Raw genomic sequence first — 110,088 nt, forward strand, 5'->3', positions numbered from 1 at the left:
CATTCGCAAGGACAACAGGACTGTAGGCTTGGCTTCCTGGTATGCACCACTCCAGATTGCACAGCCATAGTTCCCAGTCCATTTATGTTCAGGGTGCAAGGCTCAGTTTACTATCTGATTCGCACTTCGTGGTCAGATGAGACTCCAAGCTATGGCCAGCTGTACATTCTTGACACTGATGAGGCCTCTGTGGCTCTCCTCAATCTAGCAGAGAACAGCACACTTTGTTGCACCTTCCTGGAGTCACTCACTAAGCTGATACTCAATGTTTGCCCATGCGCTACTGAGTAGCGGCATATCAGTGAAGTCCTTGAGCACGAGAACTCGGCTGCACTTGCTGCTGGGCATGCGCCTGTGGATGTATTGCTGTATATCCATCATGATGACCGCAGAATGATGAACGCTAAGGCTCACTCTGGATGGTAATACGTTCCCCATGTCTCGGATATTGCTTCAGTGTCTGTTAGCTCAGATGGCTTTCCTCTGGCTGATCATTCTCTGGTATTATACCATGGAAACCCTTTGGTTGATCCTTTGCTGCACTTTCACAGTGAGGTTGGATGGGGTCCTGGCAGGGCATATGTTGCAGCCGGGCAAACGAAGTTGTCGTCTGTCAGCCTACGCCTCTCTTCTGCCACAGACTGCTCTGCATCACCAAGAGTCACTTGCTCTCATTGGCAAACCTCAGGATTCACATGGTTGATGGGCCAGGAGTTGACATCAAGAACCATGTATTTAAGGAAGCATTGCAGAAATAAACGATGCGACACTTCGAATATTTCAATAAACACACATAGATATCTTTACCCTTTACTTCCATTTTATTTCTTATGTTTGCAAATCACCAGCTTTTGGAATATAATTTACTTCTTCCCAAAGAAGGTTATGCAGAGTTCTGAGGAGCTCACTGGTAGTAATAACCACTGGGGGAAATCACTGAGTTCTATGGCAGCCACCATTTGTTCTTTGACGCTGGTAATCCCTATTCCGGTTTATCCAGCAGCAGAAGTGCAATTGGGAGGGCTGGCAAAGGGAGCAGGGCTGGGAAACTCCCCAAGTGTTGTGTACATTCATGCGCATCAGGGATGGGGAAGAAGTGGCACTTCTGATCTTCTTGGACTACAAGTCCCATCATTCCTCCCCATGGACTATGCCAGCTAGGGCTGTTGGTCTTGCAGTCCAGAACTATCTGGAGGGCCATAGGTTCCCAACCACTGGTTTGTGTCTTAAGAGATTTTCTTGATCTTGGCTGTTTTGTGTGAGTTTTTCACACAAAAGTTTTTCACACACATGAGCCATGCTCACCTTTACCCCATGCCCACCATGCCAGAAGATGGAGCCGCATATGTGACTCCTTGCAAACATGTTTTTCTGCAGCTCTGCACCTGCGCCTCGAGCCACACAGAGGATCCATGAAGTTGAAGATGTGAACCACACTGAAGGCTACTTTCCTGGTGGACTCCAACCAGGCCATAAGTCCATGTGGAACCACCAGAAACACGCCCTCTGATGACCTCAGTGACCAGGCAGGTTGGTAAGGGAGAAGGCTCTCTCTCAGGTGTCCTGGTCCCAAGTTGTTTAGGGCTTTGTATACTAGTTTCTTGTTTATTCAGTCAGTCGCTTCCGGCTCTTCGTGACTTCATGGACCGGCCCATCCCAGAGCTTCCTGTCAGCCGTTGCCACCCCCAGCTCTCTCAAGCTCGAGTCAGTCACCTCCAGAATATTATCCATCCATCTTGCCCTTGGTCGGCCCCTCTTCCTTTCGCCTTCCACTTTCCCTAGCATCAGCATCTTCTCCAGGGTATCCTGTCTTCTCATGATGTGGCCAAAGTACTTCAGTTTTGCCTTTCATATCAATCCCTCAAGTGAGCAGTCTGGCTTTCTTTCCTGGAGTATGGACTGGTTTGATCTTCTTGCAGTCCAAGGCACTCTCAGAATTTTCCTCCAGCACCACAGTTCAAAAGCATCTATCTTCCTTCGCTCAGCCTTCCTTATGGTCCAGCTCTCACAGCCATAGGTCACTACAGGGGATACCATTGCGTTCACTATGCGGACCTTTGTTGTCAGTGTAATGTTTCTGCTCTTCACTATTTTATCCAGATTTGTCATTGCTCTCCTCCCAAGAAGTAAACGTCTTCTGATTTCCTGGCTGCAGTCAGCGTCTGCAGGAATCTTTGTGCCTAGAAAGACAAAGTCTGTCACTGCCTCCACGTTTTCTCCTTCTATTTGCCAGTTATCAATCAAGCTGGTTGCCATAATCTTGGTGTTTTTTTTTTGAGGTTTAACTGCAACCCAGCTTTTACACTTTCTTCTTTCACTTTCGTCATGAGGTTCCTCAGCTCCTCCTCGCTTTCAGCTAGGGATGTACGAAAGTCACTTACCTTTCTGCGGATTATGTTGACGGTGGGGGGGAGGCGTTCCAACCTTCCCCCTGGAATCCTTGATGGGGGCGGAGGCACTCCGTTCCTCCCCCCCAGATTCCTCGAACAGCCGGCTGTGCTCCATGGCAGCTCCACGGAGCAGCCGGCCAGGCCCAGCAAGGCCAGAGCCGTCCACAGCTGGATTTCCGGCCACGGAGGGCTCTGGGGGGGGGAACACATACGCAAATGGCGACTATGGCTGCCGCTATTTGCATTCCTTATTTTTGGCCATCTTAGTCGATGTAAATATTTATGTAGACTATGATGGCAAAAATAAAGGGTTATGACCTAGGCTATTACTGTGAAAAAAAGGGGAACGCAAATAGCGAAGTGGGCGCCATTTGCATTTCTTCCCCCCCCCCCATTTTAGCCTACATAAATATTTACATAGGCTATTATGGCAAAAAAAAAAGGAACTCCAATAGTGCCCACTGTGCTATTTGCATTACCCTTTTTTTTGCCGTAATAACCTACGTAAATATTTATGTAGGCTAAAACAGCTAAAAATAGGGAACACATGGTGGCCGCCGTAGCCGCCACCATTTGCGTATGCTGTTTTTTTGTTTGGGTGGGGCTGTCGTGAGAGGCAACATAAATACTTATGTAGCCTATCACGGCCTCCACAGGGATGCAAAAGGCATTTAAGTATTTACGTAGCCTATCACGGCTACGATCAGGAAGCGAATGGCGGCCACAGGGTGGCCGCCATTCACAAGTCAGCACAGATTTCATGTGCCTTTTGTGGGTTGGGGGGGCGGGGGCTTCGTTCCGCCATGGATTTCGGGGGGCTGAATTCACTGACATTCAGCCTCACCAAGATCCGTCACAGAATTCTCTGACATCCCTAGCTTCTACTCAAGCATCTGTGTTAGGCCCTCAGCCATACAGAAAGTCCGTGGCGGCTAGAGTGTTGCCCACAGTGGAGGACACTCTACCAAGTGGCTCTGTGATCATGGCCTGGAAGTCTTCTAGAGCCTGTTTAAACCACTGGGGAGCCTCCAGATGACATGGTAAGCCACCGCTGGCCCCTAACACTTTTATAGAGGGGTGGTTCATCAGGGTGGCTTACTAACTATGGGGAATGTGGTTTTCTCCCCCACATGATACGCTAAGCCTCCATGGTTAGCAGAAATTCCCTAACCATCATAGCTTAGCATGATGTGTGAACAGGCGTGGTATCTTTGTCATGAGTAGGAATGTCCGTATTTTGTTTAAAAGTCTCTGCAGATGATCAGGCCTCTTTACTTCTGCCAACTTTTCATTGATGGAGTCCAAATTACGTAGCAGAATTTTGCTGTGTCCCCCGCCCCACAAGTAAAAAAAAAGAAAAGGTTTGGAAGTCTCCGCAATTTGTGCAACTTGGAAAAAGCAAATCCAATCAATCTGTCAAATTCAATCTCATCTGAATTGGCCAAGGATTATTCTGACATCCCTAGTTGTGACTGTGAATACCCAAAGAATGACATTCTGAGCCCAGTTTTCTAATGCTTCCATGGGTGGATTGTATCTGGATGAGACTGGGCAACTGGCAGCTGGCTTTGATATCATGAATTGGGTGATGTTTGCCAATGAGTCGCGTGCTAGAGTGACTATTGGAGTGTGGAGAGACAGGAATCTCCAGACATCAAATTCACCATTAAGTGGGCAGCCATTGTGTGGCCCAGCCATTTTAATAAGGTAGGGGAAAGGATTTGTGTCCTATTATTGGTGTGTGACATCTCTTAAACTCTAGGAATATCCACCCTGTTCTGTGATTTTTTTTCCAGGCTTTTTAACACATGTTAGGCTACAAGGCTCTTCAGTCAGATAAACACAACTCCCAATGCGTACTGACTTGAAGTGTCAACGTAGGAAAGTGCCTCCAAAAACTTGGGTTTATCCAACCCAGTATTGTTGAGACTAACTGGTAGCGGCTCTCCAGTGTTTGAGGCAGGAGATATCCCAGCCCTACCTACTGATGCCCGGGACTGAACCTGGGACCTTGTGCATGTCAATCCGGAACTCTAGTGCTGAATTATTGCCCCAATATGGGTAGAATCAGATTGCGTTAAAAGAGGTGGTATGGATTCTAAGTGCAGAGACAAGGGGGAGATTATAAGTAGTAACACAATGCCCAGGTGGGGGAAGTATGCTTCGGAGTCAGGACCAGAGTAAGAGTTTGTGAGGAGATGCGCCGATATGTTCTGTGGAGCAGTACTGGGATATCATGAAAGGTTCTGGTTCAGGGTCAGCCTCTGCAGTGTGATACTTGGAGAGCCCTGAATCCTCCTTAAAAACAAAGGGTTGGAGTACAAGATGGCTCCCCCCCCCAATGTCACATATCCGATGCAGCTGTAGAAAGGTTGGGTGGTAATCCCTCTTGCTGATAAGACCCCTCTGGGCCAATTTACCCTCCCTGCAAACTGAAAGAACAAAAATATCTCCCAGATCTGAACTTGGCCGAAGATGGGCTAATCCATCACAGAGGACAAAGCCTTTACTGTACTTCCATCCTAGCTCAACGCATTTATAACCAAGGACAGTCACCTCCACCAGTCATCAGGAAACAGCTTGCCTTGGTCCTCATCTGTCTCTACCCTTTGGACTTCCAGCTCTTGCTCTTCCCTGCCTCTCTCATGCTTATTTCTCCTTTCCCATTTATATAGCAGATAATCTAGTTTGGATTTATTGCTCATCCCTGGCCTCCGACCCCCACTCATTCCCAGAATGCCACCATCGTAGTTGGATGGATCAAAATTGGGAGCAATAGCACAGTTCCTCTAAACCTGAGTAGTACAGAGGTCAGAAAGGAGGCTTGGAGGTGCCTGGTGGGCCTTCCTTTGAAGACAGCTGAGAGAGTTCTGGTGGACCCTCAGTTGATAACTGGGGCAGGGCAGAGTGACAGCACCTCGCCTGTTTTATAAGTGCTTCTTTGGCTCACAGTCAGCTTCAAGGTGTAGATAAAAGTGCTGATACCTTTGAAGCCCTTTACAATCTAGTGTCAGGGTAGCAAAAATTAAGGCTGTGCACAGCCCACCCACCCTAATAAAGAGGTCACCTCAACCTCCCCTGAAACCAGGTTGACCCACTTCAGGCTCCCGAGATCTAGAGATTGGAAGGGGGGGTTACTGCCACTGAACATAACACACACACACTGCTGTTTCGGCCACCACCACAGACCCCCCAATCCTTACCTCGATGTGTTGGGAGTGCCTACACATCTTGGCCTCTGCAACAGAGTTGCCTTTAAAAAAAATAAAAAAAAATAAAAATGGTGACTCCTCTTACTGGAAGAAGAAGAGACACCATTTTGAAAGAAAATGGTGACTCTCTCCAAGGCAGCGATGGTTGCGGGCAATCCCCAGGAGACCAGGTAAGAGCGGGGACCTGTCCAGATAGGTGCAAAGCATCCCCCAAACACTTCAGAGTCATCTAACCCATATTGGAGTGTTTCAGATTGATCCTGGCCCGTTCCAGAACTTCATCACTTCGGTCCGAACCACCCCGATTCAATAGGGATTCAGGATTTGGACTGAAGTGGTGCACAGCCCTAGTAAAAATGATGTCATCCACAGGAGGCTTGGATATGTTCTCTCTCAGCATCTGATGAGGCCTCCTCCAATGGCCCAACCATTTTGTGAACCGGGATAACAGGCAGGCATGGCCTTGTTGTACAAAATGAAGCAGGACAACAGCTAATAGAGTTTTGCCAAGAGAACACGCTGATCATAGCAAACGCTCTTTTCCAACAGCACAAGAGATGACTCTACACATGGACATCACCAGATGGTCAATATCGAAATCAGATTGATTATGTCCTTTGCAGCCAAAGATGGAGAAGCTCTATACAGTCAGTCAAAACAAGACCTGGAGCTGACTGTGGCTCAGATCATGAGCTGCTTCTTGCAAAATTTTGGCTTAAATGGAAGAACGTAGAGAAAACCATTCAGGGATGACCTAAATCATGTCCCTTATGAATATACAGTGGAGGTGAGGAATAGATTTCAGCGATTAGACCTGATAGATGGAGTGCCTGAGGAACTATGGACGGAGGTCCGTAACATTGTTCAGGAGGCAGCAATGAAATCCATCCCAAAGAAAAAGAAATGCAAGAAAGCCAAGTGGCTGTCTGATGAGGCTTTACAAGTGGTAGTATGACCATTTCTTCTGAAACCTGCTCTCGACCCTATGGTTTTGGATAGGGCTGTGCACCACTTTGGACCAAATCCTGCATAACAGTGGGAAGTGGGCTGCTTTGGAGGTGCCTTGGTGTGATCCGAAGAGGATCAGAACAGATCCAAAGTGCTCCGAAGTGAAGCGATTCATCGCCGAGGTTGGACAATTCAGAAGTATTCTGATGCCTTCGGAAGCCCAGATAGCCTGTCTCCAAAACATAGCAACTTGAAAAAGATAAGGGAGGGGCAGAGGAGGAAGAGGGCAGGGGCAAGGGGAGAAGAGGAGAGGGAGGGAGGGAGGGGGGGAGGGAGGGAGGGAGGGAGCTTTGGTGAATGGCAACTCTAGTTGCCAGATTAGGGCTGAATGTAACCAGCAGTCTCCAATCGGTGACAGTGGTGGAGGAGTGGGGGCAAGACTGGAGTGGATACATTGGAGAGATCAGCCTGCTTTCGTTTATTTGTGTGTGTAAGAGAGTTCTGATTAGGTGGTGATTTTGGTTTATGATGTGCTGTTAGAGTTGGTTCGAGAGTTGGTTCTTTGTCTCGCCCTCCCTCTCCCTACCTTCTCTAACATGTTTTACACTTCATTGTTTTCATAGAATCTCAGAACCATAGAACAGTTGGGTTGGAAGGGGCATATAAGACCATCGAGTCCAACTCCCTGCTAGGGATGTATGAAAGTCACTTACCTTTTCACGAAAGTTGATTTGAGGGGGGGGAGGCACCCTGTCCCTCCCACCCAAAATTCTGGCCAGGAGGGAGGCACCCCGTCCCTCCTGCCACGAATCCTGGCTGGCCGGGTCTCCAAATGGTGGCGGCTGTAGCCGCCGCCGTTTGCATCCCTGCAGTCAGCTGTGATAGGCTACATAAATGTTTACGTAGCCTATCACGGCTGAGTAAAAAAAACAAAAAAACAACCGTGCGTACGCAAATGGCGGCGCCCATGGGCGCCGCCATTTGCGTTCCTTAATTTGGCACGTCTAGTCTACGTAAACATTTACGTAGACTACGGCGAAAATAAGGAGAACGCAAATAGCGTAGATGGATTGTTTGTTTGTTTTTTACTCAGCCGTGATAGGCTACGTAAACATTTACGTAGCCTATCACGGTATTTTTTAAAAACCTAGCCGTGATAGGCTACGTAAATCTTTACGTAGCCTATCACGTGTTTTTTTTTTTACTGGAAATGGTGGCGGCGGCAGCCAGTCGCAAGACCGGCCGCCGCAGACACCAACGCCGAACAGCCGCCGAACCGCTGCCGCAGCTGCTGCCGCCAGGGAGATTCGCCCAAGGTAAGTCCCATCCCGGCGGGAGGGAAGACCATTTCACCACCGATTTCGGGGGGCCGAATGCGCTGGCATTCGGCCTCCCCAAGATTCATGGTGAAATTCTCTGACATCCCTACCCCCTGCTCAGACCAGGAATCCAAGTCAAAGCATCCCTGAAAAGTGGCTGTCCAGCCTCGTCTTGAATGCATCCAGTATGTGAGAGCCCACCACCTCCCTAGGTCGTTGGTTCCAGTGTCATATTGCTTTGTTAGGAAGGTTTTCCTGATGTTCAGACAGAATCTGGCTTCCTCTAATTTGAGTCCATTACTACATGTCCTGCATTCTGGGATGATCGAGAAGAGATCCTGGCCTTCCTCTATGTGACAACCTTTCAAGGACTTGAACAGTGCTATCTTATCTCCCTCAGTCTTCTCTTCTCAAGGCTAAACATGCCTGGCTCTTTCAGTCTCTCCTCAGAGGGCTTTGTTTCCAGTCCCCTGATCATCTTTGTTGCCTTCCTCTGAACACATTCCATTTGGTCTGCATCCTTTTTATTGTGTGGTGCCGAGAACTGGACACAGTACTCAAGCTGAGGCCTAACCAGCACTGCATCGAGGGAAACTAGTAGCCCACGTGATTTGGAAGCTAGACTTCTATCAATGCAGCCCCAAATATCTTTTGCCTTTTTGCACCCACGTCACATATTCAGCTTGTGCTAGACAACAATTCCAAGATCCTTCTTGCTTGTAGTATTGTTCAGCCAAGTATTCCCCATCTTGTAAGGGCGCATTTGGTTTCTTTTCCCTAGGTGCAGAACTTGGCATTTCTCCCTATTAAATGTCATTCTGTTGTTTTCTGCCCAGCACTCCAGCCTATCAAGATCACTTTGAATTCTGTTTCTGTTTTCCGAGGAATTAGCTATCCCACCCAATGTTGTGTCATCTGCAGATCTGATCAGCATTCCCTGCACCTCCTCATCCCAGGCATTAATAAAAATGTTGAGGAGCACTGGGCCCCGGACCGAGACCTGCGGTACCCCGCTCGTGACCTCTCCCATTGATAAGCACCCTTGGAGTACGATTGTGTAGCTAATCAGCTTTTGTTGACTGTTTCTTTTAAAAACCAAAAAATTAAAAACTTCTGTACTTTTCCTTCCCTTGCCTCTTTCTTTACCTTCCACCCCACCCTTCTCATTTCTCAACCATTTGTTGCCCTTACTTTCATTCTGTCTAGATTTTTTTTACACACACACACACACACACACACTACTCTCTTGTCCTTGTTCCTGGCTCCCTGCCACCACCACCCTTCCAATTCCTGTATACCTTCCTTTCCTATTTTTGATCTCTTTTCCCTAAAAACTAAAATTAAAATTAAAAAAATATATGAAAAACCCCTGTTCTCCCCTGGAGTCTTCACCTGCTGGCTTGTAGGTAGTCCAGCATTTGCTTTTCATTTGCTCCTCCCTCTCTCTCTCTCTGTGTGTGTGTGTGTGTCTTTGCATGTGTTGTGCTCAAGTAAGCAGTGTGTGTCAAAGAACTACACAGTCCACAGTTCAAAATACAGTGGGCATATTTGGGTTCTTGTTGGAGGGATAGAGGTGGACAATGTCCAATTTACCAGTGCCTCGCACAAGAACATCCAGGCCAAACTGTCTCAACTTTGTCAGGTGGGATCCTCTCCAGGCTTGCTGACAAGTTATAGCTCTTTGCTTTGAGAGTTTTTGTTGAAAAACAAATAAAAATTCACCTTCACTCAGCACAAAAACTACTTGGCCACGCTGTCTGACATTTGGCAGGTGGGATTCCCTCCATGGGGATGCCAGGTCCCCAAATTTCATGTGTTTGTCTTAAAAACAAATTGTGAAAGCCATTTATCTGTTCCGATGGAAGTCAGTGGGAAAACATCATAGAAGAAGAATGATTCGGATATCTGACTCTCGCTTCGGATTCACATCCGAGGCGAAGTGGATGAGGTCTGAAGCAATCTTAAGCAAAGCAGGGCTGCTTTGGAATGTCCAAAATGGCATCTGAAGCAAAGTGGTGGGTCTTTTCACAGCCCTAGAGTTTGATAGCTACTTCCAGTCCTAATACCCTATTTTTGGCTAATGGTCTCAAGGGGGTGGTGTCAGCCCAGTTGCAAGTATTGATGATCTAGACACATTCCAATTGGATTCCTCCTCTGGTTATGTGACTGAATCAGTCTTGGTCCCATGAACAATGATCTTCAACAAAAGAAACAAGAGGGAAGCCACGCTGTTGATTCTACTTGATCTCACATCCACTTTTCATACCATCAACCCTCATACCCTTCTGGGCTGGGCCTTCCACACTGGTGTTGGAGGCACTGCACTTTAGTTCCCCTGCTACCAGCAAGGGTGGATTCAGAAATTAACATTTGGTGATTATTTTTTGACGTCTTGAGCTGTGGCATCCCAGAGGGTATATGACCTTTTCCACCCATGTTATTTACCTTTGGGTAAACATCCCCTCTCAATAGTTACCTGGCTGTCTTCCTGGTGTGTTTCCTGAGCATCCCGTCCTCCATGGCATGAAAGGAGTCTTGGAGCTCACTCCTGGTGGCTGCTCCAGCATCTGAAATAGGCCCTCAGACATAGAGAAAGTCCATGGCAGCTAGGGTGTTGCCCATAGTGGAAGACACTCCACCTAGTGGACTCTATGGTCATGGCTTGGAAGTCCTCTGGAGCTAATTGAAACCACTGAGGAGCCCTCCAGATAACACAGTCAGCTGCATCAGGCCCCTTAACACTTTTGCAGAGGGGTGGTTAGTCGGGGTGGCTTACTAACAATGGGGAGTGTGGTTTTCTCCCTACATGACATGTGAAGCCACCATGGTTAGCAGAGATTCCCTAACTATCATGGCTTAGCATGATATCTGAGCAGGCCTCGTATCTTCATTATGAGTAAAAGGTATAGATTTTGTTTTAAAATCTCTGCAGATCATCAGGCATCTCAACTGAATTGATTGAGGATTGTTCTGACATCCCTACCTGTGACGGTGAATACCCAAAGAATGGCATTCTGAGCCCAAATGGGATGTGTGCACTGACCATGGAAGATTACAGCTCAAACTGATGAGGCCTAAGATATTGACTATATTCTCATGATTTCTATATCTGGACTGTTTTCTCTGTCATTCTAGCAGACTTTGATATCATGAATTGGGTGATGTTTCCCAATAAATCTCGTGCTAGAGGGAATGTTGGGAGTGTGAAGAGACAGGCATCTCCAGACATGAAACTCACCATTAACCAGGAAGCCATTGTATGGCCAGGGCATTTTAATGAGGTAGAGGAAAGGATCTGTGTCCTATTATTGGCTTGTGACATCTCTCTTAAGCTCTAGTAATATCCACCCTGTTCTGTGATTTTTTTCCAGACATCTTTCTCAACACATGTTAGGCTACATGGCTATCCAGTCAAACACAATTCCTGATTCATACTGAATTCAAGTATCAATGTACAAAGCTGCCTCCAAAAATATAGGTTCATCTAACCTAGTATCATTGGCACTGACTGGTAGCAGCTCTCCAGGTTTCAGGCAGGAGTTATTCCAGCCCTACCTGGAGATGCCAGGGATTCAACATGGAATGTTCTGCATGTAAAGCAAGTACTGTACTGCTGAATCATGGCCCCAGTATGGGGAGAATCAGACTGAGTTAGAAGAGATGGCATGGATTCTAAGTGCAGACACAAGGGGGAGACCAAAAGAAGTAACACGATGCTCAGTTGGGGCACTACACTTTGGAGCCAGAGTCAAGGTGAGATTTGGGAGGAGATGCCCATCCTCCCCATAAGTTCTGTGGACCAATACTAGCATAGCATGACAGCATTCTGGTTCAGGGTTTTCCTCTGCAGGTCGCCACATTGACAACCCTGAATTTTCCAGGAAAAACAAAGGGTTGGAGCTCAATAATGCCCACCCCCTTCACACACCCCATGCAGTTGTAGGAAGGGTGGGTGCTAACCCGTCTTGCTCAGAAGACCCCCCCCCCAGACCAAATGAGCATCTCTGTCACCTGAAAGAGCAAAATACCTCCCAGATCTGAAGTTGGCCAAAGAAGGGCGAATCCATCACAGAAGACGAAGCTTTTACTGTACGTCCATCCTAGCTCAATGCATTTATGACCCAGGACTGTCACCACCAATCATCAGGAAGCATATTGCCTTGGTCCTCGTCTGTCTCTCCTCTTTGGACTTCTTGCTCTTGCTCTTCCCTGCCTCTCATGTCTGTCTCCCGTATCACATATATATAGCAGGTAATCTGGCATGGATTTATTGCCCATTGCCCCACCCATTTCCAGAACGCCATCATCCTATTTGGATGGAGAAAAATTGGGAGCAAAGCAGAGGAAGTCAGAAGGTCCTCTAAACTTGGGTACTACAGAGGCGTGTTGCCCCTGCTGTGGGTGTTGAACTCTTAGGTTAGAGGTGCCAATAGTGATAAATCAGATGCAGGTTTGCTTCCAAGGAGACTTTATTGAGTACTTACAGAGCACAGGTGTACCCAACGGTTGGATCAGACAGCTTCTCTGAACCCAGAACCATCGGGTACAATGGGTTTTATATATAAGGCAGCTAATAGCAGCCAGCACCCCTAGCACTCATTCCCAGCATAGACTAACAGCACTAGGATCTCAGCACAGCCACCTGTATCTAGGGATGGGCGGATTCCCTTCCTTCCGGTCTGTGAGGAATCCACTGGGGGGGGGGAGGCAATCCATTCCTTCCCCCAGAATCCTCCAGAGCTGACTCCTCTCTGCAGCGATTCCAAGGAGCCGCACGCCAGCACCATATCGCTGAGGAATGAATACAGACGCAAATGGCATAGTGGACCCCACTTGTAGCCATAAAGCCCTTGTTGTTGTTCAGTCGTTAAGTCGTGTCTGACTCTTCATGACCCCATGGACCATAGCACGCCAGGCCTTCCTGTCCTCTGCTGTCTCCCGGAGTGTGATCAAGTTCATTTCAGACATTTGGCTGCATTTAGGTTAACTTACAGGCTTTATGGCCGCAAGTGGCATCCACTATGTCATTTGCATCTGTATTCATTCCTCAGCGATACAGCACTGGGGGCCACCATTGCCGTATCGCCAGTGATACAGAGGTGGCTTGCAGCTCCACGGAATTGCCGCAGACAGGAGCTGGCTCCAGAGGATTCCAGAGGGAGGTGGAGGTAAGTCATCCATTCTGCAGTGGACGCCGGAGGCTGGATTCTTTTGAATCTAGCCTCATTTGGGTCCGCAGCAGAATTCTCCACCAACCCTACCTGCATCTCAGCATAAACACATTGCTTCACTTCCCAGGCACAGCCTCATAAGGCCCCCAAGTATTCATTTTCAGGGAATGCTCTGGGGCTGTTATCGGCCTTTTGACTCATCTGCACATGCTCAGAGGCTTACTAACAAGGGATTGCACCAATAATGAATTTAACCAAGCATTATGGATCTCTAGGCCCCTCTGACACTATAAATGACTTGGCTATGCTCCTGGGGCCAATACAAAAGGGCAGAAAGGAGGCTTGGAGGCACCACGGGGACCTTCTGTTGAAGGCAGTTGAGAGAGAGCTGGTGGCCCTGCAGCTGATAAGTGGGGCAGGGCAGAGAGACAGCACCGCACCTGTTTTAAAAGTGTTTCTTTGGCTCACAGTCAGCTCCAGGGTGCAGATTAAAGTTCTGATACGTTTGAAGCCTTTCACAGTCTATGCTCATGGTTGGAAAAAGTAGGGCTCTCCAGAGCCCGTCCAACCTGCTTCGGAGGCTGATTCAGTGGTCCCGAATCAGCCCTGACCCACCTTCACCTGCTCCAAAGGCAGGTTGACCCACTTCTGGCTCCAGATCTGAAGCAACTTCTAGAGACCTGAAGCGGGGGGGGGGGGGCGATCCCTAGGAGACCAGGAAAGAGTGGGGGACTGTCCAGACAGGTGCAAAGCATCCCCCAAACACTTCAGAGTCCTCTAAGCCATACTGGTGTGCTTCAGAGAGATCCTGACCCATTCCAGAACTTCATCGTTTTGGTCCAAATCGCCCCGATCCACTAAGGGTTCAGGATTTGGACCGAAGTGGTGCAAAGCCCTAATAAAAATGATGTCTTCCACAGGAGGCTTGGACATGCTCTCTTTCAGCATCTGATGAGGCCTTCTCCAATGGCCCAACCATCTGAGATATGGCTGGTGACAATCGGCAGGAAGGCGTTTTGTGTTGTGGCATCGTCCCTGGAGACTTTGGTTTGCCATGAGTCTCAAGCTGGAAGTCCTTTGTGTTTCAAGGGGCTTTTTTGGAATGGGATTTTTACAGTGTGATGCTTTGGTGTTTCATCATTTGTTTTTTCTTCGTGCCTCTATTCATTTAATGGGGTTCTACTCTGTGGTTTGGCACAGTGGAGGCTGGTGGCTCAGATTTGGGTGAGGCTGTGGTTCCATTCTGAGTTTTAGTCAGAACCACCTGGAACTCTGAAAGAGTCATCCGAGATGCTGAAACTATTTGGGGGATATAAATCCTTCCTGTACCCCCCTTAGTGTCTCCAAATCCACCATATACCCCATCTCCTTAAAAAGCCTTTCCTTTCCCAGCTGTGCGATGAGGCCTCCAATCCTTCCTTTTCCTTCTGCCCTGTCACTGAAGATCAAAACAGGGAAGAGGAGAGGGCCTTTTCAGAGGTGGTGCTATCCTCCCTTGAAAAGCTCATCTCCCTCCCCCTACAGTTCTCCAGGATTGCATGCATAAGTTTTGAAGCTTGTTTTTTTAATTCCTGTTGTTTGTAATTTCTGTTATTTTATGGTTGTCTTTTAGTTTATTTCATTGTTGTACCTTTTCCCCTTCAGTTCTTACATTGCCTTGAGTACATGTGTAGAAAACATGGTATATACATTTTGAAACAAACAAACAGACCAAATACCTCTGTGCCATGTTGTGATGCATGAATAGTGCTTCCCTGAAAGAAGGACCAGAGTTCACTTCTCTATTTCACTTAAGGTCACTATCTTGAGAGCCTGTTGGGTCCTCCCCAAACTGTATGACTCATTTCCATAGACACAAATATTCTTATCACTGTTTCCTTGATGCTCCTTCACTTTGCTGCTAGACCATGCCTCGTTCCAGGTGCACTGAGAGCTGTCGCCCCGGATACGCCAAGGAGGTCCAGGAAGGAGAGCCACCTTGCTGCTATGCTTGCGCTCCATGCGCGGATGGAACAATCTCCATTCGGGAAGGTGGGTGACATCAGAGGAATGGGAGCTCCCTTGGGAAATAGGGCAACCATTTGAATCCACCCAATAGTCTCCACATCCCTATTTTAATTCTCTCTTCTTTTCTTTTAAACCCCTAGAGCAAAACATTCTATGAGTAGGTAAGAGAAGAAGGCTTCATGAATTACTGTTGCTTGCTCCTAGTTGAAAATATCATGGCAATTCCTTGGAGATAGAAGCAACGGGAGGGTTGGACTTGGACAGGAGAGACCTGAGTTCAAATCCCTCCTCAGAGATGGGGCTTGTGGTCATGGGCCATTCACTACTGCTCAGGCTAAAATACCTCACAGTGCTATGGTGTATTCACCCAGCCATTCCAGTACACAGCATGATTTTAATGATGGCTTGATGCTTTCCACTGAATGTTTATTTTATTTGTCATTAGTGGCTCTTCTTCTACAACGTTTTGTTATTCTGATTCATATATCACTGTGATCATTGTTCTCATGTGCAGGCTCAAAAGCATTTAAATTAAGACATTAAATATTCATACATCTTTGGAACAGATGGTATAGGCTTTTTTGAACTCTTTCCCCTTCTTGGCTTCAGTATTTTTAATCTCCACCATTAATCCCATTTAGTGAGTTGAAAGAAATGACCGTGGGAGTCAATCTCTGGGGTGCAAGGCAGGGGGGATGCTCACTGCCTGGTATAAATTGTGCCCCCCCACCAAGAACCACTCTGCTTTTTCCTTGATTGGGACAGGGCCATATGTATAGACATGGTCGGCCTTTCTCCATCACCTGTAGAGAAAGAATACCCTGCACTGGGCTGCGATTCTGTGGCAGGCAAGCAGGGGGTGCCTGGAAGAAAAAGGAGATGTGAAAATGGTACATCCCCTGAAGTCTGGTGATCAGAGCATTCCCCTGATCAACACTGATTCACTCTTCTGTTCCTCGAAACCCCTTTAGAAAAACTTTACTAAAAAGAATAGGACAGCTTTAGGACAATTTCCCACTCTGATTTGACACTTAACTAGGAGACCCATGAGCAACATCTTGTGGGTGAAAGGTGGCACAATATTTGCATAAATACATAAAGAACAAGCCACTCCACTACCACATAGCTTAATGTGCCTTACAGGATTATTATGGAGATACAAAACAGGATAACCTCACAGATACTCCCTGACCCTGAACAATGTTGGGATAAACACAGTGGCTTCTTCATATGTCAACACAGAAGGAAGCTGTGTTTATTCCAAGTCAACCCATCCATCCATCTATCCCACTCTTCTTTGCTCTACTCCAACTGGAAAGCACTCCATAATGTCCCAGAGAGACAGCTTTCCTGGCCCTACAACAACTAAGGTCCTCCTTTGGTGATGAGGCCATAGATTGAAACTTCTGGTGACAAAGCAGGTCCTTTGCAAGGCAATGTTTGTTTCTCTTTCTGCCCAACTGCACATTGTTCTGGACGTACAGTTGATGTGAATCCTACTGAAGTCACTCTCCTTCTTCTTAGATGCAGACCTTTGCACCAAGTGTCTGGAAGATCAGTGTCCAAAGAAGGATTGAGATCAATGTGTCCCCAAGGAGATAACCTTCCTCTCCTATGGAGAACCTTTGGGGATTGTTCTGACTTCCTTTGCTCTATTCTTGTCCTTATCCACCGGCTTCAAATAGGAATTTTCATGAAATACCAAGGAACGCCAATAATTAAGGCCAGCAACCGAGACCTCCCCTACATTGTCCTCATCTTCACCATGCTTTCCTTCTTGTCCTCCTTCATGTTCATAGGACAGCCAAGGAAAGTGACTTGCTTTCTCTGACAAACGGCCTTCAGCACCATCTTCTTACTTGCCGTTTCTTTGGTGTTGGCCAAAACCATCATGGTGGTGTTGGCTTTCCTGGCCACAAAGCCAGGGAACAGAGAGAAGAGATTGGTGGGAAAGGGTCTTGCAAACTCCACTGTAAGTTCTTGTTCTTGTGTCCAAGCTGTCATCTGCACCATTTGGCTGGGGAGCTCTGCCCCATTCCCTGACTCTGACATGCACTCCCAGCCTGGACAGATCATCTTGCAATGCAACGAAGGATCTGTAGTCTTCTTGTATTCTGCCCTTGGCTTCATGGGCGTCCTGGCTGCCATCTGCTTCACGGTGGCTTTCCTACCTTCAGCATGCTGATCTTCTGCAGTGTTTGGCTGTCCTTTGTGCTGTCCTACCTGAGCACAAAGGCGAAATACATGGTAGCTGTGCAGGTCATCTCGATCTTGGCCTCCAGTGCTGGGCTGTTGGGCTGCATCTTTATTCCCAAGTAATACATTGTTGTACTGAGGCCTGATTTGAATACAAAAGAGAAAATCTTTTGTCCAACATCGTCCAACAACATGTGGAAGGGCACATATCCCCCGACCTCTGGTATACATCCTAACAGATTTTCTCGGAATGTGTTTGCAAGTAACTATGTTGTGGAATATGATTACTATGTCCCAAACAAGATTCTGCACAGTTCTGTTGAGCTCACTGGAAGTACTAATAGGGGGAGATCCTTCAGTTGTATGGCGGCCACCATTTGTTGTTTGATCACTGGTAATCCTGACTGTATTTCTTGCGCCTAAGGAATGGGGAAGAGGTGGCCCTCCTGATGTTCTCGGACTGCAACACCCATCATTTTTCCCCATCAGCTAGGCCAGTTAGGGCTGCTGATTGCGCAGTCTAGTGCTATCTCAAGGGCCACAGGTTCCCAAAAACTGGTTTGTGTCTTAAGAGATTTTCTTGACCTTGGCTCTTTTGTGTGAGTTTTTCAAATACAGGCCAGGCCAGGATCACCCTTCCCCCTTCCAACCAGAAGATGGAGCTGCCTGTGTGACTTCTCACAAACATGTTTTTCTCCAGTTCTGCAGCTCGCCTCGAGGCACTCAGAGAATCCATGAAGTTGCAGCTGTGAAGCTTCCCCTGATCATTATCAAAAACATAGTGATCTATTCTGAGCCTTGCCAAAGCTCAAGAGATGTTTTGCTTTCTGTTTTCCTTGGAGATGAATGATGTAAACATCAGAATGAAAGGCAGCTCCAGGAACCCTCTTGCACCATGCCTGAAAAGCTTGGTGCATAAAATCTCTCCTGTGCTCCCGAGAGCCTGGGCTCAGTTTTAGGACAGGATGAGATGACCATTCCTATGGTATAGTTCAGTACACTGCCTCCCACCACTGCCTTTGGCTCAGAATTGTATGTCATTGTAAAGACACTGCAGCCTCAATCTTGCAAGTCTTTTTTCACGTCTTCTGATTAGCTGGCTGTGGAGGTGAAAGGAACAGTCACAAAGGAGGAGCAGCAGGAGGGAGGCAGACCCAGAATGATATCGTTGCTGCTGTTGTTGTTGCTCCTGCTTCCTTATGCAGCCGGTCAACTACAGAAGACAGAATGCCTGATCACTCAGAAGAAAGAGCAAGACTTAGGATCATATTATTACTGGCCAGGAGACTACCTCATCAGTGGAGTCCTCTCTTCACAGTATTTTAGGTGTGATGAACCCTATGTTTTCTCTGAGCCCCCTTTAAGCAGGGTTGTCATGTAAGTGATGATGATTATGATGTTATGCTTCCAAACCCGCACTCCGGTTGTCCCCATTTGCGGGTGACTGTCCATCTTTTCTGGTATCTCTAATCATCCCTGATGAATCGCTCTCCCGACTTTTACCACTCTGTCCTTTTTGAAGAAGAATTCGGAGCTTCATTAAAGTGAAGGCACCATTTAGTTCAGTATGCTCACATATGACTGGATCCATGGGGTTCCCTTGCATTGTTTCAGCCAAAAGAACCAGCAGCCTCTTTGCTTTTAAATATTGTGCTAAGACACAGGCTGGAGCTGGGGAGGTTATTTTTTGGGAGTCGTCCAAATGCACATGTACACACAGAATTGTAATTATTTCTCCAGAATAATTACAGGGCCATAGTTCTTAAGGCTGAGCACCATTCTTCCACATCCACCACAGTACGTGACTGTAAATCCTACTGCACTCTGTGGGATGTACTTCTGAAGAAACCACGTGTGTGTGTGTGTGTGTGTGTGTGTGTAATGTGTGTTAGACACATTCAAGATAAAATACAAGACATAATTTCAGGACACAGGGATACAGGTTCTTCTGTTTAGCTCATACAATCAGCTGAGTGTGCATACGCATGATGATTAGAAAATAATTAGCCACCTCTTTGTTGAGATATCTGACTTCTCCCAAGACAGTGAATGACCAAACTTTCCTCAGAATGCCCTGGGAAGTTAGTCAGCAGAGGATACAGCATATGGCCTCTCAAATCAGAATAGAAATTACAGTGAAAGAGTCCTTGGGTCAGAGTTGCAGGGACTCCTGCCTTACACAGATGCAATTTGCTTTGGAATGAAAGTTCCCAAAACCTCCCCAGAAATGCTACCGCTGGTCAAAGATTAAGTCTTGCATGAATGAATGCTTGATGGCCCTGTTTATTCTGAAGAGACGTCAAAGAAGAGGGTGAAGTGCCAGAACTCAGCAACATCATATAGGGTCACAAGGGAAACAGGTTCTGCTGGGCAGGAGTGTAGTTCCTGTCACTCAGTATCCTAACATCTCTGAATCAAGACTTCAGAAGCCTGTGGTTGCTCCTGCATTAGAAGTGATTCAAGCCAAACACCAGTTGAGTTCGTTTTGTGTTTTGTGCATTGATTCCCTATAATGGAGAAAAGGCTTCTGGGATGGTAATGAACCAAAGCCCTTGGTTAACTTTTTCATGATCTGTTCATTTAGGTTATTAGAAATAGGAGAATTAAGAATCTGTATAATGTGTCTCCAAATTTTGTCCATCCAGATCCGTGTATATCAAATATACGGTGGCAGATCATTGGCACTGAGCTACGCCGCTTATGTTATTAATAGGGAGATCTCTTTTTCTTCCCCCACTCCTCCCCCCTGAATATAACATGCCTTAAGACTATTAACATCCTTTGTGCTATTAAGGACTGGTTCATATTCCACAATGGCTAGAGGCTGGTGTGGAAATTCTTTTTTATTTGAATGCCGGCTTAAAATGGGGTAGAAACCTAGAAATGCCTTGGTGTTTTCTGAGGTATAGTGTATTCTACACCTTCTTCCTTACCAGACATGACAGACTGTTTTCCAAGAGTCACTGTACAAACAGGAGAAATGATCCTCCAAAGTAGCCCATGTAATTCAAGTGGGAAAGAAATCCAGACAAAATCTATCAAACTGCAGGAGCTCACCTATCAAAACTTAACCTCCTAGAAAAAAGCAATTTCTGACCAGTTCTACTTCAAAATGGCAATAGACCATCCTCAAATACATGTCTCTTACACTCCAAAGATTCAGACTTGACAGTTGAGGCATTTTCTCAAAGAAGAAATAGAATCTACTCCCCCAGCCCCACTCTTAAAACTCTGGTTATAAGAGAATACGATTCATCCAATTTTCTCCTCCACAACTGGAGGGGCACAGGAGAAAAGGCCCTTGTCTTAGTAACCACCAACCTTGCTTCCTTTGGTGGGGACTTCTGGAGTCCGACTGCTAAAGCTGACCTCAGGGTCTGGGCAAGTGTATATGGCAGGAGATGATCCTTCAGGTAGCAAGGGGGGCTGGGGGCAGAGATTGAGCATTTGGGGACACCAAACTGAGCTGAGGGGCTGTGATTTCAAGATAGTTTGGGGGAATGGAGAGAGTGAAGCTGAACTCAAACCAGAAGTGAAATCCCTTGAAACACATAGAACTATAAAGTCAGAAAGAAGCAGGCATGCAGACCCATGCAAGCACATGCCCACATACATGGGCACACAGATTTCTTCAAAGCAAACTTACTTTTAAATACCTCAGCCTACTTTACTCTCATTTGATTGGTCAGTACATACCCACTAAATGTCCCTCCAGACATTTTTTTCCATTTTTTTCTGAATGGCTGTGGCTGTTTTGATTTCCCTCTCAAACACCAGAAAACATAGCATGATGCAGAAAACAAAATGAAAACAAGGCCTACAATGGCGGCAGAATACTTGCATACAAGTTTAAAAGGGTTATTTAAACAAAAATATTCCACCATCCCCGACACAGGAGGAATAGGAAATCATCAATGTTTTAGACATAAAAAAAGTTTTTTTTTTCCCCACAAACTCTGATTTGAACGAGGTCACTGATACATACTCTCAAAGATTCTTTGGACAGAGAGACGGGTTTGTTTGTTTGTTTCTCTCCCAATAGTTCACCAAGAGACCTGGAAATTTCATGGTATGTAAACGCAACACTTTTTCTGGCACCTATAAATTTCAATAACATTGGTGAAACCATTCTGAATGATACCCCACCCCTATTATGATTTTACATGACGGAATGATTGTTTTTACTGATAAGCCTTAACACAAGACAAGCGTGTGTGTGTGTGTGTGTGTGAGAGAGAGACAGAGACAGAGACAGAGAGATTATCTATCTAAATATAGACAGACCGACAGACAGACAGACAGACAGACAGATACTTGATCCTTGCAATCTGCCAACATACTCTCTCAAGGAATGTGGTACAAATATCTCCATCTTTCCTTTCATCAGGTAAATGGATACTCAATTACCTTGCAACACAGGTATATTTGCTAACCCCTATGAACATCCAAAGCATTATGTGATGATTGGCTCTTCTGGGATTCAAAATGCATGCAAAAGAATATAGGGGTATAAAAGAAAGAAACTGAGACTTGTTTTCATTCAGTGGAGAACGATAGCATGAGGCATTGAATTTTATTCTTATTTATTGTTTTGCAGTTTGCAAGATACAAGGTACTGGCACATCCTGTCCTTCATGTTTGCCATTCAGGAGATCAACCGGAACCCCAGGCTCTTACCCAACATCACCCTGGGGTACAACATCTACAAGTCCTACTTCGAAGGCAGAGCCACCTCCTACGGCATGCTGCAACTCCTTGCTGGGGGCGAAAGCAACATTCCACATTACAGCTGTGGGAGAAAGAATCACCTGCTGGCCGTCCTTGAAGGGGCTGAATCGGACCTCTCCCTCCACATTTCCTCCATGTCGAGCATCTACAAAATCCCACAGGTGTGAATGGGGAGTGGACAGGAGGCCGGGTGCATAGATAGGGGAGATGAGCATCGCTTGGGCTCAGCGCTCGCTCTTCAGTCCCTGTGCCTCCTGGGCATAATGGCTCTCTGGAGTGTGTGTTGGAGGTGAGTCGTGGCAGTGGTGGAGCTCTGGGATGGGAGACCGGACATCCCTGGGGGCAGGGATGGCAGAAGACCATGGAAGCTGTACTGGACAGCTTTCTATGTGATCCCCAGCCCGGTTCCTGACCCTTCCCGGTGCCTCACATAGACACGTGAAAAGGTCCACCTACGGCAAAGTGCAGCACGGAGGTAATCCCCTTCTTTGCACTGGTTCTGCCCTGCATTGGATAGGAGGTTGCCTCTGACTTCAGCAGAGGTCTGACTGCCCATCTACCTCTGTAGGATTGCAACATTAATCACGTCTCGAAAGGCTCTCCTGTGCAGACGTTAGAGAAAACAGTAGTGGCTGACAGGAACAAGAACCCTCCCCAGCAGTTTTTGCAGCCCCCACATGATGACCACTGCCATGATTCTGCCCCAGAATGTATGCTGTCCCCCATCTCTCTGTTGAAGGCACAGCCTTGTAGGGCATTTATTTATTTCTGTATTTATTTCTGTATTTATTTATTTACATTTATATTTCACTCTACATCAAGACAGATTCCGGAGTGGTGAACAATAAAATATACAAGGTAAGATAAAAGAATAAAACTCCATGTTAAAAATTATTTCTAAGAGAGAGAGAGAGAGAGAGAGAGAGAGAGAGAGAGAGAGAAATATAATTACAATACAACTGTGGCTGGTCAGCCAAGGATGGCATCCTGAAATTTGTTCCAGACAACGGGGGCCAACTGAAGGCTCTTCTCTGGGTGGACTCCAGTCGGGCCATAAGTCCATGGGGAACCACCAGGAGCATGCCCCTCGATGAGCTCAGTCATCAGGCAGGTTGGAAAGGGAGATGGCATGGCGCTCTTTCAGGTATCCTGGTCCCAAGTTGTTTAGCTCTTTGTACACTGATTTAAAAAACCCCTTAAATCTGACCTGGTTTCAAATAGGCAGGTAGCGCGGTTAACTCAGCAAAGTGAAGTATGCTGAAGAGGGTCAGCTTCCGACAACTGCCGAGCTCCTGAATTCTGAACTATTGCCAGCTTTTGGAGCAGCCTTGAGGGCAGCCACACACAGAGTGCACGGCAGTAATCCAGTCTTCAGGTTATTAGCACCTGTACTGTGGTGTACAAGCTACCCCACCCAGGAGAGGCCATAGCTGGTGAACCAGCTGAAGTTGGCAAAAGACACTCCAAGCTGCAAGGGCCAAGTGGGCCTGCAGGGACCATGGATCTAGGACTCCCCCGAGATTACAAACCTGATCTTTCAAGGGCTGCGAAGCCCCACCCAGAAGAGGCAATGGCTCTATCTCCTGGACTTGGGAACCACTCATCCACAGGGCTTCCATCCTGTTCCAACTACCCCCATTACTGCTCCCAGTGACTACATGAAGATGTTGACAAATATTGGGGACAAGATGGTGCTCTGTGGAACCCTGTAGCTCAATTGCCAAGGGGTCAAGGAGTGGACATCCAACATTACTACCTCAAATCAACCCTATAGGTAGGACTGAAACCGCTGTTACACACTTCTTCTGATGCCCTTCCCACAGAGTTGGTCCAGCAGGAAACCATGGTCCAGGGTATCCAAAGCTGGTAAGAGATGGAGCAGAATTAGCAGGGTGGCACTCCCCCTGTCCCTCTCATGATATAGATCATCCAGCAGGGCACCCAAGGCTGATTCGGTCCTGTAACCAGGTCAAAAACCAAAGTGGGTTGCTTTTGTCCTCATGTGGCCCCTTCATGGCTTTAATTCTTGAAGAAGGCTCCTGTGTGCTCCCCAAACAGAATCTAGAACATAGTTGGGGGCGGGGCTAAATCTACCCTTTTCAGTTGTCTCACATGAAGCAGTGAGCAGGTCCAACCTCCATCGATTGGTTCCTGAAGTGTATCACTCTACAGTATTTTACAGTATTACAGTATTTATTGCATTTACTGTGTTTATACCCTGCCTTTTTTCCTCTTCAGGAACCCAATGCAGGATACATAGTCCTCCTTCCATTTTAGCCAAAAATATTTGACCTTCATCCAGAAAACAAACTGATACTAAACTGCAGTCTCTTACTTTACTTTGTTCCCTAGATCAGTTATGGCATTGCTACTCCTGTTTCTAATGACAAAAGTCACTTCCCTTTTGTCTACCGGACGGCCCCAAAGGAAGAAACCCAGTACCCGGGGATCGTCCAGCTGCTCCTGTTTTTCCGATGGACGTGGGTCGGTCTCTTTGCTCCAGACACTGAGAATGGGGAGAGGTTACTGGGTGCCTTGACACCCCTGATGATCAGCAGTGGGATTTGTGTCGCTTTCTCCAAAAGGCTACCACGAAATTTCTTAACTCAAATATTCCAGATCGACCTTTCTTTCTTGGGGAAAGAAGTGAAGGTAATTGTTTACTATGCCGACTCCCACTATGGGTGTTTTCCATTTATGTTGATACAAGGAACACTTGAAAAGAAGCCAACTGGAGCAAAAGTCTGGATCACACCAGCTTTTCAGGACATTGACATGAACTTGTCTCTTGCACCTTCTTTCTTCCGTCTCCTCCACGGTTCTTTGTCCTTCAGAATGAAGACTAAAATAATGACAAAATATGACTACTATGAGCCAGTCTCCTCTCCTCTGGAACGGTTTTGGGATGAAACCTTTCAGTGTTTCAATTCAACGCATGTTTTGTCCATGAAAATTTGGACAGGTTGCAGAGAGAAAGAGAAACAGGCGACGCTGCCCCAGGAGGAGATTGAGAGAGCCCTGTCTCAGGACAGCTACGTTGCTTATAGCAGCATCCATGCTGTTGCCCATGCCTTCCATGCTGCATATTCATCCCGACCCAAGCAGATGTTGATGGTGGGTGAAGGAGAAAGGCGGGAACGTCAAAGGCTGCAGCCCTGGCAGGTATTCCCTTTTCCTTTGGCAACACCTCCATAAAGACTCATGATGAAGATAACCAAACATGGGTTAGAGCAGATAATTGTCCCTCCTGTGTCCCAGTGCAGGCAGCCAGTAGACACTGTTTTCTGCACCATTACACGTTCAAGTAGCTTCCCTCCTACAAAAATCCCTTACAAATGAAGCCCCAGACCCATCGAGAACCAGTTGTTGTAATTTTGTGAAGCACCGTCCGGATACTATCTGTTGACTTTGCAGTGAACTGAATGTTTTTTGTTGTAGAACACACATTGGGATCCATTTCTGTTATTGAGGTCTTATGAAGTGCACAGGGAATTTGCAGCCATGTGCCCGATTACATGTCCTCTCAAAAAAAGCTAGCTGTGGAGGATAGGGTATGTCCAGGTGGGTGCAGCCTGTGGTAAATAGAGATGTCACAAGCACCCACCTTCATCTGGGAGGCCAGCAGACCCTCCCACCCAGCCCCCTTGATCCCACTCACCGAGCCATGTGGCGCTGACAGAGCTGGTCGCTGAGCAGCTGGGAACAGCACTGCGTTCTCACGACATACACCCTAACCACTCTCACTATCTCCTCCTTGAAAGGAGGAGATGGCAAGTGTGGCTGGAGCATTTACAGCACTGAGTCTTCGTCTTACCCTGCTGGCTGTCAAGGAAGCCCTTGAAAGCTGGCATGGTCTGGATGAGGCCTCAGCGCCCCAGCCTCTCTAGCCATCTCCTCCTTGTGAAGAGATTATGGCTTCCGTGCTGGCCCATGTGTGCTGAGGACTCCAGCAGTCAACCCCTGTGGGGGCAGGTCTGGGACAGCTTGCTTGGCTGACTTCACGAGGCAAGCTGGGAGGCTTGGTGGGGGGGGAGGCTCTTGGAGCTCCCCCATGCCTTGGACAGAGGTGAGTCCATCCATCCCTATTGGTTAATGCATCCTGATGTGAGGGGTAATGACCATTTGTAGCCAAGGTGTGACCATTTTTTTGAAACATTGTCTCAACTCTATAGTTTTGGATAAGGCTGTGCACATCTTCAGACTGAATCCCAAATAACGAAGCAAAGTGGCCTGCTTTGGAGGTGCCTCACCATGATCTGAAGTGGATTGGAACAGCACTGAGGCACCCCGAAGTGAAGCAGCTCGTCGCCAAGTCTCCTCGGTCCCACTTGGATATTCAGAGGCATTCTGATGCCTTCCGAAGTGCAGACAGCCCGTCTCCAAAACATAGCAACTTGCAAAAGAGATGGGAGGGAGAGGAGGGGGAGGGGGAAATGTTGAGCCTAGGCGAATGGGAACTCTAGTTGCCAAATAAGGGCTGAGGGTACCCCAGAAGTCTCCACTCTCCAATGAGTGACAGTGGTGGGGGGGCAGTTTCGGAGTGGATACATTGGAGAGATCAGCCTGCTTTCATTTCAGTGTGTGTGTGTGTGTGTGTGTGTGTGAGAGAGAGAGAGAGAGAGAGAGAGAGAGAGAGAGAGAGGGAGGGAGGGGGAGAGGGAGGGAGAGAGAGCACTGATTAGGTGGTGGTTTGGGTTTATGATCTGTTGTTAGGGAGATTTGGCTAAATCCATATGGTGTGTGTGTGCTTGTACTTTCTTCTTCCGTCCCAGTAACTATTCTTTTTTGGGGGGTTTTATTTCTTTCAATTGTAGATCCTTGATTTAAAAAACAAAGCACTTCGAAAATAAGGGGTTTGAGTTTCCCTCTTTCTGTGCCTGGTTCTTTGTCTCTGCCCTCCCCCTTCTATAATAGGCTTTACACTTCATTCTTTTCTTGATTGTTGATTTTAAAAAGAAGAAATACAATAAAAATGACTTTCCTGTGCCTTCCCTTGCCTCTTTCCTTCGCTTGCACCCCACCCTTCTCAATTCTCAGCAATTTGTTTGCCCTTACTTTCATTCTGTCTAGATTTTACTTACACACACACACACACACACACACACACACACAAACACTACCCTCCTGTCCTTTTTCATGGCTCTCCTCCACCCACCCCCCTCCATTCCTGTATTCCTTCCTTTCCCAGTTTTGATTATATTTCCCTTAAACAACAGCAAGAACAACAACAGTTAAAATCCCCTTTGTCTTCTGCTGTCCTCCCACCTTGCTTGTAGGAAGTCCAGCATTTGTTTTTCTTTTGATCCTCTCTCTCTCTCTCTCTGTTCTTGTCTTCGTTTTTGTGTTTGCGTTTTTGTTGTTGACAAGCAAACAGTGTGTGTCAAAGCACTATACAGTCCACATTTCCAAAAAAAAAAAAAAAAAGGGTGAAACACTACAAACATTAACATCTATTACTTGAATAATTCAAAACTGCACTGTGTTGCAAAGCAAGCCAGCCCAATATGAGGCATCTTCAGGGTCTTGTTGGCAAGGGAAGAGGTGGACAAGGTGTGGCTGGGATTAGCAGCACTGGTAGGCTGTCAGGCTCTCCCCCGGTCCAGATAGCGTGTGCTGGTGTAGTGGGGCAACTGAATGTGGAGGCAAGTTGCAGTGCTCAGAGGTCACTGATGGAGGAGGCACTTCAAAGAAACCTACAGCAGAATTAGGGACAGTGACCTCCTTCACTCCAACAACTAACTTCTCAGATGATTATCCCTTCTAAGTTTGGTTTGTACAGTCAGGGCCAGAAATATTGGAACAAGGATAACTGTTTTGGCAGTTGGCCTCTGTACACCACCACATTGAAGTTGAAAGGAAACACACCCAGATGGGAGTGAAGTCAGGACTTTCAGCTGTAATTCAAGGGTGTTGACAAAAGTGGGGCACACTACCCATTCAGGAAGTACAGCCAGTGGCATACACCCCCCCATCGTTGGTGTCTCATAAGTAATGGAACAGACCAACATCATTTCAAACTTAAGGGTCACCTTTAATACTTGGATGAAAATCTTTTGCAGTCAGTGACTGCACCTTGTTGTGAAGCCTCTGTATTTACATTCATAAATCTGTCTCTTGACTGTAGATGTTGACAATGACATGCCTAGCTCCTCAAGAGCGTTCTTCTTAGGGTTGGCGGAGAATTTCTCCCCGAAACTTCAGGGGGCCGAGTGCCAACATGTTCGGCCCCCCGAACAAGTTTCGGGGAGAAATTCTCCGCACACCCCCGCACCCCGCACACACACCCCCGGGACGGGACTTACCTTTGGTGAATGTCCCTCCCAGTGGCGGGTCCGGCCGGCGGTTCATCGGGTCTTCGTCCGGGGTGGGAGCAGCAGCCGGTCTTTCCAATAAAAGAAAAAAAAAACGCCTCCGTGATAGGCTACGTGACGATTAACGTAGCCTATCATGGCTAGATTTGCAAAGTCAGCCATGATAGGCTACATAAATCGTCACATAGCCTATCACAGGTGACTTTAAAAAAAAAATGCGTACGGATAATGGAGGCCCCATAGGGAGCCGCCATTCCCGTTCCTTATTTGGTCGCTGTAGTCTACGTAAAGATTACGTAGACTATGGTGAAAATAAGGGCAACGCTATTTGAAAATAAGGGCAACGACTACAGCGACTAAATAAGGAACGCGAATGGCGGCTCCCTATGGGGGCCGCCATTTGCGTACGCGCTTTTTTTTTTTTTAAAGTCACCCGTGAAAGGCTACGTGACGATTTACGTAGCCTATCATGGCTGACTTTGCAGATCTAGCCGTGATAGGCTACGTTAATCATCACGTAGCCTATGACGGGGGTGTTTTATTATTATTTTTTTTACTTTTAATTTCGCGGCCGGGTGAGGCACCTCCTCCCTGGCCTGAATTTCGGCCGGGCGAGGTGGGAAGCCTCCAGGAAGATCTGCCCAAGGTAAGTCCCGTCCCAGGGGGGTGGCGGGTCATTCCTCCACTGATTTCAGGGGGTCGAATGCGCTGGCATTTGGCCTCCCCGAGATCCATGGCGGAACTTTCGTACATCCCTAGGTCAGAATCAGCTTGAAGCAAAGCAGGGCTGGGCTGCTTCAGAAGGTCCAAAGTTGCATCCAAACCGTAATGACGACTCTGTTCACAGCCATGGTTTTGGAGGAATGCTGCCAGTCCTCATTCGCCCCTTTGGCTCATGGTCTCAAGAGGGTGGTGGCAGCCCAGCTGCAGCTCCTGATTGTCTGGACCCATTCCATTGGATTCCCTCTCTGGTTATGTGGCTGAATCAGTCTTGGTCTCATGATGGATTACCTTTAAAAGAAACAAGGGGAAATCCATGCTGTTGATTCTATTTGATCTCACATCTGCTTTTGATATGTCTGTTTCCTGTTTCCTATCTGAGCAGGGCAGAGCAGAGGAAGGTGCTCCAGCTGGTCTAGGGACTATAGAAGCAACCAATCTCCCAGAGAGCGAGCAATCAGAGCGAGAGAACAGGGAGAGCAAACAGGACTTGGCCAGGGGATTTGCAGGGGTTGAGGGGATGAAGGAAAAGCAGTGAGTGGGCTGGAGTAAACCAAGGGGCTGTCTTTTCCCTTCTGAGTCTCCATGTGTTCACCATGTGATCCTGAGAGCTCCAATTGAATTGAGAGTGTGTGGCCTGAGTGATGCCAGTAGCTGTGCAGGCAGGAAGTTTTCATCTGTATCCCACCTCCCAGCTGAGCAGAGCAGAGGTAGCTGCTCCAGCTGGTCTACGGACTATAGAAGAAAGCAAGCTCCAAAAGAGCGAGTGATCAGAGGGAGTGAACAGGGAGAGAAAACAGGACTTGGCCAGGGGAGTTCGGCAGGGGAGGTCAAGAGGGAGGCTCCTAATGGAGGGTATTCTTTTGAGTTTTTTTTTAATCTTTTTCTTGTAACACACACTTCCATACCAGTGCAGCTCTGTTTTTAACCTCCAGTGAACAGAGGACGAAGCACAGGCTATTTCAGTACTATCAGGAAGCAAGAAATGTAAAGGGAATAGAGACTATTGAAGGAAAAGACTCTCCAGTGGTGGTGACCTGCAAGGTCGGTGCCATGTTTGTTTTCTTCCCTGAGATTTACATGGCCTACATGTGCAACAAGTGCAAGTTGACCCCACTGTTAGCAGAACGAGTAAGAGGACTGGAACTATAAGTGTTGCTCGTCCAGGGAATAAGAGCACATGAAGAGTTCTTGGACAGAACGGTGGAACGACAGCAGGAAAGTGAAGAACATAAGCTAGAAGAGCAACAACAAGCTGAGGCAGAAGAGGAAACTGCTGAGGTGAGGAACAATGAAGTAGAGGCTACTCCTTGGAAAAGGCTGACTGTTATGAGTAGAACCACTAGAAGCCACTCTACACCAGTGGACTTATGGAATCATTTCCGGGTACTTGAGGATGGGACTGGAGGACACTGTGCAGAGGAAGAATTACAGGGGAACTTGCATAAGAGAGAGCAAGAGGCTGAAAGTCAGTCAAGCAGAGGTGATGAAACCAAGGCCTACAACAACAAGAAGAGAAGAGTAGTAGTAGTGGGAGGCTACTTGCTGCATGGGATTGAAACCTAAGTATGTTGTGAAGACCCATGGACTCGCCAGGTATGCTGTCTCCCAGGAGGATGGACTAGAGATGTGTCTGAGGGGTTCCCTATGCTCATAAAGCCCAATGACAGGTATCCCTTTCTTCTCATCTATGTGAACAAATGATACCAACAAGCAGAGCTACAAAGAAATCATGTCAGACTTTGAAGCATTGGGAAGGCAACTCAAGAACTTTGGGGCCCAGATAGTTTTCTCATCCATCCTTCCAGTAGTTAGAAGAGGGACAGAACAGAAAGGGAAAGAAAAATAGTCCAGGTGAATGACTGGCTATGAAGTTGGTGCCGGCATGAGAGATTTGGATTCTGGGACCAAGGGCTATACTTCCTGGGAGATGGACTGTTGGCAAGGGTCCATCAGGTGGTTCCACAGTTGGCTACAGTATCGGATTCACGGAGTGCTTATCAATGGGAGCTTCTCAACCTGGGGAGAGGTATCGAGAGAGGTACCACAGGGCTCAGTCCTGGGCCAAGTGCTCTTTCACATTGTTATTAATGAGTTGGATGAGGAGATGCAGGGAATGCTGATCAAATCTGCAGATGACACAAAATTGGGCAGCATAGCTAATAGCATGGAAGACAGAAACAGAATTCAAAGTGATCTTGAGAGGCTGGAGCGCTGGGCAGAAAACAGAATGAAATTTATTAGGGATAAATGCCAAGTCCTGCACCAAGGAAAAAGAACTCAAATGCACAGTTACAAGGTGGGGAATACATGGCTCCAAAGTTCTTGAGTACAATTCTTGACTACAAGCGAGACGGACCTTGGAATTGTTGTTGATCACAACCTGAATATGAGACTTCCAAATCACGTGAAGTACAATTTCCCCTCTACTCAGCACTAGGGGTGGACGAAAGTCACTTACCTTTTCTCACAGCTTGTTCGTGGTGGGGGGGAGCGCTTCGCTGCTCCCCCCGCGAAGTTCAGGCCAGGGGGGGAGGCTTCCCGCCTCGCGCAGCCAAAATCCAGGCCGGCGGGGAGGCTTCCCGCCTCGCCCGGCCGAAATTCAGGCCGGGGAGGAGGCGCCTCGCCTCGCCCGGCTGCGAACGCGAAAGTAAAAAAAAAAACGCCCCCTGATAGGCTACGTGACGATTCACGTAGCCTATCACGGCTAGATCTGCAAAGTCAGCCGTGATAGGCTACGTCAATCATCACGTAGCCTATCACGGGTGACTTTTTTTTTAAAAAAAAAGGCGCGTACGCGAATGGCGGCCCCCATAGGGAGCCGCCATTCGCGTTCCTTATTTAGTCGCTGTAGTCTACGGAAATGTTTACGTAGACTACGGCAAAAATAAGGGCAACGTAAATAGCTTTGCCCTTATTTTCGCCGTAGTCTACGTAAACATTTACGTAGACTACAGCAACCAAATAAGGAACGGGAATGGCGGCTCCCTATGGGGGCCGCCATTATCCGTACACACTTTTTTTTTTTTTTTTTAAGTCACCCGTGATAGGCTACATGACGATTCATGTAGCCTATCACGGCTGACTTTGCAAATCTAGCCGTGATAGGCTACGTGAATCGTCACGTAGCCTATCAGGGGACTTTTTTTTTTCTTTTATTGCAATGGCAGCGGCGGCAGCCGGTCGAAAGACCGGCTGCCGCTCCCGCCCCGCTCGAACACCTGACGAACCACCAGCCGGACCCGCCGCCGGGAGGGACATTCAGGGAAGGTAAGTCCCGTCCCGGGGGGGGTGCGGGGTGCGGGGGGGGTGCCGAGGATTTCTCCCCGAAACCTGTTCGGGGGGCCGAACACGTTGGCGCTCGGCCCCCCGAAGTTTCGGGGAGAAATTCTCCGCCATCCCTACTCAACACTGTTTAGTCCTCATCTTGAGTACTCTGACTGTATCCAGTTCTGGGCACCACACTTTAAGAAGGATGCAAACTGGAGAGGGTTCAGAGGAGGGCAACAAGGATGAATAGGGGATTGGAAACAAAGTGCTAATAGGAGAGACTGAAAGAACTGGGCATCTTTAGCCTTGAGAAGAGAAGACTGAGGGGAGATATGATAGCACTCTTCAAATATGTGAAAGGTTGTCACAGAGCCAGGATCTCTTCTCGATCATCCCAGAATGCAGCACACGGAATCATGGGCTCACGTTACAGGAAGCCAGATTCCAGCTGAACATCAGGAAAAACTTCCTGATGGTTAGAGCAACAATGCAATGGAACCATTACCTAGGGAAGTGGTGGGCTCTCCCACACTGGAGGCATTCAAGACGAGGCTGGACAGCCACCTGTCATGGATTATTTGAATTGGATTCCTGCACTGAGCAGGGGGTTGGATGCAATGGTCTTATAGCTCCCTTGCAACCCCACTATTCTTTGATTCTATGATTCCACAATCAAACCTCATATCCTTCTGGGCCTTCTACACTGGTGTTGAAGGCAGTGAACTCCAGTTCCCCTGCTACCTGCAAGGGTCATTTCAGAAATTAATATTCGGTGATCATTCTTTGATCTCTTGAGCTTTGGCATCCCAGAGGTATATGACCTTTTCAACCAAAGTTATTTTCATTTTGGTAGCCATCCTCTCCCTACTGTTATCTGGCTATCTTCTTGATGTGTTTTGTGAGCCTCCAATCTTCTGTGACATGAAAGGGCTCCTGGCATTCACTCCTGGTAGCCTCTCCAGGGTCGAATATAGCACTTGGCCATAGAGAAAGCCCATGGCGGTTAGAGCATTGCCCACAGTGGAAGACACTCTACTCAGCAGACCCTATGGTCATGGCCTGGAAGTCCTCTGGAGCCTGTTGAAACCCTGGGGAGCCCGCCAGATGACACGATAAGTCAACTCGGGCCCCTTAACACTTTTGCAGAGGGGTGGTTAGTCGGGATGGCTTACCAAGAATGAGGAATGTGGTTTTCTCCCCCACATGACACGATAAGCCATGAAGGTTAGCGGAGATTCCCTAACCATTACGGCTTGGCACGATGTCTGAACATGCGTGGTATCTTCATTATGAGTAAGAATGTGCAGGTTTTATTTTAAAATCTCTGCAGATGATCAGGCATCATTCCTTCTGCCATCTGTTCATTGATGGGATGCACGTTTTTGTATGAGGATTTTGGTCATGTTCCAAGGCGCACTTTGTACTAATGTGCACTTGCACCCCCCCATGTAAAAAAAAAAAAAAGTCCTGCAAGGTAGCCTAATCTGTGCAACTTGGGAAAAGCCATCTCTTAAATATGATCACTTTTGAATTGATTGCGGATTATTCCGACAACTCTGAACAGCCAAAGAACGGCATTGTGAGCCCGGATGGGATGTGCACTGAACATGGAAGATCACAGCTCAAAGTGATGAGGCCTAAGATATGGACTACATGATTTTCATGATTTCTAAATCCAGGCCGTTTTCTCTATCATTCTAGCTTCACACTTCCTTACGAGACATCCAGTTTTCTAATGCTTCCATGGGCGGACTCTATCTGGATAAGACTGGGGAACTGGCAGCTGACTTTGATATCGTGAACTGGGTGATGTTTCCCAATGGGTCTCATGCTAGAGTGACTATTGGGAGTGTGGAGAGACCTGCCTCTCCAGACATGAAACTCACCATTAAGCGGGAAGCCATTGCATGGCCTGGCCATTTTAATGAGGTAGGGGAAAGGATTTGTGTCCTATTATTGGCTTGTGACATCTCTTAAGCTCTAAGAATATCCACCCTGTGTTGTGTGTCCCACCCCCATCCTCATCTTCTAAACATGTATGTATGTATGTATGTATTTATTTATTTATTTCATTTTATTTCTGTACCACCCAATAGCCAAAGCTCTTTGGGTGGTTCACAAAAATTAAAACCGAACGTCCTACAATAAAACAATTTTAAATATATAGAACATCCAAACCACAATATATCAATACAACCACAATAATACCTAGCAGCAGTGCAGGAATTTAAAATACAGGTTTTAAACAGCAATGCAAAACGTCTAAAAAGCTAAAATGCTAAAATGCCTGGGAAAATAAAAAAAAGATCTTCACCTGGCGCCGGTAGGAATACAGTGTAGGTGCCAGGTGAACCTCACTAGGGAGCTCATTCCACAGTCGGGTTGCCACAGCAGAAAAAGCCCTCGTCCTAGTAGCCACCCGCCTCACTTCCTTTGGGAAGGGGCTCACAGAGAGGGGCCACTGAGGATGATCTTAAGGTCAAGGCAGGCACATGGGGGAGGAGGTGATCCTTCAGATAATCTGTCCCCAAGTCATTAAGGGCTTTAAATGTTAATACCAGCACTTTGAATCGGGCCCAGAAATGTGCCTCAAGTGACAGTTCTGGATCCAAGAGCACCCCCAAACTATGAACGTGATCATTTAGGGGGAGAGCAACCCCCTCCAGAACAGGTTGAATATCATCTAGCTGGGCAGACGAACCACCCACTAACAGTACCTCCATCTTGTCTGCATTGAGTTTCAGTTTATTGGCCCTCATCCAGTCCATTCCCGTGCCCAGGCCCTGATTCAGAAGAGCCACTGGGTTTGATGAGAAAGAGTGGTAGACCTGGGTGTCATCCACATATTGATGGCACCTCAGCCCACACGGATAACCTCCCCCAGCGGTTTCATGCAGATGTTAAACAGCATGGGGGATAAAACAGAGCCCTGTGGAACCCCATTGCACAATTGCCATAGCACAGAGCAGTAATCCCTCTGCCTCCAACTCCCAACCCAGACAACCTACCCAGAAGGATACCATGGTCGATGGTATCGAAAGCTGCTGAGATGGTATCACACTCCTCCTGTCCCTCTCCCAGCAGAGGTCATCCCACATTGTGACCAAGGCAGTTTCCATTCCAAAACCAGGCCTGAAGCCTGATTGAAATGGATCTCGATAATCCATTTCATTCAACAGTGCCTGGAGCTGTCCTGCAATCACCCGCTCAAGCACTTTGCCCAGGAAGGGGATGTTGGCCACTGGCCTATGACTGTTAACATCCTCCAGGTCCAGGGTAGGCTTTTTTAGGAGTGGTCTGATTACCGCCTCTTTTAAAGAGGCCAGCACCACTCCCACTCTCAAGGAGGAATTTACAACCTCCTGGACCCAGCCAGACATCCCCTCCTTGTTTGATTTAATAAGCCATGAAGGGCAAGGGTCAAGCACACAAGTGGTCGATCGGACTTGGCCAAGCACCTTGTCCGCATCCTCAGGCCTCAGTAACTGAAACTCGTCCAATAAAACTTGACCAGATGGTGCTCTGAATGCCTCTTCCAATGGAACTGCATTAATCCTGGTGTACAATTCATGACAAATCTGAGCAACTTTTATTTTCGAAGTGCCTTGCAAACTAGTCACAGCATGCAACCGAGAGTTCCACAGTTGTCTCTCCCTGGCCAAGAATGTAATAGGCCGTGAACCACTCAGAAAAGCTCCACTGGATGACACTGAGAAGATGCAATACTGGTGGAAAAGCACTGTCTCTTTGCCACCCTCACCGCCACAGAGTAGGCTCGATAGTGAACTCTTACCTGTGTTCGGTCAGACTCAGCACGGGTTTTCCTCCACCTGCATTCTAGCCTCTCCCTGCTTGCTTCATTGCCCTCAGCTCAGGTGTATACCAAGGAGCTGGCTGGGCTCTGCTCAGAAGGAGAGGGCGCTTGGGCACGATTGTGTCAACCGCCCGAGTCATCTCTGCATTCCAGAGTGACCTGGGCTTTGACAGGAGCACCAGCCATACCAGCAGGAAACCCTCCCCAGAGCCCTCTGGAATCCAATGCAATCCATTCGCCTCTGGGGGCAGACCATTTTAATAGGTCCCCCACCTTTGCAGAGGGGGAAGGCTGCCAGGAGTCTAAACCTCAACAGGAAGTGATATGACCATGACAAATGGACAGATGTTAATTCCTCCACTGTTAGATCACCATCCTCCTGCCCAGTCAAGACAAATAGATCAAGTGTGTGTCCTTTTATATGCATTGAGCTGATGACATATTGGGACAGCCCCACGGTTGTCATGGCAGCCATGAAGTCCGGAGCCGCCACAGATACAGCGGCCTCAAAGTGGAAGTTGAGATCCCCCATGACCATCATCCGAGGGGTCCTCAACAGCAAGTCCAAGACCACCTCTGTCAGCTCAGGCAGGGAGTCTGAGGGGCAGCGGGGTGGGCGATACACCACCAACAGAAACCCTAATCTGTCCCGCATACCCAACACAAGGTACAAACACTCAAGATCTGCACTCGAATGAGCAGGAAGCCTAGAGAGGGAGATTTAATTCCTATGGACCATGGCAACCCCCCCTCCCCAACCCTCGAGCCAGTTTTGGTGCTGCTTTGAGTACCCAGGAGGGCACAGCTGGGAGAGAGTGACTCCTCCCAGTTCCCCCACCCCAGTCTCAGTAATACATACCAGGTCAGCCCCGTCATCCACAATCAAATCATGGATGAGGGAGATTTTATTTGGGGCCCACCAGGCATTTAGCATCAGCACCACCAGACCCGAGGGCAGACTGGTAAGGCCGTCAGGAACCATCAGGTTGGGGGAAGAACCAGAAGAGGGGACAGCTGTAAGGTTTCTAGCCCCTCTTCTCCTCAGCTGGCCTGTTAATCCCCCAATGTCAGACCTCCCCCTGCCCGTGACCACAGTTATGGTGGCACTTCCCCAACTCCCTGGACAGACATGTGTTAGGCTACATGTCTATCCAGTCAGTTATTCATTACTCCCAATTCATACTGAATTCAAGGGTCAACATAGGTCTCTGCCTCCAAAAATAAGGGCTCATCTAACCTACTATTGTTGACACTGACCGGTAACAGCTCTTCATGTTTTCAGGCAGGAGTTATTGCAGCCCTACCAGGAGATCCCAGGGATTGAACCTGGGACCTTGTGCATGTAAATCAGGTGCTCTACCATGGAATTATGGTCCCACTATGGGTAGAATTGGATTGAGTTAAAAGAGGTGGTATGGATAAGTGCAGAGAAAAGGGGCAGACTATAAAAACTAACACAATGCGCAGTTGGGGCAATATAATATGTGGCAGAGTCAAGGTGAGATTTTGTGAGGAGATGCCCATCCTCCACATATGTTCTGGGGAGCAATAGAGGGATATGATGAAAACATTCTGGTTCAGGGTTGATCTCTGCAGTTTTCTACATTAACAGAACTGAATCTTCCTAAAAAGCCAAGGGTTGGAGTAAAATAATGCCCCCCCCCTTTCACATACATCTCATGCAGTTGTAGGAATGGTGGGCGATAACCCCACTTGCTGATAAGACCCCTCCAGGACAATTTAGCATCCCTGCAATCTGAAAGAGCAAAATATCTCCCACATCTGAAGTTGGCCAAAGAAGGACTAATCCATCACAGAGGACAAAGCTTTTCCTGTACTTCCATCCCAGCTCAATGCATCGATGTCCCAGGACTCTCACCGCCACCAGTCATCAGGAAACAGCTTGCCTTTCTCCTCATCTGTCTCTACCCTTTGGACTTCCAGCTCTTGTTCTTCCCTGCCTCTCTCATGCCTATCTCCCCTATCCCATTTATATAGCAGATAATCTGGCTTGGATTTATTGCTTGTCCCTGGCCTTGTCCCTGGCCCTGGCCATTTGCAAAACGCCATCATCCTATTTGGATGGAGCAAATTGGGAGTAATAGCACAGGAAGACGGAAGTTCCTCTAAACTTGAGTAGTGCAGAGGTCCGAAAGGAGGCTTGGAGGTGCCAGGTGGGCCTTCTTCTGAATGCAGTGGAGAGAGTTCTGGTGACCCCACAGTTGATAACTGGGGCAGGGCGGAGAGACAGCACCGTACCTGTTTTAAAATTCCTTCTTTGGCTCACACTCCGCTTCAGGGTGCAGATGAAAGTGCTGATACATTTTATGCCCTCCAGGGTCAGGCTGTCAAGGGCTCCTTGGAGGCCTCTCTCAGTCTAATCCAGTAACCAAGTCCAGACACAGACAAAGGGATTCTTTTCAAAGCTTTATTCCTCTTTTACAACTTAACAACTCTACTGTTAGCAAGTAGATATGAGCAGCAGAGTACCTATGCCCTACGTTGGAACAGTTGGTCCCCGTTTGAAAGGGAATTACTGGCAGACCCCTGAACTTAAGGACTAGAGAGAGTCCCTCCCCTTTTCCCTTGGATCCTCTGGGCACAGCCATTGTTTGCGCGCCAAACGGGAACTACGCCTCTTTCCTGCACCCTCCATTTGGCACTGCGCTCTGCGTCAGCGTCATGCGTCCATCAAGTCTGCTTCCCACGCTCTGTCACTCCCAAGACTGCTATCTAACCTAGGAATGCTGGTGGGAGGAATCTCTGTCAGCTGTTGGCCCTGGGAAAGAGGAGTGCGCTCCTCTCCCAGGAGCAACTGCTCTTCCTCTGAATCAGAACTACTCTGGGATTCTATGGGCTCAGTGTCCACCCTGACACAGGCTAGCAAAAATTAGGGCTGTGCACAGCCCACACAACCTAATTCAGAGCTCAGTTTAGAGGACTCTAATCGGCCTGAACTCACCTCAACCGCCCCTGAAGCTGGGTTGACCCACTTCTCCAGTTCTGAAGCAAGATCTAGAGACCCGAAGCACAAGGGGGGAAACGCCCACTGAGAGTGACCCCCCACTGTCATTGCCACCCCCAAAGAACCCCCATTCCTTACCAGGATCTGTCGGGAGTGCCCGCACCCATTGGCCTCTGCAAGGGAGTCACCTTTTATTTATTTTTTAAAATGGTAATTCCTCTTCCTGGAAGAAGAAGAGTCACCATTTTGAAAGGAAATGGCAACTCCCTCTAAGAGAGTGATAGCTGCAGGTGATCCCCTGGAGACCAGGTAAGGAGTGAGGGGCTCACACAGCGGGGTGGGGTTGCTGTCTGCATAGGGCTGAAGCACCCCAAAGCTCTTCAGACTAATCCATCCCATATCAGAATGCTTCGGCCTGATCCTGACCTGTTCTGGAATTGCACCGCTTTGCACCGCAGCACCCAGACACACTAGGGATTCAGGCTTCAGACTGAAGTGGTTAACAGTCCTAGTAAAAATGGCATCTTCCACATGACTCTTGTCTTAGAGCACCTGATGAGGCCTCCTCCAAGTGGCACGGCCAGCTGAGATTTGGCTGGTGACAATTGGCAGGAAGGCCTTTTGTGGTGTGGCAACGACCCTGTAGATCTTGGTCTGCCATGAGTCTCAAGCAGGAAATCCTTTCTGTTTCAAGAGGCCTTTCTATTATTTGAATGGGATTTTCAGGTTGTGATCCCTTTGTGTTTAACTGTGGGTTTTTATGTAGTGCTTTGTGATACATTCCATGGGGTTTCTTGGTAAGAATACTGGAGTGGGTTGCCATTTCCTTCTTCAGTGGACCGTAAATTGTCAGCACTCTCTGCCATGACCTGTCCATCACGGGTGGCCCTGCATGGCATAGCTTAAAGATATGACGCCGGAAGATGAGCCCCTCAGGTCAGAAGGTGTCCAATATACTAATGGGGAAGAGCAGAGGGAATTTCCAAGTAGTGCCAGAAAGAGTGAAGTGGCTGAGGCAAAACCGAAGGGACACTCACTCAGCTGTGGATGTGTCTGGTGGTGAAAAGAAAATTTGATGCTGTAAAGAACAATATTGTTTATAAACCTGGAATGTAAGGTCAATGAATCAAGGTAAGCTGGAGGTGGTCAAACATGAGATGGCAAGATTGAACATCGACATCTTGGGAATCAGCAAACTAAAATGGACAAGCATGGCCGAATTCAATTCAGGTGACCATTATATCTCCTACTGTGGGCAAGAATCCCTTAGAAGAAATCGAGTAGCACTCCTAGTCAATAAAAGGGTGGGAAAAGCAGTACTGGGGTACAATCTCAAAAATGATAGAATGATCTCAGTACGAATCTAAGGCAAACCATTCAACATCACAGTAATTCAAGTCTATGCCCCAAGCACTGAGGCCAAAGAAGCTGAGGTTGATCAGTTCTATGAAGACCTACAACACCTTCTAAAACTAACACCAAAAAAAGATGTCCACTTCATCATAGGGGACTGGAATGCCAAAGTAGGAAGTTAAGAAATGACCGGCATAACAGGCAAGCATGGCCTTGGTGTACAAAATGAAGCAGGACAAAGGCTAATAGAGTTTTGCCAAGAGAGCAGGCTGATCATAGCAAACACTCTTTCCCAACAGCACAAGAGGCGACTCTACACATGGACATCACCAGAAGGTCAATATCAAAATCAGATTGATTATGTCCTTTGCAGTCAAAGATGGAGAAGCTCTATACGGTCAGTAAAAACAAGACCTGGAGCTGACTGTGGCTCAGATCATGAGCCTCTTGTTGCAAAATTTTGGCTGAAATTGAAGAACGTAGGGAAAACCACTAAACCATTCAGGTTTGCCCTAAATCATATCCCTTATGAATATACAGTGGACGTGAGGAATAGATTTCAGGGATTAGACCTGATAGACAGAGTGCCTGAGGAACTATGGATGGAGGTCCGTTTTGTTCAGGAGGAAGCAACGCAATCCATCCCAAAGAAAAAGAAATACAGGAAAGAAAAGTGGCTGTCTGATGAAGCTTTACAAGTAGCTGAGGAAAGAAGGGAAGCAAAAAGCATAGGAGAAAGGGGAAGATATATCCAACTGAATGCAGAGTTCCAGAGAATAGCAAGGAGAGACAAGAAGGCCTTCTTAAATGAACAATGCGAAGAAATCGAGGAAAACAACAGAATGGGAAAGACGAGAGATCTTTTCCAGAAAATTGGAGATCTCAAGAGAACGTTTTGTGCAAAGACGGTCATGATAAAGGACAAAGAAGGCAGTGACATATAGGGATGGCAGAGAATTCTGCCACAGATCTCGGTGAGGCCAAATGCCAGTGCATTCGGCCCCCGAACTCCATGGCAGAACGGCCTGCCCCCCCGCCCCCCCACGGTTCCCCCCTGGGACGAGACTTACCTGGGGTGGATCTTCCGGGCGGCAGCGGCTCCAGCGGCAGCTGCGGCGGCGGCTGGTCTTCCGACCGGCTGCCGCCGCCGCCATTTCCAGTCTTGTTTAAAAAAAAAATAGTGATAGGCTATGGAAAGATTTACGTAGCCTAACATGGCTGGGTTTAAAGAAAAAAAAACATGACGTGATAGGCTACGTAAATCTTCACGTAGCCTATCATGGCTGGGTGGGTTTAAAAAAAAACCCAAAACCCGCGTACGCAAATGGCGGTGGCTACGGCCGCCACCATTGGTGTTCCGTATTTTTGGCCATCTGAATCTACGTAAATATTTACGTGGACTATGACAGCAAAAATAAAGGGGAACGCAAATAGCGTAGTGGGCGCTATTTGCGTCCCTTTTTGATTCACCGTTTTAGCCTACGAAAATATTTACGTAGGCTAAAATGGTGAATCAAAAAGGGATGCAAATAGTGCCCGCTACGGTAGTTGCATTTCCCTTTAGTTTCAGTGTCATAGTCTACATAAATATTTATGTAGATTAAGACAGCCAAAAATAAGGAATGCAAATGGCGGCGACCGTAGCCACCGCCATTTGCGTACGTGGTTCCCCCCCCCCCGAGCCCTCCGCGGCCGGAAACCTGGCTGCGGACGGCTCTGGCCTGGCTGGGCCTGACCGGCTGCTCCACGGAGCTTCCGCGAAGCATAGCTGGCCATGGAGGATTCCAGGGGGGAGGAACGGAATGCCTCCCCCCCCCTCGAGGATTCTGGAGGGAGGGACAGAATGCTTCCCCCCCAACCATAAACATAATCCACGGAAAGGTAAGTGACTTTCGTACATCCTTACTAGAGAGTGAAGTCAAGTGGGCCTTAGGACAACAAAGCTAGCGGAGATGACAGTATTCCAGCTGAGCTATTTAAAATCCTAAAAGGTGATGCTGTTAAAGTGCTGCACTCAATATGCCAACACATTTGGAACACTCAACAGTGGCCACAAGACTGGAAAAGTTCAGTTTACATTCCAATTCCAAAGAAGGGCAATTCCAAAGAGTGTTCAAAGTACCGTACAATTGCGCCCATTTCACATGCCAGCAAGGTGATGCTCAAAATACTACAAGCTAGGATTCAGCAGTATGTGAACCGAGAACTACTGGAAGTACAATCAAGGTTTTGAAGAGGCAGAGGAACTAGAGTTCAAATCGCCAACATTTGCTGGATCATGGAGAAAGCAAAAGAATTCCAGAAAAACGTCTATTTCTGCTTCATTGACTACACTAAAGCCTTTGATTGTGTGGATCACAACAAACTGTGGCAAATTCTTAAAGTGATGGGAGTACCAGACCACCTGTCTCCTCTCTCCTGTACCTGTCTCCTGAGAAACCTGTACGAGGGTCAAGAAGCAACAGTAAGATCCAGACATGGAACAACCGCTTGGTTCAAAATTGGGAAAGGAGTATGACAAGGCTGTATATTGTCACCCTGCTTATTTAACGTATATGCGGAGTACATCAAGAGAAACGCCGGGATGGATGAATCACAGGTTTGAACTAAGATTGCCGGGAGAATTATCAACAATCTCAGATACGCAGATGATACCACCCTAATGGGAAAAAGTGAAGAGGAACTAAAGATCCTCTTGTTGAAGGTGAAAGAGGAGAGTGTAAAAGCTGATTTGAAACTCAACATTAAAAAAATGAAGATCATGGCATCTGGCCCCATCACTTCCTGGCATATAGAAGAGGAAGAAATGACAGCTGTGACAGATTTGATTTTCTGGGGCTGCAAGATCAAGGCAGACAGTGACTGTAGACATGAAATTAAAAGACGCTTGCTCCTAGGGAGGAAAACTATGGCAAACCTAGACAGCATAGAAAGAAGCAGACACATCACCTTGCTGACAAAGGTCCGTCTAATCAAAGCTATGGTTTTCCCAGTACCAGTAGTAATGTATGGCTGTGAGAGCTGGACTATAAGGAAGGCTGAGCACCAAAGAATTGATGCTTTCGAACTGTGGTGCTGGAGAAGACTCTTCCGAGTCTCCTGGACTGCAGGGAGTTCAAATCAGTCCATCCTAAACAAAATCAACCCTGAGTGCTCATTGGAAGGACAGATACTGAAACTGAAGCTCAAATATTTTGTCCACCTAATGAGAAGAGAAATGTCACTTGAAAAGTCCCTGATGCTGGGAAAAGATTGAAGGCAAAAGGAGAAGGGGATGGCAGAGGATGAGATGGCTATATAGCATCACCGATGCAATGAATATGAACTTGAGAACACTCCGGGAGAGAGTGGAGGACAAGAAGGCCTGGTGTGCTATGGTCCATGGGGTCACGAAGAGTCGGACACGACTTAACGACTGAACAACAACAACAGCAACAACAACAACAGTGGAGACTGTTGGTACAGTGGAGACTGGTGGCTCTGATTTTGGCAGGGCTGTGGATCCATTCTGGGTTTTAGTCATAACCACCCAGAAGTATAAAAGAGTTATCATGGTGCTGAACTTATTGGGGGGATATAAATCCATCATGTACCCCACTCACTCTCTCAAAATCCCCTATTTACCCCCCCTTCTTAACATGCCTTTCCGTCTCCAGCTGTGCCATGAGGCTTCCGATCTTCCTTTGCCTTCTGTCCTGCCACTGAAGATCAAAATGGGGAAGAGGAGGGGGTCTTTCCAATGGCGGTGCCCATCCTCCCGCAAAAAGCTCATCTCCCTCCCCCATAGTTCACTGTCATTGCATGCACATGTTTTGAAGCTTGTCCTTTTATTGCTGCTTATTATAATTATTATTATAAATAATAATTTATTTGTTAATTTCTGTTATTCTGGGATTGTGTTTTAGTTTATTTCATTGTCGTACCTTTCCCCTCCAGTTTTTATATTGGCTTCAGTACATGTATAGTATAGGTGGTATATACATTTTGAAACAAAATGACCCAAAACTTCTGTGCCATTGTGATGCATAAATAGTGCTTCCCTGAAACAAGGACCTGGGATCACTTCTCTACTTCACTTAGGGTCACAAGCGCTAGAAACTCTGTTGGGTCCTGTCTAAATTGGAGGACTCATTTCCATAGGCACAAATATTCATAACACTGTTTTCCTGGATGCTCCTTCTCTTTGTTGCTAGACCATGCCTCATTCCAGATGCACTGAGAGCTGTCGCCGTGGATACTACAAGGAGGTCCAAGAAGGAAAGCCACCATGCTGCTATGCTTGCGCTCCATGTGCAGAAGGAACCATCTCCATTCAGGAAGGTAGGCAAGATCAGAAGAATGGGAGTTCCCTAGGGCAACTGATTGAATTTGCACAATAGTCTCCAGAGCCCTATTTTACTTCTCTCTTCTTTTCTCTTAAACACCTTTACCAAAACTTTCCTTGAGTAGGTAAGAGAAGAAGGCTTCATGAATGAAGTGTAAAACATCAGGGGAATTCTTTATGGTCATGTGCCATTCACTACTGCTCAGCCTGAAATACCTCATGATGTCCTTCTAGTACATAGTGTAATTTTAATGAAGACTTGTTTCATTCGACTGAATGCTAATTTTATTTATTAGTTGCTCTTCTTCTACAAGGTTTTATTCTTCTGGCCTGTACATCATTGTGATCATTGTTCTGATGTGCAGGCTCAAAAGCATTTTAATTAACACCTTAAATATTCATACATCTTTGGAACAGATGCTAAAGACTTTTTGAACTCTGACCCCTACTTGACTTCAGTTTATTTTTAATCTCCAACAATTAATCCCATGAAGTGAGTGGAAAGAAAAGACGATGGGAGTGAATCTCTGCTGTGCAAAGCAGGGGGGATGCTTAGTGCACACTGTTCCTGGTATAAAGCATGCCCCCCCAAAGAAAACCACCCTGCTTTTTCCATGATTATGACAGGGCAGCATGTACAGACACGGTGGGCCTTTCTCCATTATACGCAGATAATTGTCTGCACTGTGCTGAGATCCTGTGGCAGGAAAGCAGGGGGTCCCTGGCAGAAAAGGGGATGTGAAAATGTTTCAATCCCCACTTTCTGGTGATCAGAGTACCCCTCTCCCCAATGCTGATTCAGTCTTCTTCTTTTTTAAACCTCTTTAGTAAAACATGATTAAAAAATAAGAAAGCTTTATGGAAGTTTCCTACCCTGTATTTCAAATGTAACCAGGAGTCCCTTGAGCACCGTCTTGTGGTAAAAAGATGGGTCATAAGTTGAGTAAATAAATAAATCACAAGCCACTCAGCTACCAGGTAGCTTAACATGCCTTACAGGATTATTATGAAAATAAGAACAGGATAATCCCACTAGGGATTTATGAACTGTGTACCTTCCGTGCCGCTTGACTTCCGCAGTTTGCTGCCAGTGCGCCGTACTGTCATTCTCAAGCCCCTGGAATTCTCCTCTTTTTTTTTCCACTCCAAGAATTATGAAGATAAATCCGTACCAACAGCTGTAATTCCGGTGCCCAGCCATCTCCATGATTCTGCATAACTTCCATAAGAAAGGGTATTTTTCATAGATATTTACGTATTTTTTCCCCTGCTCTGAGATGTGCAGTAATTACTTTCAGCCAAAACACTTCCTCCTCCTCGGGGCTTCCCAAAACAAGGCTGCCCTAGGTGTGCCTGAGCAATGCACTCTTTGTTTAAAGCAACACAGTTTGAAAGAAAGAAAAAAACCTTTTAAAATGACCATGCCGGTCTGGAGCCCTGCACGAGGTATTATTCCCCCTGCTAGGCTTTCTATTTCCACATCCAGCCTTGTTGGTGACGTTGTGAGGCTAAAATGGAGAGCAGAACCAACTCTGTGCATGTCTACTCAGAAGTAAGTCTTATTGAGTTCAATGCAACTTACTCCTACACACGTCAGCACCCCACTTGACCCCAGCTGAGCTTTGCATTTCCACATCCAGCTCATTAGCAAAACTGTTAGTTCTCTCACTGGGTGACTTTGGGCTGGACTCTAACCACTACATCATACTTCTGTTATGAAACTCATGAAGAAAAAGAGACAGTATAATGGAAAGTTCTTTCTGAAGCAGTCACACTTCACTTGTACAAATGCAGCATGAAGGGAAAGAGCAGCAACCTTCTCTTTGTTTGAATAAAAAGCACACTCTTGTCTATTCTTTTCTGACTGACCAAGAGTCTGTAATGTCCCAAAGAGACAGCTTTTTTGGCCCTACTACTAAGGTCCTCTTTTGGTGATGAGGCTGCAGATGGCAACTTCATCAAAGCTGAGTTGATGTGAATCCTGCTGAACTCATTCTCCGTCTTCTCAGATGCCGACCATTGCATCAAGTGTCCGGAAGATCGGCATCCAAACAAGGACCGAGATCAATGTGTCCCCAAGGATGTAACCTTCCTCTCCTATGAAGAACCTTTGGGAATTATCCTGATTTCCTTTGCTCTGTTCTTGTCGTTATCCACGGGCTTCATATTAGGAATCTTCATTAAATACCAAGAAACTCCAATAATCAAGGCCAACAACCGAGACCTCTCCTACATTCTCCTCATCTTCATCATGCTTTCCTTCTTGTCCGCTTTCCTGTTCATTGGCCAGCCAAGGAAAGTGACTTGCCTTCTCCGACAAACGGCCTTCAGCATCATCTTCTCAGTTGCCGTTTCTTCGGTGTTGGCCAAAACGATCACCGTAGTCTTGGCTTTCCTGGCCACAAAACCAGGGAACCAAATGAAGAGATGGCTGGGGAAGAGTCTTGCAAACTCCATTGTAAGTTCTTGTTCTGGTGTCCAAGTTGTCATCTGCACCATCTGGCTTGGAATCTCTGCCCCATTCCCTGACTCTGACATGCACTCCCAGCCTGAACAGAACATCCTGCAATGTAACGAAGGATCTGTTGTCTTCTTTTATACTGCCCTTGGCTACATGGGCTTCTTGGCTGTCATCTGTTTCATGGTGGCTTTCCTAGCCAGGAAGCTGCCTGGGGCCTTCAATGAAACCAAACTGATCACCTTCAGCATGCTGGTCTTCTGCAGTGTTTGGCTGTGCTTTGTGCCCTCCTACCTGAGCACCAAGGGGAAATACATGGTGGCTGTGCAGGTCTTCTCAATTTTGGCCTCCAGTGCTGGGCTGTTGGGCTGCATCTGTATTCCTAAGTGCTACATTATTGTACTGAGACCTGATCTGAATACGAAGGAGCATATCATGTTCAAAACAAACTAAGGTATCTGATCCAGAGAAGTAGAGTTGTGGGAGAATATTTGGCGTATGTTTGTAGACTAAGACGTGCCAAAATAAGGAACGCAAATGGCGGCACCCGTGGGCACCGCCATTTGTGTATGCGCATTTTTTGTTTTTTTTTAATCAGCCATGACAGGCTACGTAAACAATTACGTAGCCTATCATGGCTGACTGCAGGGACGCAAATGGTGGCGGCTATGGTCGCCGCCATTTGCATCCCTGCTGGCCAGCGTTCGGATGTCCAGCTGCTGGCGGAGCCGGCCTGCGGCTCTGCAGAATCCCTGCGGAGCAGAGCCGGCCGGCCAGGATTCGGGGGGGGAGGGATGGAGCACCTCCCGCCCAGCATCAGCATAATCTGCGATCAGGTAAGTGACTTTCGTACATCCCTAGCGGCTACTGCGGGCGCCATTTGCATTCCCTTTTTTTTGCTGTTTTAGCCTACGTAAATATTTACGTAGGCTACTACAGCAAAAAACAACAACAACAAGGAACGCAAATAGTGGCCACTATGACATTTGCGTTCTTTTCTCTTTTTTTGCCGTAAGAGCCTACGTAAATATTTACATAGACTTAAATGCAAAAAAAAAAAGGAAAGCAAAATGGCGGCGGCCGTAGCCGCCGCCATTTGTGTTCCCTTAGTTTTGCCGGTCTAGGCTATTTAAATACTTACGTATCCTATCACAGCTACTGCAGGGACGCAAATGGTGAGGCCACCATTCACAAGTCGCGTCCACCATTCGCAGACATGGCCACCATTCGCAAGTCAGTGCCGATGGCAGCAGGTAGGTGTTCTGTTCCAGGCCCATTTTGTGGGGTGGGGGCGGGGGGGGCTTCGTTCCACCACAGATTTTGGGGGTTGCGGAATTCCATTGCGGAATTCTCTGGCATCCCTAGTTTGGTCAGATCTTAGTTAACAGAGCCTTTTGATGTGCTTATCACTTCAGTTGCACAGTTTCAGTGTTTCTGTTACAGGAGACCAGCAAAGCTGAGCCTTGAGGGTCTCACTCTGCCAGTGACCGCCATCCACATTTGACATAGTGGTGAGGCTGGAACTATGCCATTCCCACATTGTCTAAATAATGCATCTGCTGAAGGTGTGGCCCTTAACAGCTGCAGTGTACCAGCATTTTGCAGCTTGCGTGCACATGGAAAGCCCTGAATGTAAGATGTTAAATGGATATTTGTTTGCTTGTTAATGGCATGTGTATTGTAATTGCTCTGGTTGCTATGATGGTTTCATGCACTTGTTGTCATCAAGAATTATTCTCAAAAAATGCAGTATTTTAATTTGGCACTTCCATTTCTTTGCTTGTCATTGTCATCTATGGTCATCACACATTTACTGCACAGAAATTATGTTTTTGATCAGACGGAATTGTTTTTCTCGAAGGGGATGGACGGAGAGATATTTGACATGGGATAGTCGTTTGCTCAGTTTTTGGTCCCAGGCCGTTTAAACGTTAGATCCTGAAATTCTCAGCCTGAGATTTGGAGCAGCTGCCAGTGGAGGTTTGCAGCTCTGATTTCAGTGGAGCTGTGAACCCATTCTGGGTTTCAGACAGGACCAGACACAACTCGACAGGAGGAATCCAATTGTGCTGAAACAGCATGGAATTCTATCCCCACCAAAACTGGAGCCACGAGACGCCACTGGGAGCTGTTGTCTGGGTTAACACTCAATTTTGGTACAAGTTGGTTTTTCATTGTAATTCAGCTGAAGAAAGTTTCATAATGTACAGTCCCCAACCAGGCTGTGTTGTGTGGGCATTCATCCTAAAGGAGTATCTTTGGCCTTGTCTCTTATGATATTGCTTCTACAGTAAATGCCTGGCCAAGGTCAATTGTCGATTTCCTCTGCAGTGCAGTAATAGACAGTGTTGAGAGTGCCATAGGATTTCTTTGTTTCTGGGGATGGAGGTGAGACCAGGGCTCCGAAACCACGCTCTTCGCCCTCTTCCTTGCTCCCTCATAGCTGGTTTGGTTCTCTCTACGCCTTCTGCTTCTCTTTTTATTTTAATTGTGTATGTATATATGTATTATTCTTTCATTCATTCATTTATTTATATATCCCAACTTTCAGAAATAAAGTCTGTGAGTCTGCTGAGGTACTAAGATCCCCCAGAGATCCATCCCTGCAAACCACTATCAAATCCTTCCCAGATCACACAGGACTCCATGGACTAAGCCCTAAACATCATGCATCCAGCATTTCCAGCACCGCTATGGCAGAAAAACATGGATCGATGACTTTTACAAGGGAACTCCCTCCAAATCACAAAATGTGCATATTTGCATATGTGCAAAAATGCACATTGTGGCAAAAATGTGCATTTTTGCACACACAGAAATATGCGCATTCACAAAATGTGCATTGTCGTGCTATGCGTATTTTGTGATCACCATTTTATTTTTCAGAAAATGGCGACCACAGAGCTCAACAAGGCTGCCGGGTTGGGTGCGGGTTGCTTGCTGAGCATTGGAGGGGCTCAAGTGGGATCTGGGAACAGGTGAGTGGAGGCAGGGGATGGGTGGATGCTCGGAAATCCGAGATGGGAGTGAGTTCGCACATCCCTATAAGGTACGTTACCAGGGCAGCTACCACTTTGTTGACCTCCCAGCAGCAGGCAAAGGGGTCTTTATTCGGGGCAGGTTTCAGTTATAAAGCTGTTTGCTGAAGTGGGTTTGAAGTGGCAGGTGCATTTTCTCTTTTACTGATGTGGCTTTAACTTATTTGCATTTATGTTTTAATTATAGATTTATATTTGATCTTATACTTTAGTGTTGTTCGTCACCTTCAGCACTATTTCAAATAGCTTTCGAGCAGTGAGGTGCTTGGCAGGGATGACAGGACAGCAGCAATCTGAAGGGTAGCTTATATTACCCTTGTCACTGAAATGTCGAAGGGTTCCACTCAATGACACTTCAAACAAATGGATTCAATGATGGAATTGGGTAGATTTTGTAGTGTGCCAGTCTAAGAGAGGTTGTCTCTTTGTGGGAAACCCGTTTTGTGGGATTTGGCACATTATATTCTCAAATGTCAACTCTATACTGATATTAGAGATTGTGATTTAGATCCCTTCTTAAGGGAAATGAAATTTTGGTATGTAGAGAGGAAATCGGGTTTTCTGCTGCAAGCAGCTCCCCAGTGTGTGGCCAGGAGGGTTGTTCCTTCTACAGCCAAGGCTGTGAAATTTGGGGGAAAGTACATAGATCCCATTGTGGTGCGTTGCCTGGGAGACTGGAAAAGATGACAAATGTATTCTTATCTCAGTCTATAATGTCAGGTATTGTAGATGTAAAGCTTCTTATTTTAAGAATATGTTTTAATTCCAACAATTTCAACTAATAATTTTAATTAGCGATTACTGTAGTCTTATGTCACTTTGAGTAAGTTCTGTGACTTGGTTTTGTGCTGCTGTGGTCTAAGGATTAACGGAGTGCTATTCATTCATATTTCAAATAGCCTGATTCCAAGTCATGCATGCCATTCTAAATAATAATCAGCACCATAATTTTTGTCTGGAAATAAACCGGTATCCCACAGTGAAGCTGCTGTAATTTGGGAGTCTGTTTTACATCTAAATAGCCCTGGTCAATAGTCCAGATGCCGCATTCTGGACCATCTGTAGTTTTAAAAACACTTTTGGAAGACTGGAGATATATGGGAATATTGTTTTTGCTCGCAAACCACGCAAGCACGCCCAGCATAAAGTTCCGAACAAGATCACAAGCATGTGTCTGCCAAAAACGTTTGCAAGTGGCCAGATGTGTGCTCGTGTTCGATTCACGCAACTTTCCCATTTTGATTTGTGCGGGTGTCCCTGGAGACTGAATCAGCCATGCTTTAGTCTATGGAGCAAAGTTGCACAAATCAGGAAATGGGTGCAAATTTGAGGGGATTTGCATTCATTTCCCATTCGAGTACTGCTCCATCAGCTGGATTGGCTTGATTTTCCCATTAACGCAGAGCGATCAGGAATCGTGAGAAGGAAATTGGACGTGTGCTGATACAACATTTGGAGATTCCTAGCACTCTCGAATATTGCTGATTCACCCATTCCTACCAAAGACAGACCCACATGGAGGATGTTTCCGTGGCCCGAACGGGGTGTAACTTAGGCATGTGTCACCATGGTCAGATCTGACCTCTCTGGAATGGGTGCAGTTGGTGCTCTAGCCTCACCCCCGGCCACTGCCCAAACCAGGACACCTTTGTGATCAAGTTCTCCCATCCCTGCCCCTTCCCAGCGGTTCTTTTTAAAACTTTTTTTATAGGCCGCCAGAGAGTAGGGGTGGGCGAAAGTCCCTTACCTTTCGCCGAAGCTTTTTCGCGGTTGGGGGGAGCGCTTCGCTGCTCCCCCCGCGAAGTTCAGGCTGGGGGGGGGAGGCTTCCCGCCTCGCCCGGCCGAAATTCAGGCCGGGGGGGGGAGGCTTCCCGCCTCGCCCGGCCGAAATTCAGGCCGGGGAGGAGGCTTCCCGCCTCGCCCGGCCGCGAACTCGAAAGTAAAAAAAAACAAAAAACACGTCCCCTGATAGGCTACGTGACGATTCACGTAGCCTATCATGGCTAGATCTGGAAAGTCAGCCGTGATAGGCTACGTGAATTGTCACGTAGCCTATCACGGGTGACTTTAAAAAAAAAAAAAAAGCGCGTACGCGAATGGCGGCCCCCATAGGGAGCCGCCATTCGCGTTCCTTATTTAGTTGCTGTAGTCTACGTCAATGTTTACGTAGACTACGGCGAAAATAAGGGCAACGCAAATAGCGTTGCCCTTATTTTCGCTGTAGTCTAGGTAAACATTTACGTAGACTACAGCGACCAAATAAGGAAGGGGAATGGCGGCTCCCTATGGGGGCCGCCATTATCCGTACACACTTTTTTTTTTTTTTTTTAAGTCACCCGTGATAGGCTACGTGACGATTCACGTAGCCTATCACGGCTGACTTTGCAAATCTTGCCGTGATAGGCTACGTGAATCGTCACGTAGCCTATCAGGGGACGTGTTGTTTTTTTTCTTTCATTGCAATGGCGGGGGCGGCAGCCGGTCAAAAGACCGGCTGCCGCTCCCGCCCCGCTCGAACACCGGACGAACCGCCGGCCGGACCCGCCGCCGGGAGGGACATTCAGGGAAGGTAAGTCCCGTCCCGGGGGGGGCGGGGGGTGGGGGGGCAGAGGATTTTTCCCCGAAACTTGTTCGGGGGACCGAACACGTTGGCGCTTGGCCCCCCGAAGTTTCGGGGAGAAATTCTCCGCCATCCCTACCAGAGAGATCAGGGATTAGGGATGTTGGAGAAATCTGCAACAGAACCAAATGAGTTCAGGTTTTTAGGAATCTGACCAGTGGACTGTCTTTTCCCTTGATGGGTGGATTCCACAGACTTCTAGAACCATTTTTCTAACCTTCAACCATTTTGTACACATTTTGTTGTGCAAAAATATTCACAACAATATGCACAACAATATTGTTGTGCAAAAAAAAAAAAGTTCTGTGACTTGGTTTTGTGATACTATGGTCTAAGGATTAACTGAGTAAATGCTATTCATTCATATTTCAAATAGCCTGATTCCAAGTCATGCATGACGTTCTAAGTAATAACCAGCACCATACATTGTCTCTGGAAATGGACCAGTAGCGAACAGTGAAGCTGTTGTAATTTGGGAGTTCCATTTTACCTGTAAATAGCCCCGGTCAATAGTCCAGCTGCAGCATTCTGCACCATCTGCAGTTTAAAAACACTTTCCAAAGACCGGGGATATATGAGAATATTGTTTTTGCTCACAAACCATGCAAGCACCGCCAGAATGAAGTTCTGAATGTGATCATGAGCACATGTCTGGTGAAAATGTTTGCAATTGGCCAGATGTGTGCTTGTGTTCAATTTGCACCACTTCCCCAGTTCGATTTGTGCAAATTTCCCTGGAGACTGAATCAGCCCCACTTTAGTCTATGCAGGAAAGTTTCACAAATCAGGAAATGGGTACAAATTTTGGGAAATGTGCACACATTTCACATTCAGTTGCTGCTTGATTTGCACGATTTTCCTGTTCCTGCAGAGTGAGCAGACATCGTGAACAGGAAATGTGATGAGCGATGATACAGTATTTGGAAGATCCGAGCAGTCTCGAGTCTCACACATTCACCCGTCCCTACCAAAGGCAGTCCCACATATTGGATGTTACCACAGTCCAAACAGGGTGTAACTTAGGCATGTGTCACCTTGATCAGATCTGACATCTCTGGAATGGGTGCAGTTGGTACTCTAGCCTCACCCCTGGCCACTGCCCAAACCTGGACACCTGTATTTTGTGATCATGTTCTCCCATCCCTGCCCCTTCCCAGCAGTTATTTTTAAGACTTTTGTTGACAGGCTGGCAGAGAGACTTGTGAGTAGGGATGTTGGAGGAATCTGCAAGAGAACCAAGTGAGTTCAGATTTTTTTGAACCCTACCAGCGGATGGGCTTATCCCCTGGCGGGTGGATTCCACAGATTTTGGGAACTGTGTTTCTTAGAGATGGCAGAGAATTCCGCCATGGATATGGTGAGGCCGAATGCCAGTGAATTCGGCCCCCCGAACTCCATGGCGGAAAGACTTTCCACCCCCCACCACCCCGTGGATCCCCCCCAGGATGAGACTCACCTGGGGCAGATCTTCCGGGTGGCGGCGGCTCCGGCGGCGGCTCTGGCAGTGGCGGTGGCCAGTCTTCCGACCGGCTACCGCTGTCACCATGTCCACTCTGGTAAAAAAAAAAAAAAGAAAGAAAGAAAGAAAGAAAGAAAGAAAGAAAGAAAAAGGAAGACGTGTTAGGCTACGTAAAGATTTACGTAGCCTATCATGACTAGGTTTAAAAAAACACACACGACGTGATAGGCCACATAAATCTTTACGTAGCCTATCATGGCTGGGTGGGTTAAAAAACAAAACCGCGTACGCAAATGGCGGCCGCTACGGCCACTGCCATTTGCGTTCCTTATTTTTGCCCTCTTAATCTACGTAAATATTTATGTAGACTATGACGGCGAAAATCAAGGGAACGCAAATAGCATAGCGGGCGCTATTTGCATCCCTTTTTGATTCCTTGTTTTAGCCTACGTAAATATTTATGTAGGCTAAAACGGGAATCAAAAAGGGATGCAAATAGCGCCCGCTACGCTATTTGCGTTCCCCTTGATTTTTGCCGTCGTAGCCTACATAAATATTTACGTATATTAAGAGGGCAAAAATAAGGAACGCAAATGGTGGCGCCCGTAGCCGCTGCCATTTGCGTACACGGATTTGGTTTTGTTTTTTACCCAGAGCCCTCCGCGGCCGGAAATCCGTCTGCGGATGGTTCTGGCTTGGCTGGGCCTCGCCGGCCGCTCCACAGAGCTGCCACGGAGCACAGCCAGCTGCAGAGGATTCCGGGGGGGAGGAACGGAGCGCCTCCCCCCCCAGTGAGGATTCTGGGGGGAGGGATGGAATGCCTCCCCCCCACCATCAACATAATCCGCAAACAGGTAAGTGACTTTCGTACATCCCTAGTGTTTTTAACCCTCAACTGTTCTGCACAAAGTTTGTTGTAAAAAAAGTCACAATTAAAAAAAAAAAACCTGGCTGAAAATGCACATTTTCCCCATAGGTTAGGGAGTTAAAATGCATATTTGGGGGGAATTTGTGCTTTTGGGGGGGAATTTTGCCCATGCAAATTTGCAGCAGTTTGGAACCTAAGAAAAATCAGACTGTGTCGAAGGGAGGACGATGGAATAGAAGGTGCCTGACAATCTGCAAAATGAACAGGCTTTTCACAATCCTTAATTCCCTATCTGGGAACAGGATGGGAGTTGTGGTGGTCAGACAGCAGCAGGTGGAAGAATTCAGAATGCAGAACAACCAGCGACAGAGGCTGATGGGAGAGAGAGAAGGGTGGTGCAGGGGTCAAGAGAGAGAAAGGCACAATAGGAGAGAAAGGGCCACAAAGATAGAGACTGGAATTTCGGAGGGTGGGAGAGCGAAAGGGCAACCAGAGAGGCAAGGAGGGGGCACAATACAGAAAAATGCTCTTGAGAGAGCACAGGGTGCCCAAGAGAAAATGTATTTGTCAGGAGTGGGGGAGAGCATGACACCCAGAGACACAATTGTGGAGGCCACCGCTGCACAGGGGAGAATTTAAGGGAGTTCAGGGTGAGCATCAGTAACATACATCTGGCAAACAAATCCTGAAGGGATTAAGAGATACCTGCAGTTAAAAGTTAGCTAGTTGAAGTTTATTTATTGCTCAGAAAGGAAGTCTTGAGCTGTTGCATTTAACAAAACAAAATTTATATATTCCACACATTACTACCATGCCTAGACATGAAATGCTTGCTGGTAACAGCAACCAGTAGGTGAACCACGAGTCCTGGCAAACCTCATGCCGCTGCACCAATTCTACCCCTCCAGCCCCTAGAGAAGGAGTTTTGTGGCCTGGCCTGGATGCTTCCACCCCCACCTCAATCAGCCTGCATATGCAGGCAACCCCTCAGCCTTTTGACAACAGCCAAGCTCTGTCCCACCTTGCATCCATCAATATCTGAAACCAGCCCAGGCATGGGAGGCAGGCTGTGCCTTTCAGCCTGCATCTTGCAACCAACATGCACAGTTTTCATATTGGCACGGTGTTAAGGTTTGTGAGTAGCATGGTGGAACGAAGTCTCCCTGCCCCCCCCCCATGAAATGGGCCCGGAACGGAGCCCCCAACACACTACAGGCATGCGAAACCGAGCACTTATCTGCTTCCATCTGCGTTGACTTGCGAATGGCATCTGCGCCTGCCGTTTGCTTCTTCTTCATAAACGTGATAGGCTACATAAATACTTACGTAGCTTATCATAGCTAACGCAGGGGCACTTTTTGCGTCCCTGTGGAGGCCATGATAGGCTACATAAGTATTTACATAGCCTATCACGGCAAGGTAAAAAAAAACACCGCGTACGCTAATGGCAGCTGTTACGGCAGCCGCCATTTGCGTTCCCTATTTTTCACCGTTTTATCCTACATAAATATTTACGTAAGCTATTATGGTGGAAAAAAGGGGAATGCAAATAACGTAGTGGGCACTATTTGTGTCCCTTTTTTTTCGCCGTAATAGCCTACGTAAATATTTACATAGGATAAAATGGCGAAAAATAGGGAACGCAAATGGCGGCCGCTGTAGCCGCCGCCATTTGCGTATACATTTTTCTTTTTTTACTTTGCTGTAATAGGCTACGTAAATACCTATGTAGCCTATCATAGCAGACTGGCTGGAAGCAAATGGCGGCCGCTATGGTGGCCGCCATTTGCGTCCACAGCAGCCCATCCGCGGCCGGAAATCCGGCTGCGGATGGCGCTGGCTGGCAGCTCCATGGAGCCGCCATGGAGCATAGCTGGCCGGGCAGGATTCTGGGGGGAGGGACGGAGCACATCCCCCCCCCCCGCAGTGAAGCAGATCTGCAAAATGGTAAGTGAATTTTGTAAATCCCTATTTGTGAGCACTGCGACGCCTTGCTTTTCAATGCTGAATTGTGAACTCGTAGCTGCCATGTCAGAAAGTTTTCACTGCCCCCACTCGCAGTTCCGGATTTCGTAGTTCTAGGCTTTGCTTCCTGGTATGCACCACTCAAGACTGGACAGGCTCTGATGAGCACTTTGCAGTGAGATGAGCCTCCAAGCTACGGCCAGCTGTACATCCTTGACACCGAGGAGGCCACTATGGCTCTCCTGGATTGAGCAGAGAACAGAACACTGGGCTGCACCTTGCTGGAGTCACTCACTAACTGATACTCAGTGCTTACCCATGCACTCCTGAGTACCGGCAGGTGGGTGAAATTCTCGAGCACGAGAACACTTCTACACTTGCTGCTGGGCATGTGGAAATGGACATATCTCTGTGCTTCCATCACAACCACAGAATGATGAGTAGGGTTGGCAGAGAATTTCTCCCCAAAACTTCGGGGGGCCGAGCGCCAACGTGTTTGGCCCCTTTAACAAGTTTCGGGGAGAAATTCTTGGCACCCCCCGCCCCCCGCTCCCCCCCCCGGGATGGGACTTTCATTTGGCGAATGTCCCTCCCGGCGGCGGGTCCGGCCAGCCGTTCGGCGGGTCTTCGTCCGGGGCGGGAGCGGCAGCAGGTCTTTTGACCGGCTGCCGCTGCTGCCATTCCAATAAAAGAAAAGAAAAAACGCTCCCGTGATAGGCTACGTGACAATTAATGTAGCCTATCACGGCTGACTTTGCAGATCTAGCCGTGACAGGCTACGTTAATCGTCACGTAGCCTATCACGGGGGCGTTTTTTTTTTTAACTTTTTAGTTCGCGGCCGGGTGAGGCAAGGCGCCTACTCCCCAGCCTGAATTTCGGCCGGGCGAGGTGGGAAGCCTCCCCCCCGGCCTGAATTTTGGCCGGGCGAGGCGGGAAGCCTCCCCACCCCGGCCTGAACTTCATGGGGGGGGGGAGCAAAGCATGACAAAGACCAGGGGTGCAACTGCCATAGCGGCCGCCATTTACGTCCCTGCTTTAGCCATGATTTTGTTGTTGTTCAGTCGTTCAGTCGTGTGGGACTCTACGTGACCCCATGGACCATAGCACGCCAGGCGTTCCTGTCCTGCGCTCTCTCCCAGAGCGTGCTCAAGTTCATATTCATTGCATCCGTGATGCTATCTAGCCATCTCATCCTCTGCCGTCCCCTTCTCCTTTTGCCTTCAGTCTTCCCCAGCATCAGGGTCTTTTCCAGGGAGTTTTCTCTTCGCATTAGGTGGCCAAAATATTGGAGCTTCAGCTTCATTATCTGTCCTTCCAATGAGCAGTCAGGGTTGATTTCCTTTAGGATGGACTGATTTGACCTCCTTGCAATCCAGGGGACTCATAAGAATCTTCTCCAGCACCACAGTTCGAAAGCATCAATACTTCGGCGCTCAGCCTTCCTTATAGTCCAGCTCTCACAGCCATACATTACTACTGGGAAAACCATAGCTTTGATTAGACGGACCTTTGTCAGCAAGGTGATGTCTCTGCTTCTTACTATGCTGTCTAGGTTTGCCATAGCTTTCCTCCCAAGGAGCAAGCATCTTTTAATTTCATGGCTACAGTCACTGTCTGCGGTGATCTTGGAGCCCAAGAAAGTAAAATCTGTCACTGCTTCCATTTCTTCCCCTTCTATATGCCAGGAGGTGATAGGGCCAGATGCCATGATCTTCGTTTTTTTAATGTTGAGTTTCAAACCAGCTTTTGCACTCTCCTCTTTCACCCTCAACAAGAGGCTCTTGAGATCCTCTTCGCTTTCTGCCATTAGGGTGGTATCGTCTGCATATCGGAGGTTGTTGATAATTCTCCCGGCAATCTTAATTCCGACCTCTGATTCATCCAACCCGGCATTTCTCATGATGTACTCTGCATATAAGTTAAATAAGCAGGGTGACAATATGCAGCCTTGTCGTACTCCTTTCCCAATTTGGAACCAATCGGTTGTTCCATGTCTGGTTCTTACTGTTGCTTCTTGACCCTCGTACAGGTTTCTCAGGAGACAGGTAAGGTGGTCTGGTACTCCCATCACTTTAAGAATTTGCCACAGTTTGTTGTGATCCACACAATCAAAGGCTTTAGCGTAGTCAATGAAGCAGAAATAGACATTTTTCTGGAATTCTCTTGCTTTCTCCATGATGCAGCGAATGTTGGCGATTTGATCTCTAGTTCCTCTGCCTCTTCGAAACCCAGCTTGTACTTCCGGTAGTTCTCGGTTTGCATACTGCTGAAGCCTAGCTTGTGGGAATTTGAGCATCACCTTGCTGGCATGTGAAATGAGCGCAATGGTGCGGTAGTTTGAACACTCTTTGGCATTGCCCTTCTTTGGAATTGGAATGTAAACTGACCTTTTCCAGTCTTGTGGCCACTGTCGAGTGTTCCAGATTTGTTGGCATATTGAATGCAGCACTTTAACAGCATCATCTTTTAGGATTTTAAATAGCTCGGCTGGAATACTGTGATCTCCGCTAGCTTTGTTGTTACTAATGCTTCCTAAGGCCCACTTGACTTCACTCTCGAGGATGTCCGGCTCAAGTTCAGTGACCGCACTATCATGGCTATCAGGGACATTCAGATCTTTCCTGTATAGTTCTTCTGTGTATTCTTTCCACCTCTTCTTAATCTCATCTGCTTCTGTGAGGTCCCTGCCTTCTTTGTCCTTGATCATGCCCGTCTTTGCACAAAACGTTCCCTTGAGATCTCCAATTTTCTTGAAGAGATCTCTAGTCTTTCCCATTCTGTTGTTTTCCTCGATTTCTTTGCATTGTTCATTTAAGAAGGCCTTCTTGTCTCTCCTTGCTATTCTCTGGAACTCTGCATTCAGTTGGGTATATCTTCCCCTTTCTCCCTTGCTTTTCGCTTCCCTTCTTTCCTCAGCTACTTGTAAAGCCTCCTCAGACAGCCACTTGGCTTTCTTGCATTTCTTTTTCTTTGGGACGGATTTCGTTGCTGCCTCCTGAACAATGTTACGGACCTCTGTCCATAGTTCCTCAGGCACTCTGTCTATCAGGTCTAATCCCTGAAATCTATTCCTCACCTCCACTGTATATTCATCAGGGATATGATTTAGGTCATACCTGAATGGTTTAGTGGTTTTCCCGACGTTCTTCAATTTAAGCCGAAATTTTGCAAGAAGCAGCTCATGATCTGAGCCACAGTCAGCTCCAGGTCTTGTTTTGACTGACTGTATGGAGCTTCTCCATCTTTGGCTGCAAAGGACATAATCAATCTGATTTCGATATTGACCATCTGGTGACGTCCATGTGTAGAGTCGCCTGTTGTGCTGTTGGAAAAGAGTGTTTGCTATGATCAGCATGTTCTCTTGGCAAAACTCTATTAGCTTTTGTCCTGCTTCATTTTGTACACCAAGGCCATGCCTGCCTGTTATCCCAGTGATTTCTTGACTTCCTACTTTAGCATTCCAATCCCCTATGATGAAAAGGACATCTTTTTTTGGTGTTAGTTCTAGAAGGCGTTGTAGGTCTTCATAGAACCGATCAACCTCAGCTTCTTCGGCCTCAGTGGTTGGGGCATAGACTTGAATTACTGTGATGTTGAATGGTTTGCCTTGGATTCGTACTGAGATCATTCTATCATTTTTAAGATTGTACCCCAGTACTGCTTTTCCCACCCTTTTGTTGACTATGAGTGCTACTCCATTTCTTCTAAGGGATTCTTGCCCACAATAGTAGATATGATGGTCACCTGAATTAAATTCTCCCATGCCTGTCCATTTTAGTTCGCTGATTCCCAAGATGTTGATGTTCAATCTTGCCATCTCATGTTTGACCACCTCCAACTTACCTTGATTCATTGATCTGACATTCCAGGTTCCTAAACAATATTGTTCTTTACAGCATTGGATTTTCTTTTCACCGCCAGACACATCCACAGCTGAGTGTCCTTTCGGGTTTGGCCCAGCCGCTTCACTCTTTCTGGCGCTACTTGGAAATACCCTCTGCTCTTCCCCAGTAGCATATTGGACACCTTCCGACCTGAGGGGCTCATCTTCCGGCGTCATCTCTTTTAGCCTTGTGATACGTTCCATGGGGTTTTCTTGGCAAGAATACTGGAGTGGGTTGCCATTTCCTTCTCCAGTGGACCACATTTTGTCAGAACCCTCTGCCATGACCTGTCCGTCTTGGGTGGCCCTGCACGGCATAGCTTATGGCTTCACTGAGTTACGCAAGCCCCTACGCCACAACAAGGCAGTGATCCATGAAGGGGTTTAGCCATGATAGGCTACGTAAATATTTACGTAGCCTATCACGGGCTACCGTAGGGACGCAAATGGTCTCCCCTATGCAAGATGCCAGTTGTGTCCGCACCAGCCTGGCAGTTGCTAGGCCCCGCTGCGGATCAGCCCAGCCAGCGGCTCCACAGACGGGCCACAAAGCGGAGCTGGCCGGGCAGGGTTCCAGGGTGGAGGAACGGATCGCCTCCCCCCCCCCAGCAGATGCCCCAACCTGAACCAGGCAAGGGATTCGTACATCCCTACTCTAGATGCATAATGTTCCCCATGTCTCTGAAATTACCTCTGTGTTGTTAGCAAGAGATCATTGGTAAACATTAAGAATCAAGGGATGGACCAGAACAAGGACATTACAGTGGCTTCCCTGGAGTCGACACCAAGAACACTGTATTTAAGGAAGTTTTGAAAAGATCAAAGATGTAACACCTGGAATGTTTCAAATAATATAGTTAGTTACCTTAAACCTATCTTTACATTTCATTATTCTCTACGAACTGTGTTTGTAACTAACCAGTTTGTTGAATATAATTTACTTCTTCCCTAACAAGATGATGCACGGTTCTGATGAGCTCACTGGAAGTACTAATAGGGGGAGAACCTTCAGTTGTATGGCGGCCACCATTTGTTGTTTGATCACTGGTAATCCTGACTGTATTTCTAGTGCATAAGGAATGGGGAAGATGTGGCCCTCCTGATGTTCTCAGACTGCAGCTCCCATCATTCCTCCCCATGGGCTAGGTCATTCGGCTGGAGGGCCACACTTTCCCAACCACTGGTATGCATCCGAAGAGATTTTCTTGAACTAGCCTTTTTCATGTGAGTTTTTTGAATACAGGCCAGGCCAGGCTCACCTTTCCCTCTTGCCAACCAGAAGATGGAGCTGCCTGTGTGACTTCTCACAAACATGTTTTTCTCCAGTTCTGCAGCTCACCTCGAGGCACTCAGAGAATCCATGAAGTTGCAGCTGTGAAGCTTCCCCTGATCATTATCAAAAACATAGTGATCTATTCTGAGCCTTGCCAAAGCTCAAGAGATGTTTTGCTTTCTGTTTTCCTTGGAGACCAATGATGTAAACATCAGAATGAAAGGCAGCTCCAGGAACCCTCCTGCACCGTGCCTGAAAAGCTTAGTGCATAAAATCTCTCCTGTGCTCCCGAGAGCCTGGGCTCAGATTTCAGACAGGCTGAGATGACCATGCCTGTGATGTAGTTTAGTACACCACTTCCCACCGCTGCCTTCGGCTCAGACTGGAATGTCGTTCAGCAGGAGGGAGGCAGAGCCAGGATGACACCGTTGCTGCTGCTGTTGTTGCTCCTGCTTCCTTATGCGGCTGGTCTACTGCAGAGGACAGACTGCCTGACAAATCTCAACAAAAAGCAAGAGTTAGGATCATATTATTACAGGCCAGGAGACTACCTCATCAGTGGAGTCCTGTCTTCACAGTATTTTATGTGCAACGAACCATACGTTTTCTCTGAGTCCCCTTTAACCAGGGTTGTCACGTAAGTGATGCGGATGATGTAATGCTTCCAAACCCGCACTACGGTTGTCCCCATTTACGGGAGACTGTCCATCTTTTCTGGTATCTCTGGTGATCCCGGATAAATCGCTCTCCTGACTTTTGCCATTCTGCACATTTTGAAGAAGAATCTGGAGCTTCATTGAAGTAAAGGCACCATTTAGTTCAGTATGCTCACATATGACTGGATCCATGGGGTTCCCTTGCATTGTTTCAGACAAAAGAACCAGCAGCCTCTTAGCTTTTAAATGTTGTGATAAGACAAAGGCTGGAGCTGGGGAGGTTCTTTCTTAGGAGTGGTCCAAATGCAAATGTTCGCACAGAGGTTCCCTCTCCAGAATAATTACACAGCCATAGTTCTAAGGCTGAGCACCTTTCTTCCTCATCCACTGCAGTCTTTGACTGTAAATCCTACTGCACTCTGTGGGATTTACTTCTGAAGAAACCGTGTGTGTGTGTGTGTGTGTGTGTGTGTGTGTGTAATGGGCGTTAGACCCATTCAAGATAAAACACAAGAGATAATATCAGGACACAGTGATACAGTTTCTTCAGTTTAGAGAATACAATCAGCTGAGTGTGCATACGCATGATGATTAGGAAATAATTAGCCACCTCTTTGTTGAGGTATCTGACTTTTTCCAGGGCAGTGAATGACCAATCTTTCCTCAGAATGCCCTGGGAAGTTAGTCAGCAGAGGATACAGACGATGACCTCTCAAATCAGAACAAAAATTAAAATAAAAGAGTCCTTGGGTCAGAATTTCAGGGACTCCTACCTTACACAGACAGGATCTGCTTTGGAATGGAGTTTCCCAAACCTCCCCTGAAATGCTGCTGCTGGTCAAAGATTGAGTCTTGCATGAAAGAATGCTTGATGGCCCTGTTTATTCTGGAGAGACATCAAAGAAGAGGGTGAAGTGCCAGAACTAGGCAGCATCACATTCACATGCGATCACTGGGGGAACAGGTTCCGCTGGGCAGGAGTGTAGTTCCTGTCACTCAGTATCATCAAGTCTCTGAATCAAGACTGCAGAAGCCTGTGGTTGCTCCTGCATTAGAAGAGATTCAAGCCAAAGACCAGTTGAGTTCATTTTGTGTTTTGTGCATAGATTCCCTATAATGGAGAAAAGGCTTCTGGGATGGTAATGAACCAAAGTCCTTGGTTATCTTTTTGGTGATCTGTTCTTTTAGGTTATTAGAAATAGGAGAATTAAGAATCTGTATAATGTGTCTCCAACTTCTGTCCATCTATATCCGTGTATATCAAATATATGGCGGCAGATCATCGGCACCAAGCTTTTGTTGTTGTTCAGTCGTTCAGTCGTGTCCGACTCTTCGTGACCCCATGGACCATAGCACGCCAGGCCTTCCTGTCCTGCGCTCTCTCACGGAAGCGTGCTCAAGTTCATATTCATTGCATCCGTGATGCTATCTAGCCATCTCATCCTCTGCCGTCCCCTTCTCCTTTTGCCTTCAGTCTTTCCCAGCATCAGGGTCTTTTCCAGAGAGTTTTCTCTTCGCATTAGGTGGCCAAAATATTTGAGCTTCAGCTTCAGTATCTGTCCTTCCAATGAGCACTCAGGGTTGATTTCCTTTAGGATGGACTGATTTGACCTCCTTGCAGTCCAGGGGACTCGTAAGAGTCTTCTCCAGCACCACAGTTTGAAAGCATCAATTCTTCGGTGCTCAGCCTTCCTTATAGTCTAGCTCTCACAGCCATACATTACTACTGGGAAAACCATAGCTTTGATTAGACGGACCTTTGTCGGAAAGGTGATGTCTCTGCTTCTTACTATGCTGTCTAGGTTTGCCATAGCTTTCCTCCCAAGGAACAAGCGTCTTTTAATTTCATGGCTACAGTCACCGTCTGCGGTGATCTTGGAGCCCAAGAAAGTAAAATCTGTCACTGCTTCCATTTCTTCCCCTTCTATATGCCAGGAAGTGATGGGGCCAGATGCCATGATCTTAGTTTTTTTAATGTTGAGTTTCAAACCAGCTTTTGCACTCTCCTCTTTCACCCTCAACAAGAGGCTCTTGAGATCCTCTTCACTTTCTGCCATTAGGGTGGTATCGTCTGCATATCGGAGGTTGTTGATAATTCTCCCGGCAATCTTAATTCCGACCTCTGATTCATCCAACCCGGCATTTCTCATGATGTACTCTGCATATAAGTTAAATAAGCAGGGTGACAATATGCAGCCTTGTCGTACTCCTTTCCCAATTTGGAACCAATCGGTTGTTCCATGTCTGGTTCTTACTGTTGCTTCTTGACCCTCGTACAGGTTTCTCAGGAGACAGGTAAGGTGGTCTGGTACTCCCATCACTTTAAGAATTTGCCACAGTTTGTTGTGATCCACACAATCAAAGGCTTTAGCGTAGTCAATGAAGCAGAAATAGACATTTTTCTGGAATTCTCTTGCTTTCTCCATGATGCAGCGAATGTTGTCGATTTGATCTCTAGTTCCTCTGCCTCTTCGAAACCCAGCTTGTACTTCCGGTAGTTCTCGGTTCGCATACTGCTGAAGCCTAGCTTGTAGGATTTTGAGCATCACCTTGCTGGCATGTGAAATGAGCGCAATTGTGCGGTAGTTTGAACACTCTTTGGCGTTGCCCTTCTTTGGAATTGGAATGTAAACTGAACTTTTCCAGTCTTGTGGCCACTGTTGAGTGTTCCAGATTTCAACCCATGAAACTGAAGTGGGAAAAAACAACAGACAAAATCTGTCAATCTGCTGGAGCTCTCCTATCAAAATTTAACATCCTAGAAAAAACTAAGTTCTGACCAGTTCTATTTCAAAATTGCCACAGGCCATCATCAGATACATGTCTCCTACACTATGAAGATTCAGACTGGTCAGTTGAGGCATTTTCTCCATATAAGTAATAGAATCTACTCCCCGCCCAACCTCTGGTTATAAGAGAATAGGGTTCACCCAATTTTCTCCTCCACAACTGGAATGCCACAGGAGAAAAGGCCCTGGTCTTTTGATCCACCAACCTTGCTTCCTTTGGTGGGGGCTTCTGCAGTCAGATGGCTAAAGCTGATCTCAGGGTCTGGGCAAGTGTATATGGGAATAGATGATCCTTCAAGTAGGGGGGGATGCTGGGGGGGCAGATTGAGCATTCGGGGGCACCAGGCTGAGCTGAGGGTCTGTGCTTTTTTGAATATACTCTCTGCAGTGAGCTAAGATGGCAAAAGCAACTGTCTGTAACCCTCTTTTCAAGGTTCTACAGGTTGTGTGAGTACTAACTGGAAAAATGGCATTCCTTCTAGAAGCGTTGAAGAGTGCTCCATTTTCAGTTTCCACTTTGATGTTATTTCCAGTGAGTAAAATGAGTGGAACACAGGTTTTCTTTGAGGCAACGTTACCGAGCACTTAACGCAAATACTGTAAACATTATAAGCACTATGTAGCTATATTTCTATTTATACCCACTGAAACAGCAAGGATAAGAGGGTACAGTTAATCTATGACTCCCCCTCCCCATATTATTCACTTTTAAGTCTCTGTGGTTGATACTCATTAACAAAAGCTTGCAAAGCTAAAAGAGAATTGATTTAAAGATAATTTGGGGGAAAGGAGAGAATGAAGTTGAACTCAAACCAGAAGTAAAATCCCTTGAAATTTTTAGAACTATAAAGGCAGGAAGAAGCAGACCTGCAGACCCGTGCATGCGCATGCCCCCCCCCACACACGCGCACACTGAAGATCTGAAATTAGCATTTCTTCAAACCATTTGTTGTTGTTCAGTCGTTAAATCATGTCTGGCTCTTCATGACCCCAAGGACCATAGCACGCCAGGCCTTCCTGTCCTCCGCTCTCTCCCGGAGTGTGCTCAAGTCCATATTCATTGCATCGGCGATGCTATCTAGCCAACTCATCCTCTGCCGTCCCCTTCTCCTTTTGCCTTTAGTCTTTCCCAGCATCAGGGTCTTTTCCAGGGAGTTTTCTCTTTGCATTAGGTGGCCAAAATATTTCAGCTTCAGCTTCAATATCTGTCCTAATGAGCAGCCAGGGTTGATTTCCTTTAGGATGGACTGATTTGACCTCCTTGCAGTCCAGGGCACTCGTAAGAGTCTTCTCCAGCACCACAGTTCGAAAGCATCAATTCTTCAGCGCTCAGCCTTCCTGATAGTCCAGCTCTCACAGCCATATGTTGCTACTGGGAAAACCATAGCTTTGATTATACGAACCTTGGTCGGCAAGGTGATGTCTCTGCTTCTTACTATGGTGTCTAGATTTGCCATAGCTTTCCTCCCAAGGAGCAAACATCTTTTAATTTCATGGCTACAGTCACGGCCTGCAGTGATCTTGGAGCCCAAGAAAATAAAATCTGTCACTGCTTCCATTTCTTCCCCTTCTATATGCCAGGAAGTGATGTGGCCCAATGCCATGGTCTTCATTTTTTCTTGTTGAGTTTCGAACCAGCTTTTGCACTCTCCTCTTTCACCCTCAACAAGAGGATCTTTAGTTCCTCTTCGCTTTCTGCCATTAGGGTGGTATCCTCTGTGTATCTGAGGTTGTTTATAATTCTCCCGGCAATCTTAATTCCAAGCTGTGATTCATCCAAGGTGGTCTGGTACTCCCATCTCTTTAAGAATTTGCCACAGTTTGTTGTGATCCACACAATCAAAGGCTTTAGCATAGTAAATGAAGCAGAAATAGATGTTTCTCTGGAATTCTCTTGCTTTCTCCATGATCCAGTGAATGTTGGCGATTTGATCTCTAGTTCCTTTGCCTCTTTGAAACCCAGCTTGTATTTCCAGTAGTTCTCAGTTCCCATAGAGCTGAAGCCTAGCTTGTAGGATTTTGAGCATCACCTTGCTAGCATGTGAATGAGCGCAATTGTACGGTAGTTTGAACACTCTTTGGCGTTGCCCTTCTTTGGAATTGGAATGTAAACTGAACTTTTCCAGTCTTGTGGCCACTGTTGAGTGTTCCAAATGTGTTGGCATATTGAGTGCAGCACTTTAACAGCATCATCTTTTAGGATTTTAAATAGCTCAGCTGGAATGCTGTCATCTCCCCAAGCTTTCTTGTTAGTAATGCTTCCAAAGGCCCACTTGACTTCACTCTCGAGGATGTCCGGCTCACGTTTAGTGACCGCACTAGAATGGCTATCAGGGACAATCAGATCTTTCCTGTATAGTTCTTCTGTGTATTCTTTCCACCTCTTCTTAATCTCATCTGCTTCTGTTAGGTCACTGCCTTCTTTGTCCTTTATCATGCCCGTCTTTCCACAAAATGTTCCTTTGAGATCTCCGATGTTCTTGAAAAGATCTCTAGTCTTTCCCATTCTGTTGTTTTCCTTGATGTCTTTGCATTGTTCATTTAAGAAGGCCTTCTTGTCTCTCCTTGCTATTCTCTGGAACTCTGCATTCAGTTGGATATATCTTCCCCTTTCTCCCTTGCTTCTCACTTCCCTTCTTTCCTCAGCTACTTGTAAAGCCTCAGGATCAGACAGCCACTTGGCTTTCTTGCATTTCTTTTTCTTTGGGATGGAGTGAGTTGCTGCCTAATGAACAATGTTACGGACCTCCGTCCATAGTTCCTCGGACTTGAATTATTGTGATGTTCAATGGTTAGCCTTGGATTCATACTGAGATCATTCTATCGTTTTTGAGATTGTACCCCAGTATTGCTTTTCCCACCCATTTATTGGCTATGGGTGCTATTCCATTTCTTCTAAGGAATTCTTGCCCACAGTATAATGGTCACCTGAATTAAATTTGCCCATGCTTGCCAGTGAAAGCGGCATCCCTCTAGGGGTCAGCAATGACTTGGTGCTTGCACAGGAGGAACCTTTCCTTTTTTCCTTGTCCATTTTAGTTCACTGATTCCCAAGATCTCAATGTTCAGTCTTGCCATCTCATGTTTGACCACCTCCAGCTTACACTTATTCATTGATTTTACATTCCAGGTTCCTAAACAATATTGTTCCTTACAGCATCAGACTTTCTTTTCACTACCAGACACATCCACATCTGAGTGTCCTTTCGCCTTTGGCCCAGCCGCTTCACTCTTTCTGGCACTACTTGGAAATTCCCTCTGCTCTTCCCCAGTACTTTTAAATACCCCAGCCTACTTTACTATCATTGGATTGGTCAGTACATAGCCACTAAATTTTTCTCCAGACATTTTTTTCCAGGAGATATCCCTGGTAAATTGGGGAACTTTTTTTTTTTTTTAATGGCTGTGGCCATTTTGATTTCCCTCTGAAACACTAGAAAACATGGCATGATGCAGAAAAAAAAATGAAAAAAAAGGCCTGCAATGGCGGCAGGTGACTTGCATACACGTTGAAAAGGGTGTTATTCTCCCCCCCCCCCAGTATTCTACCATCCCCAACACATGAAGAATAGGAAATCATCAATGTTTCAGACATAAAACAAAATGCCCCCCCCCAAACTCTGATCCAAACAAGGTCTCTGATACATACTCTTAAAGTTTCTTTGGACAGAGAGAGGGGTTTGTTTATTTGTTTGCTTGCTTTTTCTCTTTATACTGCTGTTTCTCTCCCAATAGTTCACCAATAGACCTGGAAATTTCATGGCATGTAAACGCAACACTTCTTCTGGCACCTGTAAAGTTCAATAATATTGGTGAAACCATTCTGAATGATACCCCAACCCTATTAGGATTCTACATGACAGAATGATTGTTTTTAGTGATAAGCCTTAACAAAGGAGACGTGTGTGTGTGTGTGTGTGTGTGTGTGAGAGAGAGAGAGAGAGAGAGGGAGAGAGAGAATCTATCTCAATATAGATAGACAGACAACAGCTGGATACTTGATCCTTGAAATCTTCCAACAATTAGGGATGTACAAAAGTCACTTACCTGAACCCGAAAGCTGATTCGCGGTGGGGGGGAGGCACTCCGTACCTCCCCCCGAAATTCTGGCCGGGGGGGGCGCCCCGTCCCTCCAGCCATGAATCCTGTCCTGCCAGGACGCAAATGGTGGCGGCCGTAGCCACCACCGTTTGCATCCCTCCAGTCAGCCGTGATAGGCTACGTAAATGTTTACGTAGCCTATCACGGCTGAGTGAAAAAAAAAAACACCGTGTGTAAGCAAATTCCTTATTTTGGCACGTGGAGTCTACGTAAACATTTACGTAGACTACGGCGAAAATAAGGGGAGCGCTATTTGCGTACACGTGGGTTTTTTTTTTTTCCCCACTCAGCCGTAATAGGCTACGTAAATCTTTACATAGCCTATCACTTTTTTTTTTTTAATCTTTACGTAGCCTATCATGTTTTTTTTTAAAAAAAAATCTTGGAAATGGTGGTGGCGGCAGCCGGTCGGAAGACCAGCCGCCGCAGCCACTGCCGCCGAACTGCCGCCAAACCGCCACCGGAGTCGCCGCCGCCAGGGACATTCGCACAAGGTAAGTCCCATCCCGAGGGGGCGGGGGGGCAGACCGTTTCTCCACCAATTTCGGGGGGCCGAATGTGCTGGCACTCAGCCACCCTGAGATTCGTGTAGAAATTCTCTGACATCCCTACCAACAACCCCTCTCAAGGAATGTGGTACAAATATCTCCACCTTTCCTTTAAGCAGGTAAATTGATTCTCGATTACCTTGCAACACAGGTATGTTTGCTGCCCCCTATTAACGTCCAAAGCATTATGTGATGATTGGCTCTTCTGAGATTGAAATTGCATGAAAAAGAATAGAGGGATATGAAGGAAGGAAAGGTTTGTTTACATTCAATGGAGAACGACAGCACGAGATATTGCATTTATTTATTTATTTATTTATTTATTTTTGCAGTTTGCAAACTACAAGGCACTGGCACATCCTGTCCTTCATGTTTGCCATTCAGGAGATCAACCAGAACCCCAGGCTCTTACCCAACATCACCCTGGGCTACAACATCTACAAGTCCTACTTCGAAGGCAGAGCCACCTCCTACGGCATGCTGCAACTCCTTGCTGGGGGCGAAAGCATCCTTCCACATTACAGCTGCGGGAGGAAGAATCACCTGCTGGCCATCCTTGAAGGGGGTGAATCGGACCTCTCCCTCCACATTTCCTCCATGTCAAGCATCTACAAAATCCCACAGGTGTGAATGGGGAGCGGACAGAAGGCCAGTTGCATAGATAGAGGAGCTGAGCACTGCTTGGTCTCAGCGCTCACTCTTCAGTCCCTATGCATCCTGGGCATAATGGTTCTCTAGAGAGTGTGTTGGAGGTGAGTCGTGGCAGTGGTGGAGCTCTGGGATGGGAGGCCAGGCATCCCTGGGAGCAGGGATGGCAGGAGACCACGGAAGCTGTACTGAACAGCTTTATAGGTGATCCCCAGCCCGGTTCCTGCCCCTTCCCGACGTGTCACATAGACGCATGAAAAGGTCCATCTACAGCAAAGTGCACCACAGAGGGAATCCCCTACTATATACTGGTTCTGCCCTGCATTCTATAGGAGGTTGCCTCTGACTTCAGTAGGGGTCTGAGTGCCCATCTACCTCTGTAGGATTGCACCTTGAATCATGTCTTAAAAGGCTCTTCTATGCAGATGTTTCAGGAACAGTAGTGGCTGACCGGAACGAGAACCCTCCCTCCCCAGCAGATTTTGCAGCCCCCACATGACTACTGCCATGATTCTGCCCCAGAATGTATGCTGTCCCCCATCTGTCTGTTGAAGGCACAGCCCTGGAGGGCATTTATTTATTTCTGTATTTATTTCTGTATTTATATATTTACATTTATATTTCACTCCACATCTAGACAGATTCCGGAGTGGTGAACACTAAAAGATGCAAGATAAGAGAAAACAATAAAACTCCATGTTAAAAAGTTCATGCCTGCCTGACCTGCAGAGGCAGGGAGTTCCAGACAAAGGGGGCCACCACACTGAAGGCTCTTCTCTGGGTGGACTCCAATTGGGCCATTAGTCCATGAGTAACCATCAGGACCATGCCTCCCAATGAGCTCAGTCATCAGGCAGGTTGGGAATGGAGATGGCGCTCTTTCAGGTATCCTGGTCCCAAGTTTTTTAGCTCTTTGTACACTAGTAACCCCCCCCCCTTAAATCTGACCTGGTTTCAAATAGGCAACTTGTGCAGTTCCCTCAGCAAAGGGGTAGCATGCTGAAGAGGGTCAGCTCCCGGCAACTGCTGAGCTCCTGAATTCTGAACTATTGCCAGCTTTCGGAGCAGCCTTGAGGGCAGCCCCACATAGAGTGCATGGCAGTAATCCAGTCTTCAGGTTATTAGCACCTGTACCATGGTGAACAAGCTACCCCATCCAGGAGAGGCAGTAGCTGGTGAACCAGCTGAAGTTGGCAAAAGACACTCCAAGCTGCAAAGGCCACATGGGCCTGCAGGGACGATGGGTGTAGGACTCCCCCCAGATTACAAACATGATCTTTCAAGGGGAGTGCAGCCCCACCCAGAAGCGGCAATGAGCCTATCTCCTGGACTGGGGAACCACTCACCCACAGGGCTTCCGTCCTGTTCCAAATCCCCTCATTACTGCTCCCAGACTTCATACAGATGTTGAGCAATATTGGGGACAAGATGGTGCCCTGTGGAAGACTGTAGCTCAATTGCCGAGGGGTCACAGAATGGACATTACATTACTCCCTCAAATCAACCCCATAGGTAGGACTGAAACCACTGTAACACACTCCTTCCGATGCCCTTCCCACAGAGTCGATCCAGCAGGAAACCATGGTCCATGGTATCCAAAGCCGATGGGAGATGGGGCAGAATTAGCAGGGTGGCATTCCCCCTGTCCCTCTCTTGATATAGACCATCCAGGCTGATTCGGTCCTGTAACCACGTCAACACCCAAAGTGGGTTGCTTTTGTCCTCATGTGGCCCCTTCATGGCTTTAATTCTTGAAGAAGGCTCCTGTGTGCTCCCCAAGCAGAGTCTAGAACATAGTTGGGGGTGGGGCTAAATCTATCCTCTTCTGTTCCCTTATGCAAGGCAGTGAGCAGGTCTAACCTCCTTTGACTGGTTCCTGAAGTGGATCATTCTACAACATTTTGAATGTGTGAAAAGGACCACAGTGTTCCTCTTGGGCTGCACCACAAATGAAGCTTGAGATGTTTTTCACTTCCCCTCCACATATACCACTTCATAGTGACAGGCATTGATTTAGATACTACACATTCATTCATTCATTCATTCATTCACTCTTTAAGGAACCCAATGCAGGGTCGGGATGTAGCCTATCATGGCAAAAGGGAGGGACGCAAATAGTGGCCGCTACGCCATTTGCGTCTCTGCCTTTTGCCGTGATAGTCACAGTGGAGTTGTTGCGTAGTATAGCTGTCCAGGGACGATTCCAGGGGGAGGGACGGAGTGCCTCCCCCCCACACCGTGGATGCACTGGATTGGAAAGGTAAGTACTTTTTGTACATCCTTAGTATATAATCCTCCTTCCATGTTAGCCAAAAATATTTGACCTTCATCCAGAAAACAAACTGATACTAAATTACCATCGCTTACTTTACTTTGCTCCCTAGATCAGTTACGGCATTGCTACTCCTGTTTCTAATGACAAAAGTCAGTTCCCTTTTGTCTACCGCATGGCCCCGAAGGAAGAAACCCAGTACCCGGGGATCGTCCAGCTGCTTCTGTTTTTCCGATGGACGTGGGTCGGTCTTTTTGCTCCAGACACTGAGAATGGGGAGCGGTTCCTGAGTGCCTTCACACCCCTGATGATCAGCAGTGGGATTTGTGTCGCTTTCTCCAAAAGGCTACCACGAAATATCATGCATCAAATATTCCAGATCGACCTTTCTTTCTTGGGGAAAGAAGTGAAGGTAGTTGTTTACTATGCCGACTCCCACTATGGGTGTTCTGCGTTCATGTTTATGCAAAGAACACTCGAAAAGAAACCAACTGGGGCAAAACTCTGGATCACACCAGCTTTTCAGGACATCGACTTCAACTTGTCTCTTGCACCTTCTTACTTCCATTTCCTCCATGGTTCTTTGTCCTTCAGAATGAAGACTAAAATAATGACAAAATATGACTACTATGACCCAGTCTCATCTTCTCTGGAACGGTTTTGGGATGAAACCTTTCAGTGTTTCAGTTCAATGCACGTTTTGTCCATGAAAATTTGGACAGGTTGCAGAGAGAAAAAGAAACAGGTGACACTGCCCCAGGAGGAGATCGAGAGAGCCCTGTCTCAGGACAGCTATGTTACTTATAGCAGCATCCATGCTGTGGCCCATGCCTTACATGCTGCATATTCATCCCGACCCAAGCGGATGTTGATGGTGGGTGAAGGAGAAAGGAAAGAACGTCAAGGGCTACAGCCCTGGGAGGTATTCCCTTTTCCTTTGACAACACCTCCATTAAGACTTATGATGAAAATAACCAAACATGGGTTAGAGCACATAATTGTTCCTCCTGTGTGGCAGTGCAGGCAGCAACTAGACCCTGTTTTCTGCCACTGTTACATCCTCAAGTGGTTTCCCTCCTCCAAAAATCCCTTACAAATGAATACCCAGACCCATCGAGAACTAGTTGTTGTTTTGTGAAGCACCGTAAGGATATAGTCTCTTAACTTTGCAGTGAACGTGATGCTTTTGCTGTAGAAGATCCAGTGGGATCCATTTGTGTTATCCCACTCATTGATGCAAATACAAGGAGTTTGCAGCAATGTGACTGATTACATGTCCTCTTAAGAAAAGCAACCTGTGGAGGATGGGGTATGACCAGGTGGGTGCAGCCTGTGGTAAATAGGGATGTCACAAGCACCCACCTTCATCTGGGAGGCCAGCAGACCCTCCCACCCAGCCCCATTGACCCCACTTGCCAAGCCATGTGGCGGTGACAGAGCTGGCCGCTGAGCAGCAGGGAACAGCCCCAAGTTCTCACCACACGCACCCCATCTACTCTCACTAATCCTCATTGCAAGGAGGAGATGGCAAGTGTGGCTGGGGCATATACAAGAGTGAGTCTTCGTCTTGCCCTGTTGGCTGTCAAGGAACCCCTTAACAGCTGGCATGGTCTGGACTGGATGAGTCCTCAGCACCGCAGCCTCTCTAGCTATCTCCTCCTTGCGAAGAGACGATGGCTTGCGTGCTGGGCCCATGTGTGCTGAGGACTCCAGTAGTTAACCCCTGTGGAGGCGGGAGTGGGGCAGCTCGCTTGGCTGACCTTGCAAGGCAAGCTGGGAGGCTGGGGGGGGGGGCTCTTGAAGCTCTCCCATGCCTTGAACAGAGGGGAGTCCATCCATCCCTAGTGGTTAATGCATCCTGATGTAAGGGGTAATGCTTGCTGCTCCTAATGGAGCAGTAGTGTGACCATTTGTTTTGAAACACTGTCTGGACTCGATGGTTTTGGTTAAGTCTGTGCACATCTTTGGACTGAATCCCTAATAACAAAGCAAAGTGGGCTGCTTTGGAAGTGCCTCGCTGTGATCTGAAGTGGATCGGAACAGCACTGAGGGAAGAACAAATTCCCCTCTGCTCAGCACTGGTTAGGCCTCATCTGGAGTACTGCGTCCAGTTCTGGACATCACACTTTAAGAAGGATGCAGACAAACTGGAGAGGGTTCAGGGGAGGGCAGGAAAGATCATCAGGGGACTGGAAACAAAGCCCTCATAGGAGAGGCTGAAAGTAAGGGGCATGTTTAGCCTTGAGAAGAGAAGACTGAGGGGAGATATGATAGCACTCTTCAAGTAACTGAAAGGTTGTCACAGAGAAGAAGGCCAGGATCTCTTCTTGATCATCCCAGAATGCAGGACACGGAAGCATGGGCTCAAGTTACAGGAAGCCAGATTCCGGCTGAACATCAGGAAAAGGTCCTGACAGTTAGAGCAATATGACAATGGAGCCAATGACCTAGGGACGTGGTAGGCTCTCCCACACTGGAGGCATTTAAGACAAGGCTGGACTAGGGATGTAAGAAAGGTATTTACCTTTCGCGAATTATGTTTATGGTTTGGGGGGAGGCGTTCCGTCCCTCCCCCTGGAATCCTCGCCGGGGGGGGAGGCGCGTCGTTCCTCCCCACCAGGAATCCTGGCTGGCCAGCTGTGCTCCACAGCGATTCTGCGGAGCCACCGGCCAGCTCCGCCAGCAGCCAGATATAGCTGCCGCCGTTTGCGTCCCTGTAGTCAGCCGTGATAGGCTACGTAAATGTTTATGTAGCCTATCATGGCTGACTTAAAACAACAACAACAACATGCATACGCAAATTTGCGTTCCTTATTTTGGCATGTCTTAGTCTACGTAAACATTTACGTAGACTAAGACGGCGAAAATAAGGGTAACGCAAATAGCGTAGATGCTACGCTATTTGTGTTCCCCTAATTTTCGCTGTCTTAGTCTACGTAAATGTTTACTTAGACTAAGACTTGGCAAAATAAGGAACGCAAATGGCGGGGGCCATGGCCGCCGCCATTTGCGTACGCGCGTTTTTTTGGTTTTTTAAAAAAAGTCAGCCGTGATAGACTACGTAAACATTTACGTAGCCTATCACGGGTTTTTTTTTAAACCTAGCTGTGATAGGCTACGTAAATCTTTACATAGTTTATCACTTTTTTTTTTTTTTTACTGGAAATGGCGGCAGCGGCAGCCGGTCGGAAGACTGACCGCCGCCGCCTCGCCACCGGAGCTGCTGCCGGAGCCACTGCTGCCAGGAAGATCCACCCAAGGTAAGTCTCATCCTGGGGGGGCAGGGGGGGCAGGCTGTTCCACCACCGATTTCGGGGGGCCAAATGTGCTGGCATTCAGCCTCCCCGAGATCCGTGGCGGAACTTTCATACATCCCTAGGCTGGATAGCCACCTGTCAGGGATTCTTTGAATTGGATTCTTGCATTGAGCAGGGGGTTGGACTCAATGGTCTTATTGGCCCCTTCCAATGCTATTATTCTATGATTCCACCATCAACCCTTGTATCCTTCTGGGCCTTCTACACTGGTGTTGGAGGCTCGGAACTCCAGTTCCTCTGATACCTGCAAGAGTGCTTTCAGAAATTAAGATTTGGTGATCATTCTTTGATCTCTTGAGCTGTGGCATGCCATGGGGGAATAGGAACTTTCCCCCCAATGTTATTTTCATTTTGGTAACCATCCTCTCTCCATTGTTATCTGGCTATCTTCTTGATGTGTGTCGTGAGCATCCCATCTTCTGTGGCATGAAAGGGTTCCTGGCAGTCGCTCCTGGTGGCCTCTCCACGGTCCAAAATAGGCTCTTGGCCATAGAGAAAACCTATGGCAGTTAGAGCAATGCCCACAGTGGATGCACCCCACCCAACAGACTCTATGGTCATGGCCTGGAAGCCCTCTAGAGCCTGTTGAATCCCTGGGGAGCCCACGAGATGACTCGGTTAGTCATCTCGGGCCCCTTAACACTTCTGAAGAGGGGAGGTTAGTCGGGGTGGCTTACTAACAATGGAGAATGTGGTTTCTCCCCCACATGACACACTAAGCCGCCAATGTTAGCAGAGATTCCTTAACCATTATGGCTTATCATCATGCCTGAACATGCTTTTTATCTTCATTATGAATAGGAATGTGCAGGTTTTGTTTCAAAATCTCTGGAGATGGTCGGGCATCTTGAATTCTGCCACCTGTTCATTGATGGGATGCACTTTGAATGAGAATGTTGGTCATGTGCAAAGGCGCACTTTGTACTAATGTGCGTTTGCACCTCCCCCCATGTAAAAAAAAAAAATGTTCTGCAACTTTTCTTCTGCGGCCAAATTACAGCTCAAACTGATGAGGCCTAAGATATTGACTACATTTTCATGATTTCTAAATACAGGGCGTTTTCTCTGTCATTCTAGCTTCACACTTCCTTACGAGAAATCCAGTTCTCGAATGCTTCCATGGGCGGACTCCATCTGGATAAGACTGGGGAACTGGCAGCTGACTTTGATATCGTGAATTGGGTGATGTTTCCCAATGAGTCTCGCGCTAGAGTGACTATTGGGAGTGTGGAGAGACAGGCATCTGCAGACATGAAACTCATCATTAAGCAGGAAGCCATTGCCTGGCCCGGCCATTTTAATGAGGTAGGGGAAAGGATTCGTGTCCTATTATTGGCTTGTGTCATCTGTGTTGTGTGTCCCACCCCCATCCTCATCTTCTAAACATGTAAAAATGCCCTCTTCCACATGACTCTTGCATATGTTGTCTTAGAGCTCTGATGAGGCCTCCTCCAAGTGGCCAGACCAGCTGAGATTTGGCTAGTGACAATTGGCAGGAAGGCCTTTTGTGGTGTGACAACATCCCTGGAGGTCTTGGTCTGCCATGACTCTCAAGCAGGAAGTCCTTTCTGTTTCAAGAGGCCTTTTTATTATTTGAATGGATTTTCATACTATGATCCTTTTGTGTTTAATTGTTGGATTTTATCTAGTGCTTTTATTAATTTAATTCGATGTATTCTGTGGTTGGGTACAGTGGAGGCTGGTGGCTCTGATTTCGGTGGGGCTGTGGATCCAATCTGGGTTTTAGTCAGAACCATCCAGAACTATAAAAGAGTTATCCAATGGTGCTGAACTTAATTTGGGGATATAAATCCATCATGTACCCTGCTCACTGTCTCTAAATCCACCAGGTACCCCCCCTTCTTAAAATGCCTGTCCATCTCCAGCTGTGCCACAAGGCCTCCGATCCTTCCTTTGCCTTCTGCCCTGCCACTGAACATCAAAACAGGGAAGAGGAGAGGGCCACTTCAGGGGTGGTGCCTATCCTCCCACGAAAAGCTCGTCTCCCTCCTGCATCTTTCACACTTATTGCATGCACATGTTTTGAAGCTTGTTCTTTTATTACTGTCATTTGTGATTTCTGATATTCTGGAATTGCCTTTTAGTTCATTTCATTGTCTTACCTTTCCCCTCCAGTTTTTATATTTGCTTGCGTACATGTATAGTATAGGTGGCATATACATTTTGAAACAAAGTGATCAAAAATTTCCGTGCCATGTTGTGATGCATAAATCCTTCTTCCCTAAAACAAGGACCTGGGTTCGTGTCTCTATTTCACTTAGGATCACAAGCGCTAGAAACCCTGTTGGGTCCTGTCTAAATTGTAGGACTCATTTCCATAGGCACAAATCTTCATAGCACTCTTTTCCTTGATGCTCCTTCTCTTTGTTGCTAGACAGTGCCTCAGTCCAGATGCACTGAGAGCTGTCGCCCTGGATACACCAAGGAGGTCCAGGAAGGAGAGCCACCATGCTGCTATGCTTGCACTCCATGCCCGGAAGGAACCATCTCCAGTCAGGAAGGTAGGCAAGATCAGAAGAATGGGAGTTCCCTTGCATACTATTTGAATGTCCTGAATAGTCTCCACAGCCCTTTTTTAAATCTCTCTTCTTTTCTTTTAAACCCCTTGAGCAAAACATCCCATGAATAGGTAAGAGAAGAAGGCTTCATGAACGACTGTTGCTCCGAGTGTAAAGCATCATGGGAATTCGTTGTGGTCAAGGGCCATTCACTACTCCTCAGCCTAAAAGACCTCATGATGCCGTTCTAGTACATAGCGTGATTTTAATTAAGGCTTGTTCCATTTGACTGAATGCTATTTGTTGTTGTTGTTGTTATTAGTTGCTCTTCTTCTACAAAGTTTTATTCCTCTGGTCCGTACATCATCGTGATCATTGTTCTGATTTGCGGCTCAAAAGCATTTTAATTAATACATTAAATATTCATACATCTTAGGAACAGATGCTAAAGATTTTTTGAACTCTGACCCCTGCTTGGCTTCAGTTTATTTTTAATCTCCACCATTAATCCCATGAAGTGAGTGGAAAGAAAAGACCATGGGAGTGAATCTCTAGGGTGCAAAGCAGGGGGGATGTTTAGTGCACACTGTTCCTGGTATAAACCATGCCCCCCAAAAAAACAACCACTCTGATTTTTCCATGATTGGGACAGGGCAGCATGTACAGACATTGTGGGCCTTTCTCCATTATATGCAGAGAATTGTCTGCACCGTGCTGCGATCCTGTGGCATGCAAGCAGGGGGTCCCTGGCAGAAAAGGGGATTTGAATATGGTGCAACCCCCACTTTCTGCTGATCAGAGAACTCCCCTGCCTAATGTTGATTCAGTCTTCTGTTTTTTTTTTAAACCTAGTTAGTAAAACATGATTGAAAAATAAGAAAGCTTTATGGAAGTTTCCTACTCCAGATTTCAACCTTAACCAGGAGTCCCTTGAGCACCACCCTGTGGTAGAAAGGTGGGTCATAAGTTGAGTAAATAAATAAATCACAAGCCACTCAGCTACCAGGTAGCTTAACATGCCTTACAGGATTATTATGAAGATAAAAACAGGATAACCTCACACACACTCCTTTCCATATTTAAAACATGTAGGAAGCTGTGCGTATTCCAAGTCAGCCCATCAATACATCTAGCCCACTCTTTTCTGTTCTTCTGTGACTGACAACCACTCTCTAATGCCTGGAAGAGACAGCTTTCCTAACCCTGCTACTACTAAGATCCTCGCTTGGTGATGAGGCCATAGACTGGTCTGGTCACAAAACAGGTCCTCTATGAGGGAATGTTTCTCTCTCCCCCTGCCCAACTGCACATTTTTTTCTGGAGGTACAGTGGATGTGAATCCTGCTGAACTTACTCTCCGTCTTCTCAGATGCAGACCATTGCACCAAGTGTCCGGAAGATCAGCATCCAAACAAGGACCGAGATCAATGTGTCCCCAAGGAGATAACCTTCCTCACCTATGAAGAACCTTTGGGGATTGTCCTGACTTCCTTTGCTCTATTCTTGTCGTTATCCATGGGCTTCATATTAGGAATCTTCATGAAATACCAAGAAACTCCAATAATCAAGGCCAACAACCGAGAGCTCTCCTACAGTCTCCTCATCTTCATCATGCTTTCCTTCCTGTCCTCCTTCCTGTTCATTGGCCAGCCAAGGAAAGTGACTTGCCTTCTCCGACAAACAGCCTTCAGCATCATCTTCTCACTTGCCATTTCTTCGGTGTTGGCCAAAACCATCACAGTGGTCTTGGCTTTCCTGGCCACAAAACCAGGGAACAGAGTGAAGAGATGGCTGGGGAAGAGTCTGGCAAACTCCATTGTAAGTTCTTGTTCTTGTGTCCAAGTTGTCATCTGTGCCATCTGGCTGGGGAGCTCTGCCCCATTCCCTGACTCTGACATGCACTCCCAGCCTGGACAGATCATCCTGCAATGCAACGAAGGATCTGTTGTCTTCTTTTATTCTGCCCTTGGCTATATGGGCTTCTTGGCTACCATCTGCTTCACAGTGGCTTTCCTGGCCAGGAAACTGCCTGGGGCCTTCAATGAAGCCAAACTGATCACCTTCAGCATGCTGGTCTTCTGTAGTGTTTGGCTGTCCTTTGTGCCCTCCTACCTGAGCACCAAGGGGAAATACATGGTGGCCGTGCAGGTCTTCTCGATCTTGGCCTCCAGTGCTGGGTTGTTGGGCTGCATCTTTCTTCCCAAGTGCTACATTATTCTACTGAGGCCTGATCTGAATACAAAGGAGCATATCATGTTCAAAACAAACTAGGGCATCTGATCCATAGAAGCAGAGTTGTGGAAGAATATTTGGCATATGTTTGGAGGAGATACTATTATTGGTGAGATCATAGTTAACAGAGCCTTTTGATGTGCTTATAGCTTCAGTTGAACAGTTCCTGTGTTTCTGTTACAGTAGACAGGCAAGGCTGAGCCTTGGGGCTCTCACTCTGCCAGTGACCGCCATCTGCATCTGAGGTAGTGGTGAGACTGGAACTATACCAGACCTATATTGTCTAACTAATACATCTGTTCAAGGCATGTCCCTTAACAGCTGCAGTGTACCAGCATATTCCAGCTTGAGTGCACATGGATAGCCCTGAACATAACACATTAAATGGATTTTTGGTTGTCCATTAATGGGATTAGCGTATTGCATTTGATTTGCTTCCTTCAAATTTTTCACGCACTTTTTGTCATTAAGACTTACTTCAAGAGAATGCAGGATTTTTATTTGGTTCTTCCATTTCCTTTCTTGTCATTGTCATCTATGGTCATCACACATTTACTGCACAGAAATGTTTTTGATTGGAGGGAATTGTTTATCTCAAAGAAGATATGGCAGCTGTGATTTCAGTGGAGCTGTGAACCCATTCTGGGTTTCAGACAGAACCAGCCAGAACTTGAAAGGAGGAATCCAATGTCTTGTACCAGCATGGAATCACTGCCCCACCAGAACTGGAGCCACCAGCCTCCCCTGGGAGCTGTTGCCTGTCTCCACAGACAATTTTGATACAAGTTAGCTCAACAATGTGATCCAGTGGATCACATCTGGAGAGGCATCAGAGGCTGCACCGGGTGATCCTGAGCCTGAGCCTGCTTCTGCCCCCGCCACAGGTACTTAAGGCGGGGCTGCCAGAGGCAGTGACTCGGTGTCGCACCAAGTGCGACGCTAAGTGCGCACTTAGCGTTGCACTTGGAGTCATGTAGGACCTGAAGATCTACCCACCTGCCTCTCCAGAGACACCAGAAGCCACAACACCAGCAGCAAATAGCAGCAGCAGCAGCAGAGGGCAGCAGCTTTAAATACCAGGGGAAGGGGCAAACGTGGACTATCTGCTCCTTCTTAGCTGCTGTTCTCTTTTATCTCTTTTATATACTTTTAAACTGTTGTATATTTTATATCCTAATATTTTAATATGTGCCTGGGAGGACTATTGGACAACTCAGGGGGTGGGGGAGGTGCCACCATAACTGTGGTCACGGGCAGGGGGAGGTATGGCGTTGGGGGATTAACAGGCCAGCTGAGGAGAAGAGGGGCTAGACACCTTACAGCTGTCCCCTCTTCTGGTTCTTTCCCCAACCTGATGGTTCCTGGCAGCCTTACCAGTCCGCCCTCGGGTCTGGTGGTGCTGCTGCTGAATGCCAGGTCGGCCCAAAATAAGACCTCCCTCATCCATGATTTGATTGTGGATGAGGGGGCTGACCTGGCATGTATTACTGAGACCTGGGTGGGGGAACTGGGAGGGGTCACTCTCTCCCAGCTGTGCCCTGCTGGGTACTCAATGCAGCACCAACACCGACTTGAGGGTCCGGGAGGGGGGGTTGCCGTGGTCTATAGGAATTCAATCTCCCTCTCCAGGCTTCCTGCTCATTCGAGTGCAGATCTTGAGTATCTGTACCTTGTGTTGGGTACCCGGGACAGATTAGGGATTCTGTTGGTGTACTGCCCACCCCGCTGCCCATCGGACTCCCTGCCTGAGCTGACGGAGGTGGTCTCGGACTTGGTGTTGAGGACCCCCAGGATGATGGTCCTGGGGGATCTCAACTTCCATGCCGAGGCTGCTGTATCCGGGGCAGCTCAGGACTTCATGGCCGCCATGACAACCATGGGGCTGTCCCAACATGTCATCGGCCCAACGCATATAAAAGGACACACGCTTGATCTGGTTTTCTCGACTGGGCAGGAGGATGGTGATCTGAAAGTAGAGGAATTAACATCTGTCCCTTTGTCATGGTCAGATCACTTCCTGCTGAGGTTTAGACTTCTGGCGGCCTTTCCCCTCTGCAAGGGTGGGGGACCTATTAAAATGGTCCGCCCCCGGAGATTAATGGCTTCCGATGGATTCCAGAGGGCTCTGGGGGATTTTCCTGCTGGTATGGCTGGTGCTCCTGTCGAAGCCCAGGTCACTCTGTGGAATGCAGAGATGACTCGGGCGGTTGACACGATCGCGCCCAAGCGCCCTCTCCCTCTGAGCAGAGCCCGGCCAGCTCCTTGGTATACACCTGAGCTGAGGGCAATGAAGCAAGAGGGGAGACGGCTAGAACGCAGGTGGAGGAAAACTTGTGCTGAGTCTGACCGAACACAGGTAAGAGCCCACTATCGAGCCTACTCTGTGGCGGTGAGGGTGGCAAAGAGGCAGTTCTTTTCCACCAGCATTGCATCTTCTCAGTGTCGTCCGGCGGAGCTTTTCCAAGTGGTTCACAGCCTGTTACATTCTGGGCCAGGGAGAGAGACGGTGGAACCCTCGGTAGCACACTGTGACAAGTTTGCTCGGCACTTTGAGGATAAAGTTGCTCAGATTCGTCATGAATTGGACACAACCATTAATGCAGATCCATTGGTAGAGGCGTTCAGAGCACCGTCTGGTCCAGTTTTATTGGATGAGTTTCAGTTACTGAGGCCTGAGGATGCGGACAAGGTGCTTGGCCGAGTCCGATCGACCACTTGTGTGCTTGACCCTTGCCCTTCATGGCTTATTAAATCAAACAAGGAGGGGTTGTCCGCCTGGGTCCAGGAGGTTGTAAATTCCTCCTTGAGAGAGGGAGTGGTGCCTGCTGCTTTAAAAGAGGTAGTAATTAGACCACTCCTGAAAAAGCCTAACCTGGACCCAGAGGATGTTAACAATTATAGGCCAGTGGCCAACATCCGCTTCCTGGGCAAGGTGCTTGAGCGGGTGGTTGTAGGACAGCTCCAGGCACTCTTGAATGAAACGGATTATCTAGATCCATTTCAATCGGGCTTCAGGCCTGGTTTTGGAATGGAAACTGCCTTGGTCGCCCTGTGGGATGACCTCTGCCGGGAGAGGGACAGGGGGAGTGCGACCCTGTTGATTCTCCTGGACCTCTCAGCGGCTTTCGATACCATCAACCATGGTATCTTTCTGGATAGGTTGTCTAGGTTGGGAGTTGGAGGCACTGCACTAAGTGGTTCCGCTCCTACTTGGATGGCCGATTCCAGAAGGTGGTGCTGGGGGATTATTGCTCTGTGCCATGGCAATTGTGCCATGGGGTTCCACAGGGCTCTATTCTATCCCCCATGCTGTTTAACATCTACATGAAACCGCTGGGGGAGGTTATCTGGAGGTGTGGGCTGAGGTGCCATCAATATGCAGATGACACCCAGCTCTACCTCTCTTTCTCATCAAAACCAGGTGAGGCAGTGGCTGTTCTGAACCAGTGCCTGGGCACGGTAATGGACTGGATGAGGGCTAATAAACTGAAACTCAATCCAGACAAGATGGAGGTACTGTTAGTGGGTGGTTCGTCTGCCCAGCTAGGTGATATTCAACCTGTTCTGGAGGGGGTTGCACTCCCCCTAAAGGATCAGGTTCCTAGTTTGGGGGTGCTCTTGGATCCAGAACTGTCACTTGAGGCACAGGTGAACTCAGTGGCACGGAGCACTTTTTATCAGCTTAGGCTGGTATACCAACTACGCCCTTATCTGGACAGAGATAGCCTTGCTACAGTTATCCATGCTCGGATAACTTCTCGTCTGGATTACTGCAATGCGTTATACGTGGGGCTGCCTTTGAAAACGGTCCGGAAACTTCAGCTGGTCCAAAATAGGGCAGCAAGATTGTTAACAGGGACTGGCCTGCGAGCTCATATTACGCCAGTACTTTTCCAGCTGCACTGGCTGCCAGTCCATTTCCGGGCCCGATTCAAAGTGCTGGTGTTAACATTCAAAGCCCTTAACGGCTTGGGGCCAGGTTACCTGAAGGATCGCCTCCTCCCATATGTGCCTGCCCGGACCTTAAGGTCATCGTCAGCAGCTTTTCTCCATGAGCCCCTGCCAAAGGAAGTGAGGCGGGTGGCTACTAGGAGGAGGGCTTTTTCTGCTGTGGCACCCCGGCTCTGGAATGAGCTCCCTAGTGAGGTTCGCCTGGCGCCTACATTGTACTCCTTTCGGCGCCAGGTGAAGACCTTTTTATTTTCCCAGGCATTTTAGCTTTCTAAATTTTTATCTTTGCTGTTTTAAATCTGTATTTTAAACTCCTGTACTGCTGCTAGGTTTTATTGTGGTTGTATTGTTATATTGTGGTTTTAATGTTCTATATATTTTAAATTGTTTTATTGTGTGTTGTTTGGTTTTAGTTTTTGTGAACCGCCCAGAGAGCTTCAGCTATTGGGAGGTATAGAAATGAAATAAATAAATAAATAAATAAAAATAAATCAGTGAGTTTTCATAAATGTGCTTTCCTCCATTGGTGCAGCTGCACTTGGAGCAACACGGGGTTTAGGATGTTGCGGTTTTGATGGGCACTATGATTGAAATCATTATGATTTATTCTTATTTTTACCAAAGCTCAAAGGGATTTCTGCAAAGCTTTCCTTAGAGTCCAAAATCATAAAGATCCGACTGAAGAGCAGAGTCTCGAAGGGTTTCTTCGGGGATGGTCCCAGCTCTGGGAACTTCAGGTCAGCTACCAGGCTAGCTGCAACTTTGTTAACCTCCTGGCAGCAGGCAAAGGGGTCTTCTTTCAGGCAGGCTTTGGGTTATTCTGCTGTTTGCTGTGTGGGTTTGAATAGGGATGTCAGAGAATTTCACCACGAATCTCGGGGAGGCCGAATGCCAGCTCATTCGGCCCCCTGAAATCGGTCTGTCCCCCTGCCCCCCCCGGACGAGACTTACCTTGGGCGGATCTTCCTGGCGGTGGTGGCTCCGGCAGCGGTTTGGCAGCGGTTTGGCGGTGGCGGCTGCAGCAGCCAGTCTTCTGACCAGCTGCCGCCGCCACCATTTCCAGTAAAAAAAAAAAACGTGATAGGCTACGTAAAGATTTACGTAGCCTATTATGGCTACATTTTTAAAAAACACCGTGATAGGCTATGTAAATGTTTATGTAGCCTATCACGGCTGATTTAAAAAAAAAATGCACGTACGGAAATGGCGGCACCCATGGGCGCCGCCATTTGCATACGTGTGTTTTTTTTCTTTTAAATCAGCTGTGATAGGCTATGTAAACATTCACGTAGCCTATCACGGCTGACTGCACCTCAAGGCTGCTCCGAAAGCTGGCAATAGTTCAAAATTCAGGAGCTCGGCAGTTGTCGGGAGCTGACCCTCTTCAGCATGCTACCCCTTTGCTGAGGGAACTGCACAAGTTGCCTATTTGAAACCAGGTCAGATTTAAGGGTTTTTTTTTACTAGTGTACAAAGAGCTATCACGGCTACGGCCGCCGCCATTTGCGTCCCTGCTAGCCAGCTGACGGATGTCCGGCCGCTGGCGGAGCTGGCCAGCAGCTCCGCAGAATCCCTGCGGAGCAGAGCCGGCAGGCCAGAATTTTGGGGGGGGGAGGGATGGAGCGCCTTCCCCCCACTGCGAATCAATTTCACTAAAAGGTAAGTGACTTTCGTACATCCCTAGGTTTGAAGTGGTGGATACTCTCTCTTTTTTACTGATGCGGCTTCGACGTCTTGGCTTTTCTGTTTAAATTATACTTTTATATTTGAGCTTATACTTTAGTGTTGTTCATCATCTGGTGCGCTATTCCAAATAGCTTTAGAGCAGTGAGGTGCTTGGCAGGGACGAAAGAACAGCACCAATCTGAAGGGTACCTTCTATTCCCCATGACACTAACATGTGGAACGGTTTTATTCAGTCGCGTTTCAAACACATGGATCCCATGACGAAAGTGGGTAGATTTTGTGGTATGCCCTTCTAGGAGAGACTGTGTGTTCCTGGGAATCCATTTTGGGAGGATTTGGCACCTTATATCCTCAAATGTCATCTCTCTACTGATATTAGAGATTGTGATTTAGGTCCCTTTTTAAGGAAAATGCACTTTGGGGATGTAAAAAGGAAATTGGGTTTTCTGCTACAAGGAACTCACCAGTGCGTGGCCAGGAAGGTTGCTTTTTTTTTTTTTTTACAGTCAAGGCTGTGAAATGTAGGGAAAAGTATGTAGTTCCCATTGTAGTGCATTGCCTGAGAGATTGGAAACTATGAGAAATGTATTCTTATCTAAGTCTATAATGTCAGGTATTGTATATGTAAAGCTTGTTATTGTAAGAATACATTTCAGTTTTGACCATTTCAACTAATACTTTCAATTAGTGATTCCTGTGTTCTTATGTCACTTTTAGTAAGTTCTGTGACTTGGTTTTGTGCTGCTATGGTGTAAGGATTAATGCAGTAGATGCTATGCATTCGTATTTCAAGTAGCCTGATTCCAAGTCATGCATGCCATTCTAAGTAATAATCAGCACTGTAATTTTTGTCTGGAAATAAACCTGTAGCCCACAGTGAAGCTGCTGTAATTTGGGTAGGGATGGCGGAGAATTTCTCCCCGAAACTTCGGGGGGCCGAGCGCCAATGTGTTCGGCCCCCCGAACAAGTTTCGGGGAGAAATCCTCCGCCCCCCCCTGCCCCCCGCACCCCCCCCGGGACGGGACTTACCTTCCCTGAATGTCCCTCCCGGCGGCGGGTCCGGCTGGCGGTTCGTCCGGTGTTCGAGCGTAAAGATTGACGTAGACTACAGCAACTAAATAAGGAACGCGAATGGCGGCTCCCTATGGGGGCCGCCATTCGTGTACGCGCTTTTTTTTTTTTTTTTAAAGTCACCCGTGATAGGCTACGTGACGATTCACGTAGCCTATCATGGCTGACTTTCCAGATCTAGCCGTGATAGGCTACGTGAATCGTCACGTAGCCTGTCAGGGGATTTTTTTTTTTTTTTACTTTCGTGTTCGCGGCCAGGTGAGGCGGGAAGCCTCCTCCCCGGCCTGAATTTCGGCCGGGCGAGGCGGGAAGCCTCCCCCCCGGCCTGAATTTCGGCCGGGCGAGGTGGGAAGCCTCCCCCCCCGGCCTGAACTTCGCGGGGGGAGCAGCGAAGCGCTCCCCCCCACCGCGAAAAAGCTGCGAGAAAAGGTAAGTGACTTTCGTTCACCCCTAAATTTGGGAGTCTGTTTTACATCTAAATGGCCCGGTCAATAGTCCAGATGCAGCATTCTGGACCATCTGTAGTTTTAAAAACACTTTTGGAAGACTGGAGATATATGGGAATATTGTTTTTGCTCGCAAACCACGCAAGCACGCCCAGCATAAAGTTCCGAACAAGATCACAAGCATGTGTCTGCCAAAAATGTTTGCAAATGGCCAGATGTGTGCTCGTGTTCGATTCACGCAACTTTCCCATTTTGATTTGTGCGGGTGTCCCTGGAGACTGAATCAGCCATGCTTTAGTCTATGGAGCAAAGTTGCACAAATCAGGAAAAGGGTGCAAATTTGAGGGGATTTGCATACATTTCCCATTCGAGTACTGCTCGAACAGCTGGATTGGCTTGATTTTCCCATTTACGCAGAGCGATCAGGAATCATGAGCAGGAAATTGGATGTGTGCTGATACAACATTTGGAGAATCCTAGCACTCTCGAATATTGCTGATTCACCCATTCCTACCAAAGACATACCCACATGGAGGATGTTTCCGTGGCCCGAACAGGGTGGAACTTAGGCATGTGTCACCATGGTCAGATCTGACCTTTCTGGAATGGGTGCAGTTGGTGCTCTAGCCTCACCCCCGGCCACTGCCCAAACCAGGACACCTTTGTGATCAAGTTCTCCCATCTCTGCCCCTTCCCAGCGGTTCTTTTTAAAACTTTTTTTATAGGCCGACAGAGAGATCTGGGATTAGGGATGTTGGAGAAATCTGCAACAGAACCAAATGAGTTCAGGTTTTTAGGAATCTGACCATGTCTTTTCCCTTCATGGGTGGATTCCACAGACTTCTAGAACCATTTTTCTAACCTTCAACCATTTTGTACACATTTTGTTGTGCAAAAATATGCTGCAATTAAAGAAAGAACTGGCTGAAAATGCACATTTCCCACAAAGGCTAGGGCATTAAAATGTGCATTTAGGTGGAAGCATTTTGGGGGAATTTGCACATTTGGCCCATGCAAATTTGCACAAATTCAGAAACTAAGAAAAACACCAGACTCTGTCAAAGGGAGGACAATGGAAGAAAAGGTGCCTGACAACCAGCAAAATGAACAGGTTTCTCACAATCCCTACTTCCCTACCTGGGAGTTGTATTGCCTCTGCAGTAGGCCTCCTAATTTAGAGGTGCCGAGATAGAGATAAGCCAGATCCACATTTGCTTACAAGAAGATTTCACTGATTACACCACATAGGCATACCCAGTGGTTGGATCAGACAGCTTCTCTGAACCCAGAACCAAGGGGTAAAATGGATCTTATACCATACATGTTAGCAGTGAGGCAGCATGACAGGAGAAAGAGTTAATTAGCGTTCATTGGCAACTTTCCCAGCATAGACTAACAGTGCTTGGTCAGAAGGAAACCAATGAGAACTTTCCCAGCACAGACACCTGTAGCTTTCAGACAAACAGAGTTTCACTTCCCAGGCACATCAGAGACCCTGATAAGATACCAGCGCTCATTAGCATGGAATGTGCTGAGGCGGCGATATCAACCTTTGACTAGTCTCACAAATCAAGAGGCCCATTATCAGGAAACTGCAGCCAATGGAACAAAGTCAGAGAGCATGATGGATCTCTAGGCCTTTCTAAAGCTGCTGGTAATGTGGGCTTACAGGCCAATGGGCCAATGCAGGAGTGAGAGTTGTGGTGGCCAGGCAGCAACTGGGGGAAGTGTTTTGAATGCAGAACAACCAGCGACACAACTGAGGGTGGTGCAGGGGTCAAGAGAGAGGAAGGGCACAACATGAGAGTAAGGGGCCACAAAGGCAGAGAATAGAACAACAGAGGAGGGAGAGAGAAAGGGAAACCGGAGAGGCAAGTGGGGTGGGGGGGGAGAGGCACACATACAGAAAAAATGCTCTTGAGAGAGGAAATGTGTGTTGGGAGTGTGGGAGAACATGACACAGAGACACACACCAACATTAGGCCAAATGCACACAGAGGTGATAAATGGATTGAGTAGAAAGGATCTTCTAGATTTTGCAGGATTATGACATGAGATCCCTCCCCTGTAAACCACCATCAGCTCCTTCACGGATCACACATGACTCCATGGACTGAGCCTAAACATCATGCATCCAGCATTCCCAGCACTGACATGGCACAAAACCATGGATCCATGGCTTTTACACGGGAACTCCCTCCAAAACCACCATGTCACATCTCTGTGTCCACAGTAGGGATGGCGGAGAATTTCTCCCCAAAACGTCGGGGGGTGAGCGCCAACGTGTTCAGCCCCCCGAACAAGTTTCAGGGAGAAATTCTTCGCACCCCCGCACCCCCCCCCGGGACAGGACTTACCTTTGCCGAATGTCCCTCCCGGCGGCGGGTCCGGCCGGCGGTTCAGCGGGTGTTCGTGCGGGGCAGGAGCGGCAGCCAGTCTTTCGACCGGCTGCTGCCGCCGCCATTCCAATAAAAGAAAAAAAAATGCCCCCGTGATAGGCTACGTGACGATTAACGTAGCCTATCATGGCTAGATTTGCAAAGTCAGCCGTGACAGGCTACGTAAATCGTCACGTAGCCTATCACGGGTGACTTAAAAAAAAAGAAAAAAAAAAGCGCGTACGCTAATTTCGGCCCCCATAGGGAGCCGCCATTCCTGTTCCTTATTTGGTCGCTGTAGTCTACATAAAGATTTATGTAGACTATGGCAAAAATAAGGGCAACGCTATTTGCGTTGCCCTTATTTTCGCCGTAGTCTACGTAAAGATTTACGTAGACTACAGCGACCAAATAAGGAACGCGAATGGCGGCTTCCTATGGGGGCCACCATTAGCGTACGCACTTTTTTTTTTTTTAAGTCACCCATGATAGGCTACATGACGGTTAACGTAGCCTATCATGGCTGACTTTGCAGATCTAGCCATGATAGTCTACGTTAATCGTCACGTAGCCTATCACGGGGGCGTTTTTTTGTTTTTTGTTAAACTTTGGAGTTCGCGGCTGGGCGAGGCGGGAAGCCTCCCCCCCGGCCTGAATTTTGGCCGGGGCGAGGCGGGAAGCCTCCCCCCCGGCCTGAACTTCGCGGGGGGAGCAGCGAAGCGCCTCCCCCCCACTGCGAACAAGCTTCGATGAAAGGTAAGTGACTTTCGTCCACCCCTAGTCCACAGATGTGTTCTCTGATTTACTGGAAATTCAACGTTCATTAGTCCAGTGGTGGCGAAGTCAGGGGATGTCTTGTCCCTGCTGGACTCCTCCTCCTTCTTCTCCAAGAAACTAGAACTCCCAGAGATGGAGTGATGCTTTGGAATCATCAGTACCAGTAGACTTGGGGGAGCCAGGACCCTTAAGAAAGAGGACCATGGTTCCATCCCCACAGTTTTGTGTCTTCTGTCTTGGACCAGGCAGCCTGGCCCTGGGATTGAAGTTTGGTGTTACTGACCCTTGGATTTCTTCTTTTGACCTCTGTCTCCTATCTCAACAACTCCTGCTTTAGCCTGGCCCCATGTTTCTCACTGCTTATCTGTGGTTTCATCTTTGCCAATTTTGTTACCTTTCTTCTTGGTTACTCCCTTCACTCAGAGTCTGTTGGGGGCCAATGCAGGACAAGGGGGGGTAGTGAGGAGGACTAAGGGTAGGCATCAGCAATGGACCATGATAGGACACAGGGGGCCTGGCAGCTGCCCATGAATGCCACATACTGAAACCAACTCTGAAGAAGGCTGCTCTGATAACTAGAAAACCGTGTGTGTGTGTGCACACGCACACGCACATCTGTGTGTGTAACTAAAAGGTGGAGTAAGATGGTCATCCCTTTTTGACTGCCTTCCTGTTGATTGGTTCTCATGAAACTCATTTCTTTGGAAGGCTCTTGACACACAGATTCCACAAATAACATTGCTTTTCACTGCAATTAAAAGTCGGGAGATTACATTTAACAAAAAAACATTTACATATTCCACGCATTACTAACATGCCTAGACATCAAACGCTTACTGGTAACAGTACCCAGCAGGCAAACGGTGAGTCTCAGAATGACTCACACCTCCGCACTACTTCTACCCCTCCAGCCCCTAGAGAAGAAACTTCGTGCCCCCTCCTGGAACACTGCCATGCCCGCCTCGCCAAGCATGCATATGCAGGCTCCCCATCAGGCTTTTGATGACAGCAAAGCTCTGTCCAGCCTCGCATCTGTCAATATCTGAAACCAGCCCAGGCACAGGAGGCAGACTGTGCCTTTTGCCATGTGACCTGCAACTGCTATCGACAGGTTTGATATTGGCAAGTCTATTAAGGTTTGTGAGCACTGCAACGCCTTGCTTTTCAGTGGTGAATCATCAACCCTTTGCTGCCATGGCAGAAAGGTTTCACCAGCCCCAATCATGCTTCCAGATTTCATAGACAACATTGTCACTGAAGGCTCCATTCTGGGCAAGCAATTCCTGAAGAGCATTCGCTAGGGATGTAAGAAAGTGACTTACCTTTCGCGGATTATGTTGATGGTGGTGGGGGGAGGCGCTCCGTTCCTCCCCCCAGAATCCTCGAACGGCTGGCTGTGCTCTGTGGCAGCTCTGTGTAGCAGCCGGCCAGGCTCGGCCAGGCCAGAGCCATCTGCAGCCTGATTTCCAGCCACGGAGGGCTCTGGGTAAAAAAACAAAACAAAAACAAACAAACAAACAACCGCGTACCCAAATGGCAGGGGCTACGGCTGCCTCCATTTGCGTTCCTTCTTTTTGGCCATCTTAATCTACATAAATATTTACGTAGACTATGACGGGGAAAATAAAGGGGAATGCAAATAGCGTAGCGGGCGCTATTTGCGTCCCTTTTTGATTCCCCATTTTAGCCTACGGAAATCTTTACGTAGGCTAAAATGGGGAATCAAAAGGGGATGCAAATAGTGCCCGCTATGCTATTTGCGTTCCCCTTTATTTTCGCAGTCATAGTCTATGTAAATATTTACGTAGACTATGACAGCAAAAATAAAGGGGAATGCAAATGGCGGTGGCTGTAGCCGCCGCCATTTGCGTACGCGTTTTTTTTTTAAACCCACCCAACCATGATAGACTATGTAAAGATTTACGTAGCCTATCACGTCTTTTTTTAAAAAAAAACCTAGCCATGATAGGCTATGTAAATCTTTATGTAGCCTATCACGTCTTTTTTTTTTTTTTTTACACAAGCCTGGAAATGGCAGCGGCGGCAGCAGCCGGTCGGAAGACTGGCCGCCACCGCCAAAGCCACTGCCAGAGCTGCTGCCGGAGCTGCTGCTGGAGCCGGAGCCGCCACCGCCGCCTTGGAGATCCGCCCCAGGTGAGTCTCGTTCCAGCGGGGATCCACAGGGTGGCGGGGGGGTGGCAGGCTGTTCCGCCACAGAGTTCAGGGGGCCGAATGCACTGGCATTCGGCCTCACCAAGATCTGTGGCGGAATTCTCTAACATCCATAGCATTCTCCAGGACAACAGGGCTGTCAGTTTGGCTTCCTGGTAGGCACTGCTCAAGAGTGCATAAACACAGGTGCCAGTCCATTTGTGTTCAGGGTGCAAGGCTCAGTTTACCATCTGAGAGCACTTCATGGTCAGATGAGTCTCCAAGCTATGGACAGCTGTACATTCTTGACACTGATGAGGCTGCTGTGGCTCCTCTCCTTTGAGCAGAGGACAACACACCGGTTGCACCTTGCCACAGTCACTTGCTAACGTGCTACGCAATGTTTACCCATGTGCTACTGAGTACCAGAATGTAGGGATGGCGGAGAATTTCTCCCCGAATCTTCGGGGGGCCGAGCGCCAACGCATTCGGCCCCCAAAATCGGCGGTGAAATTCTCCGCCCCCCTGCCCCCCCCAGGATGGGACTTACTTTTGGCGAATGTCCCTCCTGGAGGTGGGTCCTGGCGGCGGTTCGTCAGCCTTTTGTCGGGGGCGGGGGCGGCAGCCGGTCTTCCGACCGGCTGCCGCTGCCACCATTACAAATGGTAAAAAAGAACAAAAACCCCGTGGTAGGCTATGTAACGATTTATGTAGCCTATCACGGCTAGATTCCCAAAGTCAGCCATGATAGGCTACGTTAATCGTTATGTAGCCTATCACAGGTGACTTTGAAAAAAAAAAAAAAAAGGGCATACGCAAATGGCGGCGGCCTATGGGCACCGCCATTTGCGTTCCATATTTGGTCCCGGTAGTCTACGTAAAGATTTACGTAGACTACACTGTAGTCTAGGTAAATCTTTACGTAGACTACCGGGACCAAATAAGGAACGCAAATGGCGGCGCCCATAGGCCGCCGCCATTTGCGTACGTGCTTTTTTTCCCCCCAAAGTTACCCGTGATAGGCTACGTAACGATTAACGTAACCTATCACGGCTGACTTTGGGAATCTAGCCGTGATAGGCTACGTAAATCGTTACATAGCCTATCACGGGGTTGTCGGGGGTTTTTTACACTTTGTTTCGAGGCCGGGGAGATGGGGCGCTTCTCCCCGGCCTGAATTTTGGCCGGGCGAGGCGGGAAGCCTCCCCCCCTGGCCTGAATTTCGGCCAGGCAAGGCAGGATGCCTCCCCTCCCTCGCCTGAACTTCGGGGGGAGAAGCGAAGCGCCTCCCCCCCACTGCGAAGCACCCCTGCGAAAAGGTAAGTGACTTTCGTACATCCCTACCGGAATGTAGGGGTGAACGAAAGTCACTTACCTTTTCTCGCAGCTTTTTCGCGGTGGGGGGGAGCGCTTCGCTGCTCCCCCCGCGAAGTTCAGGCCGGGGGGGGAGGCTTCCCGCCTCGCCCGGCCGAAATTCAGGCGGGGGGGGAGGCTTCTCGCCTCGCCCGGCCGAAATTCAGGCCGGGGAGGAGGCTTCCCGCCTCGCCCGGCCGCGAACACGAAAGTAAAAAAAAAAAAAAAAAAATGTCCCCTGATAGGCTACGTGACGATTCACGTAGCCTATCACGGCTAGATCTGGAAAGTCAGCCGTGATAGGCTACGTGAATCGTCACGTAGCCTATCACGGGTGACTTTAAAAAAAAAAAAAAGCACGTACGCGAATGGCGGCCCCCATAGGGAGCCGCCATTCGCGTTCCTTATTTAGTTGCTGTAGTCTACGTCAATGTTTACGTAGACTATGGCGAAAATAAGGGCAACGCAAATAGCGTTGCCCTTATTTTCGCCGTAGTCTACGTAAACATTGACGTAGACTACAGCGACCAAATAAGGAACGGGAATGGCGGCTCCCTATGGGGGCCGCCATTACCCGTACACACTTTTTTTTTTTTTTAAGTCACCCGTGATAGGCTACGTGACGATTCATGTAGCCTATCACGGCTGACTTTGCAAATCTTGCCGTGATAGGCTACGTGAATCGTCACGTAGCCTATCAGGGGACGTGGTTTTTTTTTTTCTTTCATTGCAATGGCGGGGGCGGCAGCCGGTCGAAAGACCGGCTGCCGCTCCCGCCCCGCTCGAACACCAGACGAACCGCCAGCCGGACCCACTGCCAGGAGGGACATTCAGGGAAGGTAAGTCCCGTCCCGGGGGGGGGCGGGGGGCGGGGCGGAGGATTTCTCCCCGAAACTTGTTCGGGGGGCCGAACACGTTGGCGCTCGGCCCCCCGAAGTTTCGGGGATAAATTCTCCGCCATCCCTACTGGAATGTCAGTGAAGTCCTTGAGCACAAGAACTCGGCTGCACGTGCTGCTGGGCATGCTCCTATGGATGTATTGCTGTATATCCATCATGACCGCAGGATGATGAACACTATGGCTCACTCTGGATGGTAATACGTTCCCCATGTCTTGGATATTGCTTCTGGGTCTGTTAGCTTGGATGGCTTTCCTCTGGCTGATCGTTCTCTGGTATTAAACCCTGAATGTGGAGAGTGCTCCAAGATCAATGTGGAGAGTCATGGAAACCCTTTGGTTGATCCTTTGCTGCACTTTCACAGTGAGGGTGGATGGGGTCCCGGCTAGGGGTGGACAAAAGTCCGTTACCTTTCGCCGAAACGTGTTCACGGTGGGGGGGAGGTGCTTCGCTGCTCCCCCCACGAAGTTCAGGCCAGGGGGGAAGGTTTCCCGCCTCGCCCCAGCCGAAATTCAGGCCGGGGAGGAGGCTTCCCGCCTCGCCTGGCTGCGAACTCGAAAGTTTAACAAAAAACAAAAAAAGTCCCCGTGATAGGCTACGTGACGATTAACGTAGCCTATCACGGCTAGATCTGCAAAGTCAACCGTGATAGGCTACGTTAATCATCACGTAGCCTATCACGGGTGACTTTAAAAAAAAAAAGCGCATACGCTAATGTCGGCCCCCATAGGGTGCCGCCATTCGCATTCCTTATTTGGTCGCTGTAGTCTACGTAAATCTTTACGTAGACTACAGCGACCAAATAAGGAATGGAAATGGCGGCTCCCTATGGGGGCCGCCATTATCCGTACGCGCTTTTTTTTTTTTAAAGTCACCCGTGATAGGCTACGTGACGATTGACGTAGCCTATCACGGCTGACTTTGCTAATCTAGCCGTGATAGGCTACGTTAATCGTCATGTAGCCTATCAGGGGGCGTTTTTTTTTTTTCTTTTCTTGGAATGGCGGCGGCGGCAGCCGGTCGAAAGACCGGCTGCCGCTCCCGCCCCGCATGAACAGCCGCCGAACCGCCGGCCGGACCCACCGCCAGGAGGGACACTCGGCAAAGGTAAGTCCCGTCCGGGGGGGGGGTGCAGGGTGTGGGGGGGGGTGCGGAGGATTTCTCCCCGAAACTTGTTCAGGGGGCCAAACACTTTGGCGCTCGGCCCCCCGAAGTTTCGGGAAGAAATTCTCTGCCATCCCTAGTCCCGGCAGGGCACAGGTTGCAGCCAGGCAAACGAAGTTGGAGTCTACTGGCCTATGCCTCTCTTCTGCCACGGACTGCTCTACATTGCCAACAGTCACTTGCTCTATTTGGAAACCTCAGGATTCAAGTGGTTGATGGGCCAGAAGATGGACATTCCAGTGGCTGCCCTGGAGTTGACATCAAGAACCTTATTTTTAAGGAAGTGTTGTATAAATAATCAATGCAACACTTGGAATGTTTCAATAAGCACACCTAGATAACTTCCCTTGTGTCCCTGCTCGTTAGGATCACATTATTACCAGCCAGGAGACTACCTCATTAGTGGAGTCCTCTCTTCCCAGTTTGTTAACTGTCAAGAACCATACATTTTCTCTGAGTCCCCTTAGCCAGGATTGTCACGTAAGTGATGGTGATTTAATGCTTCCACACTCCAGTAATCCCCATTCACTGAGAGTGTCCTGCTGTTCTGTTACATCTGGTAAATCACTCTCCCGACTTTTGCCCCTCTGTGCTTTTTGAAGAAGGATTAGGAGCTCCATTAAAATAAAGGCACCATTTCGTTCAGTACAAGCACATGTGACTGGATAAATGGGGTTCCCTTGCGTAGTTTCAACCAAAAGAACAAACACCCTCTTTGCCTTTGAATGCTGTGATAACTAAGACGCAGGCTGGATCTGGGGTGGTTCTTTCTTGGGAGTGGTCCAAATGCAAATGCCCACCCACAGGTTCCTTCTCCAGAGGAATTACAGAGCCATAGTTGTGGTCCTGTGTGAAGGCTGAGCACCTTTCTTCCTCATCCACTACAGTGCTTGAGACTGAATCCCACTGCACTCAATGGGATTTACTGCACTCAATAGCATTGCCCTTATTTTTGCCGTAGTCTACGTAAATGTTTACGTAGACTACACGTGCCAAAATAAGGAACGCAAATGGCGATGCCCATGGGCGCTGCCATTTGCGTACGCGTTTTTTTTTTTTTTAAGTCAGCCATGAAAGGCTACATAAACATTTACGTAGCCTATCACGGCTGACTGCAGGGATGCAAACGGCGGCGGCTATGGCCGCCGCCCTTTGCGTCCCGGCAGGACTAGAGGATTCGCGGCCGGAGGGATGGGGCGCGTCCCCCCTGCCAGAATTTCAGCAGGGAGGGACGGGGCACCTCCCCCCCACCACAATTTCGGGGGGAGGGACGGAGCGCTTCCCCCCCACTGCGAAGCAAGCTTTGGGATCAGGCAAATGACTTTCGTCCATCCCTAATTAGCCACCTGTTTGGTGAGAATCCAGCTGAAGATTAGGAAAAACTTCGTAACTGTTAGAGTAATACGACAATGGAACCAATGACCTAGGGTGATGGTGGGCTCTCCCACACTGGTTGCATTGAAGATGAGGCTGAACAGCCACCAGTCAGGGATGCTCTGAATGGGATTCCTGCACTGAGCAGGGGGTTGGACTTAACTATCTTATAGGCTTCCTTCCAACCCTACTGTTCTATGATACTTTGATTCTAACTACAAAAGTGATCGTCCTTGTATTAGCTTTACAGCGTGTTTCATTTTCAGTTTCCACTTTCATGTTATTTGTGCTAAGTAAAAATCAGTGGAAAACCAGTTTACTTTGAGGCCACATTACTGAACGCTTAGCCCTTGAAATACTGTAAACATTATAACCACTAGGTAAATAATGAGAAGAGCCTTTGAGAGTTCATATCAGCCACCTTTTTTGGACCAGAGTTTGTTTAAAAAAACAATGTTTTATTTTAAAGATGAAAACATGGATGATTTCTTCTTCCTCGTGTATTGGGGATGGTCAAATGTGATTTCACAAGAAGAACAACAACCTTTCTACCAGGGATGCAAGTCAATAGGAGCACCTGTCACTTGTTGAGTCTGAATGTTAAGGAGGAAGGTGAGCAAACCTGCAGCCATTCTCAGTGGTATGAACATCTCCATCTTTCTGTTGATCAGGTGTAGGGATACTTAATTTCCTTGAAACATGTGAATGTTTTCTGCCCCCTACGAAATTCCAAAGCATGATGTGATGATTGGGTCTTCTGAGATTAAAACTGCATGAACAAAGATTTAGGGGTATGAAAGAAAGAAACTGAGATTTGCTTTCATTCAATGGAGAATGACAGCATGAGGCATTGCATTTAATTTTTGTTTATTGTTTTGCAGTTTGCAAACCACAAGGTACTGGCATATCCTGTTCTTGTTTGCCGTTCAGAAGATCAACCGGAACCCCAGGCTCTTACCCAATGTCACCCTGGGCTACAACCTCTACAAGTCCTTCTTCGACGGAAGAGCCACCTCCTACGCCATCATGCTGCAGCTCCTTGCTGGGAGTGAAAGCAACATTCCACATTACAGCTGCGGGAGGAAGACTCACCTGCTGGCTGTCCTTGAAGGGGCTAAAACTGACCTCTCCCTCCACGTTCCCTCCATGTGGAGCATCTACGAAATCGCACAGATGTGAAGTGGGTGGGGAAAGGAGGTCAGGAGCATAGAAATGGGAGCTGAGCATGGATTGGCCCAGCTCCCACTCTTCAGTGCCTCTGCTACTGGGCATGCTTGTCCTCTGCAGTGTCCATTGCAGGTGACTCCTGGGATTTGTGGTGCTTTGGAATGGGGGACTGGGCATCAAAAAGAGAGGCCAGAGGAATACCATCATCAGTTCTGGCCTTAGATATTGGAGTGGTCAGGAGTTGCCTGGGGAGAAATGAGGCTGGAGAAAGAGGACAATCAGGGTCAGCAGCATCAGAGGTCAGCATGGTCGGACACTCGACAAGAATCCACAAGCTCAGGAGGTCTCATACCCCTGTTCTGGCAATCCCTGCTTCTTTTGGCAGGGATTGAATGGAAACTGAGTGAAAAAGTACTAGGCCCTCTTCTGTGTCAGCTGCCACCATGTTCAATGACACATTGGGCCATCTTCTTAAACAGCCATGCTGTAGCCACCAGATATTGTGTAGGTTGTCGTAGGAATTTTGAGGTTCTGGCAACCATGCTCCTCTGAGCTCGGTGGCCTGAAACTGTACTCTTCACCCCCACCCCTGACTCTTGTCACTTGTGCCAAGGGAACTGATGGTCTCAGTTGCGTTCATTTGTTCCCCTAAATTGTTTTTCATGCAATTTAGCTCTCAGAAGAGGTGATGATGACATAATGCTTTGGCCATTCATAGGTGGCAGTGAACATACCCATGTTGCAAAGTAATTAAGTATCCATGCTGTCAAGGTGATACATGCCATATGCCAGCAAATTTAGAAAACACAAGAATGGCCAACAGATTGGAACAATTCAGCTTATATCCCCATACCAAAAAAGGGAAGCACCAAAGAATGTTCAAACTATCGAACACTGGCACTTATTTCACATGCCAGTAAGGTAATGCTCAAGATCTTGCAAGGTAGACTCCAGCAATTCATGGAGCGAGAACTCCCCGATGTACAAGCTGGGTTTCAAAAAGGCAGAGGAACTAGAGACCAAATTGCCAATATCTGCCAGATAATGTAGAAAACCAGGGAGTTTCAGAAAAAACATCTATTTCTGTTTCATTGACTATTCTAAAGCCTTTGACTGTGTGGATCATAACAAATTGTGGCACGTTCTTGGTGGGATGGGGATACCAAGTAATCTTGTCTGCCTCCTGAGGAATCTGTATAACGACCAAGTAGCAACAGTAAGAACAGACCACAGAACAATGGACTGGTTTAAGTTTGGGAAAGGAGTATGGCAGCGTTGGATACTGTCACCCTACCTATTCAACCTGTACACAGAACACATCATGCAATGTTCTGGGCTTGATGAAGCCAAGGCAGGAGTTAAAATCACTGGAAGAAATATTAACTATGTCAGATATGCAGATGATACCACTTTGATGGCCAAAAGTGAGAAGGAGCTGAGGAACCTTATGACAAAGGTGAAAGAAGAAAGCGCAAAAGCTGGGTTGCAGTTCAACCTCAAAAAAACCAAGATTAAGGCAACCAGCTGGATTGATAACTGGCAAACAGAGGAAGAAAACGTGGAGACAGTGACAGACTTTGTCTTTCTAGGTGCAAAGATTACTGCAGACGCTGACTGCAGCCAGGAAATCAGAAGACATTTATTTCTTGGGAGGAGAGCAATGACAAATCTTGATAAAATAGTGAAGAGCAGAAACATCACACTGACAACAAAGGTCCGCATAGTTAAAGCAATGGTATTCCCCATAGTAACCTATGGCTGCGAGAGCTGGACCATAAGGAAGGCTGAGCGAAGGAAGATAGATGCTTTTGAACTGTGGTGCTGGAGGAAAATTCTGAGAGTGCCTTGGACTGCAAGAAGATCAAACCAGTCCATCCTCCAGGAAATAAAGCCAGACTGCTCACTTGAGGGAAGGATATTAAAGGCAAAACTGAAGTACATTGGCCATATCATGAGAAGACAGGATACCCTGGAGAAGATGCTGATGCTAGGGAAAGTGGAAGGCAAAAGGAAGAGGGGCCGACCAAAGGCAAGGTGGATGGATGATATTCTGGAGGTGACGGACTCGACCTTGGGGGAGCTGGGGGTGGCGACGGCTGACAGGAACCTCTGGCATGGGCTGGTCCATGAAGTCACAAAGAGTTGGAAGTGACTGACTGAATAAACAACACCTGGTCAAAGGAAAGATGGAGATATTTGTAACTGCATTAGACTCTATGGTCTTTTGGCCCCTTCCAACCCTACTATTCTATGATTCTATGAATCGATGAACTGCTCCACCCATAGAGTGGCAAAAACAGGATGGTCCTCAGGGCAGGGTTGAGAGGAGACCACAGAAGCTGTTTTAGACATCTTCCGATGTGATCTCCAGCCCCGTTCCTGCCCCCTCCCCGAAGCTGCATTTAGACGTGTGAAAATGTGGATCTAAGGCAAAGTGCAGCATGGAGGGAATGCTCTCCTCTGTGCTGCTTCTGCCCTGCATTGGATCGGAGGTCACCTCTGGATTCAGGGGAGGTCAGTGGTGCCTGTCTAATTCTATAGGATTGTGCCCTTAATCACCTCTTGAAAGGTTCTCCTATGCAGATGCTACAATAAACTAGGGATGTACGAAATGTACTTACCTTTCCACAGATTATGTTTATGGTGTGGGGGGGAGGTGTTCCGTCCCTCCCCCCGGAATCCTCAATGGGGGGGAGGCGCTCCATTCCTCCTCCCCACAGAATCCTTGATGGCCGGCTACGCTCCGTGGTGGCTCCACAGAGCAGCCGGCCAGGCCCAGGACAGAGCCGCCTGCAGCCGGATTTCTGGCTGTGGAGGGCTCTGCGTAAAAAACAAAGACTGTGTACGCAAATGGCGGCAGCTACGGCCGCCGCTATTTGCATTCCTTATTTTTGGCCATCTTAATCTACGTAAATATTTACGTAGACTATGATAGCGAAAATAAAGGGGAACGCAAATAGTGTAGCAGGGGCTATTTGCGTCCCTTTTTGATTCACCGTTTAAGCCTACCTAAATCTTTACATAGGCTAAAATGGCGAATCAAAGAGAGACACAAATAGCGCCCGCTACACTATTTGCATTCCCCTTATTTTTGCCCTCTTAATCTACGTAAATATTTACGTAGACTAGGACACCAAAAATAAGGAACGCAATTGGCGGCAGCCATAGCAGCTGCCATTTGCGTACACTTTTTTTTTACCCAGCCATGATAGGCTACGTAAATCTTTACGTAGCCTATCATGTCTTGAATAAACAAAAACAAAACACAAGTCTGCAAATGGTGGCGGTGGCAGCCGGTCAGAAGACCTGCCGCCGCCACCCGGAAGATCCGCCCCAGGTAAGTCTCATCCTGGGAGGGATCTGTGGGGGGGTGGGGGGGTGGCAGGCCATTCCGCCACAGATGTCAGGGGGCCAAATGCACTGGCATTCGGCCTCACCGAGATCCGTGGTGGAATTCTCTGCCATCCCTACAATAAACAGTAGTGGCTGCCAGGAATGAGAACCCTCCCCAGCAGTTTTCGCAGCACCCACCCGGTCACTGCCATGATTCCGCACCACGGTATGATGTCACCCACCTCTCAGTTAAAGGCTCAGCCCTGTAGTACATCTATTTATTGCAGTATTTATATATTTACAATTGCATTCCGCTCCACATGTAGACAAATTCTAGAGCAGTGAACAATAACAGATACAAGATAAGATAAAAGAATAAAACTCCTTTATTTATTTATTTATTTATTTATTTATTTATTTATTTATTTCAAGAGAAAGAAACAGAATTCTGCTACAACTGTCCCTGGTCAGTCAAGGAAGGCTTCACGAAATACAGATGTTTTCAGGGAACAGCATAGTGTTGGTGCCTGCCTGACCTCTAAAGGCAGGGAATTCCACAGGAAGGGGGCCACCACACTGAAGGCTCTCTTCCTGTTGGACTCCAACTGGGCCATAGGTCCATGTGGAACCACCAGGAATATCCCCTCTGATGACCTCAGTGACCAGTCTGGTTGGTAAGGTAGCAGGCACTCTCTCAGGTATCCTGGTCCTAAGTTGTCTAGGGCTTTGTACACTGGTACTAAAACCTTTAGCCTGGCCTGGTAGCAAATAGGCAGCCAATGCAGCTGCCTCAGCAGAGGAGTTACATGCTGAAAACTAGGGGCAGCTCCAGAGAAGGGCTGAGATTCTGAATTTTGAGGTATCCCCAACTTTTGGAGCAGCCTTAAGGGCCACCCCACATAGAGTGCATCGCAGTAATGCAGTCCTGGGGTTACTAGCACCTGTCTGACTGTGACCAAGCTACTCTGTCCAGGACAGGCCATAGCTGGCAAACCAGCCAAAGCTGGTAAGAGACACTCCAAGCCACAAGGGCCACCTGGTCTTCCAGGGACAATGATGGATCTCGGAGTACCACAGACTACAAGCCTGATCTTTCAAGGGGAGTGCAACCCCTTCCAGAAGAGGCAATGGTTTTATCTCCCGGACGTGGGAAGCACTCATAAACAGGGCTTGCATCCTGCCAAGATTAGGGTTCAGTTCCCTGGCCCTCATCCAGCCAATTACTGAGTCTACACAGTGGTTCAGGGCTTGCACAGCCTCACCTGGATCAGATGTCACAGGGACACAGACCTGCGTCTCATCAGCATACTGGTGGTACTTGGCTCCAAATCCCCTCATGACCCCTCAGAGCAGCTTCGTACAGATGTTGAACAACATTGGGGACAAGATGGTGCCCTGTAGAAGCCTGTAGCTCAATTGCCAAGGGGTCAAGGAATGGCACCCAACGTTACTGTCTGAAATCACCCCCATAGATAGGACCAGAACCGCTGCAGCACAGTGCCTCCAGTGCCCATCCCACAGTCAATCAAGGAGGATACCATGGTGATGGTATCCAAATCCAATGAGAGATCAAGCGGAAGTAGCAGGGTGGAACTCCCCTGTCCCTCTCTTGATAAAGGTCCTCCACCACGGCAACCCAAGCTGGTTCAGTCCTTTAACTGGATGAAAACCTGAAGTGGGTTGCTTTGGTACTCATGTTGCCCCTTCATGGCTGCAATTCTTGAAGAAGGCTCCTGTGTGCTCCCCAAACAGAGTCTAGAACCCAGGTGGGGTCGGGTGGGACTAAATCTGTCCTTTTCGGTGGCTTCACTCGAGGCAGGGAGCACATTAACTTGCATCGACTGGTTCCTGAAGTCAATCAGTACCTTGAATGTGTCAAAAGCACTCCCATTCTCCCCTTTGGCTGCACCATAAATGACGCTTGGGATATTTTTGGCCTCCCCCTCCAAATATGCCCCACACCTTTCATAGAGACAGGCATTTCTCTTAGTTACTAGTCATTTCAGGTTAATACATGTATGACCTTCATCCAGAAAGGGAAACAATACTAACCTACAGTCTCTCACTTTTCTTTGCTCCCTAGATCAGTTACGGCATTGCTACTCCTGTTTCTAAAGAGAAAACTGAGTTCCCTTTTGTCTACTGGATGACGCTGAAGGAAGAAGCCCAGTACCCGGGGATTGTCCAGCTGCTCCTGTTTTTCCAATGGACGTGGGTCAGTCTCTTTGCTCCAGACACTGAGAATGGGGAGAGGTTCCTGGGTGCTTTGACACCCCTGATGATCAGCAGTGGAATTTGTGTCGCTTTCTCCAAAAGACTACCACAAAATATCTTATGTCAAATCTCCCAGATTGACCTATCTGACTTGGGGAAACAAGTGAAGGTCATTGTTTACTACCTAGACTCCTACTATGGCTGTTTTCCATTTATGTTGATACAAAGAACACTTGAAAAGAGAGAAACTGGGGCAAAAGTCTGGATCACAACAGCTTTTCAGGACATCAACGTCAACTTGTCTCTTGCACCTCCTTTCTTCCAGTTCCTCCACAGCTCTTTGTCCTTCATAATGAAGACTACAAAAATGACAAAATATGACTACTATGAACCAGTCTCCTCTGCACTGTCAGTGTTTTTGGATAGCACCTTTAACTGTTTCAATTCAACGCATGTTTTGTCCATGAAAAATTGGACAAGATGCAGAGAGAAAGAGAAATGGGTGACGCTGTCCCAGGAGGAGATTGAGAGATCCCTGTCTCAGGACAGCTACATTACTTACAGCAGCATCCAAGCTGTGGCTCACGCCCTACATGTTGCATATTCATCTCAATCCAAGCGGATGTTGGTGGTGGATGAAGGAGAAAGGCAGGAACAACCATGGCTGCAACCATGGCAGGTATTCCCTTTTTCCTTCTGCAACACCTCCATAAAAACTCATGCTGAAGATACCCAAATATTTGTTAGAGCAGATAATTGTTCCTCCTGTGTGGCAGTGCAGGCAGGAAACAGATCCTGTTTTTCTGCCACCATGAAATCCCCAAGAAGCTGCCCTCCTCCAAAAATCCCTTACAAATGGAGCCCCAGACCCATTGAGAACCTGTTGTTTTGACCTTGTGAATTAGTGTAAGGAAAGAATTGCCTGACTTTGCAGTGAACTTCATGTTTTTCTTGTAGAAGATCGAGTGGGATCCATTTCAATGATTGTGTCCGGATGAAGTGGACAATGTGTTCGTAGCAATGCGCCTGACTACATGTCCTCCTAATCAAAGCTAGCTGTGGGGGATGGGGGATGACCAGGTGGGTGCAGCCTGTGGTAACTAGGGATGTCCATAGGGATGGGAGAGAAATCCTCCACAGACCCCAGTGAGGCCGGATTCAAAAGAGTCTGGCCCCCAGTGTCCATGGAGGATCAGAAGAGTTACCTCCTCCTCTAGGAGGAATCCTCGCCGGCCGGATCCTCCCCGCCAGCCAGCTCTGGAGCCTTCTTCTTGGAGCCCTGTGGCTCCTCCCACCCAGGCCCCTTGACCCTGTTCCCCGAGTTGTGTGGTGCTGACAGAGCTGGCCACTGAGCAGCTGGGAACTGCACCGAGTGGTCTCCAGGTGCATCCTAACCACTCTCCCTATCTCCTCCTTGCAAGTGCATGCACTTGCTCTCACAGCCAGATAGTTTTTCCTGATGTTCAGCTGAACAAGTGCTCAGTTGAGGAAAAGTAGTACCTCACGTGATTTGGAAGCTTTGCTTCTATTGAAGCACCCCAAAATAGGGTTTGCCTTTTTTGCAGCCACATCACATTGTGGGCTCATATTCAGCTTGTGATCTACAACAATTCCAGGGTACTTCTTGCTTGTGGTATTGTGGAGCCCCATCTTTTAAAAGTGCATTTGTTTTCTTTTTCTGAGGTGTAGAACTTGGCCTTTATCCCTGTCAAATTTCATTCTGTTTTCTGCCCAGCACTCCAGGTTAGATGGAGCAAATTGGGAGCAATAGTGCAGGAAGCCTGAAGTTTCCCTAAACCTGAGTAGTACAGAGATCAGAAAGGAGGCTTGGAGGTGCCAGGTGGGCCTTCCTTTGAAGACAGCTGAGAGAGTTCTGGTGGCCCCGTAGGTGATAAGTGGGGCAGGCCAGAGAGACAGCATCACACCTGTTTTAAAAGTGCTTCTTTGGCTCAAACCAAAGCCAAATGGCTTTGGCTTCAGGATGCAGATTTAAGGTGCTGATCCATTTGAAGCCCTTTACAGTCTAGGCTCTAGGCAGCAAAAATTAAGGCTGTGCACAGCCCACCCAACCTAATACAGAGGTCACCTCAACCTGCCCTGAAGCCAGGCTGACCCACTTCAGGCTCCAGAGCTGATGCAACATCTAGAGATTGGAAGCAGGGGGTAACTGCCACTGAACATAACACCCCCCACACACACTGTTTCGGCCACCACCACAGCCCCCTCTCGCCTTACCTCGATGTGTTAGAAGTGCCTACACATCTCAGCCTCTGCAATGGAGTTTCCTTTAAAAAAATAAAAATAAAAATGATGACTCCTCTTATTGGAAGAAGAGACACCATTTTGAAAGAAAATGGTGACTCCCTCCAAGACAGCGATGGTTGCGGGCAATCCCCAGGAGACCAGGTAAGAGCGGGGGCCTGTCCAGATAGGTGCAAAGCATCCCCAAAACTCTTCAGAGTCATCTAACCCATATTGGAGTGTTTCAGATTGATTCTGGCCCATTCCAGAACTTCATTGCTTCAGTCCTAATCACCCCAATCCACTAGGGATTCAGGATCTGGACCGAAGTGGTGCACAGCCCTAGTAAAAATGATGTCATCCACAGGAGGCTTGGATATACTGTCTTTCAGCATCTGATGAGGCCTCCTCCAATGGCCCTACCATATGAGATTCAGCTGGTGACAATTTCCAAAATTTCATGCACCTCTGTGCAACCAGTGAAAGGTATAGCTCTTTGCTTTGAGAGTTTTTCTGGAAAAAATCAAATTTCACCAGCTCTTCACACAGACGCTACTAGGCCAAATTGTCTGAAATTTGGCAGGTGGAATCCCCTCCATGGTAGATGCCAGGTCCCCAAATTTCATGCATTTACCTGATGGCCATTTCTATTTTCCAATGCAAGTCAAAGAGAAAATGTCATATAAGAATGATTCGGATATCCGAATCTCACTTTGGATTTGGATTCGAAGTGAAGCGGATGAGGTCAGAATCTGTCCAAAGCAAAGCAGTGCTGCTTGAGAAGGTCCAAAGTGGCATCCAAACCATAATGGGGGGTCAGTTCACAGTAAGGGTGTGCGGAATACTCACCCCGTTCCAGTCCGGGAGTCTGTTGGGGGGGGAAGCGATCCATTCCTCCCCCCCGGAATCCTCCCGGGCTGGCTCATGGCCAGCTGCAGCCGGAATTCTGGCTGCAGCTGGGCTGCAGCCACAAATGGTGGCCGCTACGCTGGCTGCCATTTGCGTCCCTGCCAGGCCGGGATAGGTCATGTAAGTATTTATGTAGCCTATCACGGCAAAGAGCAGGGACGCAAATGGCATAGCGGCCGCCATTTGCTCCCCTGCTCTTTGCCATAATAGGCTACGTAAGTATTTACTTAGCCTATCATGGCAGTGGCAGTGGATGCAAATGGTGTCCCCTAAGCCAGACGCCATTTGCGTCCGAAGACGGCAGTGGAAGGAAGATGACCCGGAGCTGCTGCCACCTTCAGGTAGGTCCGTCCAGTGGGGGAATTCAGGGGGCTACAGGGGCGTAGTCTGTTCTGCAATGGACTCCGGGGGGAGTCTGTCACTGGAGTCCGTGGTGGATTTCTCCAACATCCTTAGTTCACAGCCCTAGTTTTGGATAATACCTGCTGGTCCTAATACCCCCTTTTTAGCTAATGGTCTCAAGAGGGAGGGTGGTGGCAGCTCAGTTGCAGCTACTGATGATCTAGACCCATTCCATTTGGATTCCTCCTTGTCAGGGTGGACACTGAGCCCATAGAACCTCAGAGCAGTTCTGTTTCTGAGGAGGAACAGCCGTCCATGGGAGAGGAGCGTGCTCATCCCTCCCAGGCCCTGCAGCTGGCAGAGATTCCTCCTGCCAGCATTCCAGACATAGATAGCGGTCCTGGGAGTGAAGGAGCATGGGAGGAGGGCTGGCAGGATGCTCGACGCAGATGCAAAGATCGACGAGTTATGGAGGGCGGGGAAAGGAGGCGTAGTGCCCGTTTAGTGCGCAAGCAATGGTCGCGTCCAGAGGAACCAAGGAAAAGGGGAGGGACTCTCCCTAGCCAATAAGTTCAGGGTCTGCAAGTGATTCTCATTCAAATGGGGACCAACTGTGTACAACCCGGGGCATAGGTTACTCTGCTGTTCATAGCTTAGACACTGGTGATAGAGTCATTAAGTTGTAAAAGGAATAAAGCCTTGAAAATAAACTTTTGTCTGTGTCTGGAGTTGGCTACTGGAGTAGACTGAAATAGGGGTGTCAGAGAATTTCTCGCCGAAACTTTGGGGGGTCAAGTGCCAATGTATTCGGCCCCCCAAAGTAGTTTCAGGGAGAAATTCTCCGCACCCCCCTGCCTCCGCACCCCCCTCCCGGGATGGGACTTACCTTCCCCGAATGTCGCTCCCGGTGGCGGGTCGCAGCGGCGGTTCGGCAGGGCTTCGACAGGGGCGGGGGCAGCAGCCGGTCTTTCGACTGGCTGCCGCCGCCGCCGCCATTCCAAGAAAAGTAAAAAAAAAAAAAACGCCCCTGTGATAGGCTACGTAATGATTAACGTAGCCTATCATGGCTAGATCTACAAAGTCAGCCGTGATAGGCTACGTAAATCGTCACGTAGCCTATCACGGGTGACTTAAAAAAAAAAAAAGCGTGTACGGCTAATGGCGGCCCCCATAGGGATCTGCCATTCGCATTCCTTATTTGGTCCCTGTAGTCTACGTAAAGATTTACGTAGACTACAGGGACCAAATAAGGAACG

General features: G+C 47.7%; 1 protein-coding gene across 1 annotated transcript; it reads left to right on the forward strand.

Moving 5' to 3' along the window:
- Nucleotides 1–265: 265 nt before the first annotated feature.
- On the forward strand, nucleotides 266–81,414 carry LOC146356397 (vomeronasal type-2 receptor 26-like). Its single transcript, XM_084830086.1, has 5 exons — nucleotides 266–360; nucleotides 641–731; nucleotides 12,921–13,037; nucleotides 79,020–79,146; nucleotides 80,513–81,414. Exons 1-5 carry the CDS (start codon nucleotides 266–268, stop codon nucleotides 81,412–81,414), a joined length of 1,332 nt encoding a protein of 443 aa, XP_084686212.1.
- Nucleotides 81,415–110,088: the final 28,674 nt, after the last annotated feature.

Source organism: Heloderma suspectum, chromosome 2 (genome assembly GCF_057233095.1).
Source record: "Heloderma suspectum isolate Gila_16-S chromosome 2, 16-S_ref, whole genome shotgun sequence".
Lineage (NCBI taxonomy): Eukaryota > Metazoa > Chordata > Lepidosauria > Squamata > Helodermatidae > Heloderma > Heloderma suspectum.

What these genes read in the sequence shown, in the direction of transcription:
- LOC146356397 (XM_084830086.1), top strand. Translation starts at nt 266, where the DNA reads ATGTTTGCCCATGCGCTACTGAGTAGCGGCATATCAGTGAAGTCCTTG. An exon ending in CTGGGCATGCGCCTGTGGAT is followed by an intron (nt 361 to 640) that starts GTATTGCTGTAT and finishes CTTCTGCCACAG; the next exon opens with ACTGCTCTGCATCACCAAGA. An exon ending in AACCATCTCCAGTCAGGAAG is followed by an intron (nt 79,147 to 80,512) that starts GTAGGCAAGATC and finishes CCGTCTTCTCAG; the next exon opens with ATGCAGACCATTGCACCAAG.